Source organism: Ochotona curzoniae, unplaced genomic scaffold (assembly GCF_017591425.1).
Source record: "Ochotona curzoniae isolate NIBS_2020 unplaced genomic scaffold, NIBS_Ocur_1.0 contig_2404, whole genome shotgun sequence".
Taxonomy (NCBI): domain Eukaryota; kingdom Metazoa; phylum Chordata; class Mammalia; order Lagomorpha; family Ochotonidae; genus Ochotona; species Ochotona curzoniae.
In genome coordinates, this window is record NW_024465451.1 from 3,177,086 (window position 1) to 3,314,818 (window position 137,733).

A 137,733-nucleotide genomic window follows, 5' to 3' on the forward strand; every position below is an offset into this window, starting at 1 on the left:
GGAGTAAAATTGGGCGGACCCTAGGTCACTTGGTCACAACAAGCCAGGACATTTCTGGGTCCTCCTTGGGAACAGCATGTTGGCAGCTTCCTGCTGGGTCAGGTGACAGCCTGGCTGCCGGCTGGACTTTGGGCCCTGTGCACAGGGCGTGCTGGGAAGTCAGCTGTCTGAGCCCCTAAAGCACAAGGGAGGAAATGTACTCAGCTGAGCAATGATTAATCCAGGCAGGAGGAGTCAGTGCCGCTGGGGCTCAGGCTAGCCCTTTCCAGGCTAGCCCTTTCCAGGAAGCATGTCTGTCCATCAGCCAGGGTACAGTTGGACCAAGAAGGGTGCAGGTGAGGCAGTCTGAATGTGGGAGGCAGAAGCAACCCTGATCTCTCCTTGACAACCCCCTTCATCTCCAAATATGGGGGCTCTGGCTTGAGGGGACCCTTCCCCTGGGATGTTCAGGAATCACGTGGGCAGAGCTAACTTCACAGGCCTGCAAACTGCTGATCCCACAGCCCTACACCCAGACAGGGCTCCTGCTTGGGGGAATGCTTGGCTCTAGCCTCTTGAAATTCTCAAGAATGTTTTAAAACAAACAACAAACAATAACAACAAAAACACAAGGGGCTCTGCATATTCATGTTGCATTGGGCCCTTTAAATTGTATAGCTAGGGCTAGCCCACTGGAAAGAAGGAGCTGAAAAGTGTGTGTGTGTATCTTGGAGGGGGAGGGACTAACACTGACCAAAATATGGAACAGGTGTTGTGGCATAGTGACTAAAAGCATCCCACATGGGCATGTGCTGTCTGATCCACTTCACAGCCAGCTCTCTGCTAATGGCTTAGGAAAGCAGTGGAAGATGGTCCAAGTGCTTAAGCTCCTACAGTCATGTGGGAGACCCAGAAGGTCCTGGCTCCTGGCTTTGGCCTGACCCAGTGATTTGGGGAGTGAATTAGCGGATGGAAGATTCTTTCTCTTTCTGTGTAACTCTTTCAAATAAATAAATCTTAAAACTAAACAAAAAACGACCAATCAAAATTTCTGTCTTCTGGGCCTAGTATGATGGCTCAGTGGCTAAATCCTTGTCTTACATGCACCAGGATCCCATACGGGCACTGGTTCGAATCCTGGATGCTTCACTTCCCTTCCAGCTCCTTGCCTGTGGCCTGGGAAAGCAGTAGGGGATGGTCCAAAACCCTGGGATCCTGCACCCATGTGGGAGATCCGGAAAGAAGTTCCTGGCTCCTGGCTTTGGATCAACTCAGTTCTGGCCATTGCGGCCACTTGGGGAATGAACCAGGGGATGGAAGATCTTTCTCTCTGTCTCTCCTTCTCTCTGCACATCTGCCTTTCCAATAAAAATAAATCAACCCTTAAAAAAAAAAAGATTTCTGTCTTTTTCCAAGAGCCGGAGTAGGTTTGTCTTTGTCCCTCTTCCCTCCCTCTCATGCACCTGATGAGCTCTAGCAGCCTGAAACCCTGCACGTTACCCTCCTGGCAAATCTCAGCCCTGTGACCCTATTTCCTGACATTCACCCACTAGCGGAGGATCTGTCCTCTGGCTCGTACTAGGCTGAGCCAAGAGCATCTTCTGGCTGGGCCAGTGCCTGATCCAGAGTGGGTGCTCTGGCAGTGCCACCTGGGTAGGCAGGACATAATCCTGGTGAGAAGCATGAGTGGACCAGCCCAGACCCTCCAAGTGGGCAGCACGTCCCAGCGTATCACCACAGCTCAGTGTCTGGGCACACGCAGGGCTGAGCACTCAGGGAGGTCTCTGGGCCCCCACTCATCCTGCATCACACATTACAGTGTGTGCTGTCTACACAGCTTAAGCTCCAGGGAGCAGAGAAAGCTATGTAAATACAGCCAGGTTGGGGGGACAGGTGAGGTGGTCACAGGTCCCTTCCCAGGGCCCAGGGAGGGGGTCTCAAGGCACTGGGCCCACAGCTGGCCCCAGGACCACTTATGGCCGCTAGAGCTCCTGTCCCTGGATCCAGCAGCCTCAGATGCTGGCCCGGGAGCCTCTACTGCTGCTGGTCCCTCTGCTCTGGCCTCCTGCCCTTTCTGTCCCTTCTGCACCATGGGTACTGCTCCCTGCCCTGCTCCCATGGCAGTTCATTGTCCCTGAGATGACATAAAAGGGCTTGGTCAGCTGTAATAAAGAACCAGCAGCCTGGAGGAAATGAGCATGGCCCGTGCGATTAGTGAAGCTTTTGATCTGGAGCAGCAGCCCCCACCCTCCCCAAGACTCCCCTGCACACACAGCAGGGAGCAGCCAAAGGGTAAACTGAGGCAGGCTCCCTTGCATCTCAGCCACGCAAAGGTGAAGAGGGAACCAGGAAGACTTGAGTCACAGTCTCACCCCCAAGGACTGTTTTCCTGGGGGAAGGTGTGGGAGGGCAAAAGGGTGATTCCCAGTGGCCAGGTGGGAGGGAAACATTTGTGGGTCACAGCAAGGCACGCTGTCAGTAGCCTCCTGTGTCTGCAGCACTCCCCACCCCACTCCAATACTATCCTCACTCTGGAAAGAATTTTTGGATTATTCTTATTCCAGAAAAAGAATTCAGATTCCCTCACCTCTCCACAGACAAAGCTCTCTTGGGGGGGGGGGGTGTCCAACCCTGCATTTGCTCTCCCTGCCCCGTCCCTACCTCCTCGCATTCTGAACCCCATTGGGAGAGCCCCCTTTGCGACCCGCCCCTGACACCCACCCTCTGAACCGCGGCAGCCCCCTCCAGTGAGGGGTCCCGTGGACCACCTCCTTCGGGCCCCGAACCTCGCCCTCCTAGGGCCCCGGGGCGCGGGGAGGGGCGGCCCGCAGCGCCGCTCCCGCCCCGCGGCCGCTCCCTCCCCGGCTCCTTCCCTCCCGGCCAGCCCCGGCGCCCCGCCCGCCGCCCGGCCGGCCCCTCCCGGCCGCTCCCCGCCGCCGCGCTCGCTCCGTCTCCGCCGCCCAAACTTTTCTCCGGGCGTCTCGTGCGGCGGCCGCCCCGGGCGCATGGGCGCCGCGCCGAAGGGGGCCTGAGCCCGGCGCCAGGTCCAGCCCGCAGCGCCATGGCGGCCCGCGCGCCCCCCGCCGCACCTGCGGCCGAGGAGTCCGGGGGTCCCGGCGGCCCCCCGCGCAGGAAGAAGTCCCGGTCCGGTGGGTCCGGCTTCCGCCGCGCCTTCAGCTGGTTGCGGGGCAAGCGGCGCAAGAAGAAGGCGGCGGGGACAGACGGGGCCGAGTCGGCCGCCCCCCGGGTCAAGAAGGCGGACGACAAGACCAAGAAGGCCAAGGGCAAAGGCCGAGGTAAGACGTCCGGGGCACCTGGGCTGGGCACCTGGCGGCGTCCATGGTGCGGGCGCGTGGTGGCTCATTGGGGTCCGTGATGTGTTGGGGGTGGCCGAGGGGTGGCCTCCTAGGTGCTGGGGGTAGGGAAGAGCTCTGGGCTCAGCCCAAGCATCCCGCATCCAGCGCCGTGCCCTAGTGCTCTCCAGTCCCGTCTGGCTGGGAGCTGAGCCGGTGGGAGAGACCCCCAGCCGGCGGCCGGCGGGATCGCCTGGCTTAAGCAGGAAGTGGCGGCAGTGGTGAGGCCGTTCTCCCTCCCTCTGTCTCTTCCAGGTTCTGCCCTCTGCTGAGTCAGGGGGATAAGAGACTTGCTTTTGGCCCCGGACCAAGGGGGAGAGGCAGGTAGCCTTGGGTGTCGGGTGTGGGAGGGTCCCTCTGCCTCTGGAAGGTGGGTTTTGAGTTCCCAAGGGAGTTTCTGCCCGCCAGGGGAAGTTTGCGTTTTGAGGGGGTAGGGGGATTCTCACAGAGGAACCAGTTGAGGCACAGCATATCTTAGCTTCTTAACAGTGTTGGCTTTTCTCAGCTGGCCCCTTGGCCACTTACCTGGACCAGACCAGTAACAAGCTGCCACCTGCTAGTGGTGAGCTGACCGATGGATGAATGAACCAAAGCCCCCTCCGCAGCACTTGGTTCCCCCCCCAGCCCGGGTGTTGGAAGTATGTGTGCAGCTGGGAGAAGCAGAGGGAATGGAGAGACCATGTGTGGGCTGGGAATAAAACCCACCCACAGCTCATTGCCAGTCCCCCTGAGTCCCAGCCCCTGGGTCCTTCCTCTTGCCTGGGTGCGCAGCCTGACAGAAGGGGAAGGTGGCCCGTGGCAGCCAGCTGGGGCACTCTGCGTCACTTGCGGTTCTTTCCCGGTCTCTGTTTTCCTCTGCGGCAGGGTGGGGTTTTCTGGGGCCTTGCCCACCTGGGCCAGCTACCTGGCCGAGACTCTCACTGCAGGGCTGAAGATGAGGAAATGGCGGTGTGTGCGCGCGTGGGCCCAGCTCTTTCTGCCTGTTTACCCTCCCGGCGTCCTTTAACCACCTCCTTGGAGGAGAGTTTGAAGGAGCACTTTCAGGGCCAGGGAGAGGGTGGAAGCTTCTGAGTGGATTGCATCCAGCCTGATGTCCCTTTTGCACCGGGCCCTCTCCCCGCTTCTGTGGCTCTGGCCACACCGAGGTGTCAGGGCACTGAGGCTGGGATGGCGGTCAGTGCCATGCCCTGAGGGGAAGCTTTGGGTGAGGGGTGTTTCCCAGGTCCTAACAGGGACCTGGAGTGTGTTTGCAGGGATTCAGGCCAAAGCCATTCCATGGCATGGGGTGGAACTGCAGCAGGCCAGATGGTGGTCAGACGTGGAGGAGGCTGGGGGACTAGTGGTGCATCCCAGGGAAGGGGCTTCTTTCAAACCCTGGGCGGCTAGCATGGAACAGCACGCTGGAAGAGCTGAGTGCACAGCACCCTGCTTCAGCAGCCACAGGGTGGGCAGCTAGGCCTCCTCTGGGCTTGTACTGGGTATCAGGTGGCTCTGGGCTTACGGGAGGCAGCAGGTCGGCTGATGTGAGCCCACGTGCATGGGCGCCACCTCCCTGCCCCTAGCTCTTGTGTCCCCAGGTCTGAAGGTGGCCCCTGGGCCGCCTGGAGGAAGTCCTGTTTCTTGTGCTCCAGCCTCCTATTATTCCAATTGTTTCCTTGTCACCCGTCTGGCCCAACCTCTTTTCTGTTTATTAAGAGAAATAAATCCGTTCTCTAATCTCCACTGGCACTGCTAGCCAGGAAGGGGAAACCTGGAGGAGGCTTAACTCTTTGAGGGAGAAGGAAGGTTTGGGAGATGGGGAGGCAGGTACAGATGGAAAATTCCTCAGAGGTCAGGGGCCTTTTCTGGGCAAAGGTCACTGTCACCTGAGTTTCAGTGTTCAAACCAAAGACCTAAGGGATTGGACCAGACTTGAACTCCAAGCACCTCTCTCTAAAGCTGACCTGTGCTTCTGTTTCTCCCGAGTGCATAGAGCAGGGGTGAGGGTGGGTTCTCACCCAACCCACCCTCCTGATGGGAGATGACCTAGAGGGGCAGTATCCAGTCGAGCAAATTTAAACGTTTCTTTATGCATTTATTTGAAAGGTGAAGTGACAGACACACAAGAGAGAGAGAGAGAGAGAGAGAGAGAGAGAGAGAAACCTCTTCCATCTGCTGGTTCACTCCCCAAATGTCCATACAGCTAGGGCTGGGCTGGGCCAGGGTGAAGCCAGGAACCTGACATTGCATCCTGGTCTCTTGCGTGGGGACAGAGCCGTCACTGGCTGCTTCCCAGGCAGTAGGGAGCTGAATGGGAAATGGAGTAGCTGGGAACCTTGAACTTGTGCTGTGATATGGGATGCCAGGGTTCTTTCTTTATTTTTTTAAGATTTATTTATCTTTATTGGAAAGTCAAATATACGGAGAGGAGAAGAGACAGAGGAAGATCTTCCGTCAGATGATTCACTCCCCAAGTGACTGCAATGGCCGGAGCTCAGCCTATCTAAAACCAGGAGCCAGGAGCTTCTTCTGGGTGTCCCACATGGATTCAGGATCCCAAGGCCATGCTCTACCTCTTTCTCAGGCCACAAGCAAGGAGCTAGATGGGAAGCGGGGCTGCTGGGATTAGAACCGGTGACCATATGAGATCCTGGTGCGTGCAAGGCGAGGACTTTAGTTGCTAGGTCACCGTGCCAGGCCCATGGATGCCGGGGTTTTTAGCAGTAGTTTAACCCACCCTGACAGCTACTCTGAGAGCTTAAATCCTAGCTGGGTTATTAGTAAGCCTTCTGAGAGTGAATAAGCATGTTGTCTATGGGTTCACTGACCCCATTACTGTCTCAGGGGGAGGAGGGGACCTCCTCCTGGGGGTGACCCTCTGGCTGGATGCTGCCTTGACAGTCTGTGTCCTTTCTGTCAGGCCAAGTTCTCACGACGCAGGTTACAGGAAAGTGCAGGCACCGCAGACATGTGAGAGATGGCTGCTCTAAGTCTACTCCCCTGAAGGTTAAGGACTGACCTGGCAGGAACGGGCTCCTGGTCCCTTCTCACAGCCTCAGTTTCTCTCTGTCTCTTTTTAAATTTATTTTTATTGGAAAGTCAGATATACAGAGAGGAAGAGAGACAGGAAGATCTTCTGTTCACTGAATCACTCCCCAAGTGGCCACAACGGCTGGAGCTAAGCCGATCCGAAGCCAGGAACCTCTTTCAGGTCTTCCACATGGGTACAGGGTTCCAAGGCTTTGGGCCAGCCTCGACTGCCTTCCCAGATCACAAGCAGGGAGCTGAATGGAAAGTAGAGCAGCCAGGACTCTAACCCCATATGGGATGCCAGCATTTATAGATGGACAATTAGTCAATTGAGCCATTGCACACTCCTTAGCCTGTTTTCTTACCTGTAACATAGGAATAGTAATCCCTGGCTTTCCAGCAGTGTTCCAAGGATCTTGTTAGAGGACAGCCATCTCAGTGCCCTGTGACCCTGAGAGCACAGTCCATATAATGGCAGGTGCGGCCACTGTGACACAGGGCACCTGGGCACTATATCAGCTCAGTCATTCTGATCTGTGTTTGGGGAACAGCTCACGTGGCTGCCCTTTAGGGTCCCCAGAGGAGGAAACTTGCAGAAGCTTGGAGTCCCACCTTTGGCCCACAGGAGGATTCAGATCTGAGAACAAGTTGTTAAAGAAAAACCAAACAAACACAAACAAGACTCCCTATTTTCCAGAACTTATCACCTGGACTGCAGACAAGTGTGTGGGGAGGAAGTGTGTCTGGGACGGGTGCCAGGACTGCAGCCTGGCAGGTCATCGGGAAGGCCTTCTGGGAGGAGGTGCACAGAGTGTACGAGGAGGAGGCAGTGTCCCGGCTAACAAGAGGAAGAGAAGCAGTGGGCAGCCTGCCATGGATCAGACCCCGACCAGGGGAGGAGCATCTTCCTGGAGGTCTCCTGTTGTCTTTGAAGTGACTGGAGGTGGACTGGGGAACCAGGAGAGGCAAAGGCCTTGGTGGAAGGTGAAAGTCAGTGGCTCAAGGTCACTCAGCTGTGGTCACTAGGAAATAAAAAAAGAATCTATTGGGTAGCGTCAGGCTTTGTTCAAGGTGATGGCATCCTGGAGGCTGGGGCAGTGAGGTCCCAGCCCCTGTGGCAGTGATGTGGTCGGCTCCCAAATGCCACACTCCCCAGTGCTCTGACCTTGGGTGTGTTTCTGACTCCAGACAAGAATAGCTGTTGGAGAGTGATCCTCCCCTCCATGGACGAGGGGTGGCACTGGGGATTTGGTGCCCACCTCCCACTCAGGGAGGCCCTGGGAGACTGAGCCTGCTGTGCTGCGTGCCGCTGGGCAGGGCCTGCCCCACCTCAGGCTGGCCAGGCCCTTTCTCTCTCTGTCTCTCTCTCTCTCTTTTTTTTTTTTTTATTGGAATATCAGATATTCATAGAGGAGGAGAGACAGAGAGGAAGATCTTCCATCTGCTGATTCACTCCCCAGGTGGCTGCAATGGTCAGAGCTGTCCTGATCCAAAGCCAGGGACCAGGAGCCTCCTCCAGGTTTCCCACTCAGGTGCAGGGTCCCAAGGCTTTGGGCTGTCCTCAACTGCCTTCCCAGGCCACAAGCAGGGAGCTGGATGGGAAGTGGGGCTGCTGGGACAGAAGCTGATGCCCATATGGAATCCTGGTGCATGCCACTAGGCCACCATGCCAGACCCAGGCCCTCTCTTGACACAGAAGGCGTTCACGAGGCCCATCATATCCTTCTGGCACCTAGGATCCTCTGAGTGTGAGAATGGGCTGGGGCAAGGGACATAGCACAGGGAGGGGACCCATGTCTGGAAGGGAGAGTGTGTCTGTGGCCAGGCCCCCGTGACATTGTGACTTAGTGGCCTGGCTGTCCTGGGAAGGTGGGTAGGGCGAGCCCGTCAGGAAAGGAGCCTGTGGGACCTTCAGCCGAGTGGAGCCCCCAAAGAGACTCTTGCCCGAAGTGAGGACGGCTTCTTTTTTTAAAGAAAACATTTATGTATTTTTATTGGAAAGGCAGATATACAGAGAGGAGGAGAGAGAGAGAAGATCTTCCATCCACTGGTTCACTCCCCTAGTGGCCCCAGTGGCTGGAACAGCCAGAGCTGAGCCAATTTGAAGCCAGGAGCTAGGAGTCTCTCTAGGCCTTCCACATGGGTGCAGGATCCCAAAGCTTTGAGTCGTCTTTGACTGTTTGTGGCCTGTTTCCCAGGCCCACAAGCAGGGAACTGGATGGGAAGTGGGACCGACCGCCAGGATTAGAACCGGCGCCCACATGGGATCCTGGTGTGTTCTAGGCAAAGACCTTAACTGCTATGCTATCGCACTATGCCCAGAGCATGGCTTCTCTTTGCCCTATATCTTCACCCTCTTATTGCCATGCTGCCCTGCCTCCTCTGACCCCCAGGATTTGTTGTCCAGCATCTCTCTGGCCAGTGAACTCCTATTCATCCCTCAAAGCCCAGCTCCACAATCATCCTCTCTGGCATATCTCCTATGGGGAAATGAGTACCCCTCCACAGCCCCCCAGATTCCTTAGCTGACTGAAAAGAGGTTTGAGTGCTTTACTGGTCACCTTCTTGGGTCCTTAGCTTGGACCAATGTCAATGGGGGACCTGAGCCCCCTTGCTATGAGATGCATCCAGTAGAATGATTTCCATAAAGGAGTCTAGGGTTCGTCCACATGCATGTGATAAAGTGGCTGCTCCCCAGGCTCCTGTGGGAGGATAGGCTTCGGGGTCTGGTGCCAGAGGGAGTCCCCCTTATTTTTATCACAAGTGGTACAAGTGCCTGCTCTGTGCCAGGCACTGTTCTGGGGACAAAGAGATCACGGGCCTGGGTCTTGAGTGCCTTAGAATTCGAATGTGTATTTGGGGAAGTGGTAAAACACTGAACAAGTCCTTGATGATCTGAAAGTGCGGCCAGGGGCCCGCCTGGCAGCACAGCCGGCTAAGTTGCCATGCACAGTGCCAGCTTTCCATTATCAGAATGCAGATGCAAATCCCAGCTGTTCTGCTGCCAATCCAGCTCCCTGTTCAGGACCCTGGCAAAGCATGAAAAATGCCTCAAGTGTTTGGGCCCCTGTTAGCCATGTGAGAGACCCCGCTGGCATTCCTGGCTCCTGGCTTCACCCTTGCCCAGCTCTGGCCATTGTAGCCATTTGGGGAGTGAGTGAATTAGTGGATGGAGGATCTCTCTGTGTGTCACTCTTTCCTTCAAATAAAAATAAACCTTTAAGGAAAAAAAGTGCAACTGAAGAGGCAGCACAGAGGTTCCTGGGGGAACACCAAGGACAGGTTCCTTAGGGAGGTGGCCATGGCAAGGTGCTCCTGGCTCTGAAATAAGCAGGATACCTGGTAGAGGCTGGCCCCAGTGACTCAAAGATCACCAAAGCGTACTGTTCTCAGGCCTGGGGGCGGGGGAAGGGGAATGTGGCAGGTTGACCAGTTCTCCCCTCTGCCCAGCAGAAGGCCTAGAACTGAATGTGCAGGAGGTGAGTGGTATCAGTATGGGCTCCCAGAAACTGGGCATCTCTGGATGCCAAGATGCAAAACTGATGGCGGGAGATGCCACAGAGAGCCCTCCTGCCTTGTCCAGCTGGGCAGCTGAGGCCTAGAGGAGGAAGTGACTTGTTTAAGGTCACATGGCTTCCAGTGTTGGGGTGGAGCAGGCGCCCACACCTACCATGCCAACAACGCCAGCTGCCGCACTCCTTTGTTCAGACTTCAAACGGAAAAGGAAAATCCGGTGCTGGAGCGGAGAGGGGCCTCTGCCAGGCGTGGGAAGAGCCCAGGAGGAAGCAAGGCCCCGGAGCCTCCTGTCCCTGCAGCTTCCTAGTCCCCGCTCCCACTGCTAGCTTTCTACCGGGAGGGGCTCCTAGTCAGTGCATCTGCCCTGACTCCCCATCCCGAGCCTCCTGGCCAGAAGCCCCCCACCCCACACACAGACAGGGCTGATAACTAAAGAGGGGGCTGAACTGTGTGGCCAGAAAGGTCCTCTTGGGTTTGTCAGCAGCAGGCCTAGCGGGAGCCTCCCCCTCCACCTGCTCCTTGGAAATCCCCTCTCCCCAAATCCTCCAGGCCAGCCCCTGCTCTGCTGTCACATGCTGAAGCAAGCTCGTGAGGGGGAGCCATTGCAGACTGTTTTGGCTGCAGCGAGCATGGTGCAGGGAAAGCTGTATACCCACTTCCCACCTGTAGACGCCACAGCCCCCCTCCAGCCCCTTGCCTGACCTGACAAAGGTCAGCGGCTTCTTGAGGGAGTGTGACAGCTCTTTCCACCCCCAGCGTGCTGGTTCACTTCCTCACTCGAAGGCAGCTCCCCTTGCAGGGTGCCCAGCTCGGTACATAGTGTAGATGAGGGGAGCAGATGGAGCCAGCTCAGCCAGCCCAGCGTGAAACCCTGACTTTTGTGGCCAAGCACATGATCCCCAGGGGGCCCAGTGGGGAGGTGACACTCCTCAAGTCTCTGTTACCAGGCAAGGCCTGCACTGCCTTTCTCCTACTGCACCCGTCAGCAAGCCTAATCTCCTGGCTCCTGGAATCCTGGGCCATATCTCTCCTAGTCTTCTTCCTCTTTTTAACTATTTATTTGTTGGGCCCAGCACGATAGTGTAGTGGTTAAAGTCCTCATCTTGAATGCGCCAGGATCCCATATGGTCTCTGGTTCTAATCCCGGTGGCCCCGCTTCTCATCCACCTCTCTGCTTGTGTCCTGGGAAAGCAGTCAAGGATGGCCTAAGGCCTTGGGACCCTGCACCCATGTGGGAGACCTGGAAGAGCTCCTGGCTCCTGGCTTTGGATCAGGTTCAGCTCCAACCGTTGTGTGGCCGCTTGGGGAGTGAACCATCGGATGGAAGATCTCCCTCTCGGTCTCTCCTCCTCTCTGTATATCCGCCTTTCCAATTAAAAAAAAAATCTTTAAAAAATAATAAAGCTATTTATTTATCTGTTTGAAATAGAGTGGGGACAATCCCCCCAAACAGAAGGGGCCAGGCCAGGCCGAGATCTCTCGCTGGTCTCGCACATAGATGGCAGGAACTCAAGCACTTGGGCCATCCTCTGCTGCCTTCCCAGGAAGCTGGGTCAGAAGTGGAGGAGTCGGACTCGAATCAGCACTCTGGTATAGGGTGCAGCCTCCTCTAAGTGGCAGCTCAGAGAGGAGAGACAAGCAGAGATCTCCCATTAGCCGAATCACTTCCTAATTGACCATAATTGCTTGGACTGTTCCAGGCCAGAGCCAGGAGTCCAGGGCTGCTTCTGGGTCTCCCACATGGGTGCCAGGGGCCCCAAACACTTGAGCCACCTTCTGCTGCTTTCTCAGGTGTATTAGCAGGGAACTGGATCAGCAGTAGAACAGCTGTCACTCAAACCAGTCAGTACCCATAAGGAATGCTGGCACTGTAGGCAGCAGCCTAACTACTCATGCCACAGTGCCAGCCTCTGGGCCGTGTATTTTTTGTGCTACCTCTTTCTTCCCAGCTGTCCCAGCCCAACCTCTGTCATGTTCCTGGCTGTGGGCAGTACTCCTGCTATAGGATCCTGGAGCCCACAGTGCCTTGGTAGTGACAATACTTGTGTGCCAACATCACTGGTCCCCAAGTGCCACTATTACTATTACAGCTGGCATGCAAGGCCTACCTTGTCCACGTCAGTAGTTTCTAGATGGCAATGCGCTGTATGTTGGGCCAATCACTGCTCTTTGAGAAACTTCTCTGGTTGGAAAGGCAGACGTCCCTGCCAAGAGGCCGGGGAGGATGGGACACAGTGTGCCGGGGGAGCCGTGAGGTGTGGTCAGCTCTGGGTCAGAGGGCATCACAACCTCAGGGTACATGGAGCGCTGAGCCAGGGGAGGAACAGGCTGTTGAGTAGGGGCATGAGGACAAAATGACTTCTTTTAAGCAAAAGTGGGAGAGAAGACAGAGGTGTGAAAGCTTGGGGATTGCCGGGAGGCCATGGGGGCATGGAGAGTGCTTTTGTGTGGCTGGAGTTCTGGTAGTAAGGAGGGTGTGATCAGAGGTGGAGCAGCCCCTAGTACACCTGCTAGAGGCCAGTGGCAGGCACCTGCCAAACCTGTGCATCCTTAGAAGCTCTGTGCCTGCCACTCACCATTCAGTTCCTGTTGCTGGATTTGCACAGTACTCTGAGGTGCTCTCTTGGCATCCCCACTCCAAGTTTCCCATCTATAAAGCAGGTCTTTGAGCTTCCTTTCCAGCATCATTTATTTGAAAGGTAGAATGAGAGAGAGAGCAAGAGAGAGAGAGGGGAGAGAGAGAGTTCTCTTCCATCTCCTGATTTACTCCCCAGATGGCTATGATAGCTAGATACTCTGATACGGGATGCCAGCATTGCAGATGACTGCTTAACTCTTTGTGCCCCAGTGCTCACCCCAGCTTTGACACTAGGACCTTCTGTGCCAAGCAGGCAGACTCACGCTCACTGCATATTTTCTGAGGATGAATTGAATGCCACTCCTTCAGGGACTATGCTGTTGTCACCCTCAGACTAGCAAGAAATGGCTTTCAGGAGTGTTGAATTGAGCTTTTTTTTCCTTTGTTGAAGATGTTTGGGTTTTATTAATGTTTATTTTTACTTAAAAGAGCTACAGAAAGAGAGAGAGAAGCACACAGAGAGATTCCATCCACTAGTTCACTCCCCAAATGATGGGAATGACTGGGACTGTGCTATTCTGAAGCCAGAAGCCAGGAGTCTCTTCCAGGTCTCCTACGCAGGTGCAGGGACCCAAGAACTTGGGCCATCTTCTGCTTTCCCAGGCCATCAGGAAGGAGCTGGATGGGAGGTAGAGCAGCTAGGACTTGAATTGGCACACATATGGGATCCTGGCACTGCAGCTGGAGGATTAGCATGCAAATCCCTGTGTTGAGCTTTAACTCTCCCATATTGTAAGGAAGGAAGAAGTGTCCTTGTCTACGGCCATACCACCCTGAACGCGCCCGATCTCGTCTGATCTCGGAAGCTAAGCAGGGTCGGGCTTGGTTAGTGCTTGGATGGGAGGAGGAAGTGTCCTAGAGTTACTGGACATAAGTGGTCACCTGAGAGGCAGGCGGTTGGTGCAGTGACACTGCATTCCATATTAGAGTGCCTGAGTTTGGGTCCCGGCTCTGCTCCCTGCTCATGTGCACGCTGGGAGGCAGCAGAGAGCGGCTCAGGTGTGTGAAGGGCGTGAAGGGCGACCCAGATGAATGTCCTGCTCCTGGCTATTTTAGAGTAAACCAGCACATGGAAGACCTTTTCTCTCTGCCTCTTCTCTCTGTCAAATAGCAGGAAAGAAATACTTTAAAAAATATTTGCTTATTTTTATTAGAAAGGCAGATTTTACAGAGAAAAGGGAGGCAGAGAGAAAGATTTTCCATGTTCTGGTTCATTCCCCAGTAGCTGCAACAGTTGCGGCTGAGTCATTCTGAAGCCAGGAACCAGGAGCTTCTTTAGGGTCTCCCACATGAGTGTAGGGCCCAAGCAGCTGAGCCATCTTCTACTGCTTTCCCAGGCCATAAACAGGAAGCTGGATGGGAAGTGGAGCAGCTAGGACACAAACCGGTGCTCATATGGGATTCTGGCAATTGCAGATGGAGGATTAGCCAGTTGAGCTACCATGCCAGCTCCCTGGAGGTGGTGGGACAATTTTTTTTTTTTAAGATTTATTTTTATTATTTTTTCATTGGAAAGGCAGATGTACAGAGAGGAGAGACAGAGAGGAAGATCTTCCGTCCGATGATTCACTCCCCAAGTGAGTGCAACGGGCCGATACTATGCCGATCCGAAGCCAGGAGCCTCTTCTGGGTCTCCCATGCGGGTGCAGGCTCCCAAAGCTTTGGGCCATCCTCGACTGCTTTCCCAGGCCACAGGCAGGGAGCTGGAAGGGAAGCGGGGCTGCCGGGATTAGAACCGGTGCCCATATGGGATCCTGGGCGTGCAAGGTGAGGACCTTTAACCACTTGCGCCACCGCGCCGGGCCCGACAATTTTTTTTTAAAGAAGTTACAGCTGGGTGGAGTCGTGGGTCTTCTGCAGGTGGTAAAAAGATCAGCTATTCTACCACGCAGTTTGGTCTCTGCCACACCATGCTGCCCCACACCGGAGAGGCAGGTCACGTGGCAGGAGAGCACACCCTGGGCTGCATGGCGCTGGGCTGGACCTGGACACAGGGGCACCTGTGAGGACGAAGAGGAGCCTGTGGTACCATCAGTGGTTTTTAGAGGAGCGAAGACTAAAGACTAGACATGACCTTCGATAAAAGCAACTATTTGGGGTAGGGGTGGATGTTTGGCCTAATGCTTAAGACACCCCATCCCATATTGGAATACCTGGACCCTTGTACTGGGTCAGCGCTGGGAGCCACCAGGTGCTGGGATCCCTCCCATCCTGGCTGGAGTTCCCAGCTTCCACTGTCCTCCTGGCCCAGGGCAGGCTACTGTGGGCACGAGGCAGCAGAGGGCAGCTTCCTGCTTCTCCAGTCAGTGAACGGGAAAGAAGAGGGCTGGGTTGGGGAGAAGTGGGAAGGGCACGCAGTTCCCAGAAGCCCGAGGGGCACGCAGCTGCAGCTGGACACCAGCAGTTCATTGCGTCCTCCGGTGCCCACACACACAGAGACCAGCTGTAGCTATGAGCGTGCACTCAACACACGCAACTGCAGTCATCCCATTGCACAAACACATGTTCATTACACAATCCTATAGACACAAGTTCACGTACACACAGGCAGACGGTCACGTACGCCAGTAAACAAGCTTGAGGGTATTCCACGGTAAGACAGAGAAGCACACACGGGAGACATCCCCAAAACAAAGTCACTGGTGTGGCCGCAACCACACACCGTGTGATCCTGCAGAGGGAAACTCAGGCGTGCCCGAGCAGTTACATACGAAGGTCCAATCCAGTTACCGGCACTTCAAGGTCAGGCGCAGACGTAGTCAAACTGCAGAGGAGCTGGCCTGGAGCAGTGGGTATTGGAATCCGTCTGTGTTTGATCCTGCCTCAGTTGACTTAAAGGAACTTCGATTTGCAAGTCTGTAAAATGGATGACAAACCCCCCAGCTACCTTGCAGAATTGCCTTGTGGGTGAAATGAAATAATGCACTAAAACAATCAGAAGTGCCTGGCTCACAGTAGCACTAAAGACAAGGGTGCTAATATTACTGTGAACGCCAGACAGTACAGAAATACAGCCATTTCGAGACCTTTGTATACGGGAGGTAAACAAGACACGTGACGCTCACGGGGTGGTGGCTGGTGGGCCTTAGCGACTGCAGGACGCTGAAGCCCGTCTGTCTGAGCTCGGCTTCTAGATCCTGCAGCTCCACCCCACCTGCGCTTCCCGCCCACCCCACCTGTGCTTCCCGGAGCGCTCGGGGCGGGGCGGCTCAGCAGGTCGCCCAGGTCCCGGGAGGGGCGGAGCCGGCCGGGCGCGCGAGGCCCCGCCCCCGGCCGGCCATTGGCCACCGCGTGCGGGGGCGTGGCCGGGCCGGGGCCGGGGGCGCCCGCGGTGGCCGCCCGCGAGTCGCGCTGCCTCCCTCCCGGGGCTGCGGGCCGGGCGGCCGGGAGGGCTGGGCCGCGCTCCGCGTCCCTCGCCGGCTCCCGCGCCCGCCATGGGCAACTCGCACCACAAGAGGAAGGCCCCCAGCGGTCCGCGGACCCGCAGCTTCTGGCGATTCGGGCGATCGGCGAAGCGGTCGGCAGGTAGGGGGGTGGGGGCGGAGCAGGCGGGGAGGAGGGGTCTCTCCGCTGCAGCCATGGCTACCGCGGCTGTCCCTTCTCGGGGCCCGGAGGGGGTGAGCGAGGGGCGGCCGAGGAGCCCCGGCAGACCCCACCCCTGGCGGGCGCACACACACGACATTGCAGACGCGGTCACACCCCCACTGCCGCGCCCCCGCGAGGGGACGCGCGGTCCCGAGCGCGCAGGTACGCGCACCTTTGGCGGGCGCCTCACCTGCAGGTTCAGACACACCAGGCACACACACATCCGCCGTGTAGGTACAGGTACCCCGGCTCAGAGACCCACGGAGGTGCCCTCTCCCCACCGCACAACCAAGCTCCGGGGCAGAAGACGCCCCCAAGGCCCGCGCGCATGGCCCCCATGCCTGAGCCCCCAACGGGCTGAAAGTTTGCAGGAGGGAGGGGGAGAGAAAGGTGCAGGGGGAAGCAGGAAACCCGGGGCTGGAGGCTCGGGACCGCCTCGGTCTGGCGCGGTCGGGAGTCAGACTGGTTCTCTGGGCTCGGCCCCCACCCCCACCCGTGCCACCGCGGCCTCTGCGCGCTCCCCGCCCCTCCCCCGAGGTCGCCGTCGCATCTCCCCCTTTACAATGCAGCCACCGAGCTGGAACGCAGCCCTGCCCGCTTGCTGCGGGATCCCTCCGCGGGTCGCATTCCAGGCTCCAGGGGGTGGGGAGAGCGCTGGGGGAAGGCCCGGGGACCGGGAGACGGGATTCCTGCTCGCCCGAGCTGAGTGCGGCAGTTCTCAGGGCATTCCCAGGAGTCCCGGGGGAGGTGGAGGAGGGGCCGCGCAGGTGCCGGGTTGTGTCACCCAGCGAATACTGGGCTGGGAGGGGGAGGAGGGGCAGGGGAGTGGACCTGACCCCTTTGCTCTCCCCCCCCCCCCCCCGCGGTCTGGGGCGGGTTGCCTAGGGGCACCTGCTGGTTGGGGTCAGCGAGGGAATCCAGAGGGGTCGCAGCGGAGGGAGAACCCACCGTGTGCTCCTTGGCTGGCCCGCATTCCTCGAGGTTCCGCACAGGAGCTGATGAGCTCATCCCTGCGCACTCGGGGGCTAGAAAAGCGCCTGGGCTGGGCACGAGGGAACCCGCTTCTGTGTGTGAGCGCCGGTGACCTTGGGCAGTTTTGTTTTTTTGTTTTTGTTTTCACTTCTGTGCTTCCTGGCTCCCGGTAGAGGAGGGGTCCTCTCTGCAGAGTTGGAGGGGATGGGGATCTTGGGTTAGATAACCTGTCAAGACTCTTGTGTTTCTGGCTAAACCGTTTTCATCCATGAAGACACTGAGGTTGGGGGAGTGGGTGCTTGTTCAAGGTCATTACCTGCGGCGACCAGAACGTAATGGAACCCACAGTAAGGAAAGAGCTAATTATGTGTGTGTGGGGAGCTCTCTGATTATTCCTCAGAGGGGAGGTGTCATGGGACCTTCCCTACCTCGGCAGTCTTCAAATCTCACCCACCTCTCCTCCTAGAAGCCCAGCTGGGTGCAGGACTGGGACTTCCTGTCAGCTCTGAACTGATGGTTTGCTGAGAACAGCGGTGAGACGTGTGTCTGTCGGTGCTGGAGCGGAGGATAAGAAGGCTGTGTTTACCTGCTGGCCTTGGAGGAAGGGGTCTGGGCTCCCAGCCCCTGCCGCCGCCAGCCCTGGGACAATAATCAGGCTGGTTGGAGTGGCTGCAGAACCAGCAAGCACTGTCAGACAACAACTGAAGTCACAGCCGGGCCAGACCCGATCTAGGCCATGTTTCTGAGTTGGCACAGCTACAAGACCCTTGGGTAGATGGGAACTGCTGGCTTAGGGTAGTCCTGCATTGTTGATCAAGTGAGCGAGCCCAGGATTCACGCTGGCGGTGAAGCACACGGGTGAGCAAAGGCCCCGAGTTGAGACCTAGCATGGAGGCCCCATCCATGTGCCTCTCAGAAGAAGTGATTTTGTTGTAAGTGTGAGCTGCAGTCCCTCTGGTCCTCCCCCGGCCCTAGCTTGTGCTGCCACAGGCCCAGGTGTGGGCTTGGAGCCTGAGTAACAGCCATTTGGTGAGTGGGTGAGGGTGGGGACAGGGCTGTCAGAGAGGGCTGGGGTGTCTGTGGCGAGTCCCTGGACCTGGTGTGTTAGGAAGATGGCTTCAGGGCCCGGGCAGGTGCAGGCAGGACAGGTTGAGAGGTGGGGTGCTGAGAGTGGAGGTTTCCTTGCAGCAATCCAGGGGAGAGGTGATGAGGTGAGGCCTGGGCACCCAGTGGGGGTTGGGAGAGTGGAGAGGAGTGGCAGCTGAAGACTTCTTGGAGGAGGCGGCTGCCTGAGTCACATGTCAGGAGGAAGGCTGCCTGGTTGAGGCATGGAAGCCCAGAGCTGAGAGGACGGCCCTCTGTTAGCCAGTTCACTTGTTTTCGGTCGTCTGACTCTTCTCCCCTCATGGTAGCCATGCGGAAGTTGGAGCTCAGAGCAGGGACCCGGGCACTGGCCCCACAGCAGGGAGAGAGCCAAAACTAGCCTCCAACCCTGGCCTGCCCACTGTCAGAGGCCATGCGTGTGCTGGGATCCTATAGGGGTTTCGTCTAACAGTTGGGAAACCAGCCAGAGAAGGTCTGAGCACTTGGGGAGCCATGATTCTTGGAGAGCCCAGTGAGGTGGAGGAGTGAGGACCAAGTACTGAAGCCCCTGGCTTAGAGATGGAGCAGGTGAAGAGCTGAGATGGGGAAGGACTGATCCACTGGATCACATGGCCCTGGAGGGGAGAGAGAATGGGCTGGGGGATAGATGGAGGACTGTGCTCAGGTAGTCAGGTGTGCCCTGCTCTCTTGTTCCCATCTTGTAGATGGGAAGGGTGAAGGATGGAACTGGTGGAATCAGACCAGCTGGGATTGTTTTCTTTGGCAGTGCCCTCCTGCCTAGCGGGGCCACAGCTAAGTGAATGCCTGGGCTGTCCCTTGGTCTTCCGTGGCTCCTCCCCTTTCCTGGGGAGAGACTTGTGACCTACCACATGCTTGATAAGAGGCTGCCTTGGGCCTCTGCGATCTGAGGGGATCTGAGATCAGCTGAGCCCCTTTGCCATCCTGGTCCAGCCTTGGGAGCTGCCGTTGTGGGCCACTCCCACATGGCCCTCAGAGCCTCGCACGGCACAGGTGAAGGGCCGCATGGGTGAAGACCGAGGCTGAATGAAGGACACTGCCTGGCCAGCACCGCAGTCTGAGCTCAAACTTGGGCCTGGGATTCCCATGCCTTCCCCAACAGTAGGGGCTTCAGGCTGCCAGAAGGGGCCCACTTCACTGCCCAGAGATAGGAGCTGATGTTAAGTGGCCCTTATCAGGCCTTATCTTAATGGTCCTTAACTCCACTTGTGATTTGAGGAGAGCTTCCCGAAGAAGTGAGTGATTGGGAGGAACAGGCTTTTGCAGAGCTGACCTCCCCGCCTCGACTCTGGCCCTGTTAGCCCAGTGACCTTGGTTAGGTCTGGTGAGAGGGACCTGGTGAGACTGTGTGAGTCTCTTGGTGAGTGCTGGCTTGTTGTGATTCTCTGAATGGAGAGGCCAAGGGCCTGGGCAGGCCCTTCTTTTGACCCCCATAGCCGGGAGAGGGGACCCCTTCCCCAGTTAGAGCACCCTGCTTTCACCTTTGGTTGCATGGGGGTCTTTCACTTTCCCAGACCCTCTGAGGGGTGGGTGGACATTAGACCCACTTGACTCCTGGGAGGATGGATGTCCAGAGAGGCTGGTTTTTGTCCAAGGTTTGGAAAGCAGACCCACCTCCTCCCTCCTGACTCCCAGCCCTTCCTGTTCCCAACCTCATGGCGGCTGCTCCTCTGATGCATATGTGAGATGGAGCCAATCGGGCCTCAAAGGAAGGACAGAAGGAAAGGGGTTAGTGGTTCCAGATGGAGAGACACTTATTATGACATTGTCAGGTGCCAACACTGGCCTGGCAACTTGGATGGTGTTTTTTTTTATTGTATTATTGTAGCTAATGCCTCCTGGCACCAGTCCCCCCCTGGGTTCCCTGTGGGATGGGATCTTCCCGCCCTGTGCCCCAATATTTACCTTAGAACCTGCCTGGCTGCTCTGCCCCCGCTGGGGTGGGGCTGGACACTGGTGGCAGATGGGAGGGGAGTCCCCTGCTGCAGAGGTGGGGTGACCGCTCCCTTTCCGTAGGGGCTGAGGCTGTACCCTCCCTCTCCCCTAAGTCACCTGTTAATGTTCTCAGACTTAGCTAAAGGCTTTGCAGTGACAGACCCAGGTTCAAATCTAGGTGACCTTGAACAAGTCTATCACTTTCCCCTGAGCCTCCTTGTGCCTCTTTAGAAAAGGGAAGTATGGCCAGTGCCTTTCAGGGCAGAGATGGGAGAGAAAGTGTGTTGAGAACTGCCCAGGTCCTCCACCTGGAAGTGTGTTATGCTCCGTTCCCTTTGACTCAGCCCTACGGGAAGGGAATTCACCACCCACGCTGCTGCGGCTTCTGCTCCCGCCTCTAGAATGTGTGACCTGGGGAAGGCCCTGGTCCCCTTGGGGCCTTCATTTGTCCAGCTGGACAGCGAAGGGCGGAGGCCTCTAACTAACCCTGAATACTGGCTCTGGGGCTGGCCGGGGGCAGTAGAAACAGGACTGGGAGTGGGAAGCAGCCATCTGGAGGGTTCCAGCTCCTGAGCAAGGCCACCTGGACAGCACCACCCTCCCCCTCTCATTCCTCTCCCCTGAGTCAGGCCTGCCAGGCTGTGGGTGCTACTGCCCCCACCCCTCTCTCTGGAATGGGGCAGGTTGAGGCCTCACCCCGTGGAGGAGATTGCCAAGACTGCCTGTGCGCATGTGCGTGGCCTTGGCGGGCGGCCCTCTCTCCCTCCCTCCCCTCCTCTCCATTCTTCCCTATCCTCAGGCTCAGGAAAGCCCCTGAGTGGTGGCTGTGTGCACCTGCCTTCCTGTGCATGCAAGCACTTGGCAGGCTCTGTGGTATAATCTGTGAGGTGGATAGGGACCCAGATGTGGTCCTGAAAGGGCCCACCTGTGGAGGTGCCCCTGGGGAGCAGGCATGTCTCAGTGGACTGTATTGCAGCTCCTGCATTTGCCTGCAGCTCCTGTATTGCAGCTCCTGCATTTCTGGGGTGTCCCAAGTGTTGGGGGTTGTGGCCTGGGAACTGGGCATCCTCTCCCATCCTCCAAAGCCTCCTCCCTCAGGCAGGCCTCAGGACAGGTGGAGGCTTCCCTGAGGTCCAGGCTGCACCTGTGGGACATGGCGAAACAGGAAGCCCCAGCAGTGCCGGGAAGTGGGTGGGGAGAGAGGGCCGGCACTGTGACCATGGCAGGGTCCTTCAGATTTTTGTGGAGGTGCCTGCTCTTTCCCTTGAGATCCAGATTATTGAGTCCCTTCCCAGGCACACCCTTGGAGACCTGGTTCTGCGGTAGCTCTGAGAGGCCCTAGGTTCTGGGCAGGCTGTTGTTGCTGGGTCAACCAGATGTTATCAAGTGTGAGAGCCTTGGATCCTGTAGGGATCTGCAGCTGTGGCCTTGACTTCCAGCTGTGGGGTCTGGGACCTCCAGGACCTAATGTTTCCTTGCCTGCTCCCACTACCAGCTCCTCCTGTCCACTCTTATCAGTCACTCGGCCCTTAGTGTACAGTTAGGGGGAAGCTGGGGATGGCTGCTCTGCTTGTTGAAGACATAAAGCAGAAGGTCCTAGAAAGTCACCCAGCTGTCTAGACCTCACAGCTCAGTGATGGGCTGCTACGAGAGCACTTTCCAACCCCTCCGTTGAAGGCTGCTGTAAAATCTTAGGAGGTCAGGAGCCAGCGTTGTGACGTCAGGCTGCTACCTGCGATGCTTGCATGCCATATGTTCGCCGGTTTGAGTCTGGGCTGCTCCACTTCCCATCGAGCTCCCTGCTAATGTACCTGGGAAAGCAGTGAAAGATGGCCAGCAATGCTTGGCCCCCAACAGGAGATCCAGAAGAAACTCCTGGCTCCTGGCTTTGGCAGGGTTCAGCCCTGACTGTTGCAGGCATCTGGGAAGTAAACCAGTGGGTGGATGAGATCCCCCACCTCTCTCTCTCTCTGTAATTGTACCTTTCAAACAAGTAAACCAGTCTTTAAAGAGAAAAGCAGATCTAACAGGGCAGAGACTGTGCTTTGGGTTCCATCAGCACAGACTCAATGCCAGGCGTGGTAGGTCGATCTGCTGCTGCTTTCTGGGTGTGTGGGGCTGAGAAGAGTCCAGGGTTGGGGGGTGTCTGGCCTGGGTGGAGCAAGAGGGGGACAGGGCATGAAGCCTGCAGCCTGTAGAGATGGTGGGGTCACTGGCTGCTGTTCTTGGGCAGCCGATGGGCAATGTGTTCAGTTTCTGCTTGTTCCTAGTCAGAAGGCTGCTCGGTTACTCACCAGTGGAGACCACGGGGACTGCTTTAGAATGCTTGTTTTTTCTGACCTCCATTTCTTTCTTTCTTTTTTTTTTTCTTTTTAAGATTTATTTATTTTTATTGCAAAGTCAGATATACAGAGAGGAGGAGAGACAGAGAGGAAGACCCTCCATCCGATGATTCACTCCCCAAGTGAGTGCAAGGGCCGGGGCTGCACTGATCCGAAGCCGGTAGCCAGGAGCCTTTTCCATGTCTCCCACGCAGGTGCATGGTCCCATCCTCGACTGCTTTCCCAGGCCACAAGCAGGGAGCTGAATGGGAAGCAGGGCTGCTGAGATTAGAACCAACACCCATATGGGATCGTGCATGTTCAACACAAGGACTTTAGCCACTAGGCCACCACAATGGGCCCTGACTTCCATTTCCACCTCTGCCAAATGGGGTTCCAAGTGCCTACCTGCTAGAGCTGTCTTGTTTTTTCCTTTTAAATTAATTTATATTACTTGAAGGCAGATTTACAGAGAGAAGGTAAGATAGAGAAGTCTTCCATTCACTGGTTCATGTCTCAGCTCGCCCCACCGCACCCTTATAACCCCACTTCTGCTGCTCCCACACAGCTCCTCCAGCCGGCCTCTATGCGCTGATGTCGCTCCCTCAGAAACCCGGCTCCACAGTCACGCGGGTCTCGCTTGTGGGGCACTTTCCTCACCAGGATTTTCTGAGACAAATTGTATAAAGGCATCCTTTCCCTTGGTGCTCCCGGGGGCCTCACTACCTTGGGCTCTCACATTCTATAGCTAAGTCATGTGTTTATCTGCCGTCATAGCTTGTGTCAGGCACTGATTTCGGCACTGGGGATATACTGATGAACAAGGTCAAGTTCTCTGTAGGCTGTCACCTCCAGTACTAGCTTCCTAAATATTTGCTGATCAAGTGACTGAATACTGTGGCCTTATTTTCCTGAGAGGTCATGACTTGTAGGTGATAGGGCTGCGCTTGAACCTGCATCTGGACCTAACTTCCTCTTTCCTCCCTATCACTCCCTCTCTCCCTCTCTCTCCTTTCTCTATCCCTCTCTGTTTTTAATTCAAGAGACATAGACAAGACATTAACTGAGCATCTACTGGATCACTCCCCAAATTGCTGCAAAGACTGGGGCTGGGCCGGGCCAGGCTGAGCCAGAGCTGGGAGTCCCAATCGAGGTCTCCTGTATGGTGGCAGGGACCAACTCCTTGAGTCATCACCTGTGCCTTCCAGGGTCTGCACTGTCCGCTGGAGCTGACAGCTAGATCCAGGAGTTGAACTCAAGTACTGCTCCAGTACAGGATACAGGGGTCTTAATTGGCCTCTTGATCACTAGACCAGATCTCTGACCCTCCCCCTCTTTTAAAAAAAATTATTTGAGGGCCCGGCGGTAGCCTAGTGGCTAAATTCCTCGCCTTGAATGTGCTGGGAGCCCATATGGGTGCCAGTTCTAATCCCGGCAGCTCTACTTCAAATCCAGCTCTCTGCTTGTGGCCTGGGGAAGCAGTCGAGGATGGCCCAAAGCCTTGGGACCCTGCACCCGTGTGGGAGACCTAGAGGAAGCTCCTGGTTCCTGGATTCGGATTGGCGCAGCCCCAGCCATTGCAACCATTTGGGGAGTGAGTTAGCAGACAGAAGATCTTCCTTTCTGTCTCTCCTCCTCTCTATATATTTGACTTTCAAATAGAAATAATAAGATTGATAAAAAAGATTTATTTATTTGAAAGAATTACAGAGAAGGAGGGAAAGATAAAAAGATTATTCTCTTGCTGGTTCACTCCCCAAATTGCCACAGTGGCTGGAGTTGGACCAGGTCATATCCAAGAGCATGGAATTCCATCCAGTTTCCCATGTGGGTGGCAGGGCCCAAGTATTTGAATCTTGAAACCGGTGTTCTAATATGGGATGTTGATGTCGCTGGCAGTGGCTTAGTCTACTGTGCCACAATGCTGACTTTACTCCCCCCTTTTTAAAAAATGATTTTATTTTTATTTTTATTGCAAAGTCAGATATACAGAGAGGAGGAGAGACAGAGAGGAAGATCTTCTGTCTGATGATTCACTTCCCAAGTAAGTGCAATGGCCGATGCTATGCCGATCCGAAGCCAGGAGCCAGCAACTTCCTCCAGGTCTCCCACACGGGTGCATGGTCCACAAGCAGGGAGCTGGATGGAAAGTGGAGCTGCTGGGATTAGAACTAGTGCCCAAATGGGATCCTAGTGCATGCAAGGCAAGGATTTTAGCCACTGGGCCACTGCGCCTGGCCTTACTTCCCCTCTTAATTTTTTTTCTTTTTAATTGAGAGGTAGAGTGAGATTGAATTGCGTCACTCTCTAGATGTCTGCAGAGTCTGGCTGGGGTGTGATGGGTCCCAGTTGGAAGTCAGGAGCTCTTTCCAGGGCTCCCAGGTGGAACCCATTCTTTCTGGCCCCTCTTCACCTCTCCCACTGGGGTTTGTCCTTAATCACAAGTTGGCATAAAGAGTCAGAGTTGGTTCCTGAGCCCAGGGACTCAGGAGCAGGCAGAGCAGCTTCCCGCCTTCTGGCTTTTTTGCTGGTTCTGCGCTCCTAGCCAGGGGAGTCCCAGAGTGGGGTCAGGGAGAGGTAGCTGGGTCAGAGGAGCTGGAGGGCTGTGCCAAAGTCCTGCTTGTGTCATGTTCCCTGAGTGCACTCAGGTGTTCCCTGACCCCTGATGTCACCTTACCAAAGGGGGAAGAAGGTCTCTTTGGGAAGTGTGGGGCTGAACAAGCACAGGGGGCAGAGGTAGTGGGCTGCAGTCACTCTGGTTCTGCTCCGCCCCGTACCCTGGCCTCCCAGTATGTGTGGTGGATGCTGGGCCAAGTTCCCCCGCATTCCAGGGCAGCCCTGCGCTTCTGCCCGACTGCCCCATTATTGCCACCAGTCAGGAGGGCTTAGAGGTGGGCACCATGCCAAGTGTAGCCTATCAGGCCTGTCCATCCCATCTGGCAGCCTTAGCTCACTGCTCCCAGACCCAGCGGCAGGGCTAGCAGTTCCCCCGACCCCAACCCCACACCCCGCTGGAATTGAGAATCTTTAGCTTTTCTCATTGTGCGCTCTCACCAGAGCAGTCAATGCACTAGACCTTGTGCCTCAGTTTCCCTCCTGTGCCTTGCACCCTTCTGGAGGGGCGGGATTGGCAGGTGGGCGGGAACAGTGGGGAAGGTGGGAGGAGGACCTGGAGCAGCGCCTCCCCCTCTGCCTGGAGCGGCGGTGCGGTTTGGCTTTAGTGCTGGGTCATGGTGAAGACGCTGCGCGGCGCTCGCCAGAGGCTGGGAGAGGGGACGGTGGCGAGTGGTGCCCGCAGCCATGGTGGTGCTCCTGGGCCGCCACCTGCCCGCGCTTCTTGGGCTGTTTAAGAAGAAAGGTGAGTGGGTGTGGCTGCCCGGGGAGAGAAGGGATCCCGAACAGAAACCTCCTGGTGTTGAGAAAAACAGGGATGGAGGCTGGGAAGCAGTGATGGGGTGGGGGAGGGGGCCGCTGCTGAGGCCAGAGTCTCCAGGCCTGCCTTTGTCCATCCAGCTGCTTTGTTGCGGCTTTGTCTGGGTCCAGTTTGTGACTGGGAGGAGGGAGCCAGGTGTCCTGACCTGGAGGCTCTGCCGCCCACCTGCAGGGGTGCTGTCGTTTTCCTGAGTATTTCCTGAGTATAGCCAGGAGCCGGAGCAGCCCCTTCCAAAACCCCAGTTTCCCAGTGGGAGGGATTTTGCAAGGGGAGCAGAGGAAGGCAAAACAGTTCCACAGGGAGTTTTTTCTTGAGGAGGGGTGGGGGGGATTAGAGGCCTGAGGTAGAGGGACCTGTTATGCCCCTTTTCCAAAAAGAGCTCCACCTTCCCAAAAGTGGACCAGGGAATGACCCTGGAGTCCCCTCTGGAAATCAAGAGCGTGGTCCTGGCTCCCATTTGCTGGGTGACCTTAGCCTGGGCTTTTCCGCTTGGAGCCTGGTTTTCTGTGCTTGTCAAATTGGGGTGGGGAGGAGGGTGGGCATCTGGGGTTGTGGATGAAAACTTCCGGCCCAGTCCCCTGGGGAACCCCTTGGTAAGGACTGTGCTGCAGAAGGCAGGAAGGGTTGGGTGGGGTATCTGGGAAGGCCCCCTGACGTCTAGGGCACCGCCCTGACCAAGGTGCTGCCAAGGTCATGTGACCCTCCTGGTGCTTTTGCTTATGTTGTGGGTTTCATATAAAGAGGGGTGGGACTGTGAAGTGCTGACACAGCCCCCCCAACCATCCCCAGGATTAGATGACCAACCCCTTCATGGGCGGGGCTTGTAACTGGATCCTTTGTAATGGATCCCTGGCTCCTCTGTACCCAGGGCCAGGGCCTCTGGGAGGGGCTGGGGGCACCTGGCATGGTCTCCCCAGCCGGGAGCCTGCAGCTTCTTGGCTGGGGCTGGCAGGGCCTGGGCCCTTCTCTTGCCCGTCCTTCTGAGGGTCAGCCACATGGGTGAGTAGGGAATACATAAGGCCATATTCCTGGCTGTATTGCCCCCTCCCCCGCCTCCCCCAAGGTCTTTCTGATCATCTGGATAGGATTCCTCCCAATCTTTCCCGGCTCCCTTGGGGTCTTCTTTCTTGGACCAGGGCCCAGAGGTTTTACTAAAAGTTTGGCTTGGTTTCCTGTAAAGTGGCTTGGGGTCTGGAGACCAGAGAAATGTGTTTGCTGTGGGCTGCGTGTGGCTCATGTGGGACCCTGGGTAACATGGGGATATACCCGCCCCCCTAGTGCTCCAGGGCTCCGTGTCCAGGGAGCTGTGTACGTTGGGTAAGCATCCCAGGATGATGGGTCATGTGTCCTGGTGGAGGTGGGGGGAGTGTGGATCGCATGTCTCTGCAGGGGCTGTGTGCAGATTGGGCACTGTCGATGTCCTTGTGGGGGGTGCCTGCGCCTGCTTAGGACCTGGATGTCTGCCAGCCTCACCCCCTCTCTCCTCCATCCCACCAGGCTCTGCCAAGGCCGAGAGTGACAAGCGGCAGAGTGTTGGGTCCGGCCAGGGGCCTGGGTCTGTGGTAGAGGAGCACCAGGACAATGTCTTCTTTCCCAGCGGACGGCCGCCGCACCTAGAGGAGCTGCACACGCAGGCCCAGGAGGGGCTCCGCTCCCTCCAGCAGCAAGGTACCACGCCCCTCCCTGCCGCGGACCCATTTAGTTCCCAAGGTTGGGGGCCTGGCCCAACACATCCTTCTGATATCTTCTAGAAAGACAGAAGCTGAGCAAGAGTGGATGGGACCATGGAGACACCCAGAGCATCCAGGTGAGTTCTGCACACCCCCTGGTGGCCCCCTAACCCCTTCGGATTCCTCCTTCCCTGGCAGATTGCTCCAGCTGTTGGCAGCTCAGGGCTATGCTGGGAGGTAGAGGGGGTATGAAGGAGGCAGCCCCGCCCTGGCCAGGGCCTGAACTCCTGCTTCTATCATAGTCCTCCCGGACGGGACCAGATGAAGACAGCATCTCCTTCTGCAGCCAGACCACATCCTATACGGCTGAGAGCTCCACGGCGGAGGACGCTCTTTCCATCCGTTCCGAGATGATCCAGCGCAAAGGTGCCTACTTGCTGGCCAGGATTCGTGGGCGGGGGCGAGGGCAGGCGGTGTACCCTTGGGACCCAGGACCTGGTACTTGCCTTGTTCCGCCTAACCCAGAGTTCCTGTAGGGTCTGGGACTTGGGGCATTCAGGAAGCACCGTATGCTGTGTCCTTCCTGGAGAATCACAATGCCTGTGAACTGGTTTTGAGGCATGGTGTTACCATGTGCCAGCTGTGTGACCTTGGGCACACCCCTGCCCTCCTGGAGCCTCTGTTTGATGTTCTGTAAATATTCGACTGAATGCCAAGTGTTTTGAGCCTGCCGACAGACACATAATCACGTTTCCTAAACAGAAGTGACCGTTGTAAGCATTCTCCAGTTGGGAACAACTGAGCTTTGCCCACACCGACTTGACTGTGCAAATAGCTTCGCTTCTTAGTCCATTAGGGTAGTGTGCTCTGTGGAATGTGCCTCATCCTGTTGCTCTAACGGTTTTTTTCTCTCCCTTCCCCTTGGCCCCCAGGCTCCACCTTCCGACCCCATGACTCATTTCCAAAGTCATCTGGGAAGTCAGGGCGGAGGCGACGGGAGCGGCGGAGCACAGTGCTGGGTCTGCCACAGCATGTGCAGAAAGAACTTGGTGAGTGCTCGACTGGGAAGGCAGTAGTGGCGGGGCTGGCAGTGGGAAGCCCTGCCTAGGCCCCTTCTGCTAACCACCTCCCCTGTCCCCAATCCCTCCCAGGCCTGCGGAATGAGCGAGAAGCACCAGGCACACCTCGGCCTCCTGGTCCACGGGATGCTGTACACATCCCCACTGTGGATGGCCGCCCAGCAGACCCAGCCCTGGGGACCGGGGTCCGGGTGTCTCTGCAGGCACTGGAGGCAGAGACGGAGGCTGGCGCCGAAACCGAGGCTATGCTGCAGCGCCACATTGACCGTGTCTACCGGGATGATATACTTGTGGGCCGTTCCACTGGGACCCGGCCCCCGCCGCTGACCCGGCCCATGTCCTTAGCAGTGCCTGGGATGACAGGAGGGGCTGGGCCCCCAGAGCCCTTGAGCCCGGCCATGTCCATCTCACCACAGGCCACTTACTTGTCCAAGCTGATCCCACATGCAGTGTTGCCGCCCACTGTGGATGTAGTGGCCCTGGGCCGCCGCAGCCTGCGCACGCTGAGCCGCTGCAGCCTGCTGTCTGCCAGCCCGGCCTCTGTACGCTCACTGGGCCGCTTCTCCTCAGCCTCGAGCCCATGGCCCCGCAGCCGGCACCCCTCCTCCTCCAGTGACACCTGGAGCCACTCACAGTCCTCAGAGACCATCGTGTCTGACGGCTCCACCCTCTCCTCCAAGGGAGGCTCTGAGGGGCGGCCAGAGGGCTCAGTGACTGGCAGCAGTGTGGCACTCCCTCCCCAGGGGGGCAGTGGCCGAGGCTCTCCCAGTGGAGGTAGCACTGCCGAGGCCTCAGACACGGTCAGCATCCGGAGCAGTGGGCAGCTGTCCAGCCGGAGCATGTCTTTCCGCAAGCTGAAGCGGCCCCCGCCGCCTCCCCGCCGGACCTACTCCCTGCACCAGCGGGGCTCAGCTGCACCTGACGGCCCCTTGGGCTTGCCTCCTAAGCCTGAGCGCAGGCAGCAGCAGCAGCAGCCACAACAACCCCGGCCACCCACCACTGGGGGATCCGAAGGGCTGGGGGCAGCAGCGGCTTGTCCCCCCGGCTCAGCAGGAGCCTGGGCACCTGGCTTGTCCCCAAGTGGCTCCCGGCGCCCCCCACGCTCTCCAGAACGGACACTTTCACCCTCCAGTGGATACTCGAGCCAAAGTGGGACACCAACCCTCCTACCCAAGGGCCTGGCAGGTGCCCCCGCTTCCCCAGGCAAGGCCCAGGCCCCTAAGCTGGACCGGGTCACTTCCCTTCGATCCCCCGGGGCCTCAGTCTCCTCCTCCCTCACCTCGCTGTGTTCCTCTTCCTCGGATCCTGTCCCCTCCGACCGCGCTGGTCCGCAGACGTCAACCCCCCTGGGGGATAGGTTTGTTATACCTCCTCACCCTAAGGTGCCTGCACCCTTCTCCCCACCGCCCTCCAAACCCAAGAGCCCCAGCCTCGCCACTCCTGCCTCTCCTTCTGGGGCCAGTCCCACAGCCCCTTCCCCTTCTGCTGCCCAGACATCCCTGACCCCGCTCCTGGAGGTTCCTGTCATCTCCAAAGACCCCTCGCCCCCACCCTCCCCACCCCCATCTTACCATCCCCCACCACCCCCCACTAAGAAGCTGGAGGTGTCCGAGGAGGCTCCTGCTGCCCCAGACACTGCTGAGGAGACCCTCCAAGATGCCAGCTGGCCCCCGCCACCACCACCTGTGCCCGAGGAGCAGGACCTGTCCATGGCTGACTTCCCCCCTCCCGAGGAGGCCTTCTTTGTGGCTGGCCCCGAGCCTGCAGACTCCTCTGCTGCCCCGGAGCCTGGCTGCTCGCCAGCCACAACCTCTTCCCAGAGTCAGCTGCAGGGCAGCTCCGAGCCCCCACCAGCCCCGCCGGCCCCACCAGCTGCACCAGCCCCACCAGCCCCACCAGCCCCACCTCCAGCCAGTTCTGTTCCTGGGCTTGCAACCAAGCTCCCCCGAAAGGAACCGGTGGGCTGCAGTGGCAAAAGCAGTGGTGCCCCCCGGGAGGATGTGGGCACACCCCTGGTCACGCCCTCGCTGCTGCAGATGGTACGGCTACGCTCTGTGGGTCCGCCCACTGGGGCCCCCACCGCAGCGCCATCGACGCCACAACCATCGGGGCTGGCAGCCCCCCAGAAGCCCCTGCGGAGGGCCCTGTCTGGACGGGCCAGCCCTGCACCTGCTGCTTCAGGGCTGCATGCTGCTGTGCGACTCAAGGCGTCCAGCCTGGCTGCCACCGACGGCCTGCTGGGTGCCCAGCCTGGTAGCGCACCTGAGGTAGAACCCCGGGCTCCCCAATCTTCTGCCTCCACTGCCAGCTTCATCTTCTCCAAGGGCACCAAGAAGCTGCAGCTGGAGCGGCCCGTGTCTCCCGAGGCCCAGGCTGACCTGCAGCGGAAAATGGTAGCTGAACTTCGGAGTGTGTCGGAGCAAAGAGAGGTTCAGGCCCCGAAGAAGCCACCCAAGGCTCCCCCACCCGTGGCCCGCAAACCATCTGTGGGAGTCCCCCCACCTGCCTCCCCCAGCTCCCCTCGGGCAGAGGTCCTCGGCACTCCTCCTACCAATGGCCTCCCGCACACTGACAACAGGACTAAGGGGGAGCTGGCCGCTAACGGAGGAGTCGTGCAGCTGGGGTGCCCCGATGAGAAGAGGGCCCCTCCAGGCTCAGGTACTGTGGGAAGCGGTGCTTTTGGGGCCTGTTGCAAGGACAGGAGAGAGCTGGCTGGAGTCCCACTCGCCTGATTTGCTCTTGGATCTTGCAGGTTGGCCACCAAGAGAAGGCTGGGGTGGGGGGACTAGGGAGTCTCACCAATTTGGACTCTAGCTTGGCCACTTTGCCTGCCTGTCCTGGTGCCCTGGGAAGTAAATGTAAGACTGACCTTTGCTGCAGCGTCGGGGGTGGGGTGACTAGTGAGTGGTGTGGCCTGGAAATTGAAGGGGTTAGAAAAGGGTATGCTTTGGGCTCCTAGTGCCTATCTTGGGAGTTTGTCAAGTGTTCCTTTTCTCTCCCTACAGAACCACAGAAGGAGCTGGTCTGACACTGGGGATCTTCCGTGGCACTGCTGACCCATCCCAGGAACACAATCTCAGGGACCTGAGCAGCCCCAAGGACCAGAGGAGACGGTGGACAACAGCCTGAAAGAGGGTACCTGCAGCCTTAACCTCCATAGCCTTCGATATTTATGCAAGTCCAGCGTTGCCCCTGTCCTCCCAGTCACTGGGCTGTTTCTTTGGGGACTGGATCACCTCTGGCAGCTGTGGCTTCAGTCTCGGCCTTAGCCTCACCTTGGAGGAGGTAGCTGGAGGAAGTGGGTGGCTGCGCCCCCTGCTGGCCCCAGGGCTGCAGCGGTGAGAGCAGAGCACCTCACTAGTTTTCATTTTGTTCCATTTGTGTGTGTGTCCAAATCATGTGCATACTGTAGTCCAGAATCAAGAAGCACTTTTTGAAAAAGTGGCTGCACGTCCATCCTCTGGGGCCTGTGAAACCACACTCCCAGGGCCTGTTTACATGGCAGCAGCCTTGGTCCCTGTAACAGCTGGCCCAGAGCCGGACTGACCTGGCCCTCTTCCCGGCGTCCAGTTTGCACCTTTGTCATAGTTTGTGGAGGTGGGCAAGTAATTTTGTCCCCCATGGGCTTCCTCAAGCGGGTGCAGGGGCAGGGCTGTGGCATTCCAAAGCACAAGAGATGCAGTGGGGGCTAGCCTTCCTGTGCCTCAACTTACCACCAAACACCCTCCTGCCTTCCAGTTCTGCCAGGTGCTGATTGCAGGGTACGAGGAAACTGCCAGGGACCCAATGGGTGGGTGGAGGAAGACCCCGAGTTGGGAGGTTCCCGGTCTGACTCTGTCCCTCTATGTCAGGACAGGGTTAGGGAGACATCTCAGTGGGCACTTGGCATGCCAAGCATCTACCTGGTATTCCACTTAAGTGGGTTGGGGTGAGCACAGCACTTCTGGGCAGGAGTCCATGGGGCTGTGTCCCTGTCAGCTTGGTAGGAAATACTGAGGAGATGGACAGGGAAGAGGCACGGTCAGGGGCAGCTGCTTTGGCAATGGGTCCAGGCGCAGCACCCCAGCCTTCCTTTGCTGGCCTCTCTGCTGTCCTTCGGTGTGTGTCTGGTCTGTGCTCTTAGTGCAGGTAAGGCCAGGCAGACCCGGAAGCCAAAGACCCAAAGATGTCTCCAGCCCAATCCCCTCGGGGTTCCGCAGCAGGCCAGGTTGTCCCCTGGAAATCGGCCTCTGCTGCTCATCTCCTCCCTGGGAATTTAAATGGACCTTTCCCTTTTGTGTTAGCCTTTGCCATCGCTCTAGGTGAGCTGGCTTCCCTATTGCTCCTGTGGCTGGAGTATGCCTGCCACCCAGGCTCATCCCTGATCATCAAGCCTGGCAAGGGATTTTTTTTTTTTTTTTAGCTTCTCTGCCCCCAGGGAGTTGAGTTTGGCCCTCCCTCCCCAAACCTGAGCTAAGCACACAGCAGGGGTTGGTTCCTGGGGTGCCTGCAGTCTGTCCCTGCTGCCTCTTTGTGGCTGTTAAGCCCAGGTCCTTCCGTCGCTCTGGGCTGCTGGTCTGTGGCGCCTGCCTGGTGAGCTGGAGGAGGGACAGTGAGCAGGACCCAGCTCCCCAGCCCAGGAGCCAGGCAGAGCTGGATAGGGGCTGCATGGAAGCAGGGCTTGGTGTGACCCTGGAGCTGCCGGGGGCCTGTACTTCATCTCCCCTTTCCTTGCCTGCGAGGTTACTAGAGGTTTTAACCTCAGTCTGGACCTTCTGAGCTGGCTTCTGTCCCCTGGGAGGGACAGAGAACCAGAGCAGAGGGCATGATCCAGAAGAGGTGACTCTTCCTTGTCCTTTAGGGCGAGCTTGACCCTAGTGCAAATGGAGAGATTCAAAGCCTCTGATTTTTAATTTCCTTAAAAAAGTCAGAAATATATGTATATATATATTTCTTTAAAGTTTTGCATCTTTGATGTCTACACAATTCATTCCTTCTGCCCGGGAGCCTGCGTGAGACACATGGGAAAGGCTTTGTGTTTCATTTAAAGGTGTTAATTAAATGATGAATGAAACTTGCCTGTGAGTGCTGCTGCTTTTGTCACCCTCCCTGACAGGGTCCAAGGGAAGCACATCTCGAGACACTCTGCCAACCCCACCATCCTCACCAACAGATCAGGCTGCCGCTTCCGGGCGGCAGGCGTGGGGCACATGTTTAGAAGGGGATGTGATGTATTCGGCCTCTTACCTAAGACTTGGCCTTAGTGCCCGTCATCCATCTTGACCCCGACCTCCATCACAGGGCCAAGAATACAGGGCTGGGTGAGGGTGCGTCAGCTGCCTCACACCTCTTCTTTGCCGAGATGGTCCAGTCCGCACACAGCACCACACAGGCTCCTGAGTTCAGATGGTTTATTAGAATTTCTGCCATCAGTGGTGTTTGAGATGTTCTGTGAATTAGTGCCCAACCCTCTGGCAGGAAAAGCACACTGCTTTTCCATCCTTTCCAGTTCTGACTGGATCGAGGGACCATTCAGGAGTCTCTGTCCCCCAGTGCCAGTCCGCAGGGAAGCAGGCGTGGGGGACACTGCCAGCCGCTTGGAAGACCACTAGGTTCTCTCTTTTCCTTTTGAACCCCACAGTTTCCTGTTGGGGAGAAGCTGTCATTAACCTAGGGCACGCTAGAGGCACAGCTGCTGGGCTGACTCCAAGAAAACCTGAAAACCTGTATTTTTCCAATTACAAGGATGGTGGCATGAACTTTCCCTTTCTTTGAGTTACATTGGAACCAGATTTATCCAGTTGGCTGCCAAGAAAGGAGAGCAGAGCTGAACTTCCTGTTGCCACTGCCCACTCTTCTGGCTCCTCACGCATCCACACAGGACTGACCCAGACACTGGAGAGGGGGAAGATGCAAGCCCGCAACCTGCCGCTTTGGGGTCCTGAGGTGGGCACACGGTGACTGTTGGAGCAAACTGCGGAGACAGTGGACGATGCAGGCCAGTGGGAGAAGGGGGGTGGCCACCAGGCCAGCTAGCTGATGTTCCCTCCTTTGAGCGATTTACAGGAGACGCATCCCAGTTTGGTCATGAAGTTGGTGTGCTTCCACTGTGCTATGCACTCTTCGGAAATCTTAAAGTCAGCCTGGATGGGACAGAAAAGAGAGGGTGATGGCGGTGGGTGATGTGCTCCCAGGAAAAATCGGCCTACTAGGAGTGTGTTCTGGAGTAAGAGAAGACAAAAGCTGGTCTGAAGCACCCTAGTTCATATCTTTTAACTAGAGCAGGTTTATTTTAGGAGTTTACATCATTCTGACATTCTGTTAGTGAAAAACTGGCAACAGCCTCATTGTGTAAGAAGGTTTTAGTTAAATGATGACCATAGTGTGGCCCTCTCAGTATTTAAGAAGATAAGGAAATTGGGCCAGCGTTAGGCCCAAATAACTGGATCCTTGCTACTCCTTTTGGAGATGCAGATGGAGCACTGTTGGGGCCACTTGTGGGATTGAATCAACAGATAGAAGATCTTTCTCTGTTTTCCTCCCATCTCTCTGCCTCTCAAATAAGTAAACAAACCTTAAAAAAGAAATCCAGGCATTTAAAGTTAAATAGAAGGGGAGCCAGTGGTGTGGTGTAACGGGTTAGGGTGCCACTTGCAGTGCTGGCAGCCAACGTGGGCAATGGTTTCAGTCCTGGCTGCTCTACTTCCTATCTAGCTCCCTGCAAATGTGTCTGGGGAAGCAGCACAAGATGGCGAAACTGGATGGGTCCCTGTAGCATGCAGGAGACCTGGAAGAAGCTCTTGGCTCCTGGCTTCAGCCCGGCTCAACCAGCAATTGTAAACCAGCGGATGGCACATTCTCTCTAGCTCTGCCTTTAAGTAAATGCTAAAACCCCCTTAGTTTAGGCAGCGAGATTATAGGTATTGTCTGGTTTTGCAGTGTATCTAGAAACATTTCACAAAGTCAACCTGGCAACCAGGAAAGGAGGGGGTAGGCAGAGCTGTTTTCAACAAGCAAGAGGGTGGGGCTGGGGCAGGCCTCTCTCCACACGCCCTGGAAATACTAAGCACTTGGTATGACGGTGGAGACAAGGTCTTAGCAGCGGAGGCACACACAAGTGCTCCACTCACTGTCAGGCCAGCACTCAGGACAGTGCCCAACTGTGTCCTAGACCTGGTGTTACTGAATGGGGCAGGCCACATGTGATGGTGTCCAGAAGGCAAGGAGAATGAGTGTGCCAAGCTCCACATGGGCAGGGAGAACCCTGAGAGAGGGTACCAATACTGGCTGCACCACTTCCAGCAGCCACACGTGGCCATGGAAGCTATCCCGTCACATAAACTGGGGATGATCTACTAGGGACTGACGGTCACGTGGGGAATGTCTGGGGGCCTCCCACAGTGCTTCAGCCTGTCAGTGCTCAGTGGATTAAGGTCTCAAGAGTATCATGCTCCCCAGAAAGGTCTGGAAGAAAGATAGAGTCCAAGTCCTGCTGGGGGAGGGGAAGCACTGGAAGTTGTGGTACAGTGGCAGCTGTCTGCGACACCAGCATCCCATGAGTGCAGGTTTCAGTCTTGGTTGCTCCACTTCTGCTAAAGCACCTGGGAAGGTAGGGAGGCTGGCCCCAGTCCCAGGTGCAAGTCCCTGCTCAAGCACCTGGGGAAACAGTGGAAGGTGGCCCTGCCATCTGCGTGGGACCCAGATGGAGTTCCTGAGTCCTGGCTTTGGCCTGGAGCAGCCCAGGTTCTTCCCGGTCAATTGGGGAGCGAAGCAGCAGATGGGAAGGATCTGTTTCTCATTCTCGTGTCACTCTTTCACAGTCTCTTACCTGCAGCTTCTCGAAGACTTTCTTCTTGGGCTTGAGCTCTTCGTCTGGCTGGCCCTTCTCATAGCCCTTCACAAATACTCGCTCACCAGGGGCGGAGCCTGCAGGAGGGTCGAGGGGCTCCACCTGGCGGTTCACCCCTTCTCTGGGAAGACCAAAAAAAAAGGGAGGGGGAAGGTTATGGATGACCTCCAGGGGCCAGGGTAGCCATTATGTGGGGACCTATAGGGGACTTAGGGTGGTTCACGGCCAGAGCCCAGGAGGGCCGCATTTACTTGCTGGTGTTGGTCATCACAGGAATCTGGTGCCACAGGCTGGGTTTCAAGGGGAGGGAGGGACTTTACAGCCCATCGGGATGGTATTTGAATCCCGAATTCACCTCTTACTTTTTTGAACACAAAACTTCCCTTTTAACAAAAGGTAACTTTGAGTCAGGTGCTCTAATTCGTAGACGCGTGCAGCACCTCCTAACATTATCTTTTGCCATCGAGGAGACACGCATCCTTGGGCTTCCCGGCCCTCCCCACGGGGCCTCACTCACGTGGACGCGCACAGCAACATGCCCTGGGACTCGACTCCCCTCATCTTCTGGGGTTTCAGGTTGCACAGCACCACTACCAGCCGGTCCTGCAGCTCCTCCTTGGGCACAAACTGCACCAGGCCGCTCACCACAGTCCGGGGTTCGGCTTCTCCCACCTCGATCTTCTCCACATACAGGCTGTCTGCATCTGGGTGCTGCCGGCAAGAGATGGCAGATGGGAGAAGAGCTGAGTGGGGAGCACTGGGGGCCTGGTGAACTCTGACTGTGGGAAAGGCATCTTCTAGAGGCTCCTGGAGGAGAGGACCCTCTGGAGCTGTCCCTTGCCAGGCCCCAGACAGTAAGCAGGAGGAATGGGTCTCCAAGGTGCGTCTTCCTCCTGAGCCAGAGGCCAGATTTGAGGGAAATAACCCTACTTGCTTGCATCAGAGATTAGATGGGCTGGCCTGCTGGGTAGCCAACCTTATGGTGTATGCGCCACTCCAGTCCAGTCCCAGGTGCCTGGGAGATGGGGGACAAGGGATGACTGCTGGCCTCAGTGTCTGAAGCAGCAGCTGTTGTCACGAGAGCTCTGGTGCTCAGGCCTTCAAAGCAAGAGGCCACAGACCTGGCACTCGGTGTACACCCCTCGTCTTGGGATAAGGAAATCCTCCCTTCTCCAAAACTGTCCAAGGGGTCAAAGTGCTGATCCGAGGAAAGCCAGCAGCTCACCCAGACAAGTGGGGAGAAACCAGGCGAGTCCACTGAACGGGGTTGCACAGATACACAGGTCTCCTCTGATGCCCTCCCTGCTCTGCCCAGCTATGAGTTCCCAGATGTGTTCCGTTGCCCAAGGTTCAGAGGTAGCCACTGGCACGGAAAGCCTGATGCTAGGAATCAGACACCTGCGCTGGGAATTGCAATGTGACCTCAGGTGTATTACTTCCAGGCCAGGAGCCTGACCCTATCTGCTGCTCTGGGATATAGTCAAAGTACCTTCTCCACACTGATGATTTTGCCCACACGGATGTCCAGCCGGGATGGGATGACTTCCTCCGGTTCTGAATTCTTGGCAGGGCCTTTGGCCGCTGGCTCTGAAAAGGAGAGGACTCCATGGGATCAGGACTGTCCTACTTCTGCGCAGCAGGCAAGTCGCTGATCCCACTGACGTGGACAGAGCTCAGGCAGGATTTGATGTAGCATCCCCAGAATCAATCCCCCCCCCCCGCCATTTCCAGGCTTTAAAGCAGGGCTGGGAGGCTGGCTCTGTGGTGTAGTATGAAAAACTGCTGCCTACAATGCCTATATGGATGCCGGTGCATCTTCCAGCTGCTCTACTTCCAACACAGCTCCTTGCCAATGCACCTAGGAAGGCAGTGGTCACCCATGTGGGAGACCTGGAAGAGGCTCCTAGATTCTGGCTCTGGTTCAGTCCAGTCTCTGCCTTTGTGGCCATTTGGGGAGTGAATCAGAAGGTGGAAGACCTATTACTCCCTCCCTCTCTGTATAGGTCTTTCAGTTAACTAACCAGACTGGTGCAATGGCTCAATTGGCTAATTTCCCATCTGCAAGTGCCATCATGCCATGTGGGCACCGGTTCATGTCCTGATTGCTCCACTTCCAGTGCCACTCTGTTTATGGCCTGGGAAAGTAGTGGAGGATGGCCCAATGCTTTGGGATTCTATACTCTTGTGGGGGATTCCCAAGGGGGTTCCTGGATTCTGGCTTGAGACTGGCTCAGCTCCAGCTGTTGTGGACATTTGGGGAGAGAACCAGTGGATGGAAGATCTCTCTGTAAATCTGCCTTTCCAGTAAAAATAACCAAATCTAAAACAAAACACCTCCCCCCCAACCCCAATTTATTTATTTAGAAAGGCAGAGTTACAGAGAGAGAGAGGGAGAGAGGTCTTTCATCCATTAGTTTATAACCCAAATGGCTGCAATGGCGTGCGCTGAAGCCAGGAGCCAGGAGCCTTCCCTGGTCTCCCATGTAAGTGGACCACTGCTTTCCCAGGCACACCAGTAAGGAGCTGGGACTTAAACAGTACCCATATGGGATGCCAGTAGTGCAGGTGGTGGCTTAACAAGAAATGCTACAAAATTTGCCCCAAATAAACAAATCCTTAAAAAGAAAAATAAGTAAAGTTGGGCTAATCACCTTTCAGAAGTGAGGGGTCAGATTTCCTTCTACTCTCACCCTCTGCTGTTAGGGTGTGGGGGAGTAGGGCAGTGGGAGCTCAGCCACCTCCAGGCATTCCACTCATGCTTTCATATAGAACTTACTGAGTCTGTCCTGGAAGGGTCCCTTGGAGCTCCCAATGCCAGGGTCTCAGCATCAGGGCCCAAGTGTGAGTGGCTGGATGGCCAGGAGCCAGGCAGATGTACTGGGTGAGAGGTACTAGCAGGCCGGGCAGGGCAGCTGCACCACAGCTGGTGCACATCACCCGTGGTCCACGCCGGTCACTCCCCAGGGCACAGGCAGGGGCCTTGAACCAGCCTTGCAGGCAACACAGTATGGGTACAATGGCCAGCCTGGAACCAGAATGACTCCAGACCCACTCTAGCACCCAGTGGAAGATGATGGTCCTGCACTTCCGACCCCCCGGTTCTTGGGCTCCTGGCCTGCTGCTGGGCTCTCTTCTCCCTGGCTTTGCCTCGCCCCGGCAGGCTTACTTTGCTTTGAGGGATCTGGGTAGGCAGCGCTGGCCAGCTTCTTCAGGGCAGGGCAATTAAACTTCTCTCGAATGGGATCAAGCAGCTTGTTGAGGGCGACTTCAACAGAGTTCTTGAGGTCTCCAGGATGTACAACCTACAGAGGCAAGTAGGACCTGGTGAGCTGAGGCCTGAGCTGGGTGTGGGATGCTGAGTCCTCACATGGAGTGCTATATGATCCTCATGATCTTGTGAGGCAGATAAAGGAAAGCAGAAATAGATTCAGAAAAGCGAACTCACTTTTCCAAAACAGGGACTTTAAAAAAAAATTATTTAGAGGCCCATGCTGTGGTATAGCAGAGTTAAATTGCTGCACGCAGTGCAGGCATCCCACATGGGTGCCGATTTGAGTCCTGACTGGTGCACTTCCAACCTAGCTCCCTGGAAATAGACCTGGGAAGGCAGCATAAAATGATGCAAGTCTTTGGGCCCCCTGCACCTATGTGGGAGACCCAGAAGCTCCTGGCTTCAGTCTGGTTCAATCCTGGTTATTGGAGCCATTTGGGGAGTCAACAACTGGCTGGAAGCTCTCATTCTCTCGCTCCTTTTCTTTCTCTGTAACTGTGCCTTTCAAATAAATAAATCTTTTTTTGAAAAAGATGTATTGATTTATTTATTGGGGGCTAGCATTGTGGTGCAGTTCATTCTTACTTGCTCTATGTCCAATTCAACTTCTTGCTAATGTTCCCAGGAAAGCAGTGAAAATGGCCTAATGCTAGAGTCCCTGCCTCCCATCAGGGAGGCCTGGATGGGGAGCCAGGCTTCTAGCTTCAGCCTGGCCCAGTTCTGGCATCGTGATAATTTACGGGAGGGTCCCAGCAGCTGGAAGTTATCTCTAATTCTGATTTTCAAGTCTATTTTAAATGCAGAGCAACAGACACAGCCAGCCAGCCAGACTACTGACTGACTGACTTCCCAAATGGCTACAAAAGCTGGGCCAGCCCAGGCCAAAGCCAGAAGCCAGGATCTTGATCTTATTCTCCCACGTGGGCAGGGACCCAAGTATTTGGGCTATCTTCTGCTGCCTTAACAGACACAGTACTTAAAAAACAAAAAATAACCAACCAACCAACCAAAACCCCGCAAAACAAAAAACCAGACACATTATCAGGCAAGCTACATTAGGAACAGAATAACTGGGACTCAAATTGGCACCCTGATATAGGATGCCAGTATCACAAGCCGTGGCTTCACTGGCGGCACCACAGCGATGGCCTTTGCCTGTGAATTCTTCGTGCACCTGAGAGATTTTTAGAGGCTGAATGTATTCATTGTTCTCACTCTCCCAGTCCTTCCATTAAACAGAGCTCTGCACTCAGGCAGAGAAATGCTCACACAGGTAACTGGGGGGTGAAAGGCATCATGTAGGAGAATGTGAGAGGAGAAAGAATAAGAACTGAGGAGGGGCCCGGCGCGGTGGCGCAAGTGGTTAAAGGTCCTCGCCTTGCACGCCCGGGATCCCATATGGGCGCCGGTTCTAATCCCGGCAGCCCCACTTCCCTTCCAGCTCCCTGCCTGTGGCCTGGGAAAGCAGTCGACGACGGCCCAAAGCTTTGGGACCCTGCACCCATGTGGGAGACCCGGAAGAGGCTCCTGGCTTCGGATCTGCATAGTATTGGCCCGTTGCGCTCACTTGGGGAGTGAATCATCGGACAGAAGATCTTCCTCTCTGTCTCTCCTCTCTGTATATCCGCCTTTCCAATGAAAAAATAATAAAAATAAATCTTAAAAAAAAAAAAAAAAAAAAGAACTGAGGAGTTAGGTCTGGGTGCAACTCCCAGATAGTTGTACGACCCAAACAGACAACCAGCCCTTGAGGTACTGGCTTCTTTACTTACAAAACGAAGAGCAACAGCTGGGTCCCAGAGTTGGAAGCTGGGTTAAATCACCACATGTGTGTACAAACGGGAGCACAGTGTTGGCACAAGGTGGCTCGTGGAGCAGGCCTAATCCAAGAGGCTCCACATGGGGAACTTTCTGAGAGCTAACATGGTGCTACAGGTGGAAAATTCCACATCTGACGTCATTTCATAGTCAAAATGTGGGCACACTAAAAATACTGTATAAGAACTCTGTGCATGGATCTGGGACCCAACCCCATCTCATGAAGTATATACAGATATTCCCAAATCTGAAATCCTTCTAGTTCTGCACTCAAGTCTGCAGTTTAAATAAATAATTCAGTTTTCCTTCTCATGTCCCGTGACTACCCTTTTATATCCCAAATCTGGCTTGGCAGTATCTTCTAGATATTCTGACAGGATATCCCTTAGGCCCCAGTATCCAGTGCTCACTGATGCCAGCATCGTTGTTTCTCGTGCCATCTCTTCATTTCCCTGAGATTATTTAATTTTTTAAGACTTTTTTTTTTTTAATTGGAAAGGCAGATTTATAGAGAGGAGAGACTGAAAGATCTTCCATCTGCTGGTTTACTTCCCAAGTGGTCACAATGACTGGAGCTGAGCCAGTCTGAAACTAGGAGACCCTTTCGGGTCTTCCACAAGTGCCACAGGTGCCACAGGTGGAAGGGTCAAAGGTCCCAAGGCTTTAGGCCATTTTCCACTGCTTTCTCAGGCCACAAGCAGAGAGCTAGATCGGAAGTGGAACAGCCAGGACACAAACTAGTTGCCCGTATGGGATGCTGGAGCTTGGAGGTAGAGGATTAGCTGGTTGAACCATCACTGTGGCTCAGCCTCTGTTTTGTTTCTCTTGTTTGAATCTTGATTTCATACCTATCCCAGCTTTGTGTTTCCTGCCCACCTAACCTGTGAACGACCTGAGTCTTCATCTAAGTCATTAACACAATATACTCGTACAGTCCTGGAAGGCATCAAGGCGGAATCCTGTGGCTTAGGAGCATACCTGACTGGGGCGAAAGGGAAGGGCTTGTTTTCCCCTGGTATTACCTCATCAGCAAAGTCTTTTTCCAGATCCTGGTATGCGGTATAGGTTTTGTTTCCACCCCATTTCTCATCGCGAAGGATCACAAACTCTGTAAGAAAAAGGGTCCATGCCCACACGCTCATTGGTAACAGAAGTGTCAGCTTGACCCGGCCACACGCACAGCTGTGGGTCTTGTGTGTGTGCTGCAAGATTTGTGATGTGGCGTTTCACTGTTCTTACACTGGAAGGAGAGAAAGCTGCAGACGCAGCGGGTAACCCAGCTCCTGAATCACGCCCGGATTGCTTTTGGAGTCCCTCAGCTCAGCTTATCTCACCCCACCCCCATTAACATCCTCCCACACCCCCTCTGAACCTAGCCATACATTAATGAAGGGGTGGCTCCAACATGGTGGGGAAGAGGGGAGTGTGAGAGGAATCCCCAGCACCACTTGCAGCCCGGGCCTTGGGGAAGACGGCGAGCTTACCGGACTTGAGGGGGAAAAGGACGTGTTTGATGAAGGACAGCACCCCGTTGTTCTCCACGTTGCCTGGCTCACAGAAGGCCTTCTTCAGTTTTTTCTTCACGTCCTCCTTGCTGTCAAGGAGATCAATTTTGGACTCCTAGAAAGTTAGGGTGGCGGGAGGAAGAAGAGGATCTTTCATGGTTGAAAATGACAATATCCTCAACTAATCTGTGAATTTTTTTTTTAATAAAGATTTTAACGTTAAACAACTTTGACAAGAGCAGATATCTGACTGTTTGCTAAGCCTTTTTACAAAGAAGGCAGAATAGAATACCTAAAAAAAGGATTCAGAAAAACTGGCATTCCTACTAAGACATGAGGAGTTCCCGCAAGCATGTGGAAGCTATCCCAGTGTCCCGCAGAAACTCGTATATTCGTGGAAGTCATTGATAGCATGAACCACTTGGAATAATGGACTCAAGTTAGCAACATTTGTGTCATCCTAATTATGAAAACATTAGATCTTTGTTAAAAGCAAACTTATAACTAATGCATTCTGAAAGGTCCCTGACACTGCCCTCAGTGATCAGCCCCACTGGGTGCCATGGCTTTGACTTTTCCCTTTTTATAGATTTACTTCCTGGGCTAGTGCAGTTGGAAAGACAGGGAGTGACATAGATGGTCTATTTGCTGGGTTGATTCCTCAAATGTCTGTCTCAACCTCTGTAATTTGGCCTTTAAAACAAATAAGATTTTTTTAAAGAATGATTTTTTTTTAAAAAATTAGAAAAGTAAATCAGGTTTATGGAGAGAAGGAAAGACAGAGAGAAAGATCTTCCATTTGCTGGTTCACACCCCAAATGACCACAAAGGCCAGAACTGAGCTGATCTGAAGCCAGCAGCCAGGAGCTTCTTCCAGGTCTTCCAGATACAGGGTCCCAAGGCTTTGGGCCATCCTCTACTGCTTTCCCAGGCTAAAACAGAGAGCTGGATGGGAACCAGAGCAGCTGGAACACGAACTGGAGCCTAATGGGATCCTGGCGCTTGCAAGCTGATGATTTCGCCATCGAGTCAATTGTGCTGGGCCCAATAAAATAAATCTTAACAAAAAAAAAAAAAAAAAAAAAAAGAAAGAAAGAAAGAAAGAAAAAGAAGGCCCTTACCCTGTAGAGCCCACTACTTTGAACTCTCTAGACTCTGAAACTTTAAGAAGTCAATTTCTTTTCTGTTTAAATTACTCGGGCCCCAGGTATGCTGTTAAAGCAACAGAAAAGAGATTAAGACACTGGTATTACACAGGATCTAGAACAACTCTTCCTTTTTAGGCAACAGGCTTTGTTTGCCAATTGGGGTGAGTGAGTTTAGAGGCATGTAAGTTCACTGTTTACCTCCCTAATTTCTACACGTGACTGTATATGAATCACCTGGGTCCTTTTACAAAACGTACGACTCACTGGGCTCTATGCAGACCTAATGAATCAAAAGCTCAGGGGGCTAGGCCAAGGCACTTGTGTTCTGAAAAAAGTTTTCCAAGTGATGCTGACATGCACGGTCACGCCTTGGGACTGCTGCTGCTGGGCGGACTGCTGCAGTGCAGGGTGGCAGATGTTACCCAGGCTGAGGGCTGTAGTACTTTGCTGGTCACACGAAAGGAGCAAAAGGAATGAGTGTGTTTCTTTAGGGAGACGGCACTACACGTGCACTTGCCAGTCTCTCGTCACGTACGGTTTGAGAAATCAGAAAGAATGAGACAGGTGCCCCAGTGAGAGTTAAATAACAGCCACCTGATCAGAATCTCTAAGGACAGGATCTGAACAACACGTACTCAACTCTTTATACCTTCGGTTTCTACTAATCCCTCTAGTCTGTGTCCTTGAAGATCAGAATAAAAGGCATACTTTTCCCTGAGAAGACAGTAAAACATTGAAAGATGCGTTCTTTGTCATTCTAACTATATCAAACGACACACTAAGAACCAACAGGTTAAGGAATGCAATGCAAGTCTGGCCCTCTCACCAGTAGGGCTGAATGTATCACAGTGTTATAAACAGAGAAATCACTTCTTCTTCTTTTTTTAATCAGTAGTATTAAAAATGATTCCAAGCACAACTGGATCCCATCAGGACTGGTTCTGGCTCTTTTAACACTCAGCAACTGCTGAAATAATTGGATTAAAGTCCCTCACTGCTCAAATATTTGATGATTCTCGTTAGCCAGGCTGTGTGCTTTGGAGTTCCCAACCTCACCATCTCCTGCTGAAGATGTTTTTAACAGCTCACGGCTGGCAACCCACCTCTTCCGAAGAACTCATCTTGCTGCCGGTCAGTCCTGGGACCATGGGATTCATGAGATGAACCCGCTTCGAGTAGCCAAGTGCAGGGAGGTACTGCGAGACGAGAACACACAGAAGCAGATGTTAGCATAAATTCCATCTCAGGGTCCTGCTCTAACCTGACCAACAATTTAACAGCTAATTCATACTTCCAATCATCTTTCCACTGAATATATATACAGTTTTCGACAGTGACTATAATGACAAAGGTATTTTTCCTACTACTTTTCTTTCGAGATCTTCCACCCACTAGTTCACTCCCTAAATGGCTGCAGTGGCCAGGGCTGGGCCAAGTGTAAGCACAAGTCACGGATTTCTTGTAGGTCTGCCATGCTGAGTGGTAGGGGTGCAAGTATTTAGGCCATCTTCCATTGCTTTACCAGGCATGTTAGCAGGAAGCTGGATCAAAGTGGAGCAGCTAGGACAAGCATCAGCGCTCATACAGAATGCTGCTGAAGAACCTAAATGTTCTCTGTTTTTGTGATTCTGCCTTAATGGCTTGGCTGGGGGCTGTGTGAAGTCCAGGCGTGATAGTCTACGTGACACCTGGCAGGTCACATACGCAGACCACTCTTCAGGAAGGAGGTCCCTGGTGTTTGATAAGATTCACCGCCCTATAGCCCATCAATTTGTATCTTTTAAAAGTTGCTTGCTTCAAACCCACCAATAGAAGCCTGCCAACTTGCTCTTTTTGAAAGTTAACAATTAAAACTGACCAATCATGACTGTATAATTGTATGAAATTGTTCTGAAATGTAGAAGAACCCTGTGCTGTTCAACCTGGGGGCTCTCTCGCTCTTTTTCCTGCCCTGCTGTTCCTACAGCAGCATTGGCTGCAGCGGCCTCTCCCCCTCCAGTCCTGCTGCGCTGGGCGGGGGGTCGGGGGGACGGGGTGGTGGCTGGGAGACCTAGGTTAACCTGAATAAACTGTCCTTTATGCCTTAGCCGACTTCAGACTCGATGATTTTCTGGGAATCTAAAACTGTTATTGTAGGTGGCAGCTTAACCCACCACATGCTACGCCATAATGCTGGCCCCTTACATAATAACACGAATGGAAAATATACGTATTCTATTCATGTTACATTTTAAGGCTACTGGACTTATTGTCCCACCATAAACAGCTACAGAAACTGGAAATACACCAAGCAATCACTTGTTGCCCTTAGAACAGCCAGAGTAGCCTACTTATCTTTGAGAGAGGAGAGGCTTAACCTGGCTTTCTCCCCGAGGGCACTTTTTTCAAACCCAGTGCTAGGAACAAAATTTTATGAGGACAGCAGTGGTCTAAGCAGAGAAAATATAGAGTGCAGGGCTGGCAGGAGGCAGGTGGGTTTTAGCGAGAGAGGGTACCCTCCCTGCTAAGCCTTTTTCACATTTCCCCGTGACTTTGTGGCTGACTCAGCTATATGACTGTGCTGAGATGCCAGGGCACGGCACTGGCTCTGGGAGGCTGGGGACCTTAGCAGAGCTTTTACAGGCCTCACTAGACTGGGCAGACAGACACTGAAGCCCAGGTTCAAAGTCAAGAGGACTTTGGCTGCAGTGAAGACCTCAGAAGGGCCACACCCTAGCAGAGGAAGGGCAAAAGCAACGTAGACGTGTTCTAACAAAGACTAAAACCAACTCCAGCGAGGGCCAAGGTGATAAACAGTAATTTAGCAGGAGCACTCCATAAACACACTGCACAGCGTCCACAGCACACCTATCATCTCTTGGCTACCATTAAAGGAAAAAAAAAAAAGACCAGAAATAGGAAGAAATAAACAGAGCTGTGAGTCTGAGGAAACAACCAACAGTAATAGAACTAGAAACAATCCAGTTATGGGAGCAAGCAGATTAACATAACAAAATAACTGTGATTGGGATGATAAAGCAAATCAGAGGGGAAGACTGGATGAAACAAGTAAAAGAATTAGAAGAGAACTGGGGTCTATTAAAAAGAGTTAAGTTGAAAAAGGCACAATAGTAGGATAAACAGAAGACAGAATTACTGAAGCTGAAAGAAAGGTTAGTAGCAGACGATACTCAAATGGGGGCAAGGTACTGTGGCACAGCCGGTTAAGCTGCTGCTTGCAACATCTGCATCTAGTACTGGAGTGTCAGCTTGAATCTCGGCTACTCTATTTTCAATCCACTTTTCTGCTAATGCATTTTTGGAGGCAACAAGTAATGGCTGAAGTGTTTGGGGCCCTGCCACTGACAAGGGCAACCTGGATGGAATTCTGAGTTCCTGGTGTTAGCCTGGCCCAGGCCGTTGCGTGCATTTGGGGAGTAAACCAGAAGATGGAAGATTTTTCTATCTCTCTGCCTTACAAAGAAACAGAAATTATAAAATAAACTATCGCACATTCTTTATTATCCTTTTTACAGTTCTTCCCTTATTGATGATTTACATATTAGAAAGGCAGATTTATAGACAGAGATAGAGAGATCTTCCATCCACTGGTTCACTCCCCAAAAGTCCATAATGAGAAGGGCTGGGCCAAGCTGAGCACAGAAGCCAGGAGCTTCTTCCTGGTCTCCTAGGTAAGTGACAGGAGCCCAAGGACTTGAACCAGCTATGGTCGCTTTTCTCAGGCCATTAGCAGGGAGCTGGATTGGAAATAGAGCAACAGGGACATGAACCAGCACCCATATGGAATTGCCAGTGCTGCAGGGGGTAGCACACCACAACATCAGCCCTTTCACAGTTGTTAAAAACTTAAAAATAGAGCCCAGTGGCATAGCCTAGCGGCTAAAGTCCTCGCCTTGTGCGCCGGGATCCCATATGGGCGCTGGTTCTAATCCCGGCAGTTCCACTTCCCATCCAGCTCCCTGCTTGTAGCCTGGGAAAGCAGTCGAGGACGGCCCAAAGCTTTGGGACCCTGTGAAGAACCTAGATGTTTTCTGCCTTTTGTGATTCTGCCTTAATGCCTTGGCTAGGGGCTGTGTGAACTCCAGGCATGATAGTCTATGTGACACCCCACCCGACAGGACACGTGACACCTGGCAGGACATCTGGCAGGTCACATAGGCAGACCACTCCTCAGGAAGGAGGTACCTGGTGTTTGATAAGATTCACCGCCCTATAGCTCATTGATTTGTACTTTTTGAAAGTTGCTTGTTTCAAATCCACCAATAGAAGCCTGCTAAATCATGACTGTATAATTAATAGCCTGAAATGTTTAAGAACTGGGGGGCTTGGGCTCTCTGGCTCTCTGGCTCACGCTTCTTTTTTTGCCCTCCCTGCTGATCGTGCAGCAGCCTCGACTGTGGCTGCCCCTCCCGCGCCCAGCCATGCTGGGCTGGGGGAGGTAGCTGGGAGACCTAGGCTAACCTGAATAAACCACCTTTACGCCTTAGCACTGACTTCAGACTTGATGATTATCTGGGGATTTCAAAATCCGGCTCAATATCTGCACCCGCATGGGAGACCCGGAAGAAGTTCTTGGATCCTGGCTTCGGATTGGCATAGCATCGGCCATTGCGCTCACTTGGGGAGTGAATCATCGGACTGAAGATCTTCTTTTCTGTCTCTCCTCCTCTCTGTATATCTGACTTTCCAATACATAAATAAGTCTTAAAAAAAAAAAAACCCTTAAAAATGTCAATGAAGTAGTCACAGGAAATGTCAAGGAAGTAGTCACAGTGGTTAAGAACTTGCATTTTTTTTAACATATTTGTTACTCAATACCATGTCAATTAATTCCATAATGTTGTAAATTGATGTTGATGTTATGTTGTGGCTTTTAATTGATCGGGATGATATTCTGCCAGCTCTGCTTTCAGACCAGAGATGGTCTCCCCAAGATACTGTTGAATTTATCTGGACAATAAGATGCTGGCCTCTATGCTTGCAATGAAAGAATCTTGACTGAATTTGAACTGTAATACTGCAACAACGTAGAGGAATCCACCATGGGGGAGGGTATGGGGAGGGGTGGGGGGAATCCCAGAGCCTATGAGACAGTGTCACACAATGCAATGTAATCAATAAAAAATAATATATATATATAGAAGGGGGGCCTTGGCACAGTAACCTAGTGGCTCAATTCCTCAGCTTGCATTTGCTGGGATCACACATGGATGTTGGTTTATAGCCCAGCTGTTCCACTTCCCATCCAGCTCCCTGCTAGTGGCCTGGAAAAGGGGTAGACGATGCCCTTGGGACTCTGCACCCACATGGGAGTCCTGGAAGAAGCTCCTGGCTCCGGATCAGCTCTGCTTTGGCCAATGTGGTCACTTAGGGAATGAAGCAGTAATTGGAAGATCTTTCTCTCTGTCTCTCCTTCTCTTTGTAAATCTTACTTGCCAATAAACAAACAAAAAACACAACAACTTAAAAAAGAAGGTAAAATTAAAACATTTGTCCTGCCTTCCTTCCTCCATGTCTCACCCTTCCTCAGCCTAATCAGAGCCCCACATGGGCATGCATCCCTCTCAACTATGTAAACAATATTAAAAAATAAAATGAAAAAATTACACTAAAAACACTTTTAGCCTGTGAACCATACAAAACTAAGAAAATAATGGCATATTTCTGGTAGAACAATAAAACCATTTAACAGAGTAGGCAGATGAATGAATACTTGATTGGGGGCAGTTCAATGGCACAGCATATTAAGCTGCCACTTGTGATTTGGTTCCAATCTCAGCTGTTCTGCTTCTAATCCAGTTTCCTGCTAATGCATGCGAGAAAGCAGTGGAGAGAAGGGCCAAGCACTTGACACTATACTTACTTTCTGACTTTTGCTTTAAATTGATAACACAGTAAGTTTTTCTTTCTAAGATTTATTTTTGAAAGGCAGAGTTTCAGAGAGATAAGAAGAAAGAAAAGGATCTTCCACCTGGTAGCTCACTCCTCAAACGGCCCTAACTCAAAGTCAGGACCATGGAACTCCATCCACAACTCCCATGAGGTGGCAGGACTCGGGCTATCTTGAGTAAGGAATTGGCTCAGAAGTGGAGCAGCCAGGACTTGGAACTGGCACTCACATGGGACTGCAAGAGCAGAACCAGTAAGTCCTGTACAGCTTCCCTATGGATGGCAGTGTGACCATTACAGGGAACTGAGCTGGCCACTGATTCCTGCTCAGTGAGTAACTCTGTGATGCTGCACAACTTTTTGATTTCTCTATCTTAGGTTTTTTTGACAATGCAAAACCAGCAGTCTCCTACCCTACAATACTATCATGACTGGAAGGACTGAAATATTCATAGTCCTATCAACTTCCCTAGCATACCTGGAGGCTCAAAAGAAGAGACAGCAAAGAGGACACCCACCTTCTCTGCAAAGGTAAAAATCTTCCTCTGGTCCACGCCTCCGAATTGCGCATCTACTTTTAGATACTCTTCATCCAAAGCCTGTGGAAAGAAGCACGTGGTGAAAATCGCCAAGTTTTCAGAGGGTAAAAGCTAGGGGAAAAAAAATGAACTGCTATACTACCATGACTGGAAGGACTGAACTGCTCTCTCTAGGGCCTTGAGAGCAGCAGGAACAGTTGCTGAGAGCCTGCAGGGAATTTTACTCCATCTGGATGTCACTGCTTTACACCAAACGCAAACATAGGAGGGATAGCCTCGGGGCAGGCCACAGGGAGAAGCAGGTCAAGCTGCTGCCAGGGCCACCTGCATCCCAGATCAGAGTACCTAAGATCTGGTCTCAGATCTAGATTCTGGCTAATACACATTCTGGGAGACAGCAGTTGATGCCTCAGGCTGCGGTCCTGCTACCCTCAAAGGAGACCTGACCTGACCTGGCTTTGGCCTGGCCCAGTTCTGGCTGTTTAAGGGCACTTGGGGAATGAAGCAACAGACAGAGACTCTTTTTTCTCTCTCTTTGGCTTTCTCTAACACTCTACCTTTCAAATAAAAATAAAAGAACACATAAACAAAATGTATGTATTCTTCACCCTCGGATACTCACAAGCTGGCGCTGGGCAGGGAATAGAGAGAATAGAGGAAGATACAACACAGGCATGTCACACAAGGCAGCCTGTTACAAATGTCAAGTGTGTGGCCAACTCCCATGACAGTGAGAAAGGAGTAAGACTGGATAGTAGGCAACTAGGGTATTCTGGGTTCCCAAGTCATCATTTTTTCCCTCAAATATAAAGAGGTAGTTTCCCCACCATGTCTTGGATTCACCAGAGAACAGAGAGACAGGTGTGAATTTTAACATATCAGGAAGGCTTCCCTAAGAGACAAGGGTGACATTAACATACCAATTCCCCATCTGAAGTGTCACCCTGATTCTGTCTCAGTCCATTGCCAAGGGGGAGGGGCTCAGACTGGTCTCTTTATCGGTAGAAAGGGATCAAGGAAGTTGGCTAGTGACACCTTTCTGGCCTTTTGTCCCAAGGCCAGGTACCATGGAAACCAGGAATTCTCCTTGTTTATGGAGAAACATCTTTGAGGTAAACCTTTAAAAGATGCTTTCCCCACCATTGATATGGGTCTTTTTTCCACTTTTCCTCCTGCCACTATGGCAGGGGGTAAGGGTCCTTTCTATCTCAGAGCCCCCTCCCGTCACTAGGACGAGAGTCTCCTTTCTCAGCTTTTCTAATAAATCTTGCTTTAAAACTAAACTGTGTCTGCACAGTTTTGTGTCTGCACAAAAATTCTTCCTTCCTGTGAGACAAGAATTGAGGTTTCTGCCGTCAAAAACCCTACAATAACAGCTCAAGAAAAAACAGGTGAGATGGAATAGGAAAACAGACAGTGACCGTCACTAGGACCCACTACGCCTGGAGCCAGCACTGAGGGTGCGGGGAGCCGGACCCCGAGCCCCACTTTTAGAAGCCCTGTTATCCAGGTGATAGAGACCTGTAAACAGAGCCTATGAGGACAGGGTGCTGAGGCCAACCCCAGTGGCATGGCCCTGACAAAGGAAGCGATGGGTATCTCTGCTTGGTCAGAAATGGGTGAGGAAGCCTAGCGGCTAAAGGCCCAGCATGGCCCTCTGTCCAGCTAGGCCCACACTACCCTGTCAAGTACCTGGAGTCCTGGGTACAGCAGCCCGCTCAGTAAAGGATGCTCCACCTGCTTCACCACCTCCGCTCCAGCCTTCTTGGCATCGTGCTGTGTGACCACCGAGGAGAGTCGGTACACATCCAATGTGTACTCTCTAAAGGCAAAGAAAGAGGATGACTGTGAGATGGGCTCCAGGTCTCACTCTTGGGGCACCGGTAAAGCATGTGAATGCATGTCCCCAAAGTTATTGAAGATATTCAAAGAGGGCGCTATGAGTACCGAGAGGATTCATTCAAAATAACGTTTTTAAAAGTTGTTCTTCCTGGGCCCAGTGCAATAGCTTAGTGGCTAATCCTCACCTCACATGCGCCAGGATCCATAAGGGCATCAGTTCCTGTCCTGGCTGCTCCACTTCCCATCTAGTTCCCTGCTTGTGGCTTGGGAAAGCAGTCAAGGATGGCCCAAACCCTTGGGACCCTGCACCCGCATGGGAGACCCAGAAGGGGCTCCTAGCTTCAAATTGGCTCACTGCGGCCATTTGGGGAGTGAACCATTGGATGGACAATCTTTCTCTCCTCCTCTCTGTAAATCTGCCTTTCCAACAATAAGTCAATATCTTTTTTCTTTTTAAAAGTTTTTCCTTATTTCTCCATCTATTGTCTATGCCTTTCCCCTCAATGTTAAATACAGGAGAAGTCACTGGGGCCAGCACCATGCTGTAGTAGGTTAGGCTTCCATCAATGCTGCTAGCATCCCATATGGATGTCAATTCATGTCCTGGCTGCATCACTTCCAATCCAGGCACATGGCCTGGGAAAGTGGTGGAGGAGGGCTCAAGTCCTTGGGCCTCTGTACCCACAGGAGATCCAGAGGAAGCTCCTGGCCTCAGATAAGCTCAGCTCCAGCTATTGCAGCCACTTGGGGAGTGAACTAGCAGATGGAAGATCTCACCTTCTCTAACTCTGCCTCTCAAATAAAAATAAATCTTCAAAAAGAATTAAGACCTGACAATTACTCCTAAAACTCCTGAGGCCCCTCCACAATCCTGTCTACTTCCTCTTCCTCCTTCAGAATAACCACTGTGGTGGACTTGAGCATTTGTTTGTAATTTTCTGCTCTGTATGCATCTCTCAGCAGAGTATGATAAACAGCCACATTCGTGTACCACGTTACATATGTGCAACTTTCTCTACATATACCTGGTATGTGGATGGCAGGGAACTTGGATATTGAACTCTAGTGGATAATATTAATCTTTCTTTCCTTCCTTCCTCTCTCTCACCTTCTTCTCCCTCTCTTTTTAAAAGATTTATTTATTTATTTGAAAGTCAGTGTTAGAGAGACATCTTCTACTTACTGGTTTAGTCCCCAGGTGGAAGTCAGAAGCTAGAAGCTTCCCCCTGGTCTCTTATGTGGTGACAGGGGCCTAAGTGCTTCAGTCATCTTGGGAAGCTTTCCCCAGGTCATTAGCAGAAAGCTGGGTTACAAGTGGAGCATCTGGAACACTAGCTGGCGTCCATTGGGAATGCTGGCATCTCAAGTCAGAGGTGTACCTCTTATGCCACATGTGAGCACTGTATTTCCTCCTAAAGTGGTGCTCAACATTATTACTTAATTTTGTTATCATTTAAAATGTTTGCCGGGCCTGGCGGCGTGGCCTAGTGGCTAAACTCCTCGCCTTGAACACACCGGGATCCTATATGGGCACCGGTTCTAATCCTGGCAGCTCCACTTCCCATCCAGCTCCCCGCTTGTGGCCTGGGAAAACAGTCGAGGATGGCCCAAAGCTTTGGGACCCTGCACCTGTGTGGGAGACCCGGAAGAAGTTCCTGGATCCTGGCTTCGGACTGGCATAGCATCAGCCGTTGCGCTCACTTGGGGAGTGAATCATCGGACGGAAGATCTTCCTCTGTGTCTCTCCTCCTCTCTGTATATCTGACTTTCCAATAAATAAATAAAATCTTTTAAAAAAAAGTTTGCCAATTTTGTGAGCATGGAGAGATTTCTCCCTGTGCTTCTAGCCTACATTTCTTCGAGTAATAACCCAGGACCCTAAGAATTTTCCCACATTCTTATCAGTTATTTGGGTTTCTTCTGTGAAATATCTGGAGTCTTTGCTGGACTGAGCTGCTTTCTAAGCAATCGATTCATTTTTTGGGGGGAAGTGCATTAGATATGAATCCTTTGCTAGTTATATGTGTTAAAAGTATATCTTATCTCAGTTTGTGGCTTTTCTTTTTATTTTTGTATATTAAAGGTTCTAACTTTAATGTGGTTGAATTTTTCCCACCCTGAGATCATAAGATAGTCCTATACACTATTTTCTAAGTATTTTATATATTTCCTCAGGAATACCCAGTAGTAGGCTGGTGTTGTGGTGTAGTGGGTAAAGCCACCTCCTTGCCTGCACCTTTACTACTGTTTCTCAGTCTTTCTCCTATTCATGTTTCATTTGTGCCTGTCTTACCACTTGCTTTCCATCTACCAACCAGCCCCAACAGCTGGAGTGAGCTGATCCAAAGCCAGGACCTTCACGCTTATCACTCTGAGCTGAGGCTGGAGGAGAAAGAGAAGCTGGGTCACTCACGTCTCTTCCCCTCACGTTCTGCGGGTACTACAAGACCAAAGCCTTTGCTGTGGTGAGATTTACCTCCCCGGCAGGACAGCATCTAGGTACTCAGTCATCAGGACATTTCTGATGGATGACATGTTCAAAGGGGCAAATGGTCTACCTTTGATGCACCGCTCTTGACACGGTGTCAGACAGCTGTTAATCCAGACTTAACGAGTTTCTGGACTTGGTGTGTCTGCAATTAGTCAGGGGCACCAGAGCCAGCAGGATGGCAGAGAGCCAAGCACTTACTTGCTGAGCTGGTAATCAGTGCCTTTCACAAACTTGAGCTTCTCCAGGGGCACGCCGATGCTCTCCAGCATTGCCTTGATCACGTTCTCATAGTAACTGGTCCGCAGTTCTAGAAGTTCCCACGGCGCTTTCATGTTGTCCAAGTAGGCGTGAAGATCCGCAAACAGAATGGTGACCTGTACCCAGGTGATCAGAGACAAGCAACACATGAATTTGTCCTGCCGTTCCCTGGAAGCCGTACCTTGCCAACCTCTCTTGTTCACCCCCCAGGGAGCAACTGTTTGTTTATAGCACGTGTTCTTACCTCACATCCGGCCTTCAGAAAGTCCGCAATCTTTGACATAGGCACGAAGTAGGCCACGTGTGGCTTGCCCGTGGTTGCTGTGCCCCAGTAAACCTTAAGTTCCCGCTCCTTCAGGATCTCCTTCAGCTTCTCTTCCCCCAGAACCTCCTGTCGTGGAAGCACAAGAACTGCTTTAATGCAGCTGCCGCCCCTCGCTGCCTCATCCTCTACTCTGAGGTATGGAAACAGAAGCAGGTGTCACCAGGCTTAGGGGCAAGCGAGCACGGAGCACCCACCATGCTCAATCTCGCTCTTGGTGCTGAAAGGCAATGAGTACTGCTTCCAGTGCTCCCACGAACAGACCCAGAGGCATGAGTGTGGGGAGCACAGATTGTTCCCTGCCTTCCGCTGCTGCTTTTCAGGTGAGTTGTCTCTCGGTTCTGGTCTCCATCTCCTATCTTCTGTTCCAACCCGAGTTCTGTACCCCACCATGCTCCTGAAATCCAAGCATCATGTGCATTCTTGCAAGACCATGAATGACCTCTATCTTGCTAAATTCAGTGAATCCTTTTTAGCTCTCACGCCCTCCTTGAAGCATTCCCTTCCTTTATTTTTCTCTGGGTTCCTCTTATGTGGCTGCTTAGGTTTTTTGCTAGCTATTCCTGCTTTTTTTCCTAATCATTAATATTACTGATTGTTATGGCTTTTCTTATCATACGTGAGTTTTCTGAAGACTTTGTAAGAATTATGTAATTGTTATCAACCCAATAGCTCAAACTCCACATGCTCAAAACTAAACTCACACTCCTGCCTTCCTCACTCACTCCTGATCAACTTCTCCACATACAGATTCACCCCTGGCTCTCTGAATAGCACCAGCAGTATTTAGTATGCTGCCCAGTGGCTCTGAATTTTAAGTCCTCCTACTTCTCTCTGTCTCTGTGTCACCCATGCCAACCCAGGCCACTATCGCACTATTAGATAGGAAGTTAGAAACTAGCCCATGTGTGTGGGAGGTGCCTGTGGAAAACAAGGCAGCAAACTCAGAAGTACACCTAGGAAGCCCCCGAGTGTGTTACACAACACAGTTCTTCCCTCACCCTGATAACTCCGTAGGTGCCCCTCCAGCAAGGCATCCCAGGAGATTCCTTTCCACACAGTGCCAAGTGGGCTACTTGGTCTGACAATACTTGGGAGGAAATCTGCCTACTTCACACCCAGCAAGCCCTTTGTCCTGTAGACAGAGTGCACACCCAGGCTCTCCTGAGACACCTGCCTAGGCTTTCAGGGGGAGGAGGATGTTCTTTCAGTTCTTTGTTGAGATGGCTACCTGGTTTGTCAAGAGTATTCTCTCCATTAAGCTGTGTCATTTTGCTTACTGGCTGGGCACTCTCTCAGGCTCTGAGGAAGTACCGTCTGTTCTGATGAATGCCCCATCTCATTAAGCTACATTGCTTACCATTTTTTTTTTAAAAGATTTATTTTTTATTGTAAAGTAAGATATACAGAGAGGAAGAGAAACAGAGAGGAAGACCTTCCTTCCAATGATTCACTCCCCAGGTGGTCGAAATGGCCAGAGCTGAGCCGATGCGAACCCAAGAGCCAGGAGCCTCTTCCGGGTCTCCCACATGGGTGTGGGGTCCCAAGGCCTTGGGCTGTCCTTGACTGTTTTCCCAGGCCACAAGCAGGGAGCTGGGAAGGAAGTGTGACTGCCAGGACACAAACCGGCACCCATATGGTATCCTTACATGTGCAAGGTGAGGACTTTTAGCCACTAGGCTACCACACTGGGCCTGCCTTGCTTATCATTCTTAAGAAAACTTTAAATTTCAATATTTGGGAGCCAACATTCCACATGAGAGCTGGTTGGAATTCCAGCTGTTCCATTTCAGATGAGCTTGCTACTGCTGTCTGGGAAAGCAATACTTGTGGAAACCTAGATGGAGTTCCAGGTTCTTGGCTTGAGCCAGGCCCAAACTAAGCTGTTGTGGCCACTTGGGCAATGAACCAGTGGATAGATTTCTTTGTCTCCCTCTCTTTATAATTCTGCCCTTCAAATAGACACCCTCCCCCCAATTTCTACATGTGATTGACTCATTCACTTTTAAAACCTTTAATGATTTTCATTTGTTCTTTTAAAAATTATTTATTTATTTATATTGGACAGGCAGATAAACAGAGAGGAGGAGAGACGGAAAGATGTTCCATCTGCAATGGCCAGAGCTAAGCCGAGCTGAAGCCAGGAGCCCAGAGCTTCTTCTAGGTCTCCAATACAGGCATAGGGTCCCAAAGCTTTAGGCCATCTTTGACTGCTTTCTTATGCCACCAGCAGAGAGCTGGATAGGAAGTAGAATAGCTGGGACATGAACCAGTGCCCACAAGGGGCCCTGGTACTCGCCAGGCAAGGACTTCAGCCACTAGGCTACCATGCCTGGCCCTTTCATTTTTTTTTTTTCATGATTTTTTACAGGGTTAATTTGGGTGACAAGGGTAAAGGGCTACAGGAAGAGGTGGGTGAGACCATTAATTCTTTTTTTTTTTTCCTTCCTGTATCTGGAGGAAGAGAGGGAAAGGGAAAAAGCCACTCCTACCCTCCCAGAGGCCTCTGGACCCAAGGATGGAGGACAGTCACCTGCCACTACCCAGGATCTCTGATGTTTGGCATGTTCTGAGGGTCCTGCTCAAGAGGTTTTGATAATCCAATAGTTTGAATTACTGCCAATCTTGCCACTCCAAGCATGATGAAATCTCTCCAGAATCAACTGGTTGACACAGTCCACTTTATTCAGTTTGCCCAAATATTCACTGCCTACCCTGCTTGGGGTAGTTGATCAATTTGTTCTATCCTCCATCCTCTATTATGGTACCAGGTGTTCTCTGCAGGCTCCAATGTACTGCCATATCCTCCATATGCACCTGGATACGCTGTCCACTGCTCCATCTAAGCCACTGAGGAGGCCCAGCTCTGACACATGCACTCCATGGTCAGACCATGGAACCTACAATTCTCTCCATGTTTGGGGTTCTGAAATCAGCAATTCAGCTGGGGAATTCCCAAAGAAACTTTATCTGAGGTGATCCCAGACCTGATTCTTGCGTGTGCTTGCCAATACCGGGTCCAGCACAGCCTGTTGCCCAAATCAGCTTATGCACATGCTAGTGGTTGCAATTCCTGGGTCAGTTCTGCCTCCAGCCCTGTCTTCTACACAAACCAATGGGTGTTGCAGCCCAGCCTGATCCTGCCCACCATACACTCGGCCTCACGCAAACCAGTGGGAGCTGCAGCAAGCTAGTCGGAGCGACCAGCAATAGCCCCTACCAGGCCCATCCCCTGCCTTGGTTCCTGTGCTTGTCAGTTGTATAGCAGACTGGTCCAGTCTGTCCCACGTTCCATTCAATTCTCATACATGTCAATGGGCATTTAAGTTTAGTTCAATCCAATCAATTCCACTATCAAACGCATACACGTGCCAGCGGGTGCTACTCTCTGTCTAGCCATGCCTACCCTAGTCCTGGTTCTCATGCTCACCAGTCAGAGTGACAATCCAAGAGGGAGGTGGCCACTATTTCCCACTCCGACTCCTGGATTTTGCACTCTCCAGGTAGTTCTGCAGTTTTAACTTGGCAGAATTTGCCCCCTCCCCCTGTGCCATCATCTGCCAGCTGATACTGCAGCAAAGCCCAACTAACCCACACCTACTCTGTCTTATGCTTATACCAGTAGGAACAGTCAACCCAGCCTGGCTTTTTCCTGATCTAGCTCTCATGAGGCCCACAGGCATTGTATCCCTGTCCAGCCTGATCTGCCCCCATCCCAACTCTCACGTTCACCAGTAGGAGTGGTGGTCCAGCAGGGGAGCCCCACAAAGCCCTACTACCAGCTTTGCCCCCGCCCTGCTTGGTCTCACATGTGCTGGTTAGGTGCTGCAGACCAGTCTGGCCTGGCCTGCCTCACCTTAGCATTTGCCAGTGGGTGCTGTAGCCTGGCTGGGTCTGGCCCACCCCCACTTCCAGCTTACTCTGGTGGGGGATACAGCCTAGCCCAGCTCAGCTGGCACCCAGTCCTAGCCCTTATGTGTACTGGTATATGTTGCGACCGAACCTGACCTGACCCACACTCCATTCGGATTTGCCAGAGGGTGATATGAACTGGCCCAGCTTGGTTTGACCCTGACCTGCACCAAATGTATGCCTGTGTGAATCATTTACCTGGCCTGGTCTGGGCTGCTCCCTATCATGGTTCTTGGGCTCATCTGCAGGGACTGTATCCTGACAGAGGAGTTCCCCAAGCTCTTCCATCAGAACCTTTCCTGACACCAAATCTCACACCCATTGGTGAGTGTATGGTTCAGCCCTACTTAGTACACCTCCTATCCTAGCAGGAAAAGTGGCCTTTCCTGACTGGCCCTCACCCATTCTGGTTTTTACTGTTGGGAGTTATAGCCCAGCCAAGCCTTGTTCACACCCAGGCACAACTCACACATGGCTCAGCAGCGGCAGAGACCTAGCGTAGACTATCCTATACCTATACTGGTTCACACAAGCACTGGTGGGTGCTGGAGTCTGGCCCAGTCCGGTGCATATCAGACCCAGTCCACACTTATACCGATGGACACTGCAGCCATGTCTAAACCAGATAGCAGCACACACTCCAGCCTTCGCACTCACCAGTGGGAATCACAACCCAGCCAGGGCATCTTCTTTTCTCCCTAACCAGGCCTGTTCCCAGCAATAGATCCTGCTTGTGCCAGTGGTTGCTCTGACCCAGCTTGGTACAATCTCCCCTTTCTTGGCCTTTGCCTTTGGATGCTGTAGCCTGGCCTGATCTAGCCAGCTCCCAGTCCTAACTCTCGCTGGTGGGTCCTGGAACCTGACCCTGCTTATGCAAACAAGTAGGTGTGATAGCCTACCCAGCCTGGTTTCTGCACTTGTTGATGAGTTAAGGTTTGCTCAGCCTTGCCTGGTCTGCCCCCTTCCAAAACCAACCTACATATTTGCCAACAGTTGGGGATACCTTGCCCAGCTTGCCTTACCTCCAGACTGGACCACGTGCTCACCTGCTCACCAGGGGGAGCGATGACCCACTTGGGGAATTTCCCAAGTTCCCTTAGTTGGCCCACTCCCAGACCCAGATTTCATGCATGTCAGTGGGTTCTAGGCCCTTGCCTGGCTTAGCCTGTCCCTCCATCTTGGCCTTGCATGAGCTGGTGAACGTTGTGGCCTGGTATGCCTTACCCCTTGTTTTATGATACACATGTGGGTGCTGCAGCCTGGATCTGCCCAGACTGTTCTCAGTCCCTACACACGTGAGTGATGGCAGGTTCCATAGTCACACCTAGCTTAGCCCATCACCACCCTAACTCTTGAGCTAACCAGTAGGACTTGAATTTTCACAGGCCCACATATCCCCCTGGACCTGGTTCTCTCACGTGCTGGTTAGTGTCATGGCCCTGCCTAATGTGACCTGTCCCTTGTACCGACATTCAGTCAGGTACTAGGATCTAGCTTTGCCAGATAGGCCCACAACCCTAGCTTTTGCATGGACTGCTGTGTAGTGGTCAGCAACGTTTCATGCTATCAAGCCTATTTCAGGACTCCCATGTAGGCTGGTGCATGAGTCTGACCCATAAGATCCTCCAGTCTTTCCACTCCAATCCACCACGTCTCAGTCCCCCTGTTCACCTGCAAGTATAGTGGCCCTATCGTTAGGTGTCCCTAAGGATTCATTCCTCACATGGCCTACATCTATCTGTAAGTAGTGGATTCTGCAGCCTCAGAGCTCCTGATTACATATTTTGTTCTTAGTAAATAAAGTATAGGCCACATCTGCAAGCTGTTGAAACCTAAACCACAGCACTGGTTACTCTGCTTCTAACCCACCTTCCTGCTTTTGCACCTGGCCAGCAACAGGTGCTGGTTTAAATACTTGGGTCCCTGTCATACACATGGGAGAAGGAGTTGGAGTTCCTGATTCCTAATAATAGCTTGCACCAGCCCCAGTATTGTGGCCATTTAGCAAGTGAACTGTGATTGAAAAATGTTTCTCTGTCACTCTGCATTTCAAAAAAAAATTATCTTTTTTAAAGCTCTGTGCTGGGACTAGTAGAATGGCTCAAATGGCTAATCCTTTACCTCTAAGCACCAGCATCCCATATGGGCACCGGTTTGTGTCCTTGATGCTCCACTTCCCATCCAGCTCTCTGCTTGTGGCCTGGGAAAGCAGTGGAGGAAGGCCCAAAGACTTGGAAGACTGAACCCACGTGGGAGACCTAGAAGCGATCCTAGCTTCAGTTAGGCTCAGCTCTGGCCATTGCAGCCAATTTATTTATTTAAAGATCAATTTATTTTTGTTGGAAAGGCAGATATACAGAGAGGAGGAGAGACAGAGAGGAAGCTCTTCTGTCTGATGGTTCACTCCCAAGCGGCCATAAAGACCAGAACTGAGCTGATCCAAAGCCAGCAGCCTGGAGTCTCTTCTGGGTTTCCCACGTGGGTGCAGGATCCCAAGACTTTGGGTTGTCCTCGACTGCTTTCCCAGGCCACAAAGCAGGGAGTTGGATGGGGAGTGGAGCTGCAGGGATTAGAACCGGCACCCATATGGGATCCTGGCATAGGCAAAGTAAGGACTTCAGGCAGCAGGCTACTGCGCCAGGTCCTATTAACATCATTAAAAAAAATTTTTTTTTTTTATTGGAAAGGCAGATTTACAGAGAGAAGAGATAAAGATCTTCTGTCCACTGGTTCATTCCCAAACTGGCCACAATGGCAGAGATACGTCAATTCGAAGCCAGGAACCAGGAGCTTCTTCCTGAGTCTCCCATGTGGGTGCAGGGTCCCAAGGCCAAGGCTCAAGTTAAAGCTGATCTGGTAGATCAAAGCTCCTAGGGCCCTTATGTCAATCCCTCACTCATGCTTGCTAAATACACAAGTAAAAGGTAAAGCATGTCTGATTGTGATTGTGAGAAGCAATAAGGAACAACAAAGAAACAAAGGTGGAGCAGGGAAGGGACAGGTGTGGCGGGCGGGTTCCTGGTGAGGTGGGCCTCCTTCTGGCAAGACAGTAGCCAGGAGCCTGGGGAGGCGCAGCCGGGTCAGCCAGGAACCCAGTCCACTCCAGCCCAATGGTCTTGGCTCTGGGCAGCCCTCTTCCTCTGCTACTGTCCCCTCCATCTGCAATGCCCTTCCCCACATTCTTCCCTATTCCTGCGGCTGCCGGCCACAGCGGGAACATCCTTCAGGGCCCAGGGGAGAGGTCCCTTGCTCAGGGAGGCCGGCCCCCACGCCCAAAGCCCCCCGCACAGTCCTATCCTGCGCTCGATACCACTGGCCGTGATGTGGTCAGGGGCCATCTGAAACGTCCGAGACCCTCCCGGCAGACCCTGGATGCGCAGGGCCCTGACGCCTGCCCAGCGCCTAGCACCGCGCGTGGCCCACAATCGGGTGGGGGTCCGAGATTCAAAGCCGCGTTCCCACAACGCAGCCGCTCATCGGTGTCCGTGGCGCCCCGGGACTGACCCAGGAGGAAGGGTTGTACCCTCTCCGAGCTGCACGGCGCGCAATCCCTGTCCCCATCCACTTAGGACCCGGTAGTGCCGCTCGAAACACCAGCAGACCCAGGAGCCCCAGTCTCCAACGGCACATTCCCATCCATTCCCGAGGCCCAACCTGCAGGTTCCGGGTGATAAGATGCAGCTTCTCTTCCGGACTCGGAGCGTCCCCCATGGCTCAGCGTGGTCCCCTGCCTCGGTCGCGGCGTGCCGGGAACTGTCACGCGAGTCCGGCCCGGGTTGCGTCAGCTGAGCTCGACGTTCGTCTTCCTCAGTCTGAATCCGTTCGCGAGCAGTGCGGAAAAGAGGAGCAGCGGAGAGTCGAACGAGTCGATGAGGCGGGAAGGGGTGGAGCCAGAAAGCAGGGTGGGAGGTGCAAGGTAGGGGCGTGGCCGCACCGCCCGCGCACGCGCAAGTTGCTTAGAGGCGGGGCGGTTTCCTGCCAATCAAAACGGGCTTGCCCTGCCTCTGGAGTTGGCCGGGTGTGGGGGAGGTCGAGGAGGGGGCGACAAAATGGCGCCGGGGGCGGAGTGAGGCAGCGTCGTTCGCCCAGGCTCTGGCGCATCTTCCGGAGGTGAAACGCGGGAAGGAGGAGATGGGGGTCGGCGTTTCCTGGCGGGGCGGGGGATGAGGCGCCTGTTGCTTCTTCGAAGGGGGCTGCGCACCCCATCCGCCCGGTTTTGAGGGAGAGGGACGCCCTCGCTCTACCGTGAGAAGAGCTTGGTTCTCGCTTCTGAGGTGATGGCGGGGAAATGTCCCCACCCCGCCCCCCCTCCCCGCCCCAGCGTCTGCGGGCGAGCGACGCTCCTCATCGTGCTAAGCAGCGAGGCTGTTTGATCCTGGGAGAAGCGGGGAACGGAGTCGGCTTCCCCTGCCCAGTGGGGCTGGGGGCCTGCGGCCTGGGGGATGGGCGAGGCCCCCGTGCCAGCTCGCAGGGAGAGTGTTGTCAAGGCAGGGAAAGATCTCGAGCGTCTCGCTCGCGGGGCGTGAGGACTCGGGGGCGAGTGAGGCAGTGGTCGGGGGCTGGGGGCGTCCTCGGCCCGGAGACCTGGCCGCTGTCGGGGGAGGGGGTGCGGAGCAGCAGCCAGCGCCGTCGCTCCCAGCTTGGGCACGGGGAGGAGAGTAGTGGAAGGGACCCTGCCCCGGGGAGCGATGCCGCCACGCTGCGGGACGTTTCGGAGGCGTTTTGTTTAGGGTGGATGCACCTGGGCCAGCCTTCCTCTGGCCTGGACGCTGGACGCTGGCCTGGTATGGTGGTCGGCCCTGGAGAGGGCTTGAATTGCACACCGACCACCCTGACGAGGTGTCCGCTTTGGTCGAGTTTGGGTTTTAGCCGACCCGTCTGAATTTCGTAAAAAGGCTTTTTTTTTCTCTCTCTCTCTCTTTTTTTTTTTTTTTCTTTTGCTTTCGAGACAGACCTGTTGCAGCAGCAGCAGTTTTAGGAATATCTGGTCTCAGAGAAGCCTTGCCTTGGTTTTCTGTCCCACCGTGTTGCCAGTTCCTCAAAGGGAGTTGCAGAGTCCTTCACAGATAATTTCAGTTCACTTTGATTTAAAACAAAGCAAGCGTTGTGTCCTTGTCCTGGAGTAGTCTCAGAGCCTAGTGAATGAATGCTTTTTGTGCTGTATGTTTTCACGTGTATTGCCTTTGGGCGAATTCAGACATCCGAGGCCGATGGGAAGTCCTGTCCCTTGGAAGTGATCCTTGCCTCTGGCCCTACCTGTCAGATCCAACGTGCTAATAGCCTCGAAGTTCCAGTCCTGGAGGGGTGCTGGCTGGAGCCTGAGGTGGCCGTGTCAGTGGCCCGATTAAGGCCCCCAGGCTGTAGGCACTGGGTTTTTTAAGGTTTGATAAAAATAGACAGGAAACCAGTTTCTGAGGTTGTACCAGGAGGTTAGAGAACAAAGTGGGGGTGGCAAACACAAGTGTGAAGAAGGGGGTGGACAGGTGAGAGAGATGTGGAAGGACAGAATAGGGTCACAGGAGGGGTGGGGGAATGGCAGAATAAGGAAGTGGAAAAAATAATTTTCCCTTAAAAGCTAAAAGGGTCCCCATATTTTAGGTTGCGGTTAGCAAACAAGTGCCAAACAGGGTAGAATGGCAGAGAAGTAATGAAACCTGCCTTGTGGGGACCTCACTTGAGGCTTTGAATTTTTTTCAGAGGCTTTTTTGTCCCTTGCAAACTCGTTAGCATATCAGCTTTGGCCTTTTTAGATTCAGAGTCCTCTTATCCCACCAATGTTCCCCACTGTGTTGAGCCCCCGGGGGCTGCTGAGGTGTCTTTGAATTCAGGGGCTCTTCACAAGATGCTTTTAATGTTTCAGATGTCTGGTGTTTAGTGATGATTCAATTTAACGTGGAATTCAACTAGAAGGGAAAGGCATCTTGGTTAATTTCTAAATAAGCAGAGTAGGAGTTCTCTATCAATTTACTGCGTTTTGTGTGAAAGATTTATTTATTTGAAAGGCAGAGAACGGAGAAACTTCCCTCTGTATGTTCACTCGCTAAGTGGCCCCAACTGCCTGGCCCCGGACTTCATATGAATGCAGGGGTCCAAGCACTTGGACTGCCTTGCTTTGCTTTTTCCCAGGGGCATTAGCAGGGAGCTAGATCAGAAATGCAACAGCCAGGAATGCAAGTGGCATTGGTAACCCACTGAGCCACCATGCCACATACCATTCATCTTTATATCACCATGTTTGCCAAATATGTGCCATTTTGTCTTTTATTGTTTATTAAGAAATGAGAAAGTACAGACAGAAACAAAGTGCTCTGCGATAGAAGTGAAACTTGCCATACCTCTACCACTACAGTAAACCATCCTGAATTTGGCATTTCTCATTTCCACGCAGTTTTTTTTTATAATTTTAATGGTACACATGTGGATTTGTTTTATCAACTAATTGTTGGGGTGTGTGTCCTGTGTGGGTGCCAGTTTGGATCATGGCTGCCCAGCTTTGGATCCAGCTCCCTGTTAAGGTGCTTGGGAAGGTAGCAGAAGGTGACCCAGGGTTTTGGGCCTCTACACCCATTAGGGAGACCTGAAAGAGATTCCAGGCTTCCTACTGACCCAGCTTTGGCCGTTGCAGCCATTTTGAAGAGTGAACCAGTAGATGGTTCTCTTTGTGAATCTGTCTTTCAAGTTTAAAAAAAAAAGATTTTTAAAGAGTAAATAAATAAGACCCAGTGTGGTGGCCTGGTGGCTAAAGTCCTCGCATTGTACACACCGGGATCCCATATTTGTGCCAATTCTGATCCCAGCAGTCCCACTTCCATCCAGCTCCCTGCCTGTGGCCTGGGAAAGTAATTGAGGATGGTTCAAAGCCTTGGAAACCTGCACCCGCGTGGGAGACCTGGATGAAGCTCCATGCTCCTGACTTCCGATTGGCTCAGCTATGGCCATTGCGGCCGCTTGCGGAGTGAACCATCAGACAGAAGATCTTCCTCTCCTTCTCTCCTCTCTGTATATCTGCCTTTCCAACAAAAATAAATTGATCTTTAAATAAATAAATTGAAGACATTGGCCAGTTATTGTATGGACCTTATTTTAAAAAAAATTTTTTAAGCTTGAAACAGCTGGTATAAATAGAAATTTAAACTTGAAATTTTATAAGAAATATTGTTATTTACAGATAAAATGATGTGATGCCTGGAATTTGCTTCAAATTAATCTGGTCACGAGGGTATTCTTGATTGGGGCAAGATCAGCTGTGGATTGATAGTTGTTGGGTTTGAATGATGTTTTTGTGGGAGTTCATTATGTTATATTTATTATTAAAATTCTCCATTTAAGTATTTTTGAAAATGAGAAAATAAAATTAAAGAATTACTTGTATATGTTAAAAATGTGTATCTATAAATGTATACACGAGGAGTCTTTAGAAAGCTCATGCAGAATGCAGATGATGAGAAAACCATGGGAGCAAATGTTCAGCTTAGCCATGCAGACATCTGTGTTCCTCAGTGCAGTGCCTGCGTTTGTCTCCCAGCTCTGGGCCCTGGCTCCAGCTTCTGGCCCTGGCTCCAGCTTCTGGCCCTTGCAGACCCCGGAAGACAGTTAGGGCTTAAGTAATTAGGCTCCTGCCACGATGTGGAAAAGCTGGATTCTGGCATTTATGCTCCAGTTCCTCGCAGCCTGGCATTTAGTGAGCCCCAGCAGGTAGGAGTGTGTGCACTCACTCTGTCCCTTGAATTGTTAAAAGAAGTTTGTGGAAAATTGAATAAAAAGATTAGCTTGTTTGTAAAACAAGGAAGAGGGACAGGCAGAGTGGGATGACAGGTGATACTGCCATCTGCAACCCTAGCATCCCATGTGAGTGCCAGTCAAGTTGTGGCTGCTCCACGTCCAATCCTGCTCTCTGCTAACACACCTTGGAAAGCAACAGGAGATGGCCCAAGTGCTTGGACCCCTACAACCTAGCAGAAAGAAGCCCCGTCACTTGGCTTCGGTCTGCTCCAGGTCTGGCTGTTGTGGCCATGTGGGGAGTGAACCAGTGAATGGAAGATTTCTCTGCTGCTTTCTGTAGCTTTGCCTTTCAAATAAACAAAATAAATCTTAAAATGCGTGGATTTTAGAACTTTTTTGCACTTAACTAAACGTATCTTTTAATTCCATTACTCCCATGAACTTTAGCTCAACATGCTTTTGCGTGTTGAAAAGCTCCCAAGAGCCAGCTCTGCTTCTCTGTCATGGAGGAGTTGTTGGTTATGGTGATTGTGAAGAATGTGTGCAAATGAAGCTTGCATGTAATGCTTTACTCTGAATGATGCATAGCCACATTTGGGGATGTCACTCGTGTTCTCCCATTTCATCTGGGAGGCCAAGGGCAGAAACCTTCGTTGATGTCTGTATCTTCCATGAGCTTTAGAGAGAAAATTCAATTTAAAAGACCTAAGTGTGGAATTTAGTTTGCCGTTTGCTGGTTGACTCTGAGCAAGCCTATCACAGTGGTGGTAGAAAGAACACTGCTTTTGGTCTTAGACCCAAATTTGGATGCTTGTTCTAGAATATTATCTGCTTGTAGTTGGTTAAGTTTCTTAATGCCTGTGAGCTTGTTTTCCAAGTTGAACTCCTTAGTCAAGCATCTGGAAGGCTGGAGACAAGACAGGTGGCTCAGGGAATCTGAGAACGCCCCATGGGTGGGATTGTTTGTGCTTATCAATAAAACGTTAACTTAAAATTTTCCTAAAGTGGACTTTTCTCTTATTGCTCCCTAAAAAGTAACTTCCTTCTATAAAATAGATCAGACTTTAGGAAGTCGAATTAATTTTCTCATAGAAGCACGTGCTGTAATTCCTGGGACTCTCAAAATTGCTGGATTATGGTACATTAACAAGTATTGAAAGGCTCTAAGTCTAGGTATAATAGAAGACTTGGTTTCCTTGATAAGATCAGGTTTTTTCTTTCTTTCTTTTCTTTTTTCTTTTTTTTTTTTTTAATATATACTGGAAAGTCAGATAAATTGAGAGGAGGGGAGACAAAAAGATCTTCCGTCCACTGATACACTCCCCAAGTGGATCAGAACTGAGCTGATCCAAAGTCAGGAGCCTGGAGCGTCTTCCACGTCTCCCAGGCACGTGCAAGGTCCCAAGGCTTTGAGCCATCCTTGACTGTTTTCCCAGGCTACAAGCAGGGAGTTGGATGGAAAGTACAGCAGCTGGGACATGAACCAGCACCCAGATGGGATCCCAACAGATGTAAGATGAGGACTTTAGCCCCTATGCTACCGTGCTCGACCTGACAAGATCAGTTTTACAGTGCTGTGTTGAAGGAGTTAAATTACTTTAGAAATGCCTTTCATTTCTTGGTTCATAATAGATAGTTACTATTTCTGATTATAAAAGTTTGTAACCCCTTTTCTAACTAGTACTTTATCGTCTATACTATTTGGTTAATTTTCAATATTGCCTTAGTAAAATTCTATGCTCCTTGGTGGTGGGAACCACGTCTGGTTCTTGAAAAACGTTCAGAGATGTGTGTAGCTCACTGCTTTGTGACAGTTGTTGCTCAGAAAATGTTTTTTTTTTAAGATTTATTTATTTTTATTACGAAGTCAGATATACAGAGAGGAGAGACAGAGAGAAAGATCTTCCGTCCGATGATTCACTCCCCAAGTGACCGCAATGGCCGGTGCTGCGCTGATCCCGAACCAGGAGCCAGGAACTTCTTCTAGGTTTCCCACACTGGTGCAGGATCCCAAGGCTTTGGGCCATCCTCAACTGCTTTCCCAGGCCACCAGCAGGGAGCTGGATGGGAAGCAGAGCTGCCAGGATTAGAACCAGTGCCCATATGGGATCGTGCATGTTCAATGCAAGGACCTTAGCCGCTAGGCCATGCTGCCGGGCCCCTCAGAAAATGTTTTTATAAAAGTGTGTGTGAACTGAAATGCGAGGTGTGAAGTAGAGAAAATATTTATAGGTAAAATGCCACAGGATTTTCCAAATTGTTAAATTCAGTGCTTAAGTACTTCTAGCATCTCAGATGTGGTAGGTGAAATAGTAGCTTTTTATCGCCTTTCCCATCTGGAAAATATTAGATCTGCTGCTAGTGGTTTAAAAAACGGGTTTTAATTATACAAGCAAATACTCGAGTAGAATAGTCAAATGATAGTGGCATAGCCTTTCCTTGACCTACTCTGTCCTCCCACTGGTCGTAATAGTCACTGAATTTTGTGTAATCTTTATAGATCTTTGTTTGCATTTATATTGATACTGAAAATGAGATTTGTGTCTGTGGTCATGATTAATTTTTAAATTTTTGTAGAGTCTAGACATTACCTAATGCTAGTTCCTTTTCCTCATCCCTTTCCTGTTTGATAAATGAGGAAACAAGTTCCAAATGGTTAGGTGGCTTACCTGAGTTATCTGGTTAGTGACAGAACCAGGACCGTCATGCCCACATTAATCTTACTAAAGCAAGGAATGGGCTTGAGAAAGTACAGATTGTTGGGGGGAATAAAACTAGTTCCTCCGTTGCATAATTATTCCATCTAAAGATTTTTCTTTCGTGTACTTGGCTCAAAAAAATCTAAGTCAAGCTCAAAATTAGTAGATGAGCACCTTAAAGCATCATACAGTTGACTTCGTAATTAGCAGAGTTGGAAGTGATGAGAAGATCCTTTAATTTTCTTTGTGTCTGCAGGAAGGTGGGAGTCAATCATTTTGACAAGTCCCCTGAAAAGAACAGCTAGCAGGAGCTGAACCCTTTTCCATCTGGTCTTTGTGGCAGAGGCAGAGAGCTCTCCAGCAGCTCTACGCAGTATGCAATGCAATTGTTTGTCATGATTCATTTTTAATTTCATAAGGAATACACATCGTTTTACATGGTACATGTTTGTTTAGCTTGCATATTGTAGGTGTCATTCCATGATGATACATGTATTGTATTTTTATTTATTTTTAAATATTTGAGACAGAGAGGCTTAGCTCGTGCTCCCAGCCACCCTTCCCTCTTCAAGTGCCCACTCAGTGAGGACAGGGCCAGGTCAAAGCCTGGAGCCTGGAACTTGTTCTGCGTCTCTCATGGCAGGGACCCATGTTTGTCAGTTACTGCCTGCTGCCTGTTAGGGTGTATATTAACAGGAGGCTAGAGTCAGATTCAGCACTGGGATTTGAACTCAGGCACTCTTATAGGGGATACAGGTGTCTTAACTGCTAGGCTAGTACCCACCTAACTGTGGGTTAGATTTAAAGATTTAAAAGATTTAAAGATATATTCTAATTATTTGAAAAGCAGTTACAGGGAGAGAGTGATCTATCTGCTGCTTCACTCCGTAAGTGGCTGTAGCAACTGGGAAACCAGAAGCTTCCTCCAGGTCTCCTCCACTGGTGTTGGGACCCAAGCACTTGGCCTATCCTCCACTGTCTCCCAGGCCAGAAGAAGGGAGTTAGATTAGAAGTGGAGCAGCTGGGACATGGAACAGTACCCATATGGGATGCAGGCCGTGCAGACAGCAGCTTTACACACTACGCCACAACACCAGTCTAAGCATTTCACTTAGTGTTGTATGTATAGGTTGACACAATTATTTGATTTCTTTTGTGTAACACTGCTTTGAATATCTTTGTATATTTATCTGCAAGCAGTTTTAATAGGTACTTTTATAGAATAAATTTCCTGAAGTGAAGTTCTTGGATAAAATGGTATGTCTAGATTCCTCTTAACAAACTATTATGCTGATTTACACTCTTGTTGAGTGTGTGTGACTGTTTGTTTCTCCACCTCCTTATCAATCTGATGATCAGGTAATCTTAAATTTTTACCATTTTGATAGAAAAGGAGCCCATTGTTTTAACATGTAATTCCACGATCTGATGAGATTAACTATTATAAACTTAGTTTTTCTGTTGTAAGTCATACTATAAAAAATGTGGGTGTTAAGACACCACCTCCATATGAAGCTACCTTGAGAAGTTTCTGGAGGTGACGCTGTGGTTGTGGTGCCACAGGTAAAGTTGCTGTTTGCCGTGCGCAAGTCCCATTGTAGGGTGTTGGTTGATCCTGGCTGCCCTGCTGCTTATCCACCTTCTGCTGACATGCCTGGGAAGCAGCAGGTGGCTCAAGTACTTTGGTTCCTGCCACCTGTGGGGGAGAGCCGGCTATAGCTTTTGGACGTGTGGCCATTGGAAGGGGGGCTGAGTTCTTTCTTGGCCTTTCCTTCTCTCTTGTCATTGTGTCTTTCAAATACATAAATGAATGTTTTTGTTTTTGAAGTTGTAGAAGTAAAGTTCAAAATTTATTTTGGTGCAAAATATTTGAAACACATACTTTTTTTGTCATAGTCCACATTTTCCATGTTTTTTTTTAACCCTTGTATTTTAGAGTGTATTAGAGTTGGTTTAGCGTTTTTTCTATCCCCCTAGTGAAGCATTTTCTTGTTTCTCCAGATATGATGTGCTCACTGATGCCCTCCGAACGGTCTTCTGCAGCCTCTTTCCTGCAAAGCAACAGAGCCTCGTTTTCTTGGGGTTCCTTGGATGAAGAATTGGATGATTCCTTGCTGGAGCTGTCTGATGGCGAGGAAGATGACGGCCATTTCAGTTACACAGAGGAAGAGATCCAGGAGCTTTTAAAAGATGATGACCTGTCAAATTCTTGGGGAGGAGGGTTGCAGAAAGATGATGGTGGACACGTTGAGAAAGGAGGGAGAGGGGGTGCAGTTCTCCTTGATCCTGCCCGAGAGGAGAGCTCCCTGTGCAGCCCGGGACCAGTGCCTCGGTCCCCTGGTCTCTCTAAACTACCTCAACTACATGCATCAGTTGGTCTCCGGCCAACTCCTCCTAAATCCTTAAACAGACGTTTTGCGCTAGAAAATAATCTCATAAAAGTAACTGTTGTTGCACCATTTAATCCAACAGCTTCTGATGCTGTGCATGCTGAGAGCAAAGTTAATTCCTCCAAAATTACAGAAAACCCCTCTTCCCTCAGGGAAGAGATGAGAGATAGTCCCACCTCGAGTGAGAGTGGACCCTGCACTGAATCCAAAGGGGTCAGACCCATTAATTCCGCCCAGGACGGGCCTCTGTTCTCTTCTTCACATGATAACATTCAACAAACTGTCTCTGATAAAAACCTGCCTCGTAGTAAGAAACCTACACCTATATCCCCTCAGATCTCAGACCGTCCAGAGACTCCGACTGCGGAGTCAACCTGGCAAAATGAAGAATCACAAAAATCAAGTAGTTCTGAAACGGAGTTTTCGGTTGTTTCTAATTCACCCAACAAAGTAAGTGCCCTTTTTTGGTTTTGTTTTTTGAAGGTGAAAAGAAAAGTGAAGTTACTTTCATTCAAAAGCTGTGCAGATGAGTTCTCACGTACTGCCTGTGCGTACATGCGCAGCCTCCCGTTGGGATGTCCTGCACCTCACGTAGCTCGTCACAGCCTGGCAGAGCTTCGTATTGAGACAGAGTCAGTTTTGATCCTGCCTGGCAGTGGATCAATTATTTAGGCCATATGCCGGCACGTTTCTTATCTGCAAATTGGAGTATATTACAGTTCACAGTGTAGTAAAGATTCATGGAATAATGGATTTATGGTCCCTGATAGACCTTATTCAGTTGTGATTTAATAAATAACTAATTTGGTAATGGTTTCATCATTTCTGTCTTCGATTAAGTCTGCATCCTGGCTGGCAGGCTGTTCAGTTGGTGGTAGCAGCCCTGAGGCAGGGAGAGTCAGGAAGCGTGAGCAGCTTCACCTTCTCTCCCCTGCTTTCCCATCGCTGCCGCTTAGGGGTTCTTTGCCTTTGCTTCTCCCCAAAAAGCATCGTTGCTAGCAGGATGAGAGTGCCCAGCATGCAGCAGAGTCTATGGATGTGCATTCCGGGATACGCCTTTGTAGTCTTGGGTTTAAAAGTATTTACATAAATAGTGCTGCTCTAGTGCAACTAAACACTATCTTTTGTATTCTTTCTGTCCTGGGGGGGAAAAAAACAGGATATTTGTGGCAAAGATTCTGGGAAGATGAAAGCCAATGAGAAAAGACTAGGCAAAGTCATTCCTGTTCTACAAACTAAAACCAGGTAACATAACTAACTGAATATTTTGATTTTTGTTGGTTTTCTTCAGTTTCTTTCTTTTGCTTCTCATTATCCTCAATATAAATAAAATATTAAATAATATTAAATACTTAGATATATTTTAATGTTATAAATATTTAAATAAAATCACACAGTCTGAAATTCTGGTACTACCAACTGTGTGATCTTGGGAAAATCAAATAATCTCTCTCAGTTTCTGCATTAATGCCTTCTCTGCTGCTTCTCGCAGTTGGTTTTTGGTTTTTTCTTTTTTAAGATTTATTTTATTTTTATTGGAAAGGCGGATATACAGAGAGGAGAGACAGAGAGGAAGATCTTCCGTCCGATGATTCACTCCCCAAGTGAGCGCAACGGTCGATGCTTTGCCGGTCCGAAGCCAGAAGCTTCATCCAGGTCTCCCTCGTGGGTGCAGGGTCCCAAAGCTTTGGGCCGTCCTTGACTGCTTTCCCGGGCCACAGGCAGGGAGCATGATGGGAAGCAGGGCTGCCGGGATTAGAACCGGTGCCCATATGGGATCCTGGTGTGTTCAGGGCGAGGACCTTAACCAGTGCGCCATCGCACCGGGCCCGCGGTTGTTTTTTTTAAAGGGATTGTTTTCTTTTATTTATTTATTTTAAGGATTTATATATTTTTTTGGAAAGTCAGATAGAGAGGAAGATCTTCCGTACGCTGATTCACTCCCCAGGTGACTGCAATGGCTGGTTCTGCACTGATTTGAAGCCAGGAGCCTTCTTCCAGGTCTCCCATGTGAGTGTAGGGTCCCAAGGCTTTGGGCCATCCTCTTCTGCTTTCCCAGGTCACAAGCAGGGAGCTGGATGGCAAGTAGGGCTGCCAGTACACAAACTGGTGCCCAGATGGGATCCTGAAGCATGCAAGGCAAGGACTTTGGCCACTAGGCTGTCATGCCGGGTCCTCAAGGTTGTTCTGAAAGTGAAAATATATGGGACCAGCATAATGTCATAGCAGATAAAACCTTTGAGATGCTGACATTTATATGGGTGCCGCTTTCTGTACCAGTTGCTCCACTTCCAATCCAGCTCCCTGCTAATGGCCTGGGAAAGGCAGCAGAGGATGACCCGAGTACTTGGGCTCTTGTCACCTGGTTGGGAGTCCTGGGTAAAGCTTATATTTACTGACTTTTGCCTGGTCTATTCATTTATTTTAATTCTATTTTCTTAACTTTATTGTCATTAATTTTTTTTTTTTAAGATTTACTTATATTTATTGGAAAGGCAGATTTACAGAGAGAAGGAGAAACAAAAATCTTCAATCCATTGGCTCACTCCCTAAGTAGATGTAACGGGCAGAGCTGAGCCGATCCGAAAACAGGAGCCAAGAGCTTCTGGGTCTCCCATGCAGGGGCAGGGTCCCAAGACTGTTTTTTATTACCTAAAATATATATATATATGTATATATATATATTTCCTTGTATATCTACCTGAAAGGCAGAATGATAGAGAGGGAGACAGGAGAGCTTTCAAGTGCCTATTTGTTACCCAAATGACTACAACAGCTAGGGCTGGACCTGGCTGAAGTAAGGAATTAGGAACTCCATCCAAGAGTGGGTGGCAGGGGACCAAGCCCTTGAATCCTCATCTGCTGTCTTCCCAGATGAGTTAGTAAGGAGCTGGATTGGAAGCATGGTAGCCGAGTCTTACACTGACTTCCCAGTGTGGAGTGCCAGGGTCTCAAGTGGTGGCTTAACTTGACATATCACAATACTAACCCCTTTGCAACAACTTTTTGAAATACTGTTAATGAAAACACTATCTAAATGTTAAGATTTCATTCCCTTGTGTACAGAAAATCTGGGCATGCATATGATAGAAGGTTAGAATAATTTTTAACAAAAATGTTTAAGCATGGTTATATAGAAAATTATCTGTTCCTGCCCCACTAAGGCCTCCTGGTGCGGTTCTCTCTCTCTCCCTCCTCTTCTTGGCCTTCTCTTCCTTGCTCTTCCCCTCTCTCCTCCTCTGGCCTCCCTTCCCCCTACCCTTCCCCTGTTCCTGCCCCGCTGGAATAAACTTCCCAAGATAAAAAAAAAAAAAGAAAGAAAATTATCTGCTCATCTCTTCCAGCTTGCATACAGCTATCCTGGAGGAAAAATTCGTGTATGAGTGGCAGATTTGAACTAATTTTTCAGTTTATTCTCTTGTTGCCAGGAGATGGCAGTCTCTCTACAGGGGCTGTTTCAATTGAATGTCCTAGAAAAAAACTTAGATTATACAGTTATTTTTTTATTTTATTTTATTTTATTTTATTTTATTTTATTTTATTTTATTTTATTTTATTTTATTTTTATCACAAAGTCAGATATACCGAGAGGAGGAGAGACAGAGAGGAAGACCTTCCGTCCAATGACTCACTCCCCAAGTGAGTGCAACGGCTGGTGCTGTGCCGATCCAAAGCCAAGAGCCAGGAACTTACTCCATGTCTCCCACGCGGGTGTAGGATCCCAAAGCCTTGGGCCGTCCTCAACTGCCCTCCCAGGCCACGAGCAGGGAGCTGGATGGGAAATGGAGCTGCTGGGATAAGAACCAGTGTCCATATTGGATCCTGGCGCGTTCAAGGCGAGGAATTTAGCCACTAGGCCACACCGCCGGGCCCAGCTATGTATTTTTTTTATTGTATAGTTATGTATTTTATTATATTCTGCTTGAAATTTTAAAAAATATCACCAATAAGACTTAAAAAATTCATTTTTCTGCTACTCCTAATCTCAGGTTTTTTTTTTTTTTTATTTTCTTGGTATAATTGAGGAAAACTTTGTGCAATGCTTATGGTGGAAATTCTACCAGACAACAAGACGAGTTGCTACCTTTATGATCTCTGTATTCTTATGCACTGACCCAGTGTCAGCAAGAGCCACAGGTCATTTTTCCAGGGTCACCATTGCCCCAGTTGCCAGGTTTAGCTGGTTATATTCCATTTTTATCTCCTCCTTTTCTGTGATTCAGTGAAGCTGTTTCCTGACCTTCAATTGTTTAAAAAGGCTTTTGTTTTTAGGGACTAGGTAAGGTTTGCCTTCCTTGTCAACAGAGTTTGTACCTATTTCTTCTTTGCCTCTTTGTTTCAGTTTCTATCTTGATTTAACTTCATACTTTGCTAACAAACATTCTGCCACTAGATCTTAAATTTTTTAAAATGTATTTGAGAGAGAAATGGGCAGAAAGAGATAGCTCTTATATCACACTGGTTCACTTCCCTAAGGCCCACAATAGCCAGCAGTGTGCCAGGCCAAAACCAGGAACACAAAATTCTCTGGGTCTCCCATGGGGATGGGATACTTCCCAGTGAGGAGCTGGGATCCAGTGCAGAGCTGGGACTTGAGCTGGACACTCCGGTGTGTGACCTGGGTGTCCCCGACAGGCCCTTAACCACTGCACCAGTGGCCCCTTCCAGGTACAAGCCCTTAAAGAGGATTTTGCCTCTGCAAGTTAGTTCTAACTAAATACCAGAACATGGCTTCTCACTGAGAATAACTGTACGTGTGCTGATGAACAGTTTTCTCTCCTGCTTTGTTTTCTTTCAGGACAAGTGTTCCGACATTTTCACAATCGGATCTAGAGCATCAGAAGCAAATTTATCTCAAGAGGGTCATTGCTCATATAGAAGATCCAATGGACTCCAGCCAAGGTAATTGCCACAGACTGGCACATGAACCACATGATGGGTCTTTACCTTCACAACAGAATGCAGCTTAACATGGGAGATGGTTTTGGAATTTTCTTACGTGTATGAGAAGGAAAATTTTCTCCTCCAGAGTTTTACCTCAGTAGATTGCCTAACCAATAATCCCCTAAGAGGTTTGAGTAGCTAGTATTAGGGAAGAATCTAAGTAGATTCATCAGAGTGTTTCTGCATATGATGAAGAAATTATTCATGGAGTCTAAACATTTTTTTTAAAGATTTGTTTATTTTTATTGCAAAGTCAGATATACAGAGAGGAGGAGAGACAGAGAGGAAGATCTTCCATCTGATGATTCACTCCCCAAGTGACCGCAATGGCTGGTACTTCCCCGCTCTGAAGCTGGGAGTCAGGAGCTCTTCCAGGTCTCCCATGCAGGTGCAGGGTCCCAACGATTTGGGCCGTCCGCAACTGCTTTCCCAGACCACAAGCAGGGAGCTGGATGGAATCGGGGCCACCAGGATTAGAACCAGTGACCATATGGGATCCCGGCACGTTCAAGGCGAGGACTTCAGCTGCTAGGCCACCACGCCAGGCCCTAAAGTAATTCTTTAATGTGACAAAATGTGAACTTTACTGCCTTAACTATTTTCACATGCACCTCTCACTGGCATTGAGACCATTCATATTGCTATTAGCCATCATCACAACCCTTCTCCAGAACTTTTTCAGCTTTCCAAAATGAAACTTAACTCCTCTTCCCTTTTTCTGCCCCACCCATGGGGAACTACTGTTCTATGTTACATCTGTAAATAATTTTATTGACAGGATTATAAAACCTAAATCTGAAAAGTTATAAAGTGTATTAAAATCTGATGGCTTATTTAATTTTGGTGGTCTTCTTTCCTGAGTTACTGTTTTTTGTTGTTGTTGTATTTGGTTTTTTGTTTGTTTACTAATAATAGTTTCTATTTGTTGATGTAATAGTGTTTTTTGTTTTGTTTTGTTTTTTAGTTTGAGTGTCCTCCTAAGATCTGTTTATTAGGCATTGGTCCCCAAAGTCTTTTTTTTTTTTAGTTTTTTGTGAGTCTTAAGCCACAATTTAAGCTTTAAACTTTGCAGTATATAGTGATTAAGCATGGTTTTACAGACCTTTGCATTTTAACAATTGAAGAATAGAAAAGTTTTAGGCAGGTTAACCTGCCTAGTGAGTGAGGAAGAATTTAACTCCACATCCTACCTAGTTAACTCCAGGAGAAGCAAATAGGGAGCCTGACCAGTAAATACAGACTGAGCAATTATAGGCTAGTTTGCCATTTTCCTGGCTGTTCCAGACTTTGTATATCAGTGTCTGTCTCTGTCTATCTGAAAAAACCAGATGGGAAGCCTGATCAGTGAGGTACAAGCTGAGTGATTATCAACTAGCTGACCTTTATTAGTCTCCGTCTATCTGAACTAATTTGGGGGCTCATAGGCAGCCCTGATGGTCAGTGTAAGAGAGGCCTGGGAGCCAAGGCTGGAACTAGATAAAGACCAGAGAAAGCTCCTCTCCTGAGTCCAGAAGGAAATTTACAGTCCTTTTATCTCTGAGTGCCACCCAGGGCTCCTGGCTGTAGTTCCGATGTCACCAGACCCTATGAGAGGGTTTTGGGCTGCTACCATCCCGTGTGGGAAATCCAATGGGAAATGACTGACCTCAGAGTTCTCGGCCTCCGAGGGCATTCACAAATGTTTTTTTAATACCAAAATAAGCTTACTTTTGAATCCTTTCTCCATTATCCTTTTTAGTTACCCTAATACTCTTTTGTATGGGATTTCCTGGTTTGAAAAATAAAGTTGGGCCTGGTGCAATAACTTATCCTTGCATTGCGTCTGCTGGTTTGTATCCCAGCTGCTCTACTTCCCATCCAGCTCCCTGCTTGTGGCCTGGGAAAGCAGTAGAGGATGGCCCAAAGCCTTGGGACCCTGCAACTGTGTGGGAAACCTGGAGGAGGTTCCTGGCTCCTGGCTTCTAATTTGCTCAGCTTTGGCCGTTGTGGCCACTTGGAAAGAGAACAAGTAGATGGAAGATCTTTCTGTCTCCTCTCTGTCTATCTGCCTTTCCAATTAAACAAATGATAAATCTTAAAAAGGAGAGGAAAAAATGTAACTGACTAGGTATGGCTTACTTATTGAGCTTTTGTAAGAAATTGATTTTCCTATTGCCTTCAACTTTTTAGATTTGTTTTTATTTGAAAGGCAGATTTACAGAGAGAAGGAGAACTAGAGGAAAAGATCTTTTGTTCGCTGGTTTGCTCCCCTAATGGTTGCAGAAGCCAGAGCTGAGATGATCCAAAGAGCCAGGAGACTTCACCCAGGTCTCTGACATGGATGTAGGGTCTTAAGGATTTGGGCCATCCTCCATTGCTTTCCCAGGCCACAAGCAGGGAATTGGATGGGAAGTGGAGTAGCTGGGACATGAACCCTTCCCCCTGTGGGTTCTGGCGCTTACAGGTGCAGGATTAACCTGTTGAGCAATCCTGGCAGCCCTCACTGCCCAACTTTTTGTTTTGTTTTGTTTATGAAAGGTAGAGTTACAGAGAACAAGAGACGCATCCATAGGTTCACTCCTCAAAAGGCTGTAATAGCCAAGGTTAGTCCAGGTGGAAGCCAAGAGCTTCATCCAGATGCATATGGATAGAGAGGAGCATGTTCCTAGGCTGTCTTCCACTGCTTTTCCAGACACGTTAGCAGGGAGCTGCATCTAGCACCTGTTTGGGATGCTGGCTTCGTAGGCTGGGGGCTTACTTAACTTACTGTGCCATGGTATTAGTCCCTGCCTTCAGTATTCAAATAGGAAAAATTGTATTTTCAGATACCATGCTGCATCTTCTGAATAAAACCTTGTACAAGATTTAACCAATGTTTAGATCCTGTAAGCTGAGTTCTTTCTACTCTTTTAGGAGCTTTTTGTGAGCCAGAGGGACTTATTTGGGATCCCGGCACATGTATGGCAAGGACCTTAACCACTAGGCTACGGTGCTGGGCTCAGCGGGCAAATTCCTAAAGAGATGTTTATGCGCAGAACTGGATGCGTAGAGGTTAGAGAAGCTTCATTCTGGTGAGAGAATTCCTTCTCACAATCTTCTCTCCCTGTTCAGCACACTCCTGTCTAGTACTTTCATCAGCACTGAGTTTGAAGGTTATCAATTAGAAGACAGGATGTTGTTGGCTCTCTGGGAATTCATAGTTTAGAGAAGACAGTAATTCTACCACAATATGATTAGTGCAGAAGGAGGAAGGAAGGAAGCCTTCTGTTTGTATTTGGAAAGAGTTGTAGGTGAGAAAGGCGGGGAGATGCCACAGGGGAGCCTGTTAGTTTAGTTACTCTAAGATTTGCTTGGAAAGGTTTTGGACAATTTTCCACCATGCAGAAAAGAAGTCCTCTCTTGCCAAGTCTTGAATTATTTAGTAGATTTTTAAAATTTGTTTTCTACATCTGTGAGTGAAAGGTTAAAAACTGAGACGTCAGAAGAATTTTTTGTTCCAGGTTCTTTTATTTTTTATTCAAGATTTCATTAAGCAGTCAGATATTACTCATACTGATTTCTCAGGCCTCTACTTGTGAAGTGTTTTTTCCTGAACTATTTTAGGTTGGTGGCAGCAGAGGCCTACCCTCCAGAGTGCCATGGGGGAGGGCCCAAGGGCTGATATGAAGGCAGTGTGTCTGCATTCAGGGTCTGTGGAAGGGGCCTGGGCACAGCTCTCGCCTCCGTGAGGGGACTGACTTTAGTTTATTTCCTAAGCATTTGACATTGGTGATTTCCAGTTATGTTTTCTGTTCTCATTTGGGGCATTTAAAGCAAGTTTCACAAGAAAAGCAGTGAGCAGCTGCTCATGTTGTAACGTCTTTCCCATGTTCTTGCTTATTCAGCGAATCAATCCAATTATTGCAGTAATCTCTACCCAATACTCAAGAACAGCTGGAATGGCTGATATAGTAGAAAAATTGCATACTTCAGAGGTGAGGAGAATAAAAGCTAGTTCAGAAATAATTTCTGGAGTAACCTAGTGGCTAAATCCTTGCCTATAACCACTGGAATCCTGTATGTGTGCTGGTCCGTGTCCTGGCTGCTCCTCTTCCCATCCAGCTACCTGCTTGTGGCCTGGGAAAGCAGCAAAGGATGGCCCATGGCCTTGGGACCCTCCACCAACATGGGAGACCTGGAAAAAGCTCCTGGCTCTTTGCTTCAGATTGGCTCAATTCCAGCCATTGTGGCTACTTCGCGAGTAAACCAGCAGCCAGAAGATCTTTTTCTCTACATTTCTTTCTCTACAAATCTGTCTTTCCAATAAAAATAGATGTTAAAAAAGATAGGAATTTCTGGGTTTGCAATCTGGCACCACTGTTATAGACTGGATAACCTTAAGTCTTTAAATCACATTTATAAAATGGGGGTAATAATGACCCCTAGCTTATGTTAAAATTAGCTGTGTGTAAGTACAAAATGTCACTATGGAACCTAAGATTTATTGTTAGCCATTATTAGCAGAAATTATAACTTTTCATACTAAAGTTTCAGGTGAAATAATTTAATGTCTGGTGTTTATTTTTAGGTATATGATTGATTTTTATATTAAAAAGTTTATTTATTTGGGATGCACAAAAATCGCACAGCAAGTTAATCCTTTGCCTGTGGTGCCAGAATCCCATATGGGCACCAGTGCAAGTCCTAGTGGCACTGTTTCTGATCCAGCTCCTTGCTAATGGTCTGGGAAGGCAGCGGAGGATGGCCTGAGTGCTTGGCCCCCTGCACCCACGTGGAGACCTGGAAGAAGCTCCTGGCTTCAGGTCAGTGCAGGTGCAGCTGTTGTAGTGATTTGGGGAGTAAACTAGCAGATGCAAAATCTCTATCACTCCTTCTCTCGCTGTAACTGCCTTCCAAATAAAAATAATTTTTAATAATAGATTTTTTTAAAAAGTTTATTTAAAAAGCAGAGAGAAAAAGAAAACAGAAGTCTTCCATCTGCTGGCACACTAGACAGTGGCCAGGACTGCGTCTGAGCAGAGCCAAGAACCTGGAGCTTCGTTCTAGTCTCCTTTGGGTAGCAGGTCCCCAAGCGTGTGGGCCGCATTAGCTGCCTCTCAGGATGTGCAGAGCAGGAAGCAGAGCCACAAGTCCCACCCAAGCACTTCATGCAGGGTGAAGGCATCCCAGCCACTGTGCCAAATGCCTACTTCCACCAAAAGAAATGCCACTCATTTCCTGTTCTGGCAGTACCCACTAATGGAAAATGTTACATGAAATTATAAAAAAGCAGAAAGAAACCATTCCTGTCTTCTCTTTAATCTCCTAATATGAATCTGCTTGTGTATCTTTGCCAAATGGCCATTTGGCCTTTGCTAAGAGTTCTAGTAATGCAATATTTATTACCATAAAGCAGGCCGTTCATTGCTTTGAAAACTAATTGTCGGAAAATTATTACTTGCATCGAGCCAGTCTTGGCGTCCCTGTAATTTCTCGTGATCATTTCTAGTCCTGCCCTCTAGGATTACAAAAAATAACTTTGCTTGCTGATTTTTTTAATTGTCTCAGATAATAAAAATAATGATCTTTTCTTCCATACAAAGAGAGCATCTATAAATTCATCCTGCCACTTTGAGATAGCAAAATTTATATTTTTATAAATATGTTTGTGTATGGTGAAAAATATACACGGAAGTTACTATGTTGTGATCTGCTTTGTATATATTTAGTATGTTTTTAGGAATGTTTTTCCATGTTAGGCATTTTAAGTTAAGATGCTGCTGATTGCAAAGTCTTACATAATTTATTCCATCTGAATAAGTAGGTAGTTTTCATTACTAATGCTACAGTGAACATTCTAGTCAGTGTTTATGTACAGGTCTTATGTACAGGATGAATGCCTAAAAGTAGAACTACTTGGGAAAGTATGTAAATATTTAAAACCTTGTTACATGCTACCAGATTGTCCGCCCCTAGGGGAAAAAAAATCTATTATTTTAAACTCACCAATTTTTTTTTTTGATGGTCAATAGCTGAAGTTTATTAACAGCACCAGGCTTTTAAAGGAAGGTTGTCACGTAAGCATCCAGGGAGGAGGGGCTTGAACCAGTCACATGTCAACAGCAAGGTTCAGTTCCCCAGAACACAGCTAGTTCCTCTAACAGGTTCTTCATCTAAACCTGTGAACTAGGATGCCCCAATTTATTTGAATGGCAGTTACTGAGAGAGGAGGGAAGAGACAGAGATCTGCTGGTTTACTCCCCAGAAGGCTGCAGTGACTGGGACTGGGCCAGGCTGGACTAAATAGGAGCTGCTTCTGGCACAGGGGCCCCCGTGCTCGGACCATGTTCTGCTGCTTTCCCAGGTTGCATCAGCAGAGAGCTAGATGGGAAGTGGAGCAGCTGGGGCTTTAACGGTGCTGAAATGAAATGCTGCTATTGCAGGCAATGGCTTAACCCACTATGCCACAATACCAGCCCCTAATATTTGTTGCACTATTTCCTGTAAATTGGAACTTGTATCTAGAGGCAGAATCAGATTTCAATAAGTATTTTTGGTTCATGAATGCTGTTATATATTTAACTTATATCAAATTATAAAACATGAATAATGACAGGTTGTTACATTGATAAGGATATGACGTTTATTAAGGTGTTGATGCCATATTTCTCCATCATAAGGAACATTTTTTCTTTTTTTAAATCAGTAAGTCAACTGCTGGGTGATGCTTCAGTACCATATAAATTTCTTTTTCTGCAACAACTGATTATTTACCTAATGGTTCAACACAAATTCGTCATCCTTGCCTGAATGAACGCCTGTGCTAGGATTTTAAAATTCATTTTCTACTTACTAGCCAGCATTCTTTTGTAAATTCCTGTTTTCGTTTTAATTTTGACTAACTTGTTTTCACTTTATGTGAGAAACATTTTCCAGTGACTATTTCCAAGGATCTGCCGTGGTTGGGGATGGGCAGGCTGAAGTCAGGAGCCAAGCACTCTCTCCAGGTCTTCCCTGTTGGTGGACCAAAGGCGCCCATCAGCGGGAATCTGGATTAGAAGTGGAAGAGCCGGGACTTGAGTCAGACATTTGATAAGGGATGTGTAGGATTGTCCTGAGAGGCGTTTTCACTGTTCTGACCAACCCCTGCTCCAAGTCTATTTTTCAGCTTCACTTTATCCCCTCTCATTGTAAAAGTGTTACAGTTAGCTATACTTGCTTTTTTTTTTATTTTTTATTTTTATTTTTTTTTTAAGATTTATTTTTATTATTTTTTTCATTGGAAAGGCGGATATACAGAGAGGAGAGACAGAGAGGAAGATCTTCCGTCCAATGATTCACTCCCCAGGCAGCCGCAACGGTCGATGCTATGCCGATCCAAAGCCAGGAGCCTCTTCTGGGTGTCCCATGCGGGTGCAGATTCCCAAAGCTTTGGGCTGTCCTCGACTGCTTTCCCGGGCCACAGGCAGGGAGCTGGAAGGGAAGTGGGGCTGCCGGGGATAGAACTGACGGCCATATGGGATCCTGGTGTGTTCAGGGCGAGGACCTTAACCACTGCGCCACCGCGCTGGGCTCCTGGGCCCCTATACTTGCTTTTCTTTTGGGTTCTTACTTTGTCTCAGATCCGATCATTAGCTTCCTCAAGTTGGTTCTCATTCCTTTTGAAGCTACTGCATTAATCTACTTTTATTATAGTTAGGGAAAAAAAAAACAGGACAACATAAAATGTACCATGTTTTAATGTATAGTTCAGAGGATTGGCATTGAGGCTAAGCTAGTTAAACCATTGCTTGCAACGCTGACATCCTGTACGAGTGCCAGTTTTAGTCGTGGCTGTTCCACTTCCAGTCCAGCTCCATGTTAATGCACTTGTGAAGGAAACAGCTGGTGGCCCAAGTATTTGCTCCTCTACCATCCATGTGGCTCCTGCCTTTGGCCTGGCCTAGACCTAGTTGGTGCAGCCGTTTGGGGGTGAATTGAAGATCTTTGTCTTTCCCTGTTTGTCACTCTTCCTTTCAAATAGCATTAAAAAAGAAGAAGGAAAACATTTCCAGATTCCACTTTCTGAGTGTGTGCTTTTGTTCTCATGTTATGTATCAGCCTGTGATACGCTGTTCTTACCTGAGTCAGTTATCTCTGAAAGACATTGTAAAGATGACCAGAAGACTTCTTGATTTGCTCACATATTTAACATTTCCAGTGCTCTTTATTTTTATTTTTCTGAAAGGCAAGAAAACGGAGATCTACCATCTGCTGATTTACTTCCCACATGCCGGAGACAGCCTGAGGCCAAGCCAGGCTGCTGCCAAGAGCCCAGAACTCATTGTGGGGCTCCAGGAAGGCTGTCAGGGACAAAGGACTTGCCATCAGCTGTTGCCTCCCACTGTATACATTAGCAGGAAGCTGGAATATACAGTGACCAAAATCTGAACTTGGTCCCTGTGATGTGGGAGTCAGGCATCCCCACCCGTGTCTCAGCTGCTGTACCAAATGCCACACCTAGTGCTCCTGATTTCCCTTCTCTTTCTTTTTTTTTTTTTTTTTAGATTTTTTTTTAAATTGTAAAAGCAGATATACAGAGAGAAGGAGAAACAGGGAGCTGGATGGGAACTAGAGCAGTTGGGATTAGAACTGGTGCCCATATGGGATCCTGGTGCATGAAAGACGAGGATTTATCCGCTAGTCTACCATGCCAGGCCCTTCCCTTTTCTTAAAAAAAAAAATCTTTATTAGGACCAGCACATTGGCTGAACTGGCTAATCCTCCACCAGCAAGCGCCAGCATCCAGTATGGGTGCTGGTTTGTGTCCCAGCTGCTCCACTTCCTAATTCAGTTCCCTGCTGATGGCCGGGGAAAGAAGTGGAGAACCTTGCATCCACATGGGAGATCTGAAAGAAACTGTGGCTTCAAATCAGCTCAGCTGCAGCCATTGGCAGGCATCTGGGTGGTTAACTAGCATATGAAAGGTCATTCTGTTTCCCCTTTTTTCTGTAAAATCTGCCTTTCCAGATTAAAATTAGAGTTACAGAGAGCTCATTCCCCAAATGGTGGCGATGGCCAGAGTTAAGCCATTCCGAAGCCAAGCACTTCTTCTGGGTCTCCCCCATGGGTGCAGAGTCCTAAAGACTTGGACCATTCTGTGCTGTTTTCTCAAGAAATAAGCAGCTCTCCCTGCTTGGGGCCTGGGAAAGCAGTTGAGGACAGACCAAAGCCTTGGGACCCTGTACCTGTGAGTGAGATCAGAAGAAGCTCCTGGCTTTGGATCGGCTCAGCTCCAGCCATTGCAGCTGCTTGGGGAGTGAATCAGTGGACAGAAGATCTTTCTTTCTCGGTCTCTCTCTCCCCTCTCTAAAATCTGACTTTCTATAAAAATAAATAAGTCTTCAAAAAAAATCTCACCTTGCAAGCAAGCGCTGAGATCCCATATGGGTGTTGGTTTATGTCCCGGCTGCTCCACTTTTCATCTAGTCACCGCCTGTGATATGGGAAAGCAGTGCAGAATGGCCCGAAGCCTTGGGACCCTGCTCCTGGCTCCCGGCTCCTGGCGCCTGGCTCCTGGCGCCTGGCTCTGGATTGGCTTAGCTCTGGCTGGCCATTACGACCAACTGGGGAGTGAACTAGTAAATCTGTAAACTAGTAAATCTCTGTAAATCTGACTTACCAATTAAAAAAAAAATCTTAAAAAAAAATTTTTTTTGGAGGACAGAAAGACAGAATCCTTCCATCTTCTGGTTCACTCCCCAAATTCACACAACAACCAGGAATGGACCTGCCCGAAGACAGGAGGCAGGAATTCCTTCTGGGAATCCCATGTTTCCTTTCCAGGGTACACATTAGCTGGTTTGGGAGTAGAGTATGTGGGCCTGAAACTAGGCCCTTTGATGTATGATGTGATGACCTAAACACCTGCCCGCCACCTGCCCTTCTACAGTTGTTTTTTGGTAACTCAGTTCAAGGACTTAGAGAAGGAGCTGAAGATTAGACCCACCTCAACGTAGCCAATAAGCTTCACTGTAAAGAATCAGCCAAAGAGCCCAATGCTGTGCCTTTCAGACAAGGGTGGTTCCTGTTTACATTGTCCTGATCTTGGTTCTAATCTTGCTGCTTACTAGCTTTCTCCGTGATTCTTGTCTCTTAGAACACTGCCTATGGGGCCCGGCGCGGTGGCGCAAGTGGTTAAAGGTCCTCGCCTTGCACGCCCGGGATCCCATATGGGCGCCGGTTCTAATCCCGGCAGCCCCGCTTCCCTTCCAGCTCCCTGCCTGTGGCCTGGGAAAGCAGTCGAGAACGGCCCAAAGCTTTGGGACCCTGCACCCGCGTGGGAGACCCAGAGGAGGCTCCTGGCTTCAGATTGGCATAGTATCGGCCCGTTGCGCTCACTTGGGGAGTGAATCATTGGACGGAAGATCTTCCTCTCTGTCTCTCCTCTCTGTATATCCGCCTTTCCATTGAAAAAAATAATAAAAATAAATCTTTAAAAAAAAAAACACTGCCTATGCTGTTCTCTGATTCCTGTTACTAAAGCTCCTATTCACATTCCAAAGGAGAGTGTCTGACTCCTCTAATGGCCCCTTGGTGACAGGCCAGTTTAGCTAGCTAAGAGATTTGTGTGGTACAAATCTGGTGACCCAGAAAACCTGTCAGAATTGGCATAACAAGAACTTAGCATTCTCCATTCTCACCTCTCCTATGATATAATGATTGATTTCTAATTTATTAAGGACAATTCTTCAACTGGATTTTCCCCAGAAATTAGTCAGCTTCATATGTATGTGTTACGACTGAGATGGATTGCAGGTCCAATGCCTGAAATGGTAGTGTTTCTTCTCCTGATTTTGTTCTTAAATACAAAACAAAAGACAGTCTTCACCACCTGTAGCCACAACTTAAAATAAGCCCACGGAACTGATTGTTGATCCAAGAAAGCCCATCTGTTAGAGACTGTGGAGAGAAGAGAACATTGAAATGTTTCCATTCTTGTTAGCATCTCTAAATTTGGAGAAAGAGGTTGAAGTAATGAGCTAAAATAAGGTTTTTGGGTTATTAGCCCCACCTGGGTTTAGATGCCAGCTTTTTCATTTACCAGATGATGGATGAGTGCTTTTCTAAGCTTCAGTTTATCATGAATGGAGATTATGGTATTTGCCTCTTAGGATTATTAGAGTGAAATGATAGGATGCATGGGAAGTATCTTAAGAGTGCCTGTCACCTAACAAGTACTTCATAAATGTTAGCTGCCATAATCTCTAAACCACTAAGTCTTACTAGTAATAAGGATTGCCCTATTCACAGTGAGTTCTCTTTTTTTTTTTTGCATAGTCTCTGGTTTGTATAAGCAGCGCAGGAGGACAACAGCCCTAAGCAGGCAACAGTGCAGGACTCACACCAGTTTGTTTGGGCCTTGCATTGGCCAACTAAGGTGTTACTACAGAACCTGTGTTCGAGGCTGGTCACTCTGGGGAGGCGCCAGAGCCAGGACTGCAGGTGCAGGTGCAGCTGGTCTTGCCCTTGACTGGAGGCTTAGTCTCAGCCTTTGCCTTGGTCTTTGGGTCATCCTGATATCCTTGGCAGTGTGGGCATGAGCACGCTTTGCAAGTTTGGACTAGGCAATATAGGCAGGTCAATTGAGCTTGTGGCTGACACCCTTTGGGATCATGGACTTCGCTTGATGAAGGCCCTGAGAGCTTCACACGTGCACTCACAGCTTGGCCTGCATCTTCTTCAGCCCTTCTTGTGCTTCTTAGCAAAATGCATGTTCCTCAGGAACTTGGGATTCACTCCTTTCAGAGGTTTCTACCCTTGTGATTGGGGCTTTTTCTTCTTTTTTTTTTTTTTTTTTTTTTTTTAATGACTTATTTTTATTTGCTTGAAAGGTGGAGTTGCAGAGAGGTTTCTTCCATCTACTGGTTTACTCTGAAAAGAGCCATAGTGACTGGTCTGGGCCAGGCCAAAGCCAAAAGCTTCTTCTGGGTCTCTAGAGGAGTAGCCAAGGTTCAAGCACTTGGGCCATCTTCCACTGCTTCTCCCAGATGATTAGCAAGGGGCTGGATTAGAAGTGGAGTAGTTGAGACTCAATCTGGTGGCTAGCAAGGCAGCCGACAGCTTAACCATCCCCAATCTGGTTTTTTTAATCCCATTTCTGTGTCATTTTCGAGACTAGTTGTGTGTGATGTGGTTTTTGGAGTTGGCTCTGCCTGTACTGTAACTTGTGGTTGTTGAAGCACTGGGGACCAGAACAGTAAGTTCTCAATGCTAATGAAAACTAACACTTCTTGTTGGATGATCTGAGACAATTACTGAGCCCTGTTTGCTCAGTGCTGTGCTAGATTCCAACTGGTGTACAAGACACACATTGCAGTATTTTTCTTTTTTCTTATCTCAGCTGTGAAATGTCAGTCCTGGAAATGTTTTAAAAAAAGCTCAACACTGAAAGCATGGCTGGAATGTTGGCTCTGTCAAGAGCTGTATGATCTTGAGCAAATCATTTAACATTTCTCAGCCTCTGTTTTTTTCAAGCTTTTTAATGGTTTCCTTAGTTTGTAAAATGGGGCAAGTACTTTACAGGATTGTAAAGAAACATGAAGGACAAATATTAGAGCACCAGAGGGCCGAGTCATAGCTGCATCCCATAGTCAAAGTACCAAATGCCTTGAGAAGGCAGCAGATTATAGCCCAAGTATTTGGGTTCCTGTCACCCACATGAGGGACGTAAATGGACATTCTGGCTCCTGGGATTGGCCTGGCCTAACTGTGGCCCCTGCGAGGCATCTGGGATTTGAACTGGTAGACAGAAGGTAATTCCCCGCCCTACCCCCCAAGGTTCTCTTACTGTGCCTTATACATAATCTTCATTTTAAAAGGCGGGGGTCAGTACTCTGGCATAGTGAGTAAAGCTGCCGCCTGTGGTGCCAGCATCCCATATAGGTGCTGACTGAGTCCTAGCTACTACTCCTCTGATCCAACTCCCTACTAGTGTGCCTGGGAAAGCAGCAGAAGATGGCCCACATGCTTGGACCCCTGCACCCATGTGGAAGACCCAGAAGGTCCTTGCTCCTGGCTTCAGACTGGCACAGGTCTGACCATTGTAGCCATTTGGGGAGTAAACCACCGGATAGAAAATGTCCGTCTCTCCCTTTTTGTAGCTCTTTCAAGTGTTTAATAAATAATTAAGTAAATAAATAAATGATTTTATTTAAAACCCTTAAGGGAGTGCCAGGTACTTGGTAAAAGCTATATAGATTACTGCTGCTGGAATTTGATTCCTGGTATTTGAATATTAGGCTGCTTAGGCCTAGCTGGCTTTTTGATCATTGCTTTGTTTAAGGTGAGAAGATTTCTTAGTAGCAAAATTGTAGTATGTTTTTAGTCAGTCCCCATTGCCAGGGCACTCTGATGGAATCTAAGTGCTAGGGGGTGAGGGAGATGGACAGTTCTGGACACAGAGCTTGCATCAAGTGCTAGCCTGGTGATGCTGTCATGGGAAAAAACAGATCTCGGAAGTTTAAAAAAGCAAGTGATCCCCCCTTCCCACTTGAATGTCCTGTTGGGATCCTCAGGGAGTGAGATGCTAAAGATGTGGCAGTGGATACAGGAAAGGAGATCTGAACCGAGACTTTGGCTTCTAGCTTCACAAATCTAACAAGTAAGGACACTGCTAATCAAGAGCTGCTTCCCTCAAAAGGAAAGCTCATTTTGGATTTATGTTCTCCCTTAACGAGTGAGAATTAAGTTTTCTTTCTGCATTTGTGAAAATGCACAGTCCTTTCATTTTTTTGTTTGTTTTAAATATTTGAAAGAGTGACAGCAGGAGAGAAGGATCTTCTGTTCAGTGGTTCACCCCCCACCCCCAAATGGCTGCAAAAACAGACTGGGGACCAGGCTGAATCTAGAAGCCAGGGTGGGTGGTAGGGACTCGGTCACTTTTTTTTTTTTTTAAAGATTTATTTTATTTTTATTGGAAAGGCGGATATACAGAGAGGAGAGACAGAGGAAGATCTTCCGTCCGATGATTCACTCCCCAAGTGAGCGCAACGGGTCGATACCATGCTGTTCTGAAGCCAGGAGCCTCTTCTGGGTCTCCCACACGGGTGCAGGGTCCCAAAGCTTTGGGCCGTCCTCAACTGCTTTCCCAGGCCACAAGCGGGGAGCTGGATGGGAAGCGGGGCTGCCGGGATTAGAACCGGCGCCCATATGGGATCCTGGGCGTGCAAGGCGAGGACCTTTAACCACTTGCGCCACCGCGCCGGGCCCCAGGGACTCAGTCACTTGAGCCATCGTCGGGGCTTCTCAGAGGGCTGGGTTGGAAGCAGAGCAGAAGTGCTCATCTGACTGTCTGATAGGGGATACTGCTGTTGCAAGAGGTGACTTATCTTGCTGTACCATATTGCCCACTCCTTCATTATGTTTTTTGGTCATTTGTATTACTTCTGTTAATTACCTATTCAAGTTCTTGATATTTTGCTTTTGTTTTATTATTATTATTAAAAAACTTGTCTTTATTTAAAAAAAAAAATAGGTGGCAGGGACATTAACTAGGGACAGGCGCTGTGGTGCAGAGAATTAAGCTGTTGCCTACAATGCCAGCATCTCCTAGAAGTCTGAATCTTGGCTGCTCTACTTCCCGTCTAGCTCCCTGCTAATGTGCCTGGGAAAGCAGAGAAGCTGCTTGGGCCCCTGATACCCAGATGGGAGATCAGCATGGAATTCCAGGCTCCTGATTTTGGCATGGCTCAGCCACAAATGTTGTTGCCATATGTCTTTAAAAATTAAAAATTTTGACCAAATGTATTCTAAGCATGTTTTTCTTTTTTGTCAATTATCTATCACCCTTAGTTGTCCTTTTTAAATTTTAACTGCACAAATGCTTTCCATTTTACTATAATGAATATATGTTTTGCCTAAAAAGGCTCATCTCATTATAGTTAAAAGGAAAGTCTATTCTAAAACATGGTTTTTGTGTATATAGATCCATTTGTCAAAAATTTTTTTCTTACAAATAAAAGGTTGGCTGGTACAGGATTTGCAAAATCTTTTGCAAGCTTACATGAGCCTGATGCTATTGCATCATAATAATAACTACTGAGATGGGACATAACTAAGGAAAATAAACAAAAAAGAAGTCAAAGGCTATAAAAATTAGAAAATTTGTTTGAGGCCTGACTCAGTAGCCCAGTGGCTAAACTCCTTACCTTGCACACATGGTGGTCCCATGTGGGCACTGATTCTAGTCCTGGCTACTCCACTTCCCTTATAGCTCCCTGTTATAGCCTGGGAAGGCGGTAAAGGATGGCCTAAAATCTTGGGACTCTGTACCCATGTGGGAGACCTGAAAGAGGCTCTTGGCTCCTGGCTTTGGATCAACTCAGCTCCAGCCATTGTGACCACTTGGGCAGTGAATCAGCAGATGGAAGATCTTTCTCCTTCTCTGTAAATCTGACTTCCCAATAAAAATGAATAAATCTTTAAAAATAATAGTAATAAGAGGAAAGCTAATCTTAGGAAACACGTGTTGAAGTGTAGACCGCACTTTAGAGGATCTAGGGCCAGTCCAGTTTTGGCCTGACAACATTACCTGCTCGGAGCCTGTGGTGGGGGTCTCCCTAACAGCCCTGCTCCCCACCCGTCCTGAGCTAAGCTGCTTTCAGACCCACTCCTGCTGCTTGATGGCCTGTGCTCCGGCTTCCCTAGAAAACAAATCTGTGCTGCTATACCTGCTGACTGCGTGAAGCTCCCTCCGTTCTTGTGGGGGCTCATGAACCTGCAGGGACTGATCCTGTCTGACACCATTCCTGCTTACGGCACACCTACTGTGTGCTGGGAAACATTGCCAAGTCCTTCATGCGCAGTATCCCTGATACTCAACTACAACTAACTATGGAATATACCCTTTTCCTGAGAAGCTCTTGATTTTAAATGTGTATATATATAACATATAATATATATAATATTATATAATTAGGAATATATTAATATATATTATATATAATATATTATATAATATATTATATATTATATATATATAATAAAGGCAGAATTTACAGAGAGAGAAGGGAAAACAGATCTTGCATCCACTGTTTCACCTACCTCAGCTGCCAGAGGTAGGCTGTTCTAAAGCTTGGAACTTCTTCCAGGCACAGTAATAGAAAGCTGGTTCAGAAGTGGAGCAGCTGGGCATGGTAGCATAGTAGATAAAGTCCTCTCATTGCATGTGCCAGGATCCCATATGGGCATTGGTTTGTGTGCTAGCTGTTCTACTTCCCATCCAGCTCCCTGCTTGTGGCTTGGGAAAGCAGTAGAGGATGGCCCAGAGACTTGAGACCCTGCAGCTTTGTGGGAGACTCAGAGGAGGCTCCTGGTTCCTGGCTTCCAATCAGCTCAGCTCCATTGTAGCCACTTGAGTGGGGTGGGGGGGGAGGGTTAACCAGCAGACAGAAGATCTTTTTTTATTATTGTTAATAACATTGTATTATGTGATACAGTTTTATAGGCACTGGGATTTCCCCCTCACCTCCCACAACCCTCCCCTCATGGTGGATTCCTCCACCTTGCTGCATAACCACAGTTCAAGTTCAGTTGAGATTCCTTCATTGCAAGCACATACCCAGCATAGAGTCCAGCATCTTATTGTCCAGATAACTTTAATGGCTTCTTGGGGAGACCTTCTCTGGTCTGAAGGCAGAGCTAACAGTAAAATCCTGGTCAGTTAAAAGCCCCAACAAAACATTAGCAACAATATACAGTGTTATGGAATTAATTGACATAGTATTGAGTAGTAAACAATATGTTAAAAATAATGCAAGTTCAATTTTTCAAAACACATGTGTTGAGACAGTATCAATGACAGGTTCAAAAATAAACAAACAAAAAAAAATTACAGGGTAAATTAAGGCAAACATGTGGTATCTAACCTTTTGGGATTAGCTCATTTCCCTTAGCATTATAGTTTCCAGTTTGGCCCATTTTGCCACAAAGAACTGCATTTTGTTTTTTTTAATAGCTGAGTAGTATTCCATGGAGTAGATGAACCAAAGCTTTCTTATCCAATCTTCTGCTGATGGGCATTTCGGTTGCTTCCATGTTTTTGCAGTTACTGATTGTGCTGCTGTGAACATAGGGGTGCATGTTGGTTTGTCGTGCCTGGATATATTCCTAGGAGTGCTATTGCTGGGTCATATGGTATACAGATTTTGAGTTGTTTAAGTGTTCTCCATACTGATTTCCATAAAGGCTGTACCAACCTGCAGCCCCACCAGCAGTGGAGTAGGGTTCCCTTTTCCCCACATCCTCACCAACAAGTGTTGTTGGTGTTCTTTTTTATGTGGGCCAATCTTACTGGTGTTAGGTGGTACCTCATCTTAATTTGGATTTCCCTTATTGCCAGGGAATTGGAGCATTTTTTTCATATGTTTGTTTGCCATTTGGGCTTCTTCCTTTGTGAAATGTTTGCCCATTTCCTGTGCCCATTTCTTGAGTGGCTTGTTTGTTTTGGTGTTTTGGTTGTTTTGAAGTTCTTTGTATATTCTGGAGATTAGCCCTCTAACAGAAGATCTTTGTCTCTCCTTCTCTCTGTAAATCTGACTTTCCAATAAAAATAAGTCTTTTTTAAAAAAAGAAAGGGGGCCTGGCAGCATGGCCTAGTGGCTAAAGTCCTCACCCTGAACACACCGGGATCCCATATGGGCGTTGGTTCTAATCCTGGCAGCTCCACTTCCCATCCAGCTCCCTGCTTGTGGCCTGGGAAAGCAGTTGAGGACGGCCCAACCATCGGACGGAAGATAAAAAGAAAAGAAAAGAAATATAAATTCTTGGGCCCTACCCTGACCTATGTTATTAAAAACTGCAGCTGGGGCCCAGCAATCTATTTATGATACCTGCAGCTTGTAATAATGAATATTAAAATGTAAGAGCCACTGGTCTGGAGAAATTTCCTAATGTTTTCTTTCAGCTTCTGTTGAAATCTCAACCGTTAGGTACAAAGCTGCTTTCTCTGACAGTGGGAAGGGCACAGCTCACACAGCAGCTGGTTGAGTCTGGGTTATTAAGCATTCAATGCAAGTTCCTGAGCCAGTTTCCAATCTGTGAAATGATCTCAGTTCATCTAAGACTTTTTCTTTCTTTTTTTTTTTTTTTTAAGAACTAAATAAGGTAACATGTAAAGTGCCTAGTATGATGCCATGCTCATCCCAGGCGTTTGAGAAGTTCTACCTCTAGCTATTTTTCATGCTAGCAGAGAGCACCCACCTTCATTCATTCTAAATTCCTGTTTCTTAAATGTATTGTGCTGTCTTTTGTCACCAGCCCTTTGTGTTAGTTATTTTTTCAGACACTCAACTTCCAACCCTCCTTACTCACCAGTTTCTAAGTATCTTTCACATGGCTTGCTTTCCTCGATGTGGGCTTTCTCTGGCTCCACACTTGGTGGCTGCAATCCCCTTTTCTGTATCACCTCACTTTGGGATCTCCTCTGTTCTGTAGAAACCTCACTGAGGACAGGTGCGGTGTGTCTTTGGCTGCTGCATTCCTAAGGCCCAGTGAGGTCCCTCACTTCTTGTAGGAACTGGTGAATGTTGAATGAGTGCTGGCTGCTGTTAGTGCCTTGCTGTCATAGGTGGGCAAGCCTGCACTCTGGTTTGCGGTTTTTGTGCCGACTACTTGCTGGGATCGTAAGTGAGTATCATGGTGAGCAGGGCCTGTTTTCTCTCATCCTGAAAGTGTGTGCTATGGTCGAAGCTCTCAGGACGTTCACTAGGTCAGCTGTTTCCTAACCACTGATCCCTCTGTGTCCCAGGTGCCTTGGGAGAGCTGTACGCCTTGATGGATCAAGTTCATCATATGCAGAACCCCAAGCGGCAGCACCCTTCAGATCTGACCATGCGGTGAGTAGGTGACTGGAAGAAGAAAAAGGGTAGGAGAGAATGTGGTGGGGTGTCAGGATTGTAATTGTTAATTTCAAGGTGAGAAAAGAAATGTTTAAGAGAATGCAAAAAAAAAAATTTTTTTTAAGATTTATTATTTTTATCACAAAGTCAGATATGCAGAGAGGAGGAGAGACAGAAAGGAAAATCTTCCATCTGATGATTCACTCCCCAAGCAGCGGCAACGGTTGGTGCTGAGCCGATTCAGAGCCAGGAGCCAGGAACCTCCTCCAGACTCCCACATGGGTGCAGGGTCCCAAGACTTTGGGCCGTCCTCGAATGCTTTCCCAGGCCACAAGCAGGGAGCTGGATGGGAAGTGGAGCTTCTGGGATTAGAACCGGCACCCATATGGGATCCCAGTGTGTTCAAGGAGAGAACTTTAGCCACTAGGCCACACCACCGGGCCCAAGAGAATGCCAGTTGAACTGAAGTTCAGGAAACCAAGGCTCTAGTATTTGCTTTGAGATACTTAACTGGCTGTGTGATTTTTTTTTTTAAAGATTTCTTTATTTTGGCTCTCTGATTTTGATCAAATCTCTGTATTTCTCTGGTCCTCACATCAGTAAAATGAAGATGCTGGACTAATTTATATGAAAGGACCTTCCTAGTTCTAAAATCTGGATTCTTTTTATTTTTTCTTTGAAGTCTGGATTCTTGGAACTATGGCTTACAGATTTATTGAGTTACTTTGGATCTCGTTATTCAGAAACCCTGGGGTCATTCTTGACTCCAGTCAACAGTCTGTCAACAAATCCTTTAGGCTCCACACACATCCTGGCCCTGGCCACTTCTTACTGTTTTAGATTTTTGCAAGTTGCTAAATGTGCTCCCTGCTTATCTTGGCTATCTACTGTTCTCAACTCATACAGAGTCTACTTTAAAGTATAAATCACATCCTCTCTGCTGCCTTTCCATCTCACAATCTATGATAGGGGCCAGCGTTGCAGCACAGGGGATTAAGCCACCCCCCCCTGCAATGTTTACATCCTGTATAAGTGCTGATTCAAGTCTCAGCTGCTCCATTTCTGAACCTCTTCCCTGCTCGTGTGCCTAGGAAAGCAACAGCAGAAGGCCGAGTACTTGGGCCCCTGCCATGCATGTCGCAGACCCAGAGGGAGCTCCAGGTTCCTGGCTGTGGCCTGGACTACCCCCAGCCATTTGCAGCCTTTTGGGAAGTGAACCAGCAAATGAAAATGGCTTCTCTCTGCTCTCTCTCTCTTCCTCTCTCTGTAAATCTGCCTTTCAAATACAAAAAAAAAAAATTGAAAAATACATTTAAAAATCAGCCCACTCTGAAGACCTCTGTGATTTGGCCTAAACTCGCCAGCCTCCTCCCCTTCCCTCCCCTCCCTTCCCCTCCCCTCTCCTCCCCTCCCCTCCCCTCCCTTCCCCTTCACTCTCCTCTCCTCTCCTCTCCTCTCCTCTGGCTCTGGCTCTGCTTTAGTTCAGCTGACTTCCTTGCCCTTTGGTGTTTTCTTTTGTTCTGATTAACCCTGTCGGTCATTTCTCCCTCACAGTTCTCAAGAGTTGCCAAAAATCACGGTTCTCAGAAAAACAGTGTAGTTCAACCGCTGTTAAATTAATTCTGAACTCAGATTTGGCTGAGGCCCAGGTTCCTCCTCTTACTCTAAGAACTTTGGGCAAGTTAACCTGAGGCTTCCTTTCCTCACCTGTAAAAGGAGTTATGGGAATGGTTTCCTAGTATGGTTGTCTTTAGCATTAAGTGAGATGAGAGGTTTAAGGAATTCAGTAAGTTCTTGTGTATAGTGTTAGATACATGCCAGGCACTGATGAAAGCACTCTGAAACCTGGCTGTCCTTGTCACCACCTGGGGGACCCTGACTCTGGGAGCAAGCAGAACAGAGAATCCCTCTGTTTGAAAAGCTCTCCAGGTTCCTGTTTTGAAGGGTCTTGAAGTTGAGAATGGAAGCAGATTATCTCTGAGGGTCTTGTGGGAACCCTAGCCCTGCATGTGACTGTTGCTGAGCCACCTGGGGCTGTGTGGCAGGGAGGTAGTGCTGGGGGTTCAGATCTGAGGCAAGCCATGAGATAGCCTGGGGAGAGGGAGGCCTTGCATTTTTCTCTACTCAGTTTTTCCTGGAACAATGTAAATGTTCTCACTACCTTTGTGAGAATTGGGTGGGTTTGAGCATTAGGGAAAGAAATAGTTATTTATGATGTGGCTTTCACATATAGCATTAAATGTCTGAAATAGGGAAATTAGACATGGAAACGTAGTATGTAATTTCCAGAAGTGAAGCTATACTGAAACTAGGTGTGCTACCCTTTTTGTGTACAAACAGCCGTTCCAGCCATCCTGTTTTTATTCTGTCTCTCAATAGAAACTACGCCCGGTACCGACAGAATCCTCCACAGAAATACAGCCTGAATCAGTGGGTTGACTGGAATAAGCGGAGCTACCACCGGTTCCAGCACCTCCCCGACTTATCGTACAGTCCGTTTGTCTCATCCCAGCAGCAGTGAGGGTCCCACGCCAGGGCCCTGGCCAGAGGAGCAGCTCCTTCTCTTCTGCTGTTTGTGCTTGTAGATTTTGAGCTTTATTTTTCATAAGATTTTATTTAAACAACTTGTCACCTTTTGGAAATGCCTGTTGCTGACTTGAATTTTTTTTTTTTTGTATGCGATATCTCCTATTTTTATGTTATTATATATGTGTGTTTAAATAATGTTAAATTGATACCTTTTGTTTTTTTAAGTTGAAAGTGGCTGCCTCCTGAAAGCCAACATTGAGCCAAAATGCCCAGGCTCCTGAGCACAGAAGTAAAATGTCTCCTGGTGCCTCAGACAAGTCACCCTGCTGGTGTGAGGCACTGCTGATTGGTGCTGACTACTTGGGGATGGCCGTGCCACTTTTAACACCGTCTGTTACTTTTTTTTTGTTTGGATTTCTGAATAACTGTCAGTATTTAAAGTTGGCAATCCAGGACATTTGAAGTAGAAGAAAATTCTGTTGAAAGGGTGAATTAAAAGTGCAGAGCCTCATCTTTCTGTACCCCACAGCTGCGTTTATTACTATGTGGCTTCGTCAGTTGTTGTTAAGCTTTGTACAATAGCATTCCCAAATCTCCGTGTCCTAAAAGGCTGCTGACTAACCTTAAGTTTAATGTCACAAGGAATACATTGTGGTGTTGGGGCCATCTCCACTACCCCTCGAGGATGTTCCCCCAGTGCCCCTTGCTTAAGCTTGTCCTCTCAGTCCTCCTGCCCCCTTGCTGCAGAGCTGCCTGCCCGGGGTCTTGGCTCAGCAACAGGCAGTGCCACTGAGCTACAGCTGCTCTGCAGTGTCAGCTGCTGAACCCCAATTCTCATATGAGCTAATGGTTGAAGTTCCACGTGTGTGTGTCGGGGAGCCCCCCCTCTTGTGGGAGGTGGGAGAGTTGGGAGACATGCTTCTTCATCTCCATTGTTAGCGAGAGGACATTACCTCCTTGCATCCGCTCAAGGCCCTGTCGCGAGGTTTCACATGACTGCTCTGGGGGTCCGACCCACCTGACACAAGCTTTTGTACATAAACATAACTTGATCTCCCCATTTGGTGTTCTAACCAAAGGTGACAGATTGTGTTCATCTGACTTGGATGGATGTCTTATCAGTGTGTCATTCTTTCTTTGCAGACAGCCTAGGTGTCATTTTGGGCAGTTTCACATTAGAATTGTTAGCTGCCTGGAACAGCTGCTGTAGTTGCTGTCGTCTCTGGTTTGGTTGAATTACCTGTCCTGTCCTGGCATTTCAGTCACCCATCTCAGGCAGCCCTACCCCATTACAGAAACTGATTGGGAAAATCTGGATTCTTTAAGCTCCCTCTGAATCTGGATAGGTGTCCGTAAGCGTTTCCTCTTTTGCTTCATTCTCTTTTCCTTGGATATTTGGTTTAGATTCTGGGGCCAAAATACAAATTCCTATTTGGAGGTTAATAGTAAAAATGTGTTATTTCAGTTGACATAATTGGCATTTCCTTTGTTGGTCACGTCTTCAGGCTGCTCTAAGTCAGCCCAAATGGAGCGAGATGTGCCAGCCATCCACCTTTGGGATCATAACAACTAAAAGGAAGTGTAGCTAGAGTAGTTAACCTTGCAGCTTCGGGTTCCCCACATTAAACCCAAGAATGTAAAGGGACAGTATTTTGCTCATGTCAAAATCTAGCCCCCAGTACAGAGTTTTAAGACTAAATGTGTAATGGGAGCATTGCCTTTGCCAAATCGAATGAGTGACAGGTTAACTAGAAAACGTGACAATCACAGTTCCTCTTAGCTCAAATAATTCTGTTTTTCCAAAGCTTTCACAGCTTGATTAAATCCGTTGGGCTGGGGCGAGATGGAAGGAGGGGAAGAGAGCTAACAGAGCGTTCTTTCAGAAGAAAAGAAACCAAAGGAAACCCATTCTTTGGCATGTTTGCCTTAAAAACGGTGGTAGATAGAATCTGGAGGTTGAATCTTTTCAAGCTACATGTCTTATTTGGTGTCGGCCTCTCAGTCTAGCATTTCAGGTGGAATTCTTGCTGTATTGGAATCTAAGTAGAGTTATGTGCATTTAAGTGCCTCCCTAGCTTTGTTCATCCGTGGGATTCTCACCACAGGGGTCTTGAGCAAGCAGAGTAAAATGTGCCATTCTGTTGACTTGTGCATAAGGAGCCTACGATAACCTGTGTCTTTGCATTGAATGCAGGTCCTGATTTACTTGCATTGTCATCAGGAGCAATTATGAAACTCGTTTGGTGCCTCCTCTTTATCATGTTTTTTTTTTTTTACCCTCTTGTAGCAGTTGTGTTTAATGTCATTAAAAAGAAATAAAAGTTCTTGTCCGTGGAGTCTGTACTGTGGCCGCGTCTGTTGCCGGCTGTGGAGGAGGGCTGTTTGCCTTCCTCCCTTGCGTGGGTAGGTTAGCGGGTATGGGAGGAGCGGCAGCTAATAGAATGGGGAACTGGGAAGGCGAGGGTGCTCGCTCCCTGTTCTTTTGAGGGTAAATTACAGTGTTGAGAAAGGCGTTCCAGCAGGGAGATGTTGAAATTGATTGGGATTTGCAGCTACCTCTGGTGCGTGTCAGGAACCTGACACGGGGAGAGCCTGAAATATCACTGCTGCTGTTCTGCAGAGGGGGAAGGCAGATGGCTCAGCCTGGCCCTGTCCGGCCCAACCAGGTGGGCACTACTGTGCTGTGGTTGGCCCTGCTACTGCTTTGCTAACAGCCCTGTATGCAGGAGGTAGCCTTCTTCCCTTAAAGGACTGTGGGAAACCAGGCTCTAGCTAGCCCTCTTCTCCAGGGACCACTGCTGCTAGATCCTGGCACAGAGGCAGGTGAGAGAGCTCGCCTTAGATTCCTCTCATGAACTCGAGCTGGAGAGACCTACCCTCAGGAGCAGAGACAAAAGGGCAAGCTGTAATATAACTTATCACCTGTGTTAGTGCTTTCAGAATCTCAACTCCTACTCAGAAAATAAGCAAGCCCCACAGATGTGTAAACAGACGGCTCTTTCCTCTTGTACTGTACTTCAGATTTAGTATTTGTAAATAAACACACAATAAGTAGAGATTAAACACTTTTGCTTTAAAAAAAAAAAAAAACAGCAACATGTTGAAACAGGCTCGCTGGCCTGCTAGTCTGTAGGTTTTATCCAGTGGATGCATTATAGACAAAAACCTGTAGTCTTGATTTGTCAGGCAAGGCTACTGTTCCTGCCAGGACAAGAAGTAGACCAAGTCAGGCAGGGCCAAGGACCCACCCAGTGTGCGTAAGATCTGCCACTGGGAGGTGACCTGATAGAGGAATTTAGGGGACTCTTTTTGGGTCACAGTCCCTGTAGGCAAGTACGAGAACCAAGGCTGGCTGGGAGCAGCCCAGACCAGGCCAGCTTACAGTGCCCACCAGCATATTTATGAGTCAGGTCTGGGGGCATGCCAGCCTGGGCCAGTTCATAACACCTACCAGCAGATGTGAGAAGCACGAGGTGATGCAAGACAGGCCGGGTGGGGCTACAACACCAGCCAGTTCACTTTGGGCTAGGACTGGAGGCTGGCTGGGTTGGGCTAGCTGTAACATCTACCAGCATGAGCTGGATCTGGAGGCAGGCTGGGCTGGGCTAGGCTGTAGGATCTGCCAGCAACTGCTATAGTGATGCTTGCCATGTCAGACAGTTGGAGCACCCACCAGCACATACAAGACCAGGGGAGGTGAGGGGAGAAAATAGTCCAGTGGGGGGGGTCAATGGGGGCTTCCCGGTTGGACTACTGCTCCTGCTGGTAAGTGTGAGAACTAGGACTGTGGGCAGACCAGGCTAGGCAGGGCTACAATACCCGTTGGCCTGCATGTGGGTTGGGTTGGGGGAGATAAGGCTGGGATAAGTTACCGTGTCCACTGGTGCAGGCATGAACCAGAGTAAGTACAGGCCGGTTGGGCTTTGCCACAGCATCAGCTGGCAAGTGCTAGGAATGGGGGCAAGTCCTGTCCAACTAGACCACAGAGACACCCAGAAAGTACAAGATCTGGGGCTGGGAGTGGGCTTAATATGGAAAGTATAGGCACCGTTCTGATGGACTGCAGCTCCCACAGATGAGTGTGAGAACCAGGGCTGGGGATGAGCCCAGCTGGACAGGTAGTAGCACCCGCAAGTCTAAGTATGGGCTGGATAGTAGAACTATCTAGGCTGAAGCACTCATTGGTGTTTATAAAAGTCAAATGGGATGTGGGACAGATCAGATGAGTCTGCTGCACACACTCTCATGCCCAGGAGCCAGGGGCTGGCCTGGAAGGGGGCAATTGGGGGTCCCTTTGACTAGGCTGCAGCTCCCACTGGTATACGTAAAGGTCAAACACGTGGTGGGCAGGGTTAGGTTGGACTGCATCATCCATCAGTTTGCATAAGAGATGGGGCTGAAGACAGAACTGACCCAACACTGCAACCACCAGTATGTGTGTATAAGCTGATTGAATGATGGACTGAGCCAGACCCCATGCTGGTTGACACACACAGGAGTCAGATCTGGGGTCACCTCTGGTGAGGTTTCAGTGGGGACCCTCCCGGTTGGATTACTGAACTCAGAATTCCAGCTGGGAAAATTGCAGGATCTGTGATCTGACCATGAAGTACAAGTGTCAGAATTGGGCCTCCTCAGTTGCTGAAGGTGGTCCAGTGGCAGACATGCCCAGATGCACATGTGGGATATGACAGTCCATTGGGTCCTTCAGAGGACATCTAGTACCATAGCAGAGGACTGAGGGCAGAACAAATTGGAGAACTACCCCAGCCCAGAGTTTACAGCCAAGTGTCTGGGCAAATGGAAACTCTTAAGATGGACTATGTCAGGCGATGGACCTTGGCAGCATTTCCTCCGTTGGAGCAACAAAATCCACAGCATTTCAGAACCATTGACACCACTTGTAGTACCGTTGGAGCATGCTCCACACTGGGGACCCTGGGATGATATCAGGTGACCGTCCTCCATTGCCAGGTGCTGATGCAGTTGGCATGCTGGGTGTGGCTTCTCCGCTTCTGTGCCCTCTTCCCCCAGATACAGGAAGAAGAAAAATAATTGGCAACAGTGGTCTCATCCACTTTGTTCTATTACGCGCCCCTTCCCACACTGGTCAGTGGTCCACATGAGCATGCATTCTTCTTGGCTATGTAAACATCATCAAAGATAAAACAAAGCAAAACCAAGCCCGTAGTCTGAGCTCTGGCCAACAGGCTCTTCCCAGTGTGGGAGGCGCTCTTACTCAACGTTCTTGTCCCACTCCGAGTGCTCCTGACCACGTTTCGCCTGCTTTGCTTGTGCCGGCTGTGGGTGCTCCCCTGCCCAGTTGTCGCATCCATCTCAGCAGTGTGTTACCACTGCCGTCCTTGCCAGTTTGCGACTGACCTAAACTCGCCGAGCAGGGGTGAGCTCCCTCGCCCACAGTTCCTTCTGTGTTCTAAGAAAGTAAGGCAGAAAGGACTTGGCCTAAGAGGATCAGGTTCATCCTGTAACCTACACGTTTTGAGCTTTTAAAGGAAGGAAAAATACCCAACTGCCTAAAACCAGAGGCGGAGTGCCCTGGGTTTCTCAGCAATGCCCTGCTTTTCTGGGAGGACGCAGTTCTTCACTAAGCTGCTTCTAGGCGCTGATCGCTTTGTGTGCCAGAGCACCTGTCAGGAAAAAAATTTCCACTTGTCACAGAGCATGTCAGCTGGTCGGTTGTGGAATTCCTTCACGAGCAGCTCCTGCCTTGTCATTCCTCCTCTGAGGACAACTGCCACATGCCAGAGACAGAAAATGTGGCCCTCCCAGCTCCCACTGGTCACGGGGTGGGATGCAATCTGGGATACCCTTTAAAGCTGTTCAGAATCTATCATTAAGAAGCCATTTGAATAGGAAGATTTCCTTGAGAATTTGCGAGTGGTTTGTTACTGATAGAATTTGGGGATTGCAGCACAGGGTCCCATCATGGACTCGGTGTGTTCTTGGAAGGCTGCTGTTTAAAAACTACTAGGTGCAAGGACGGTGAAGCAGGCTCAGAAGGTGAGAAGTGGCACAGGGGTGGGGCGAATGGGAATGATGGCTCAGTGACTAAATCCTTGCCTTGCACACACCAGGATCCTACGTGGGTGCCAGTTCATATCCTGGCTGCCCCACTTTCCATCCCGCTCCCTGCTTATGGCCTGGGAAAGCCTTGGGACCCTGCATGGAAGACCTGGAAGAAGCTCCAGGCTTCTGGCTCAGCTCCAGCCATTGTGGCCACTTGAGGAGTGGACCAGTGGACAGAAGATCTTTCTCTCTGTATCTCCTTCTCTTTAAAATCTGCCTTTCCAATAGAATAAATAAATCTTAAAGAAATAGAGCAGGGGCTCAGGAGGAGGTGAGTGGCGCCTCGCCTGAACAGCCAGGGAGCTCCTACCCGCTTGGCTGAAGGATTGGAATGGTGTTCTAAAGGAGGAATTCTAGAAGCAGCCCCAACTGAGAAGGAACAAGAGTCAGAGGATCCAAGGACTAGTTTTCCTCTACCCCTACTGCCAGCCTGGACCTGTGTGTTCCCTAGGAGTGTGCGCCTAGAAGGCGGGTGAGCTCCAGGAGAGAGTGCGAGCTGCCCCGGTGCAGCCCTGCCCAAGGTGCTGCTGGTGGCCAGGCAGGCTGCCACACCTGCTTCCAGCAGTCCTCCCACAGCTCAGTGCCTGCCTGTGCCCTTCCCCTGCTGTGAGGAACCCGCACATCCACCTGAGGTGCTGCAAGGACCCAAGATAACAACAGGGTTCAAGTATGCAGCTCAACTGCATCCAGAAGAAGCAGTTATTGTGGAACTTGGGAGCCTGGGGAGGCAGTGAAAAGGAATGGAGCTTTGTCTAAGCAGCAAGTGTTGGCTCCGCTTCCCTGTCCCTTTTGCAAAAACACGAAAAGCGCAGGGAAAGCGGCCCTGCTGACAGCTGCCCGTGTCCAGTGTCCACACAGCCTTCCCCATCAGTTGGCGCTAGATGGGCACGGAGGGCCAGGTCAATACCTAAGAGTTCTGAGTGCTAACTGGTTTCCTACCTCTCCACCTAGCCCCTGAGACATGCTTTCCCTCCATTTCCAAAACCTTCCAGAAGATCCTACTTTAAGCCTCACTTAACCTGAAAATTTTCTCTGCAAGTCCTTCCTGGCTCTGGACAGGAGGGTTTCCAAGTGCCCTGCTGGCTGTTTTGCTGCCTGGTGAACAGCATTATTGCCTTCCAGCTACAGCTGAGACCAGATACCAGCAGTCCCAAACAGCAGGCTGTAGGAACCGAGCTGCCCAAAGCAACCTTGGCCACTCCCTCCCCCTTCCTGCCTCACCGTGGGGGGAGCCAGGCCGGTGAAAGCGGCAGCCCCTCCAGTGGGGAAAACCCCTTTGTTTAAGGAACACAGCAGCAACCTGCACACCTCTGCGGGGAGGCAGCCCCAGCTCAGTTTGGGGGAGCCTCGAGAAGAGGCTGATAGAGCAGCTATTTTCTTCTCCTACACGTGCACCCCCATCTGTTCGAGATTTCCCTTCCAACTCGAGCTCGGCTGGCAGGCACGTCCCCAAGAAGCCGCAGGCCAACATGGAGAAAGAGAGAGAACTGGTTGCCTCCTCCACACATCCTGACTTGCTGCCAACCGCCAGAAAAAGAGGGCAACATTTGGGCATTTACCAGCAGACAAGGATGTGCCTTTTCATTTGTCTTTTTATTTTACATTTAAAAAGTGGTTATTGCTCTAACTGGATCAGAGGTAAGGACCTCTCCCCTAAGGGGCCTTGGCCTTGTAGCCCCACTCGGCAGGGATGGAAGTCACAAAACAATGAGTAGAGCCTCATGCCCTCCCCTGAAGAAGCCCTTAGCGTCGCTGACGTCTGCTCTTCAGCTCGTCTCTCGCCCCCTGTGCTGTCATGTTCTGCCAGGTGGAGCAGAGCGGAGGCTGACCAGTCCAGAGAGCTCCAGGAGACCGGTTGATGGTCCCTGGATGATGGCTTTCAGCTCTCCAGCTTGGGGGCCAATGCTCTTTGCATCCAATTTGATAGATATTTTCCAAGCACCTACTGTGCGCCAGACTTGCATGCTGGGCACCATCCTCCCACGCGCCCATGCTTGGCCACCAGCGGAAGATGCAGAGTCCACCTCCTCCCATGCAGGCATCAGTGCTAGGCAAGAGTCGGCCTGCTCGCATCAAGCACCTTTTAACCAGAAGGGGGCAGTGAGGAGACAGACCTGTCACACCACCTGGGCTCTAGGGAAGGACATGAAGACCCTGGGTTAATTCACGTGGGAACCCCGGATGAGATGGCAAGACATGAAGACCTCACCTGACACACACACACACACAGAGGGCAGTGGTGATGGCCAAGGGCTGCTCTGCCGGTCTGTGTGCATGGCTCAGCTTCTGCTGCAGCGTGAGGGGGTGGCTTAGCGGGCCCCCTGGGTGCGGGATATGGATGTGCCATTTCAGCCATCCAAGCCAGCGCTGAGGCTGAAATTCTCAAGGACGCTTCCTAAGGAAATGAGGCCAAGACCTTCCAGGTTTTTTTGGAAGGTGGCAGACTGAGGAGCTTAGAATAAGGGGCAAAGGAGACACGCAGGCAGGCAGCTCAGGCCCCGAGGAAATGCCTCTGCCCTCTGGAGTGCAGCCTTCCGATTCTGTTTTCCAAAAAGACATAAACCACAAGGTCTCCCACACTTGCAAGGGTGTGCACCTCCCCCCTCGCAACCCACACAAGCCCCTTGTGGCTGGGTCTGGAAAGGGCTGGATGGCAGCCATGGGCCCGCGTACAGGCATCCTGAGGCTTCCATGTTCCCTCGGCCCAAAGACAGCTGGAGTCCATCTTGGCGCTTGTCAACTCACACAGCTTTTCTCCAAAGAGGAAGCCAGTCCAGCAGAAGAGGAGGAGGCAGAAGGCCGTGTCTCATGCAGCTTTGCCTTTTCCAGAAAACGAGGGGGGCGGGCAAGCCTTGAGTTGTGCGGCTTGCTTTTTTTTTTTTTTTTTTGCAGAATTTGGGTTTGTAGTTCAGCTTTCCTCATCAGACCAGGACAAAGGGAAGAGGGACTGTGCAGCGAGCGGAGGCTCTCGCCCCCGCTGCTGTTGTCCCTGACCCTGTGCCCAAGGACCTGGGGGCCTGGACAGAAGAAAGAGGAAATCCTTCTCCCTGCAGTCAAACTTCGATGATATTCACTGAGGGCTTGTTTGGAAACTGGGAGAGAAAAATGAGAGAAGCGGCCAGGGCTGATTGAATGGACTTCTTGCAAGGTTGGAAGGAGAGAGGGACAGCAGCCTAGGGATTGGGCTCTCGTCCCCGGTGGGAAGGAAAGAGCAGCCCTGCCTGGCAGTCTTGGCCCTCTGCCTTCTTAAACCCGGCCTTCAGCCTCGCCCAGCTCAACAGCCACGCCCGGGGCCTGGGCCCCAGCAGCGCACACACCCCGCAAAGTCCTCCCTGGGGCTGCTTCTCACATCTGCTTCTGTGTGCAGCCTCAGCCACTGTTGACATGCTTCTGGAAGATTAGAGTTAGCAAGAGACTCCGGGAAAAGGTTCCCAAGAGAGAAAGGAGAGAGAGAGAGAAAAGCCAGAAGAGAGGACGGCGAGCCGGAGGGAAGAGGAGCTGCAGAGAGGGCCAGATGCCAGTTGGACAGTCCCCGTCAGGACCGGGACAGCCTTCCCCATCCTCTGCTGTCTGTCTTCCAGGCTGCTTAGAGCAAGTACTGAAAGGATTTTCATATCTGTGATGCAGAGGAGGAAATGAAGGCACACAGGTGACACGCCTGCTCGAGGTCACACAGCACAGCAGGGGCAGGAGGGAGCCCAGACCCCCTCTTGTCGCTGTCCTAACACCAACCAGGAATGCTCAGGAATTCTGCCCACCCCAACCTTGGTCACTGCACTCTGTGTGTGTGTGTGTTTTAACCACCACTGGCCCCTGGCATCTTGCAAAGGGAGAGGATCCAAAAACTAATTTCAAGTGTCCCCTGTGTCACACAGGCAGTGGCCAAACCTGGCTCTGGCCAGCCACAGCTGTGCCAAGCCCTGGCAATCCAGGGACTCCCCAGGACACGAGGCAAAGGGCCACCCACCTACCCCAACACCCCGGGTGTTGCCCTCACCTTGCTGCGGAGAAGACCCCCACCCTGGTGCTCTGGGGTGCTAGTTTCTGAGGCGCTCTTGGCTTTTTCCTTGTTGTTATTGGGCTCGTTGTCCTTGATAATGTCATACTGGCGGCAGAAGAGGGCGATGACACCTGGACATGCAGGGGCAGTCAGAGGCCAGGGCCTGTGTTCTGGCCTTGCCCCCTTCACTGCACCTGCGCTGATGCCTGCTCCTACCAGCTGGTCTCTCCCGGGTGCTGCTGCAGCAGCCTCTCTCTGCCTCCGGCTCCGTACTCTTCACCCTTCCCTGCAGCTCAGCTGAGCCTCCTACAAGCAACCTGCATCTCTCCTCTCCCCGCTCCCTTCAGGGAAAATCAAATGCCATATGAGCATGCATGGAGCAGGTGCCAGGCCCTGCGCCGTGCATGTCCCAGCTCACTTAATCCCTATAACCCCAGCAGGGTGCCTACTCGCATCCGTCCCAGCTTACACCAATGCTGACGAATGAAATGAACAGGTTTCAAGGTCACCCCGTGGTGTGGCTGGCAAGGATCTCCCTGACATGTTTAATTTCATCACACCAGGAAGACTTGAAGAGTCAAGATGGTGTCAAGGCAGCTGGCTGCACGTCTAGGTGTTGCCCCCATTTTACTTCTGTGTTTATAGAGTGATTCTCCATCCACCCTGGGTGTCTGCCGACTTTCCACTTTGGCAGAGAACGCTGGGCAGTTCCCCCTGCCGCTCTCCCCAACCTTGTAGCAGAATCATGTCACGACCCAGGGTTAGCTGCCCATGTTGACACTGGTACAATTATGTAAACACTGCCCACGCCCAGCCTAATAACGGGCCGCAAGCAAACTTTCCTCCTCCCTCGTGTGAGCCTTGGCATTCCCTGCTTTTTTCCCAGCTCCCTGTTTCTAGGTGCCCAAGGAACATTTCCCTGTGTCTATGGCAGAGCCTACACTCTCGGCCTCTTTGCTCCCGAAGCTGTAGCGGGGCATTCGGATTTGTCAACGGAGCCATGCCACAGCCTCACCCTTTCTTCACTGCCCCTCTGTACCTTCACTGTGGCAGCCTAGCTCCCCTGCGCCAGGTGGAGCTCCCTCTGCTTGCTGGCCACAGTGGGGCCCTGACACACCCTTCCTCACAGGGCCGTCTGTTTATTCTTCGAAGCCCAAGCCCCACGTTGCCTTCTTCCTAATTTCCACCCCGAGCCTCTGAATGAATCCTCCCCTCTCCTCCGCGTCCATACATGGGACTGCTGCAGCATGCTCCATGCTGAATTAGGTGTAGAGTCATGCCTTCCTCGTCCTGAGTTCTTACAAGCACAAGAGGATGTGTTACGGAGTGGAAGGGCATAGCTGTTCAGAACCTGCTGGTTGCACGAAATACCAGGGTGAATGAAACTCTGTCTTCAGGCTCGGGAAGCTCCTGGGCCAAGGGGTAAGCCCAACTACCTTAGGCAAGCTAGAGTCCATGGAAGACAGATCAGGTGCACAGGAGCTGGGGGACCTGAGGCCAGCCTCACAGATGGCGGGGCGGAGCGGGGGGGGGGGGGAGGCACATGCTGTGCCCACAGGGGATCACTGAGCTAAATCTAGAAGACTGAGGGAGCTACTAGAATGTTCCAGGTTTGAGGCCTCAGAGCTTCCCAGGCCTGAAGCTTTCAGAGCCCAGAAGAGGCAGAAGGGCACTGGCTATGGCCTTAGCTCTGGGTGTGTCCAGTGCGGAGGCTGAGCCACTCTGGAGGAGGAGGGGAAGAAAAGGCCTGCAGCGATGCTCCAAGGCGGCTACTTTGTGGGTAAGGTGAGATTAGATTAAAGTGGTGGGGAGGCGGTGATGGGAACCCTCAGATGCCCTTAGATCCCTTCTTAGCTGTGTGAAGAGGGGGTATGGCCATCCCCACCCCCACACTCACCGGCCCACATGAACAGGACCACCACGATGATCAGCACCTCTCCCGTCCGCAGCTGCTGGTTCCTCCCCATCTCTTTCATGGTCACCTCATCTGCAGAAGACAGGGACAGACACTGGCTCCAGGGTTCCTTTCCTTGCCCAGGCAGGCATCCATATACGCAGTACACAGGGCTCCACGGACCCGGTAGGCTGCGGCAGCAGATGCTCTGCCGCTTCCCCGCCACCCCTGCGCCCTCACAGCAGCCCAGCCTGCCTTTGCTCTTAGAGGCCATCTTCTCTGCCTCACGCGGCGTCTTGAAGAGCACTGGCTCGCTGGCTGGGCTCTGGCCCTGAATGGAGATGGCTTGCACGTGCACGATGTACTCCGTGTCCTCCTCCAGGTCCCAGAGCGCGCAGGAGCGGGTGGTGGTGTTCACCTCCTGGATGAAGCGCAGCATCCGCACGTCCTTCTTCTGCAGAGACAGGTGCCACGGCTGTTAGAACCTGGCCGCTCCCAGTGGTGACAGTCCTGACCCCCCACACCGCTGCCATCATGCTTTCCATTTGTAAAACTGTGTGGATTTGGGGGCCAGTGCTGTAGAATAGTGGGTAAAGCTCTGCCACTGGTGGCACCAGCATCCCACATGGGTGCTGGTTCGAGCCCTGGCTGCTCCACTTCTGATCCAGCTCCCTGCTAATGCGCCTGGGAAAGCAGCAAAGGATGGTTCAGGTGCTTGGACCATGATATTAGAGACCTGGAAGAAGCTCCTGGCTCCTGGCTCAGCTCTGGCCTTTGCAGCCATCTGGGGAGTGAACTAGTGGATGGAAAACTGACTTCTCTCACTGTCTCTCCCTTTCTCTTTCTCTGTAACTCTGCCTTTCAAATAAATAAATAAATCCATCTTTTTTCTTTAAAAAAAATCACTGTATTAAAAATTTTTTAAATGGATGTATTTTATGTCTTTGAAAGGCAGAGTCAGAGAGAGGAAGACACAGATGTCCATGCTCTGGTTTACTCCCCCGAATGGCTGCGATGGCTGTGGTTGAGCCCCATCCCATGTGGGCAGCAGGGCCTCTACCTGAGCCATCCTCTGCTGCCTTCCTGTGGGCACGAGCAGGAAGCCAGAGAGGAAGTGGAACAGCCAGGACCTGATATGGGATGCAGGCATTTGAAGCAGCAGTTTAACCGGATGCCCCACAATGCTGGCCCCATTCTCTGTTTCACAGCTGAGGATCAGAGGCGTTAAGAAAGCTGCCTGAGGCCACACACCCTGTGAGAACTGGAGCCAGGTCTTCAACCCAGGTGCAAGTGAGAGCCACCTGGAGCTCTTCATTCCCAAAGGCCCCTCAGCCTCGCTCGATGACTCCCTCCTGGGGCCCTGACCTGCAACCTGCTGCCTGCATCCCTGGCTCCTGCCCTCCACCTGCCCTCCACCCCACCACCTCAGTGTGGTGCCCTCCCTTCGGGGTACCTGCACAATTGATTACCTGTTGAGAGATGGCAAACCCGATGACAACCTCGTCCTCCAAGACGTCCCAGCTCACCACCGCTGAGTTGGCCTTGAGGTGCCTGACGGTGACGTTCACTGGGGCCGAGGGGCTGTCTGGGGGGCAGGGCAGGAAGGCATCTGAGCCTAAGAACCCCTCTCCCCCACACTGTACAGCCAGGACCAGGACCCACAGGCTCAGAACCCGAGCCAGGCCAGGCCAAGGGGGGAGGTGACACAGTTCCCAGCTCCAGGTGGAGATGGATGGGGGGAGAGTCCCCTGCTGACCCCAAGCTGGCCCCACCAGGGGTCTCAGGCTACAGTGGATGGGGCCCAAGCCAAGGTTGGGTGTAATGGCTGGGTGCCTGGAGTCAGAGTTGGGGGAGCAAAGTGGCACCGAAGCAAACACCCAGCCTGTTGGAAAGTAAGCCAAGGGACTCCGGGTCCAGTGTTTATTGCTGCATGGTCAAGTGTGTGACCTTGATGGAAGGAGAAAGACCCAGAGAGGAGCCTAGGATGGGAGGCACCCTGAGGTGGCAGTGAGGGGAAGCAAGATCCCCACCTTCACCCCAGACCAGGGGCATCCAGGCAAAGTACAGCTTGGGGACACTTCTCCACTCCCTGCCAGCCCTGGGAGGCACATGGAGCAGCTCAGCAGGGAGACCAGAGCGCAGGGCAGGACCGTCTGGATGGAACAGATGAGGAATGGAGACCCAGAGACGAGAGATGGTGGGGGAAGAGGGGCAAAGCAGAGTGGGGTCACACCTGTTCCCATAGCCACGGGGTCAGGGGCTGCCACAGGGCCTGAACTGCGGCTCCACTCCGCACAGCCAAGTGGACACAAGGCCCAAAGGAGACAGGCCAGACGTGGGGATGGAGGCAAAAAGGACACGGGCACAGCTCGGGTGAGCAGACAAGCAAGTGAAGTGTTACAGCTGGGGAGACAAGCAGAGGGCACCAGCGGCTGGGAGAGAGGGACAGTCAGCCAGCAGCAGCCAGAAGGGACAGGGGCAGGATAGCAAGGCCAAGGCCAGCCCCTGGGGCAGGCCCAAAGCCACTGCACCTGTTCAGGGTGCATCCCAGGCCAGGGCCCGCAGAGCTGGCCTGCAGGGCCCCACCAGGTCGTTGAGGCAGGAGAGAGAGGCCTAAGGTGGGGCGAGTGGTGGTGAAGCTGCCCACAGCTGTTCTGAGTCAGAGAAAGGAGCTGGGGGGTCTGAGGCGAATGCTGGGGTCAGGGGAACGGGCTTCCAGTCTTGGGATCACAGGACCCTGAGAAACCAAGGCTGAAGGACGGGAAAAGGGTTGAAGGCTCAAGGACAGGTGCAGGGGTCAAGATTAGGGAAGCCGCTGGGGGGCTGGGTTGGAGGAGGGGTACTTCCCAGAGCCAGGGGGAGAGAACAAGGCAGTCCTGGGCGCGTAGCGCGGGAGAGGAGCTCGCTTCAGCCCGCCCCCCACCGACCCGGCTCAGGGGCCCCCTTACCCGCCTGCACCAGCGCGAAACAGACGCAGCCCAGCCACAGGCGGAACGCGGCGCGGGGCGGCGCGGGGCGCATGGCGGCCCCTCTAGCTGCTCGGCCCGGGGCGGCGCAGGGGGACGCGGCTCCGGCGTCCGGCGACCGCTGGCGCTCGCGCTCCGGCCCGCGGCCCGCCCGGCCCGGCCGCCCCGCGCCGCCCCGTGCCGCCTGCATGTCGGCTCCGCGGACAGCGACTCCCGCGCGGTGGTGGCGGCGGCGGCGGTGGCGGTGGCGGCGGCCGCGTCCACGTCGGGCGCCCGGGGGGCGGGGCGGCCCCGCTGCGGGGAGAACCAGAGCGGGGGTAGGCTGAGGGGTGGAGGGCGCCCTCATTCTGGAGCCGATTGCCAGGCCGGAGACTCAGGGGGCTGCAGCGCACCGAAGCACGCCCCCACCCCACCCCGCCACCCCTTCCTGCAGGTGCTGCAGGACCCTTTGCGCCCCTGCCGCCCCCAGCCCCCACCCCGAGCCCCGACCTGGCCCCAGCTCTGCCCTCTCCTAAGAAGAGGGGCAGGTGCCTTGAGGATGCTCACTACCCTCCTACAAACACACCCCAGAGCTGTCCCGGGGGCTTCTCCCCCATCACCAGAACGAGGCCTCGCTGGCTGAGGCAGGAGCGAGTGGAGGGGCGAGCATACTGTGGGGTGCATACAGTAGGTGCTCCATGTTTGCTGAAGGCACTCCGAGTCACAGGAGTGGCATCCTGGGACCCCCCAGCCCGGTCCATTTCAAGGGTCTCCATTTTTATCGCCCCGCACCCCGGCCGTGGGAGCCACAATGAGCGCGCTCCGCGTGCCTGCCTGCACTATGTTGGCTCCACACCCACCCCCAGGAGCCCACTAGGGCCTCCTCTACCCTGGGAACCCACAGCAGCAGGACTCGCCTGACACCCCCGCTCCAAGGGGTTCTAGAACATCGGTTGATACTAGCTTGAAATCTCGAACAATCTCTTAAGAACCTGCCTGCCTGCCGGCCGCACCCAAGCCTGGCCCAACCCTCTGAACACTTAATGGCTGCTAAGTGCATGGGTCCCTGGGGACCCCAGGCTGGTGAGGCCGCTGCTGAGATCCCCTGGGGGGGGGGGCTGGGCTTGGATTAAGAAACTGGGGCCCCCATCAGGGAAGCAGATTGACACACACTTAAGGGCAGTGGTCAGCAGGCTCTCAAGGCCACCCCCTGAGCCCCCTCCACTGGCCCCAAGTTCCTGCTTGAGGCCCTGGACAGGGGTGAGATGGGAGGCAGCTCCTGCTGAGCAGCAGTCTGGCTGCCCTCCGCCACCCCAGCCCCCATCTGCCCCCCACCCCCCAGGACCACATACCTTGTCCTGTAGGGGAACTTAGCGGGGATGCAGGCCTGACCCGAGCAGGAGCCAGGAGCTATGGCACCTCTCTCCCTCTCTCCTCTCTTTCTCTGTGTCTCTACTCTCTTCTTTCTCCTGGCAGCTGCTGCCTGCCCCGCCCCACCAGCTGCAGCTTGGCCTCTAGAGACCCTTCTACCCCACCCATCAGGCAGAAAAGGCAACCAGGGGGCCCACAGGAGCAGCTGGAACCTCCATCACGGGAGCCGGCAGGAAGGTGCGGGATCAGCTAAAGGTCACAGACTCCACTCCTGTCCAGGCTGCAGGGGGGGGGGGGAGGGTCCTGCTGGGGTCAGCTGCCCAGAGTCCAGCCCTGGGGAGAGGGAGCCCTCAGCGCCACCTGCTGGCCGCTCTGGATAAGAGCCCAGGTAGATGTAGTGCGTGGGGAAGTTGGGAGGTGGTAAGAGCTGGGACTGGGAGGTCCGAGGGAAGGTGGCTGGAGTGGGGGGACTGGGAAGGAACTTGGAGGCCTCCTCATGTTTGGACACCACCTCAGTTCTGCTCAGGATCCTGTGGGAGCAGGGCTGTGGGAGGGAAGAGCTAGCAGGATTTGGAGGGGCCTGGCACGTGCCCTGAGTAGGGACTGTCAGAACCGCTGCTTTATGTTCATCACCCTTTGGCACCGAACTCAAGACACAGCAGGTGTTTAATAACTGTTGGCTGCATGGGATGTATCTGACCTTCTCACACCGTTGCCGAGCAGCTAGTCTGAAGCAGCTCTGTGCACAATGGAACAAACGCTGCACAAGGATGTGGTGCGGGCTGAAGGGCGTGCCGCTGTCCGGGATCCTGAGCCACCTTGCGAGTCTCTGAAGGACTCCTCAAACTCTATGGGGGCTGGCAGGTCCCCTACACGCTTGAACCTTAGTTCTTAGGCCCTCCTGGCTGTCCCAACACCTAACTCAGGCTGCAACTGTTCCAGCCAGATCACAAAGAACCGTTTGGCATAGGAAGTCTCCTCCTCTTAGACTAGGGCCCGTGGTGAAGGTGTTTCCTAGGTAGATTGCCCCCCCCCCCCCCCCCCCCATCACAGGAGGAATCAGGAGAAGCCCAGGAAGTTGCTAGGGGGAGGGGTAACTGAGCGCCTGCTGGGGTGTGGCTCTTGGATTGTGTGGGCTTCAGGATGGAGGGTGTTCTTAGCTTCCCTCTCAGGAGACTAGGCATCAGAAGGAAGAGAGGCTTGCCCTGGCTCACACAGCCGGCAGGCTGTGCAGTCATTTGGAGCTTTCAGAAATGTGACTCTGGACGCAGGGCGTGGTCCAGTGCCACCATCACTTCCTCTTATCTCTAAGCACCTCAGAGGACAAGGCGCCAGGGCCCAAGGCTTGCCTGGGCACATCAGTGTCCTTCACTGAGAAAAGCAGCAGGTGAGGGGGCCAGAGCAGCTTGGACCCTTGCCACCCCCATGGGAGACCCAGACTGAGTTCTGGTCTCTTCGTTGCAGCCTGGTCCAGCCCCTGCTGTGGCAGTTATTTGAGGGAGCGGGGTGAACCAGTGGATGGAAGATCTCTCCACCCTGCCTGCCTCGTTCATTCTGTTGTCCTGTCTTTCAAGAAGATGACAATCGGGATGTGTTTAAATGGAAATAAGAGAGAAAGGAGAGGGCTTGCTGCCTGGAGGAGGTTGCTGAGCTGAGCAACCACAAGACAAGAAGGAGGCACCGTGCACCTGTCACTCTCCTTCCTCTCCTGCATTTCACACACCTAGGAAGACTCCAAATCCTCCTGAGCTGGGACTAAGGGGTCCCATTTTTTTTTTTAAGATTTATTTATTCTTTCGAACGGCCATGGCGGCGGGCGGTGATGGACGAGTGGTCCCCTGCTCTCCAGCCTCACCGACCCGGCCAAGAGCGTTCACTGCGCGCCCCCCCCAGGACGCTATGGGAGTCCGGTGTCCAAGCGGAAGCCGGCCACACTCCTAGGCGTCCCCCTCGGGTGAGGACCTGACTTGTACACCCCGTGACTGCAGGAGGGCAGGTGGCCCGGTGAAGGAGTGTGCGGGCCCCCTAGTTTCCCAGCCTGAGGAGACCCCAGGGGGCAGCCAGCCACAGCTGCATGAAGGACCAGCCCACAGTGAGGCTGTGGTGGATGCCGCTTGTCACCAAGGCATGGCAGAATTGGAATAAATAAATGATAGTGAATTGTGAAAAAAAAAAAAGGATTTATTTATTTATTGGAAAGTCAGATATACAGAGAGGAGGAGAGACAGAGAGGAAGATCTTCCATCCGATGATTCACTCCCCAAGTGATCGCAACAGCTGAGGCTATGCTGATCTGAAGCCAGGATCCAGGAACTTCTTCCAGGTCTCCCACGCGGGTGCAGGGTCCCAAAGCTTTGGGCCGTCCTCGACTGCTTTCCCAGGCCACAAGCAGGGAGCTAGATGGGAAGTGGAGCCACCGGGATCAGAACCGGCACCCATATTCAAGGTGAGGACTTTAACTGCTAGGCCACACTGCTGGGCCACTAAGGGGTCCCATTTTACAGGCAAGGAAACTGAGGCCCAAAGAGAGCCAATGTCTTGCTATGAGCAGTATGGCTGGGAGATACCACTTTGGCCTGTCTAATCCTGCAGTCCCCTATTCCAGCAGTGATGAGGTCAACCCAGATCAGTGTGCCTTGAGGGCCTATGCCAGGCCAACCTGGGGCTGGGTGCTAAGAACATAGTGATGAACTGGACAGCCCCAACCTCGAGGGGCTACCGTGCTTAGGGGAAAGCAGGGAGGTTCTCTTAAAGAGAGGGCCTTACCCTCTCTCTTAAAGAGAGTGCCTTTTTTACAAAAGGCACTCAGCATCTACAGAGGCAGAACAGAGGAAAGCAGGGAGGGCTGTTGGGAGGAGCTGACGTCTGAGCTTCCTAAGTATTGGTAGTCACATAGGAAAAGGGGCAGAAGGAAAAAGGAATCCTGGGGGCCGGCATGGTGGCCTAGCGGCTAAAGTTCTCGGCTTGAACGTGCCAGGATCCCATATGGGCACCGGTTCTAATCCCAGCAGCTCCACTTCCCATCCAGCGCCCTGCTTGTGACCTGGGAAAACAATCAAGGACAACCCAATGCCTTGGGACCCTGCACCTGCGTGGGAGAGCGGCCACTTGGGGAGTGAGTCATTGGACAGAAGATCTTCCTCTCTGTCTCTCCTCTCTGTCCATCTGTCTTTCTAATAAAAAATAAATAAAAAAGGAATCCTGGGCCCTGAGGCTTGCAAGAGCACCATGGACACAAGGGTAGAGAGAGGTGGGCTTGCCTCAGCCTCTGGGCTGGAGAAAGGTTGGTTCTGATCTACTTCTGATCTAGCTCCCTGTGGATAGCCTGGGAGTGGAGAATGGTCCCAGTGCTTGGGTCCCTGCACTCTGGTGGGAGATCCAGAAGAAGTTCCTGGCTTTTGGATTTAGCCTGGCCCAGCTCAGACCTGTTTGACCATTTGGGGAGTGAACCAATGGATGGAAGATTTTCTCTCTCCTCTCTGTAACTTGACCTTTCAAATAAAAAATAAATGTATGCATGCATACACACACACACACACACACACACACACACAAAGACCGTTCTGAGAGGGGAAGTGGGGTCAGCAGGGCTTTATTCTCTCTTGACAAGTACTTCTTGAGCATCTACTAAGGGCCAGGTCTTACGCTGATCTCAGTGACACAGCTACAAACGAGCCCAGATCCCCCTGGATCTCGCATTCCAGGCGACAGATGAGGCAAAACCCTGGGGTGATGGCTGAGTGAAGCATGTGGGGACTATGGGAAAGCTGGAGTACTACAGACCAGCACGGCCGAGTGGGGTCATGGCACGTATGCTGACAGGCTGCCCTCCAAACTGAGACCAGAAGAAGGGGCTTACCACATCCCAGGAAAGGTGGGCACTGTGGTCACCAGGACAGCAGGTGTAAAAGGTCTGGGGCAGGAACAAGCTTGGTGGATTTTGGAAAGGGAAGGAGGCTAGGAAGACAAATGAGAGCAGCTGGGATTGGCTGGCAGAAGGCCTCACGGGCATGCACACCAACGTCACTTGCCAGGGGAAGCTTCAGGAAGGAGAGAGGATCTGATCCGATTTGTACTCGTAAAGGCTCCCTTTGCCTGTGTGTGTCTGGCTGCCCTACAAAAAAATCAGGAACTGGGGACCTGCAAGGAGCAAGCTAGAAGTTAGCAGGTGACAGAGAGAGGGGCTCTGTTTGGAGGAGTCATTGATGGATGAGAGGGGGAAGGGGAGCCAGGGAAGGGAGAGGAAACCGAGCAGGTGTCGGATTCTGAAACACCTGGGTGGGGGGGAGAGGTGCTGGGCCTTTGGCTCCACCTCTCAGAGACTCAAATGCTTCCCCTGGGAGAGGAAGCTAATAATAGTATCCACTGCAGAGTGGGAAGGTGATGAAGGGGGTGGAGAGGAGGGGAAGGGAAAGGAAAGGTTGGGGGGGCTGGTAGAGGGGGCAGGAGGCTGCCTAATCAGGCCGAGGGGACCTCTTCAGACCCCCTTCAGTCCCTCCATTCTGCACAGGGAAGTCCAGTGGCCAAGGATCCTGCCCACGTCACAGAGCCAGCTGGTGGCTGCCGGTGCCCCAACCCTAGGTGGGCCCCAGCTTTTCGAAACAGATTTCCATCTGTCCGCCATGGTTACTATTGCCTATTCAAGGCTCCTCTTTAGCTAAGGAATCCAACTAGACAAGGGGGGCAAGAAGTGGGAGCAGCTGGACGAGATGTGCTCCCCACCAGCAAGGGGTCTAAGGGCAGAATTCCTGGAGCCCCTCTTCTCAGCTCAGGCCCTAGCTGGGTGCAGAGGGCCCGGGGACCTGCTTTCATAGGCAAAAGAGAAGATGTGGGACCCACCTCTATGCATCCCAGACACATGCTATCCACCTTAACAGGCTCTGAGGAGTCAAGATCCCGCTGGCCAGCAGAGGGCGCCGACTGGACCACAGCAACACCAGGGTCGGCCAGCGCAGCCAAGGCCGGGTGAGGACCAGGAGCTCCAGCTGGTGGAGGCTGCTGGGCTGCAGGCTCCAACCAAGAGGCTTGCACCCAGGTGGGCACAGACCAGTCCAGTGCCATCACACCACATACAAGTCATTTAGTCTTTCTGAGCCTCAGTCTTCTGGCCTGTAAATGGGCCTAATAGGGGTGCTTGTTGCATCCGGGTTCTGTGAGCTTGAACCCCTGAGGACTGAGTACAAAGTAGCTGCCCAACAATGAGGGTGGCCAACAAGCTGAGGCCAGTGATGATGGGAGGAGGGTGAAGGAAGAGGCACTCCTTCCTTACCTTGGAATTTCCTACCCAGGAAACATCCAGTGCCTACCCACCTGGGATGCCTGCAGTGGCAAAAAGCTAGTTCTCATCTTCACTGGCAGATCTGGGAAGTTTCTCCTGGGAGGCTTCCACAAACCCACCCAGCTAAGCCCTGGCCTCCAGCCTCAGGCCTGCTTGCTCCTCCCAAGAGGCTGGAGAGGAGGTGGTGGGAGGAGGCTAGCAGCTGGCTCTGGCTTTCTCAGAAGAGGCAGGTGCCAAGGAGGGGATCCAGGCAGCTCCCCTAGCAGTGGACTGGTTGCAGGGGTGGGTGCTGGGCCCTGCCTGCCATTCAGAGCTCCATCCTCAGCAGCTGGGGAAAGGCAGTGGGGGGCAAGCCCTTGCTGTCCACATCTTGTGGTCAGAGGTAACCCAATGACCCAGAGTGACAGAGTGCCCAGGCCAGGACTGGGAGCTCACCCCTTGGGCCACACCTGCTTACAGACACACCCATCTGCGCCTGGCAGGGTGGGCTGGGTGGGGTTGGGGTCCCAGAGTGATGTTTACCGGATCTGGTGGAAAAAGGCACAAGCCCAAGGCTTGGAGCCAAACACTCCAGGGCCGACTGCTTTACCTACCCTCCGCTGGCAGTGTGCGGACGACAGAAGCCATGTGTGATGGGGAAAAGGCAGAAGCTGGCATACGGTGAGGAGCTGCGAAGGCTGCAGTGGGAATGATTGCAAAGGGGAAATCTCTTGTGTCTCCTAGTCCTCCTCCAGACCAGCAAGGGGCAGGATGGTCAGGGGAAATGTCATGTCAGGCAGGACGGCATTGGAGTCCTGCTCGGGGTGAGTAGGCCAGGGCTTTGAGAGGGTGCGTGTCCCCGCATTGCAAAGGTGTGCATGCGTGTTCACGAGGGGGCAAGGGTGTGCAGGTATAGGCATGAGCATGCCTGCATGTGCACGTGTGTGTGTGTGTGCATGTGCAAGGATGCCCTAGCGCTCGCAGGTGCCGATGCAGGATCTCTGCACTGGTTCAGGAGGCCCCTTCGTTCTTGGTTACCATGGAAACAGGAGGCAGTCCCCAGCCTCAGGGGAGCCCAAGGTGGCAGCAGTGGGAGCAGCGGGTGTTCCAGGAAGAGCCACTGGCTGGGAGATCCCTGGGAACTGGTGACCCGTTGCTCCTGGGGCCCTCTAGGAAACTCCCCCACCCCTTCTTCAAGGTACCTGGACCCACTGGAAGGAGCTTAGAGACAGAGCTGGTGCCAGGCACAGCCTCGGACCAGGCAAGCCAGCCCCTTGGGCCTCCGTGTCCTAACCTGCAAAACCAGCAGGTGCCAGCAGAATCCTAGAGCTGCAGGTGGGGATGATGAGCTGGTCCCTGCCTGGGTCAGCCATGTGTACCCCCAAGCCTGCAGGGGGTCCAGGGAAGGCCCCTGGAAAGCGCACCTCACTCCGCAGCTCACAGAGGCCCTACAAGGAGGTGCTGCACACACACTGGGTCTTAGTGGTGGTCCAGCCGCTTAGCGTCTCCGCACGCCATTGCTCCACACAGAGGTGGAGTCCAAGTTCTTCAACAGGCACTGAGGAGCAGGCAAGGACAGTCACCAGGGTAGCTCCCGGCTTTCCAGGTGGAGCTGGGCGGCTGCCAAGCTCCTGGGAGGCAGATCGCAGCTTGGGAAAAACTTCCCTTTTGAAACCTTTTGCATTCCTTAGGGTTTAAGTCTGGAATGACCCAGGAACAGCATGGTGGTATAGTAGGCTAAGCCCCCACTTGTGGTGCCAGTATCTCCTACGTATGCCAGTTTGAGCCCCGGCTGCTCCAGTTCCTATCCAGCTCCATGGATTCCTGACAGAGCAGGAACAGGGAGAGAATGTAGCTTCTAGCCCTGGAACCCTGCAAGGGAGGAGTATCCAAATGTTTCTATACTTGAGGTTGGAACAAAGGCCAAAGGGAGGGCTTGTCTGGTGCCTCAGGCAAGTGACTGTCCCTTTTCTGCCAAACCCTGAGGCCTTTCCAGCTCTGCAAGAAGACAGTTTATTGGGCTGGACAGAGGTTGGCTGGGAAGCCACCCCACTGGACCGTAACACTTGCCCTGTCCCAATTGCCATCAGTCAGTGCTGGGGGCCTGGAGGTCCATGGAACTGCACTGGGAAGGGAAAAAATCCAGGGGCGAAGAAGATGGAGTGCCTCCTCCTGAAGGGGAGGGGCCACATGCTTGTTGGGTGGATGAAGGGCGGGGAGTGGGGAGGACCCAGGGTCAGGCAAGCTGTGAGCGCCAGCCATGACCTGGACACAGGCTGGCTCAAGCTGCAGCTGTCTGTGGGCTTTGGGGAGCAGGTTCTAGAAGCAGCTGGAAACGAGGGTGTACCAAGAGAGAAGCGGAAGGCAGAAAGCTTGGTTCTGCTCACACTCCTCAAAGCAGGAAAAGGCCTTGGCAGGGTAGGAACCCAGAGCTGCCCCCTGGGCAGTTCGGGTTCCCACCCATCACCTGGAGGAGCTGGCTAGGTGGAAACACTGCCCCTGCCCCTGGGTACTGGGCGAACCTGCCTGCCCGCAGCAGGGCTCAGCTGCCTCTGCTGGGGTAGGGGTGGGGAGCAAGGGCTTGAGGACCATCCTCCACTACTCCTACAGCTGCCAGCAGGACCTGTACCCAAGACCTCAACCAAGCACCCCAAACCAGCAGGAACCAGGTGCTCCCACAAACCCTTGGAGGGAGTGCTGTTACTACCCTCTTTGTGCCTGGATGAGGAACCAGCTACAGCGGTCCCCTCCACCAGGGGCATGTGGTCAGCCCCACTTTGGGGTCGTAGCCAGGAGGTGGCAAGGCAAAGATGCTACGTGAGCTGGGCTGCCTCTGGAGTCCTCCTCTAAAGGGGGGCTTCCCTGGAAGGGACGCCAGCCACATTCCACTCCCCCCTCTACCCTGCCAGGAGCCCTGCAGGTCTGTGACTCCAGCCACTCTCAGCCCCCATTGCCACCCCTCCCTGCCCCCAGCAAAGTCATGGGTTCCTCGGCCCTGCTCCCTCGGGAACAGCCAGCCCTCCTCCCCACCCCCCTCCTTCTGGGCTGTGCTCCTGGCAGCGCTGTGCCCTGAGCTCTGGTCCGGGGGTGGTCCCTGGCAGAAAGCGAAGAGGGCAGAAGCTGGGATGGCTCCGGCTAAGACTCCTGGCATGTGGAGGCCCCTGGGAGCCCCCACTTCCAGGCTCACTGGGCTCCGGGGGTGGGGGGTGGGCAGGGCCTTCGGGAGAGGGGTGGCTTGAGGTTTTAATCACTTTATCAATGTTTGTTTGTGTCATTCAGCCCTGAGATGCTTTTCACTCCATCTGTCCCCACCATCTGTTTCCATCAGGATTTTCCCAACCGTTTGGGACCAGAGATGACAGGGTGGGCAGGGGACTGGGCTGCAGAGGGGGCTGGGGAGGGATCACACAGGTCAGCCTCACTTGAGGGGCTTCCAGAGAGGGGCTTAGGCTCCTGAGCCAAAGGGTACTGGCTTCCAGTTCTCACTGTTGCTCTCTTGTTCTATGACCGCAGACAGGGAATTGCACTGGGCCAAGCCTCAGTATTCACATCTGTAAAGTGGCAGTGACATAAGTGCTTCCCGGGGCTCACTGAGGGCTGACCATCACAGAGATTGCTCTCTCTCTCTCTCTCTCTCTCTCTGGCCTCCAGCGCCCTGGCCTCTCCGGTGACAGGAGGGAGCCATGTTGGCTTCTGTCCTGCTCGGATCACTGTTCCCTAGCTGGGGACTTGCCCTCCCTGGGCCCTGCCCCCCTACTGCTGGATGCCGCCGCAGGAGGCAGAGTTGCTGGCTGTCAGATCACTGTATGCCTGATGCCATATGTTTGACTCTGAAGATAGGGGACACTTGCTTCTGGTCGCCTCGAAGCAAGGGACACAGGCCCCCTTGCCAGCAGTACTTAGGGCACTAGGTCAGGGTCTGGGTGTTGCTCAGTGGCTGATGGGAATTAGCCAAGCAGAGTCCTCCACACCTCGACCCTGGACCCCATCTGCCTCCACCCACCCTGCTCCTTCTAGGTGCAGTGACTGCCCAGTGGGAGGGGGAGTCCCTGGATGCTGAGGGCACAGGACACAGCCGGGGGGGCTCTGCAAACAGGGTCTAGGCATTCCAGCCTAGAAAAGCAGTAGAGCCTAGAGGTGGTGTTGAGGGACTAAGTCTGGAAGCCAGCCTGGAGGAGGCAAAGCTGGGGCCAGGCGATGAGCAGGGTGAAAGAGAAGCTGAACTGCCCCAGGTGGAGGTAAATGGACCCCACTCCTACTCCCACCCAGTGTGGAGAGAAGACCTGGAAGCTGACCAGGCTGGCAAGATTTGGCCTCAGGCAGGCCGGAGGGGCAAGCTAGGAGACATGGCAGGCCCCTCCAGGCTTGGTGGGTAGAGAGAAGAGCCAGTCAGTTGCTTGGGGCCTGGGGTGGGGGGGCGAACCGTGCAGCTCCCCACCTCCTAGAGCAGGAGGCAGCTGGGAACCGCCCCCACATTCGTCTGGCGTCTCTCACGCTTCCACGGGGGTCCCAGCACCAGAGCCAAGGCTCACAGTGGAGCCCGTGTTCCGGATGTACCGGCGCCCAGCTGGCCGCAGTCCGGCGCACAGTGTGCCTCCCGGCTTTTCCGGGGACACCTCTTGCTGCCTCCGAGGCGTGGGGGACTCCAAGACACCGCAGAATGCTGCCCTGGAGGAGCTGTTTCGGTGGGGGGCACATGCCATGGGTCCCACGCTGCACCCGCCTCGCCTCCCTGGCCATCTCTTACCCTGGGTCAGCTCGGCAAATGATGGAAACATGAAGGCAGGCCAGCCCGTGGCTCCCTTCCCAGCCCGAGCCCCGCGGCCACCTGCCGCGAGCCCCTGGTGACGTCACCACGCATCTCTGAGCCTTCTCTGTGAAGTGGGGACAGTCAGGGTCAGTCGTGGCGATGGCGAAAGGACACGGTTTAAGCTCGGGATGTGGGATCATCGTGGTTCAGGCGCCGGCAGGAGGAGCTGTGGCCAGGGTGGCCTCCTGGAGAAGGAGGGTCTGGTGTGCAAGCTGCTGCAGGGGAGGGGGTCCTGTCACCTTCCGATCTGGAGGCCCCCCTGCCCTCACCTATGCCCAAAGAGAGGGGTGTCCCCGATCGGGGGTGGGGCTGGGGGATGACAGGGAGCAGCTTTCCTGGACGTTGGGAGGTGGGGTTAAATCTGAGGCGGGGGCGGAAAATGAGGTCGCGGGTGGGCGGCCAGGTGTGGGTCGGCTCGCTAAGGTGAGGGGGGCGGGGGACGTGTCCTCCACACCGAGATCTCGGGGTGGGGGGGCTGGAAGGATGGGCGCCCCTCCCCTCTCCTTTCCGAGCAGCCCCCGGCTCAGCTCTGGAGTTGGGGCTGCGCTAGGGTCAGCAAGAGTCCGAGGTCAGGATTCTGCCCTCGAGGCGCCCGGGCGGGGACAGTGGGGTGCACCTGGCCGGTCCCAGCTTGGCAAAGAGGCCTCGTCATCGACAGCCCCTCCAATCTCGAGTCGCGCGGCCCCAGAGACGCGGGGGGGCCTCGGCCCTGCACACTGCCCCCCTCATCCTCCACCCCCAGCACCCAGGGGTAAAGCAAGTCCTGGAGAGGGGCCCGGGGGAGTGAGGGCGTCCCCTCCCCTCTCGGGGCGGAGCCTGGCGCTCCCCGGGGCTGGGGGGGACCCCCGAGGGGAGGGCCAACGCCGCGGGGCGTCTCCCTCGCAGGCCCGCCCGCCCCTCCGGCCGCCTCTGCCGCCGCGCGCCGCAGCAGCGCCGCCTTCCCTGCGCAGTCGGTGTCTCGGCGTGGCTGGGTGAGTGGGGGCTGCTCCGGTCGGGGCCAGCGACGCGGGGAGGGAGCTTTCCCACAGTCGGGGACCACGTCCAGGGCTTCCCCCGGCGCCGCTGCTGCACGCACCCCCGGGGCGTCTGGACACCCCGCCGGCGGCGCCGGGGACTCCCACGGGGAACCGGGGCGCTCTCCAGGGTGCTGACCGCCGAGGGGGCCCCCTGCACCCGGGAACCGCGGGTCGGCCGCCCAGCGCGCCCCCTCCAGGAGGGGGCAGGCTCCAAGCGCTCTCCCTGCGCCGAAGGGCTGGGGGCGGTTCAGGGCCAGAGCCAGGGAGGGGATGGGTGGGTGGGGGAAATTGGAGGGGTCACCGGGATGGCTGTCTCAGGTTGAGCTGGGGGATTCTTTTCATTTTGGGGCCCGGGGGCTCCGCAGGACTCCAGAGTCTTCCGATGAGGAGGGGCGGCTGTGAGGGTGGGAGCGAAGAGGACGCGCTGGAGGAGCTCCCCTGGCCAGCACGTCTCTCTCCCCACCGCCCTGGTGACCCAGTTGCTTGGCCCTTGAGTCCGGGAGTAGAGGGGGGTGGACACACTCCCCTGCCCCAGCATATGCAGTCACTCCCCATACTTGTTCAGTGGGATCTTCAGCCAGGGGAAAACAGGCTGATGGCGACAGGAGGGACATGGGTTCGTGCACACGCAGGTGCCCCCAATGGCCAGTCGGGCACATTCCCCTTGCATTAACTGGTCACATCAGCGCATGAACATCTGATGTACAGGCACGGCAGAGACACAGGGAGACCCAGGCTATGTGGGCACACGAGTGTTCTCACACCCGCACCCACCCATGTGTGCACGGGACCCAGGCACCCTGTAGGAACCCCCTCTGCCTGCTCACTCACTGCTTGGAGTATGAGCCTGTTGGGGATCCCTGGCACACACCCTTACATCCCTTTTGGGGACTGCCTGAGCCAGCCTCTTGCACTGAAGGGATCTGGGGGAACAGAAGATAGGTGAGTGTTGGGGGAGAGTGGGTTGGACTGGGGTGCTCAGTGACAGAGGTGGAAGAAAGCCTGTAGTTCATTCTTCCGGGATCTGGCAGCACCCCAAAGAAAGAAAGAAAGATGGCAGGGGTGCCTGGAGGTCCCACGTGTGGCTGGCCATGTGAGAGGTGTCGGCATGCGAGTGGGCATGTGATGGTGTGCGAGACATGTGGGGTCGTGGGCTGCTGTGTCTTGCTGCCTGGGGTGTGGGGGTTGTGCGTGGTGCCCTGTGTCAGGGTTGTGGAGCTGGAGGAGAGGCTGTCATGTGTGCAGGGGTGAGAAGGGGGGTCCAGAGCCCTGTGGATGGGGTGTGGGCTGCTGTGTGTGTGACAGGGTTACAGTGGTATGTGTCAGCCTTGTTTGCACAGGGCCATGCGTGTGTCTCGGGTGCATCTGGGCATACGTCAATCGTTTTTATTTATTTAACACTTACGTAGCGCTTACCTGTGCAGGCATGCCTCTTAAGTACCACGCATGCGTCCACCTACTGACTCCCCATCATGATCCTATGGGGTCAGAACTGTTACCAGTGTCCCCTCCCCTCATTACAGCTGTGGCACAGAGCATGTAAGGGACTTACCCAAGGTCACACAGCTGCTAAAAGACAGTCTGGGGAATTCTACTTCTGGTGATCTGGCTCCAGAACCCAGGCCAACACTGCTTCCACACTGCCTCTTGTGAGGCACACCTGTGGCCCTGGAAGCGGGGCAGCATCTGGGCCACAGGTGTGTTTTGTGGTGAGCAGGTGTGTGGGAGGCAGAGAGGGAGCAGTGATGGGGAAGAGGGGGGAGGTCCCTGTGCCCTCCCTGGGGAGCCACCCCATTGTGCCATAGCAGGGCAACCTGACTGCCTAAATCTGATTTCACATCTGAAAAATGGGGAGACTCCCCCAACACCTGCTTGAGAGGTAGCAATGATGTATGCTTGATGATGTATGATGTATGGCTGGCACCACGAGGGGTTTCAGTGGGTGTGAGCCTCCCTCCCTTCCTTCCTCTCCAGCTGTGATCCCAGGGAGCAGCCAGCGCTAGGGAGGCCTGGTGGAGATTGTACCAGAGGCAGCACACCCAGGTGCAGGCTCTGTGACCTTGGGCCAGGTCTAAGGAGAGGCTCTGTGTGTGTGTGTGAGAGAGAGAGAGATCTGCAGGGGGCCTGAGTGGTCAACAGGACCTGATGGCTCCTCTGTGTCCCTTGACCCTCTTGGGGACCCAGGTGGGACTTGGCTCAGTGGCCATGGGCAAGCAGAACAGCAAGCTGCGGCCCGAGATGCTGCAGGACCTGCGGGAGAACACGGAGTTTTCGGAGCTGGAGCTGCAGGAATGGTACAAGGGCTTCCTCAAGGACTGTCCCACGGGCATCCTCAACGTGGACGAGTTCAAGAAGATCTACGCCAACTTCTTTCCCTACGGCGACGCCTCCAAGTTCGCCGAGCACGTCTTCCGCACCTTTGACACCAACAGCGATGGCACGATCGACTTCCGGGAGTTCATCATCGCGCTCAGCGTGACCTCACGCGGCCGCCTGGAGCAGAAGCTCATGTGGGCCTTCAGCATGTACGACCTGGACGGCAACGGCTACATCAGCCGCGAGGAGATGCTGGAGATTGTGCAGGTGGGCCTGGGGGCTTGTAGCCGCCACTCCTTTTAATCCTCCTCTCCAGGGGCACATGTGGTAGGTGCAATTCTACAACCCCATTGAAGTTCTTTAGTAGAAAAATAAAATCATCGTGGATTTAAAGCAAAGTTGGGTAAACTCTCAGCTCGCTTTGACCAGTCACAGGTGAGAGGCTCGTCACTGTGGCTTGGTCCCCGTGGTGTGTGTGCATGCCAACCACTGTGGGGGATGCTTTGCTCTGAACACGGAGCCTTTACCCCTGAATATACTAGGATGCGTTTCTTAAGAATCAGGGCGTTCTCTTACATAACCTGTAATGTGATTATTGAAGAGCAATTAGCATCGAAACAATGCAGTTGTCTCATTTAGATATGCCGGCTCTGCCAAGTGTCTCCATCATATTTGTTTTTCTCTCCTCTGGTTAGAGGGTCATGGCCTGTGTTTTCCTGTCATGTCTTGGTTAGTCCCTTTGATCTGGAAGGGTCCTCAGCTTTTCTTTGCCTCTCCTAACTTGGCTTTCTGTAGAGCACAAGCCAGGGATGTTTTCTCTGTCCTCTGGTGCCCAGGGGGATAAAGCATGCCCATGGCCACACAGCCTGTGAGTGGGCAGATTGGCTCCACTGTCCACGCGACTTCTGGATACCCAGCCACCTTCCAGCTAACTGATGTGGGGTCCCCTGAGGAAGGAACTTATAGCCAGGTGTTCACTACCTCCTTTCGACCACCCCATGAAATTCAGAGAGGTGGAGTGATTTTCCCAAAGTCACACAGCAGGTAAGCAGAGTCAAAATCAGAGCATCATACAGAACAATTTTTGAAATATTAATTAATTAATTATTTTATTGGAAAGGCAGAGAAAAGGAAATACAGAGAGATCCATCTGCGGGTTCACTTCCCAAGTGGCCACAACAGCCACAGCTGAGCTGATTTAAAGCCAGGAGCCAGGAGCTTCCTCCGGGTCTCCCACATGACAAGCAGAGGGCTGGAAGGGAAGTGGCGCAGCCAGGATATGAACTGGCGCCCATCTGGGATCCCAGTGGATGCAAGGTGAGGATTTAGTTACTAGGCTATAATGTCAGGCTCAAACACTAATTTGTTTTTATATACTTGAAAGGTGGAATGATAGAATGAGAGAGATCTTGCATCTGCTGGATCTCTGCTCAGATGCCCCAGTCGCTGTGCCAGGTCAAAGCCAGGAGCTAGGAACTCTAGCTCCATCTTATGTGGGCCGCAGAACCTGCATTCCTGCTGCCTTCCGGATATGCATTCGCAGGAAGCCAGAAGGGAAGCAGAGGCAGAACTCAATGCCAGGCACTCTGACATGGGATGCCAGCATCCCAAGCCACGGCTTACCCTCCTGGGTTGCATCCCCAGCCTCCACAGCATCTTCCTGTGATGGCTCTGGTCCTCAGTCAAGAGTGCTGACTTCCAGTTCAGAGCTGGAGCTGACCCTACCTCTTGGCTGGGGCCAGTGATGCTGACCCAATGAGATGTAGGGACCCAACTCCAGTCCCTGTGCAGCACACAGGCACTTCCTCAGAGGTCCTTCCAGGCCCTGCCGCATAGCCCAGCAGCCCAGCCCTGAGGACAGCCTGGCTTTGGGCGCTGCTGACTTGTTGAGCGAATTGCCCACCGGGTGCCTGAATGTTTCGTCAGCTGTGGAGTGGAAGCTGTTGGGCCTTGAAGCGGGACAGGGCATGCAGCTGGCACTGGGCCAGTGCTGGTGCCCCTCAGTGATTTCTGCCACCCCCCCCATGTCTTTGCGGTCACAGGGTGTCCTTTCTGGCCACTCTGAAGGGCCCCTGTGTGTTCCTGCCTCCCAGCTGAGCCAAGTTCTTGGCTCCTTCCCTTCTGCATCGAGCAGGTGTGGGCCAGGAAGCCTCCACGATCCTCGTTTTGTCCTGTGGACCAAATATTAGCTTCAGTGGTTGGCTGCGGGGGTGGCAGGTAGCTCTGGGTTTGCTGATGGGAGCAGCAGGGCACCTCCCATTGGGTGAGGGCTGCACCAGGAGACCCTGAGGCCTGCCGGAACCATCATGCCAGCCCCTTCCACGGGCCCCTCTGAGACCCCTGTGCTCTCTGCTCCCTGGTATCTGGCCTCCTTGCTGGCAGCCCAGGAGCCCCCAGACAGTCGGAGCAGACAGCACTCTGCCAACTGCAGGGCCTGATTAATGGCGAGGCGGCTCTGGCGACACTGAGGCCAGCAGCAAGTCCGAACAATGAATTAAGAGGCCCAGGAGAAGGGCTGTTGCCAAGGGAGGGGACAGTTGCTGCTCAGTCCTTCTCAGGAGCTGGCCCTGGGCTGGCAGTGGGCACCTTGGGCAGGGAGAGGCTGGGTCTCTAGGTGCCTTTGCTGTGGTAAGAGAGAAATGTGCAGTGACTGCGGGCAAAGGTGACATCTGGAGGGATGGGGAGGGGACTGAGTGGATGGGGGAACCTCATGAGCCCATGGACATAACAGGAGCTGCTGTTTAGGGATGGCTACTATAGCCAGCCACTACTCCATGTGCATGGTCGCATGGAGTCCTCTGACACAGGGCGCAGGAGGGAGGTGCCATTATGGATGGGGCCACTGAGGCTCATGGAGATCAAGTGGCTGTGCAGGACTGGCACTTGATGTGGAATGCTGTGTGCACAACTCCTGCCCTTCCCTCCATCTCTCTCTCTCTCCACCCAACTTATTTTCCTTTCTGGAAAATGGGTGCATCTAAAGGACTTGGTGCTGAGCAAACATCCTCTACCAGGTGGCCAAGCGGGTTGTCCAGGCCAAAGCTGGCCATGGCGCCTGTTGTGACAGAATCACCCCACTGGTGGAGAGGCCAGTAGCCAGCAGATGGTGTCCTGAATGTCAGGGGTGGATGGCTTGGACATGGAGCTTGGGGCAGTTGGTCTCTAAACAGGGGTGTTGGCCTGGCGCGGTGCAAGTGGTTAAGGTCCTCGCCTTGAACGCCCGGTATCCCATATGGGCGCCGGTTCTAATCCTGGCAGCCCCGCTTCCCTTCCAGCTCCCTGCCTGTGGCCTGGGAAAGCAGTTGAGGACGGCCCAAAGCTTTGGGACCCTGCACCCGCGTGGGAGACCCAGAGGGGGCTCCTGGCTTCGGATCGGCATAGCATCGGCCGTTGTGCTCACTTGGGGAGTGAATTATCGGACAGAAGATCTTCCTCTCTGTCTCTCTTCTCTGTATATCTGCCTTTCCAATGAAAATAAGAATAATAAAAAAAATAATAAACAGGGGTGTCCCTGCCAGGTGCTGCATGGGGATATGGGTGCTGACCACAGGTGCCCGGTTCTTGGATCAGTCCTACCGAGACAGAAGTACTGCAAGGGTGGTGGTGGTGGTGGGGTGGGTCAGAGAAGGCCTTGCCAAGAAAGCCTCGTGTAAAGTGAGCCCCAAGGAGGAGTGGGCGGCAGCAGAAGGAGCGTGGGGCAGCCTCCAGAAGGGGCTCTCTGGGTCTGGCGGGAGGCCTGAGCCTGATGGAGTGCGGGGGCCGCGTGCTGGGCTGCGGACGTGGCGGTGGAGATCTGTACTTGCAAAAAGCTCAGAGAGACAGCGTATGGGGGACGGAGCCCAGGAAAGCGGCTGGAAGAGACCAGTGTGGGGGCTGAGATGGGATCGCAGGCAGGGGAAGTTTATGGGATGGGAGGTGGGAGGCTTCCTGGAGGAGGTGTTGGTCTGATAAAGCTGAAAGACCAATGCGACCGACAGATCCGGTCCTTGGTCTCACTCAGCCCATTCCTCAGGCCAAGCCGCGCGTGCTTCCCAGGGTTATTGCAAGCGTCTCCTTCGGGTCTCCACGGGAACTCCCTCTGCCCAGCAGGGAACAGGTTGTCCTCGCCCCACAGCGGATGCCAATTTGCATTCGTTTGCATAATGTTCCCGCCCCCTCTGGGTTCCACCTGCCTCCAGCCCCGGACGCGGCCCCGCGCCCCCTGCCGGCCGCAGGCAGCGCAGCAAGCCCAGTGCCACCCCTTGGGCCGACGCTGGGTGGGTGCGGCATCTCTGCATCCACTAGGCACCTCGTCCCGGGCACGAGCAGCCTGGTGTCCTAGACTCCCCACATCTCTGCCGACCCCCTTCTCGAGCTTCCACACCGCAGGCCCGCTCGTGCAAAGCGCCCTCTGCCAGCAAAACTCTCCAAAAGCCCATTCGCAGTGCCCTCCCCTGCAGAACCCCCCCCCCCACCCCAGCTGCAAACATGTCTTGGGTAGGGGGCTCAGACGGGCTCCTCTGACTCCTACCTTCTCCTCCCGCCCCCCAGGCCATTTACAAGATGGTTTCGTCCGTGATGAAGATGCCTGAGGACGAGTCGACCCCGGAGAAGAGGACCGAGAAGATCTTCCGCCAGATGGACACGAACAACGATGGTGAGCGGGTGGGGCGGGCTCCCCTCCCCTGCCCCTCTGCACGACGCGTCCTGGGTCGCGGTTGCTGCTGCCGCCGCAGCCGGCATCCTCATCACGGCTCCTCTGGTTCGCAGGCAAGCTTTCCCTGGAGGAGTTCATCCGTGGGGCCAAGAGCGACCCGTCCATCGTGCGCCTGCTGCAGTGCGACCCGAGCAGCGCCTCCCAGTTCTGAGAGCCCGCAGCCCGAGTCCCCTGCTCCCTGCCTTCCCGGCTTCCTTCTCCTTGTGTCTGTCCAGGCGCTAGACGGGGGGCTAGACGCGGAATGGGGTCTGCAGGCCTGCCCTGGGACCCGGGGAGGGGTGTAGTGCTGGCAAAGGGAGTTCTGCAGCCCCCTTCCCAGGGTCCAAGCATGAGAAAGAGAGAGAGAGAGAGAGAGAGAGAGAGAGAGAGAGAGAGAGAGAGAGAGCGCCAGCACATGCAGCGGGCTCCTTTACCCAAATCAGCTGGCCCCTGTCCACCCACCGTAGCCAGGCTCCCTGCTGGCTTGCTGGTCTCCCAGCTGGACAGAAGAGAGCCCTGTGTAGGGGAGGTGGGGAGAGCGGGATTCCAGCGGTGTGCTGCGGGGTTGGGGAGAGCAATGAGGGGCCTGGGAAAAAGCTTGCTTAACACATCCTACCCTGCCTGCAAGGGGGTCTCACCCCCTTCCTGGGGGGGGGGGTAGCTCTCCTGCCTGGGGCTGCCCTGGGATCCCAACCCACATGGGCTGCAGGCTCCAGTGTACCCTGCCTTGTCCCAGCACGTGGATGAGCACAGGCAGCCACACACAGCTCCAGGACCCCTGTCTGTCACCCTCCTGCAGTGCACACACAGCCCCACGGGCAGCTGGGCACCCGCACCTTAGCCCATGTGGAGAGCTGCACAGCCCCCTGGCCGAGCCCCGCTCCCAGCCCTCTACCCCGTGCATGCAACTACTCGGAGCATCTGTGTCCTTTTTAATAACTTCACAATAAAGTCTCGTCTCAGTGCAGTGGGCTGGGTGGCCGGGAGCAGGCCCCACACTCTGGGACCTCCCTGGAAGGCTCTAGGACACCTGGCTTGGTCCCCCTTGGTGTGGACGTGGGTGCAGCAACTGCAGGGCCCAGGCAAGGCGTTGGCTCTCAGAGGGTCAGAGGCACAGACGGGGTACTGCTCAGCAGATCCTGGCCCTCGGTGGGCTCCACGTTCTCCTGCACCTGCAGAGACACCCAAACTGCCAAGTCTGTGGGGATCTGGGCCAGGGTCTCCTCTGAAGTGAGGTGGGGGGATGGATCTCTGAGGGTAAGTGGGGCCAGCTCTAGGACCCAGGGTTGGTGTCAGGTGGAGCCTTGCTGCCCCTTGCCCTTCCTCCAGACCCTTCCCTGGCCCAGGAGAGCCTTGACCCTGCCTGACCCTCCACGCACTGCCCCCACCCCTGCTCTGCTTTGGTTCCAATTTTGGAGGTGGGACCTCATCCAGAATGACGGGGAGTCAGGACCACCATGGGGGGACTCACCGCATAGTGTCTGCTTCTCCCCCACCAGGGCTTCAGTTCTAGCAGTTGGTGGGTGAGCTGAGAGCAGCGCACGGCAAACACGCTCTCAGCCACACACAGGATGAGTGCAATACCCCAGAGGCACAGGCTGGAGCTCTGTGGAACCGTGGAAGCCAACGTGAGTGGGCTCTGTGGTCCCTTGGCCACCCCCACCCTCCCCCTGCCATGCAGCACCTGGACCGTGCCCGCCCGGCCCCAGCAGAGGCACTCACGTAAATGCGTGTGGGATCAAAGGGACAATCGGGGGACAGTGCCAGTACTTCAGGCTTCCCAAAAGTGCAGGCAGCCAGCAGGGCTCGGCCCTGGGTGGCAAAGGTCACGGCGATGGAGGCCAGGAGGCCCAGGGCGCAGGTCAGAGAGAGGAGAGCGCAGGTCACACTGGAGCTGAATGCTGCCCAGCGCTGCAGGAGGGAGGCCGCACTGGTCAGGGGATGCAGGGCTGGGACCCCACAGCCGCCAGGCCCTTGCTGCACGGTGCCCTGCCCCCCTCCCGCTCCCCCTGCTCAGCCTTGCCTGAGCTCCCCAGGGGTGCCACATACCAGAGGGGTGCTGGGGAGGTAGCGTGACAACACGATAGCTGCAATGCCAGCTGTGATGACCTGGAGGGGAGCAGGTGGCAGGTGGAGTGGTCAGGACCACCTGGAGAGCGCCCAGGCCCCGGCACCCCAAGTGTGGGCCTCACTTCCATCGCCACCGAGGCACTGGACTGGCCGTAGAAGGACATTTCCAGAGCATGGTTGTCCCTGCCCACTCCCTCTTCCGTGACTCCCCTCTGCCAAGCTGTTGAGTCTGAGTCAGGGCCTGTGGCTCCCACCTGCCTGCAGATGCACTCTGGGGAGCATGCCCACCCAGGGTGTATGGGCACAGCTCCCTGGAGTGAAAAAGGTCGGGGAGGAAAGCAAGTGGCAAGAAATTGTTAGAGGAAGACAAACCAGGCTGTGTTATAGCATAGAGCCCCCAATCCTGGCAAGTGCACGGCGGGCTGCCTCAGGATGCCCCTGCCTGCCAGCCCTGCCCATTCCCAGCCAGGCTTGCCAGAGCAGCCCAGCAGCTGCTTTCTGGCCAGCCCAGCTTCCTCCTTGGGGACCAGGCCTGGGATGGAGCCGTGGAGGCTGGCCCAGCCATGGCATTTTTTTTTTAAGCTTTATTTATTTTTATTAGAAAGTAAAATTTATAGAGAGAGCAGAGACAAAGAGAAAGATCCTTCACCCACTTGTTCACTCCCCACATGGTCACAATGGAGTTGAGCTGATCTGAAGCCAGGAGCCAGGAATGTCTCACGTGGGTGCAGGGTCCCAAGGCCCTGGGCTGTCTTCCACTACATTCTCAGGCCACAAGCAGGGAGCTGGATGGGAAGTGGAGCTACCTGGATTAGAACCGGCACCCATATTGGATCCGGCACATGTAAGGCAAAGACTGTAGCCTCTAGGCTACCACTCCGGGCTCCCAACCATGGCTTGGATTCACTGAGCCAAATGCCTCAGCCGCTCTGGGCCGGGTCCTGCTGCTGCTTTGCTGGCTGCGCCCTCGGGTCAGCCACAGGCAGGCTCAGGGCTGCTTGCTAGCACCAGGAGGTTGGGTAAATATTGGGTCTCTATTCTGCCCTGGGAGAGAGAGGTTGTGATGGGTGAGCCATGGGCAAACCCCTGAGGGAGGCCGAGACGAGGCTGTCCCACCTCGGTGGGTCTCCTGCCCTTCAGACAGGTGCAGTGGTTCAAGGACACTGCCCTGCTCCCCTGGGTCCTCACAGACCTCAGCCTTGGGGCCGAGCAGGGGGGCGGGGGCAGGCATTTTGCTCCAAGTATGGACCTCAAGCAGGGATACTACCCGGGGGCTCATGGCTGCCTCTGCTGACCAGCAGGATAGAGATTTGCCAAGTCGACAGTACCACCCTCCTTTCTTTATCTGCCGGGCCTGGCCAGCCAGTCATAGCTGCCATGTATGGAGCAGTGAGCACAGAGTAGGCCTCCCTGCTGAGCTCCTGCCGGATGCATCTGCTCAGCTCTGCATCTGTAGAAGAGATCCCAGCTTTGTTCACTGCCACACCTTTGCACCTGCCAGGCCCCATGACCTGGGATGCCATCCCAGCTTCTTTTCCTACCTGCTGGCCCCAGCCTACCTCTTCCCCTGGTCATGCTCACTGCAGCCCAGCTGTGAACTCCTACTGGTCCATCAGTGCCCAGCTCAGAGACCCTCCCACCCTCGTGAGACCTTCCCAGACCCCACCCTTCCCCCAAACTGACCTAGTGTTCCTTCTGCCCTTTGTCCAACTGTACCTTGAATATTTCTCAATGTTTGGAGCACCAACTATGTGTTAGGCATGGTGTACTTTATGGAGATGATCCCATTCAGTACTCATTGGAACCTTCTCAAGTGGACACCATTTCCATCCCCATTTTATAGATGAACAGACTGAGGCAAAGAGTTTTGGAAGGATGGGTACAGTTCGACACAGTGGTGGGGCAGGGGTTAGTGCTTGGGGCTCTCTGCTTAGTTACCCCGGGGCCCTGGTGGGTACTCATGGAAGACCTTTCAAACCTTTCCCGCCCACCCACCACCCTACCATCTTGCCACCTTGGTCGTACCGCAATGGCACAGGTGACTGACAGAATGTTGACCACGCAGTACTGCAGAGCCACGGCATCGTGGGGGGCGGCCACGTGGCGCAGCACCGTGCCATGGAGCAGCGCAGCTGTGACGAAGCTCACGTGGCCCAGCACCACCAGCACCAGGCCCGTCTTCATCAGAACCTTCCGGAAGTCCCCCACGCTCAGGGCACCTGTGGGGACAGTCAGGGCCCTGGGTTGGCTCATTCTGCTGGGCAGAAGAGGAACCCAAAGCCTGGGCAGTATGGAGGAATGCTAGGTCCTAGGCCCGCGTCTGCACGCGGGGCCTGTCCCTAGTCCACTCTGAACCTCCCCTCCCTTATCCATGATCACAGGGAGGGTCCTTCACCCCCACCCCGAACCTCTAGTCCAGCAGGCAGGGACCAAGCTGAGGCTGCGATAGGGATTGGCATACAGGAGCCCCTCAGTCCTCTGGGTACCGGACTGAACCACCAGAAGCTGACTGACCCGGGACAAGGCACTCAAGCCTCTGAATCTCCATCTATAAGATGATAAGAAACTCCACCTGTTTCTCTGTGGGGAAGGAGGGTCCCTGAACATGGACGGGCAGCGGGGACCACCCTGGGGGTACTGGGAAAAGTAAGTCGGCCTTGGTATATGTGTGTGTGTGGAAGGGGGTGTTGGGTAGGGACAAGTGGGGGAAGCTGGAGTTCAAAGATATGGCTGCTTA

The 137,733-nt window shown here is 52.3% G+C and overlaps 6 protein-coding genes across 10 annotated transcripts in view; 3 read left to right on the forward strand and 3 right to left on the reverse strand.

Moving 5' to 3' along the window:
* The first annotated feature begins 3,040 nt into the window (after nucleotides 1-3,040).
* Nucleotides 3,041-33,419, forward strand: KIAA1522 (KIAA1522 ortholog). The gene is made up of 7 exons (XM_040974138.1): nucleotides 3,041-3,275; nucleotides 27,361-27,531; nucleotides 27,615-27,670; nucleotides 27,836-27,959; nucleotides 28,466-28,582; nucleotides 28,685-31,270; nucleotides 31,618-33,419. The coding sequence occupies exons 1-7, from the start codon at nucleotides 3,041-3,043 to the stop codon at nucleotides 31,638-31,640; spliced, it is 3,312 nt and encodes a 1,103-aa protein (XP_040830072.1). The 3' UTR covers nucleotides 31,641-33,419.
* On the reverse strand, nucleotides 28,440-63,268 carry YARS1 (tyrosyl-tRNA synthetase 1). 2 transcript variants are annotated; one of them, XR_005883248.1, is made up of 14 exons: nucleotides 63,090-63,268; nucleotides 55,446-55,592; nucleotides 55,142-55,317; nucleotides 52,303-52,432; nucleotides 50,590-50,670; nucleotides 45,286-45,378; nucleotides 43,014-43,149; nucleotides 42,552-42,637; nucleotides 39,607-39,742; nucleotides 37,930-38,027; nucleotides 36,958-37,151; nucleotides 36,420-36,561; nucleotides 34,201-34,734; nucleotides 28,440-28,453 (listed from the first exon to the last, which is right to left on the reverse strand). XR_005883248.1 is itself a non-coding variant. In XM_040974145.1 (13 exons), the coding sequence occupies exons 1-13, from the start codon at nucleotides 63,144-63,146 to the stop codon at nucleotides 34,624-34,626; spliced, it is 1,587 nt and encodes a 528-aa protein (XP_040830079.1). In that variant the 5' UTR covers nucleotides 63,147-63,268; the 3' UTR covers nucleotides 33,989-34,623. The 2 variants fall into 2 exon arrangements, 1 of the variants encoding a protein (XP_040830079.1); XM_040974145.1 differs by lacking the exon at nucleotides 28,440-28,453 and having other exon boundaries at nucleotides 33,989-34,734.
* Nucleotides 63,269-63,461: 193 nt separating this feature from the next.
* Nucleotides 63,462-100,879, forward strand: LOC121152213 (S100P binding protein). 4 transcript variants are annotated; one of them, XM_040974154.1, is made up of 7 exons: nucleotides 63,462-63,545; nucleotides 71,858-72,094; nucleotides 72,359-72,696; nucleotides 73,406-73,491; nucleotides 77,045-77,148; nucleotides 95,936-96,023; nucleotides 98,406-100,879. In XM_040974154.1, exons 2-7 carry the CDS (start codon nucleotides 71,860-71,862, stop codon nucleotides 98,545-98,547), a joined length of 993 nt encoding a protein of 330 aa, XP_040830088.1. In that variant the 5' UTR covers nucleotides 63,462-63,545; nucleotides 71,858-71,859; the 3' UTR covers nucleotides 98,548-100,879. The 4 variants fall into 4 exon arrangements, with proteins under 4 accessions (XP_040830088.1, XP_040830085.1, XP_040830084.1 ...); XM_040974151.1 differs by having other exon boundaries at nucleotides 71,858-72,696; XM_040974150.1 differs by lacking the exon at nucleotides 63,462-63,545 and adding an exon at nucleotides 63,583-63,709 and having other exon boundaries at nucleotides 71,858-72,696.
* Nucleotides 100,880-108,440: 7,561 nt separating this feature from the next.
* On the reverse strand, nucleotides 108,441-113,556 carry FNDC5 (fibronectin type III domain containing 5). The gene is made up of 5 exons (XM_040974169.1): nucleotides 113,485-113,556; nucleotides 112,006-112,121; nucleotides 110,792-110,990; nucleotides 110,540-110,629; nucleotides 108,441-108,773 (listed from the first exon to the last, which is right to left on the reverse strand). Exons 3-5 carry the CDS (start codon nucleotides 110,973-110,975, stop codon nucleotides 108,610-108,612), a joined length of 438 nt encoding a protein of 145 aa, XP_040830103.1. The 5' UTR covers nucleotides 110,976-110,990; nucleotides 112,006-112,121; nucleotides 113,485-113,556; the 3' UTR covers nucleotides 108,441-108,609.
* A 12,293-nt stretch (nucleotides 113,557-125,849) lies between these two features.
* Nucleotides 125,850-133,143, forward strand: HPCA (hippocalcin). Its single transcript, XM_040974159.1, has 4 exons — nucleotides 125,850-125,890; nucleotides 128,120-128,518; nucleotides 132,782-132,887; nucleotides 133,001-133,143. The coding sequence occupies exons 2-4, from the start codon at nucleotides 128,141-128,143 to the stop codon at nucleotides 133,096-133,098; spliced, it is 582 nt and encodes a 193-aa protein (XP_040830093.1). The 5' UTR covers nucleotides 125,850-125,890; nucleotides 128,120-128,140; the 3' UTR covers nucleotides 133,099-133,143.
* An 880-nt stretch (nucleotides 133,144-134,023) lies between these two features.
* TMEM54 (transmembrane protein 54) overlaps nucleotides 134,024-137,733 on the reverse strand; it is a 5,228-nt gene continuing 1,518 nt past the window's right edge. The window contains exons 2-6 of the mRNA XM_040974039.1: nucleotides 137,022-137,250; nucleotides 134,976-135,035; nucleotides 134,649-134,837; nucleotides 134,398-134,532; nucleotides 134,024-134,098 (exon numbers count right to left, since the gene is read on the reverse strand). Of these exons, the coding sequence (XP_040829973.1) occupies nucleotides 134,024-134,098; nucleotides 134,398-134,532; nucleotides 134,649-134,837; nucleotides 134,976-135,035; nucleotides 137,022-137,250 (688 nt within the window). The remainder of the gene's footprint in view (nucleotides 134,099-134,397; nucleotides 134,533-134,648; nucleotides 134,838-134,975; nucleotides 135,036-137,021; nucleotides 137,251-137,733) is intronic.

What these genes read in the sequence shown, in the direction of transcription:
- LOC121152213 (XM_040974151.1), top strand. Translation starts at nt 71,860, where the DNA reads ATGATGTGCTCACTGATGCCCTCCGAACGGTCTTCTGCAGCCTCTTTC. An exon ending in GTTCTACAAACTAAAACCAG is followed by an intron (nt 73,492 to 77,044) that starts GTAACATAACTA and finishes GTTTTCTTTCAG; the next exon opens with GACAAGTGTTCCGACATTTT. An exon ending in TCCAATGGACTCCAGCCAAG is followed by an intron (nt 77,149 to 95,935) that starts GTAATTGCCACA and finishes TCTGTGTCCCAG; the next exon opens with GTGCCTTGGGAGAGCTGTAC.
- HPCA (XM_040974159.1), top strand. Translation starts at nt 128,141, where the DNA reads ATGGGCAAGCAGAACAGCAAGCTGCGGCCCGAGATGCTGCAGGACCTG. An exon ending in AGATGCTGGAGATTGTGCAG is followed by an intron (nt 128,519 to 132,781) that starts GTGGGCCTGGGG and finishes CCCGCCCCCCAG; the next exon opens with GCCATTTACAAGATGGTTTC. An exon ending in GATGGACACGAACAACGATG is followed by an intron (nt 132,888 to 133,000) that starts GTGAGCGGGTGG and finishes TCTGGTTCGCAG; the next exon opens with GCAAGCTTTCCCTGGAGGAG.
- YARS1 (XM_040974145.1), bottom strand. Translation starts at nt 63,146, where the DNA reads ATGGGGGACGCTCCGAGTCCGGAAGAGAAGCTGCATCTTATCACCCGG. An exon ending in TTCTGAAGGCCGGATGTGAG is followed by an intron (nt 55,318 to 55,445) that starts GTAAGAACACGT and finishes ACCTGGGTACAG; the next exon opens with GTCACCATTCTGTTTGCGGA. An exon ending in TTTTTACCTTTGCAGAGAAG is followed by an intron (nt 45,379 to 50,589) that starts GTGGGTGTCCTC and finishes CTCGTCTCGCAG; the next exon opens with TACCTCCCTGCACTTGGCTA.
- FNDC5 (XM_040974169.1), bottom strand. Translation starts at nt 110,975, where the DNA reads ATGCTGCGCTTCATCCAGGAGGTGAACACCACCACCCGCTCCTGCGCG. An exon ending in GATGGCCTCTAAGAGCAAAG is followed by an intron (nt 110,630 to 110,791) that starts GCAGGCTGGGCT and finishes TGTCTTCTGCAG; the next exon opens with ATGAGGTGACCATGAAAGAG. An exon ending in GGTCCTGTTCATGTGGGCCG is followed by an intron (nt 108,774 to 110,539) that starts GTGAGTGTGGGG and finishes CTGCATGTCCAG; the next exon opens with GTGTCATCGCCCTCTTCTGC.
- KIAA1522 (XM_040974138.1), top strand. Translation starts at nt 3,041, where the DNA reads ATGGCGGCCCGCGCGCCCCCCGCCGCACCTGCGGCCGAGGAGTCCGGG. An exon ending in GCATGTGCAGAAAGAACTTG is followed by an intron (nt 28,583 to 28,684) that starts GTGAGTGCTCGA and finishes AATCCCTCCCAG; the next exon opens with GCCTGCGGAATGAGCGAGAA. An exon ending in GAGGGCCCCTCCAGGCTCAG is followed by an intron (nt 31,271 to 31,617) that starts GTACTGTGGGAA and finishes CTCTCCCTACAG; the next exon opens with AACCACAGAAGGAGCTGGTC.